Here is a 144,179-nt window from a genome sequence, read left to right as displayed (position 1 = left end):
GGGAATTTTTCCCATGGTGACAACTTATTTTTTATTTAAATCAAGGGACTAAAAATTATCTTCACAGTCTTGAAACCCACATTTTTGCGGTTACACCTATGAGTATGATTGTACTGAAGAATATCATTATAAAAAGCCCATAAACAGCATTTTGTCCCTTTTTTGCCTTTGTTAATTGTCACTTATATGATGATGGATAGACACAATCACACTGGTTTAAACCTGTATACAAGTTTTGGGAATTTAACTGTCTAATAATTTAAATTAATTTTGATGGGTATTCAGACATGGTTTTCAGATGTCTGGGCACATCCCTACCTCTGACTGATTATTTGCCTGCCTCTTAGTTGTTTGTAATAAGAGATAAGAGTCTACTTGTAATTAAGTAGAGTGCATTGGCACTATTGCATTTCCCCATCTCTGCATTTATTGTAAATGTAATGGATGACTGTGTAAATGTAATGGATACCTGAAGTGATTTTTACTTTTTAGTCCTCGGCTCCACATGAAAATGGATGGGACATAGTGGAGACAGTTCTGTTACACTGTTACAGTCTCATATCAAGAGGGAGGGAGGCTTAGTTACCCTGTGATGTATTATAATCTCATTCAGCAGGTGGGAATGATTTTTCCTGTGAAGCCTGTAGCTTTGAAATGGATTTCTTATATTTGTAATTCTTCATCAATTGGATAGAGGTTTTTCTGGGTTTCTCTCTTACCAAATTTTGGAATGATGGTAATAATAGACTTTGTTAAAAATATCTCATCCAAGGTTGAAAGATTGGCTAAATCTGTAGAAATGGTGACAAGTATTCATACATTCAAAGGGTTTTTAAAATATCATACAGTAAGTCATGTGAATCCTGATAATAATGGGTTTGTTTGCAGTTATCCTTAAGTGGGCTCTTATACTTTTGGGGATTTTGGTACTTTTTAGAATCTGTATTGGTTGTTGTACTATTGTTTTTAAAAAGGCTTTTACCTGGTGAAAAAATTATGTACACTCACACTGTGGATCCTGGCCAAGTGAAGAGTGATATGAATTTCATTTTTGAGTGAGCACCTTTTGTGTTGTGCCTCTGCTTGGCTAACACATTGTCATATGGAATGTGAACTGTGAAATTATGATTTTTTAATTATTTTTTTCTCTTTTTGTTTGCAATAGGATATTTGATTTTTTTCTTTCTTTTTTTCCTAACCTTGGAGATATTTGAAGTACATGAAATCAGTATTAATATTTTTTTTACTTGAAGGATAAAGTTTACAGTATCTATTAGCCATAGTAATATGTATACCCAAAAGTTTTTCAACTATGGAAACCTGCCATTTACTGATAAATATTATGGGACTTTGTTAAATGATTATGTCTGACTCCAGGAGAAGGGAACAAAAGAGCCACTATACAGTGCCAAGTAGCATGAGGTCGAAACAGACCAAAAATCCAATCCAGGGAGGATTGTTGAATTTCTTTGCCAATACAAAATGACTTGAACCTAGTGTGAGAATCGAGATTTCAGTGCTTGACATATGTTAAGATGCAGGACTCCCCTGAACCACACTCTGTGTGCAATACATTGAGTCAAGTACCTCAGGTTAGCTATCATCCTGGCTCCCCTTATCTCTGACAGAGACAATAAAATCAGACCAGGGAATTATTTTTCCCATTTGCTGCTGCAACTTGGTCCTTTCTCTCTTATAGTTTGACAATCTTCTGTAGTCCTGGCTGCAAAAGGGTAAAGTGCTATATAGCTGCTATTGTCCTACAGGCTTGTGGGACATAAGTCACTTTAACAGAGCCTTGCCTGTGATTCAAGAACCTGTTACAATTTTATTTTTTACTCAGGATTTTATACATGTAAGATTTTTAATTTTATTTTTTTTATCATTTCTATATTTCTTATTTTTATACAGAATTTCATCTTTTTACTCTTTTTTTTTGGGAGTTTTATGGGTGGTTTGTTTTTGTTTTGCTTTTGTTTTGACAATTGTTTCATAACTCAGTCATGTATACCAATGTGATCCTGGTATGTTTGTCAACATTCTCCTTAGGGGGGATTGTGTAATTATCCTAAAATCCAAGATTTAAAATTTTTTGGAGAAATTTCAGGAAAAGAAACTTGCAAACATCCTGAATCAAGAGAATGGATCCTTTTGGAGAAGGTGCTGTAAAGATGCCTGAAGAAGCCACACACTGCATCAAAGATCCAGAATGAAATTTGAGATATAATTAACTGAATTGAAGGGGGTTGAATATACTTATTCTGAATGTAGACTCTCATAACAAAGGGGACTTCCCCCTAATTGGCATTTTGGAAATGTGTCTATCAATCAGTTTTTGTATTTTACTCTCATCTCTAACTATTGTAACTCCCCGTAGAAAAATGCAATATTGTATACACTTTTAGCTAGAAGGTATTTAGAGTTATAAGATAGTTATATTTAAATGATCCATTGGGAAGGTGCGTCTCCCAAAGGATCACAGGGGCAGGAAAGTGAGTGGGAAGGAGGAAGAAACTAGCAGGCTAGGGACCACATGGTCAGGTTACTTATAGGAATGATTGTATATCCTTCCTTATAAACTTTATAAAATATATCTGGTAGAAATATTATTCCAATTCTTACAAATGAATGAATGTTCTTTTTGGTCTTGCCTTTCATAATCCTTTTTCATGTCATTTCCTGTTTCTCTTCCATTTTAGGGGAACCAATCACAGCTTCCAATTTGCGTAGCACAGCCCAGAGGGCAGTGTCTGTGGGACCTATTTCCTGTACTCTGAGGGTGTACACTCTTATCAAAAGGATTCACAAGTTCCTGACTAATTGAGTTAAAAGGGTGGAACACTCCAAAGTACTCAATTAAGTTAAGATAAAGAAATTCCCTTTCACAGTTGTTATGCAAAACACACTTTCATATTGGTCATTGTTGTAAGAGCACACTCATACATAAGCAAAACCCCAAAATAAAATCATAAATATACTGATGTGAAAGATGACTCCAACAGTTCTTACTCTGGAGTTGGATAGCTTTTCCCATTATAAGCCTTTCTGGATTGTCACAGATCATTGCATTGCTGAGAGTAGCCAACTTTCATAGATAATCATCATCTAATACTGCTGTTACTGCACATAATGTTCTCCCAGTTCTACTTATTTTTCTCTCCATCAGTTCCTGCTGATCTTTCCAGCTTTCCTGTAGACCTTTCCAGATTAAAAAAAATTTTTTAAAGGTTTTGACAAAACTCCAAGAACTACAATGGGGAAACAAAATGATATGGTACAAAGGGTATTAGATTTGGAGTCAAAGGATTTGAGTTTGAATTATGCCTCTGATACTTTTTATCTAGGCTACCTAGGCAGGTCACTTCATCTCTATGGATCTCAGATTCCTCATGTGTAAAATGATGGGATTTGTAGGGACTCCAAAATACCTTTCATTGCAAAATCTTTGACTGTATGAATTAACAATCTATATGCCCCCTTTATAAGGAGTACTTTAGACAAAGGATAGATGCCTATGGGTTCATTGTGTTTTAGAGGGAATTATTGTCCAGGCAGTAGTTAGCCTAGATAGCCATTGAGGTCCTGACAACTCTGAAAACTTGGGATTCTTTGACCTCTCAATGGCTAATTCAACCAGGGGCTCATGCCCCTGGATCTCTCCTGGTTTTGACATTATTTACCCCTTTCTCCTCCCTTTTCTCCATCTCCCTTCTGGGTCTCCTCTTTTTCTCTAGAATTATTCTGTCTCCTTGCTAGATTAGGTTTCAGCTCACTTTTTCCAGGTTCTATTCCATGAGACTGAGATTCTCATTTTAAACTTCAATACAACAAGAAAACTAAAATCTACATTAGCTTCTTTTTTTTTTTAAATCCTTAACTGTGTATTGGTTCCAAGGCAGAAGAGCAGTAAGGGCTAGTGTGAATTTTAGATTTACTCCACCCTGCTTAGTCTTTAGAATTTTAGCAACCAGGAATGTATACACCTCCACTTCAGGATTAAGTGTGGGGGAGGAAGGTCTATGATCCACCTTTGCTAGTAAGTGACAAATCAGAAACAACTAGCTAACCCCCTGGGCCATCCAAAGCCAAGTTTAAGCCACCATTGGTACATGTAAGACACAGGAAGTGATGTAAAGAACTGCCTTTATATTTTGCTTCACTTCCTGTGAGAGGGTCTTTGCTTTGGAACTCGACTGTGGAAAAGCTCAAGGGTGAGACCACAGACTGCTTCCCTTAGATGATCATGTGGTGAGTGAGAAGGCTTTCCTTTCTGGAGGCACCAGCCTCCAGGAGACCTTGGGGAACTCCCCTTTTTCTTGTCTCTCTCATTTCTTAATTTCTTCCTTCTGTAAATAAACTACCATAAAATTCTATTCTGACTTGAATATTTCATTGGGATTTAGAATTTAAATCCCTGGTGACCAACTAAAATATATTCCCCTATATTTTAATAATTTTAATTTAATAATAAATTTTACCCCTTACAGTCTGATTAATCCACAAAGGTCACATGATTAGTACCCTCAAAATTTCCCTGAATTTCCTTTCCTCTTTCTCTATTACCTCCTCACATCAGTCTTTTAAATATATAACTCTGCAAGTTTAAAATATAGCTGCTAGATCAGGTGAGTAAATAGCTGTTTTTTCCCCCTTTCTCCCTAAAATAAATAGAACATAGTCATTTTTAATCTCAGTGGCAGGGCCCTGAGGTCTTAGCTGAGGAAGCTATTTCCAAATCTCCCTTGGCTTAGAGAACAAACAACTCAATTAGCTGTCTCTTGCTGGCAGTACTAGCTGGCTGGGTTGCTCTTAACTAGCTGTGAGGAAAACCTGAAGATCCCTGCTTCAATCGAAACAAAAAAATAGCAATAGCTAGACCATCAGAGTAAAGGTAGTGAGTCATCTCAGTGAGTTTTTTCATTAGAGAGAGTGATTGTATTAAAGTTTTAGACTTCTCTTGCTCCTAGAAGTCTACTTTCGTTTTTTCAAGTCTCTTTAGTTTTTTAAATTTAAGTGGACTTTGCTCAAAGAAGGAAGCACGTGGTTCTGGTGGTTTTAGCCAGAGTAGGAAGGAGAGAAAGACTTGTGGTCCCTCCCAAACTTAGACTCTAAAAAATACCCCTCAGCCTCAGCCTCAGGCAAAAGACTTTGCTTTCTGTCTGTTGTTACAGTCAAAAGAGTGGTTGCCTTAAACTGTGACCACAAAAATATGGTTTCAAGACTTTGAATTGCCAAAACTATAAAGATAATTTTTAGTGTCTTGATTTTATATTAAAAATAAAGTGGTCGCCATGGGAAAAATTCCCAAATATGAAATACCCAAGTCAGCTGGGTTTTGTGGAGATTTTAATTAATACAAATTAAGGAATTAATGGAAGGGAGAGAGTAAGAGGAAGTAATGAGAAAAGGGCTAGGCCAGTCTAGGCTTAAGCCTTAAGAGAGAGATCAGTCAGTCTTTTATCAACTCACCACAAGATTTGTCCCAAGAAAGATTCTAGTGTTCAGAGAGACCCTCCAGTTCAGCTCCTGAGCTCCACTTCAGCTTCCAAGGCTGAATTTGCTTTCAGCCACCAAGAGAGAGACCAGCCTCCAATTCAGCTCCAAAGCTGAATTCCCTTTTAATGGCCTTCTGACCTCCTTTTAAAGAGAATTTTCTCCTATGTCACCTCCCCTAAGTTTTCACATCTACCAATCACAGTAGACATTTTCACAGAACTGACCATTCTTAATTCACACGTGAGTAGACTAAACTTTTGAGTAATTCACACCTGAGTAGACTAAAACCTCACACCTCTTGCTAACCTTGCTTGAACTTTTAGTGATTAATTTGACCTTCATAGGTACTTAGCACCTTTTTGTATTAGATCTAAAAACAGACCCAGCTTAAGGGTTTTAGCTTTACTTTAAGTATGGGTTAAGTACTTTTCATTGTTCAGTAAGGAGTTTACAACTTTATATTCCTCTAAAGTATGCCTAAGTATGGGTGGAGTAATGTTAGAGTTCTCATATTCTTGATCATTGTTTTAAAATGGGGAATGGTCTTAACTAAATATTCTAAGGTAGAGTCTGAGAATTTTTAAGATTCACAAGTCTGAGAAATTTTAAGATTCACACTGCCCTTTTACCCAGAAGAGTTAACTGGATTAAAGCTTTGAAAAGGTTCACATCCAAATGCTTAGCCGAAAGAAAAACAACAACAAAATAAGATCCTAGGCAATAGTGCCACCTACTGACAAAAGGCAAAATTACAGGCAACTTAATAAATGACTAAGAATATGTAGTTAGAGCTAGTATACAACTTACTTAACAACTGGCTTTTCAGCAACATAACCGATTTTGGAAAAGAATTGTTCCTTTTCTATTTGAAATGGCTCATAATCCCAGAGCACATATGGCAATGGTTACATTCTGCACTGTTTCTGGGTGTGGTTTTAATTTTTGGAGGTGGAATGTTCTATCTATTTTTCTCTAAGAGAGATCTGGAAAATACTATAAATATATAGGAGAATTATGTCAGTCTCCCCTTGTAAAACCCATTTCCCAGCCAAACCAACCAATTGTTCCTTCTACTGTTCAACAATATGAGGAACTAAATGCTCAGCTTAAGTATATGGAGGAAAGTTTGGGGGAGATTATGGCTTTTATAAAAAGTATTAAAAAGAACTCACAACCATCCCAGAGTAGGAGTGATTTATCTCTCCACACTTCATCCTTATCAGAATCTCTGTCACACCCTGCTCTAAACAATATGGTTCCTAGTTCTCAAACCATCCCCTTTCATACCCAACTTCTTACTCCCCTTACTACCCAACTCACTTCTTCCCCTGCCCATTCCTCCTGCCCCACCGTCTCAGCCCTAGCTCCCCCACTCCTAACCAACCCACTCCTCCCTCTGCCCATGCCTCCTGCCCTGCACCCTCAGACCTAGCCACACCCACCCATGCTGCCTGCCCTGCCCCCTCTAACCTAACCCCTCCCCATACCATGCCTCTTGTCCTGCCCACACTACCTTAACCCCCCCACTCCTAGCCATATTTCCCCTTCCCTAGACCATGCTGCCTCCCATCCTGCCCAATTCACTTCTCATACTGCTCCTACCTCTCATCTTTCTTGCCCACAGCCCCTCCCCCTCAGTTTGCCTACTCCTTCCCCTTCTCTTGCCCATCCCATTGAAAACAGAACAAGGAGCCTAGAGATGGGAACACCAGATAATTCAGATAGACGTTTATTCCCCTTAAGAGAAATACCCACCTTCAATAAAAGTGAGGACTTGGTGTCCATAAGGCACCATATACCTTTCAATTCTGAAGATTTAAATAAATTCAAGGAAGCCCTTCCCTTGATTGAGGAGGATCCAATATTAATTATAAAAAAATTGGAGAACATATTCAAAAATTTTGACCCCACTTGGATAGATGTTGAAAATTTATTAGAAAAATTTCTGACAAACAGAAAAATAAAGTCATCTCTCTGGTTAATCAGAAGTGAGGTAGGGGAGCAAATTATTGGCCAACTGAAAATTCACATTGGAACCCCAATGTTGAACCAGATTACACAAAACTAAACCTGGCCAGAGAAGCATTATTGACAGCCATGAGAGCTTGCTCCAATAAACCTGATTCATGGTCAAAATTCAAAAGAGCCCCACAAGAAATTTATGAGACTCCCTCCCAGTTTATGGACAGACTTATTGATGTGGGAAACATATATATGAACTTTGATTTGTCCAGAGAAAGGGATATTAGACAAATGTGTAGACGGTTTGTTGAGAATTGTTGTTCAGTGGTAAAAGACTATTTTAAGACTAGCTGTCCAAATTGGGACTCTATGTACCTCAAAGAATTGAGAAGAGTAGCAGTCTACATTTATAAGGGCTATTCAAAAAGATGTGAGGAAAATAGTAAATCAGTGGAAGACTTAAAGAAAGAAATTGAAATGTTAAAAGGACAACAACAACAACAACAACAACAAAAACAGGGAGAGACTATAGACCCTTTGCAGGAATCCACAGATAAATCATTAACATGCTTTTACTGTGGAGAGGTCATGTAATGATGGTCTGTAGGATGTGGCTATGGGAAAAAAGAAATAATAACAAATTTACAAACAATAACTATATGAATCATAATGCCAATCAAAATAATGACAGTGCTCAAAATGAGGCAAATGATAATACACAACAAAATGCCCAATAATAATATATTAAAAATGGAGCTTGTCCATACTATACTCAGGGTGAAAATCCCCATCAGTGTGGAGGATCCCAAAAAACTGCCCAAGCATCTTTATGAAGGTGTGTTGGGGGTGTGTGTAATATCCTTGAAATCAAAGAGTGAAACCTTTTTTCCCCCCATGTTTTTAGTTTATGCCAATTATCCCTATACATTCCCCACCACATAGTAAGGAACCTCATGTCACTTTAAAGGTGGGAAATTCATATTATGATTGTCTTTTGGATACTGGGGCATCCAAAACTTACAGTTTTGGAAAGGAAACCAGATGAAAAATGTGACTCTATTGGCTGTCTAAGTGTAGTAAATGTATCAGGAACACCTCTAAAGGTCCCAAAACTTTTTTCTTGCATGGAATGTGTGGGACCCCTAACCATTGAAAATTCTTTTCTTTTAATGCCTGGGTCCCCCACAAATTTTCTGGGGAGAGATTTACTGTGTAAACTACAGGACACAATAATTTACACTGGCTCTATTTCCTTGGAAGTACCCGAGGAATCTTTAAATTACTCCCTGTACTTCTCCCAGAGAGCCAGGAGGTGAAAGAGCCTCCCACATTTGCAATACCTGCAGATATACCAGAGTCTCTTTGGGCCACATCTTCTTCCAGTGTAGGCTTACTTAAACCAGCTGTTCCTGTGCAGATGAAAACTAAATCTAGCCCACCTTCTTCCATTCCTTAGTACCCTCTCTCAAAGGAGGCAATTGAGGGCATTACCTCAGCCCATTAAAAAACCAAAATTGGGGGTCAATGGTAAGCACCTCTATATATTTGTACAGGATTTGAGAGCTGTGAACAATCATGTTATAAAGAGACACTCCATCATTTCTAACCTAAATACTATTATTTCCTCTATTCCTAGCACAATGACATACTTTATAGTAGTGGACATGTGCTAAGCTTTCTTTTCTATACTCATACATTAGGATTCCAGGCATATCTTTGCTTTCACCTGGAAGGGCTCTCAGATACATGGGTTCATCTGTCCCAGAGGTTCCTTGGAAAGTCCCAGTTTATTTGCACAAATTTTGAGCCAAGACACAGATAATATAAAATTTTAAAATAGCAAATTAATCAAATATGTAAATGATCTACTCTTGGCTTCAACATATGCAGAAGCATGTCAAGAAGATAGTAAACATCTTTTGGAACTGCATCAAAGGGAGCATGAGAGCTTGAAGGATAAGGTTCAGTGGTGTCTCCCCAAAGTAAAATATTTTGGGTTCATTCTGACTTCTGGTGCCCATTCTATTTCTCCCAAGTGAATTGAAAATATTCAAAAATTGAGCACTCCTACTACTAAGAAACAGTTAAGAGCAATTTTAGGAGCAACAGGGTTTTGTAGACAAAGGATCCCTTGCTATGAGGAAATTACTAAACCCCTTATAGCACTAACAGAGCATTCAGTCTCTGAACCACTTAAATTAGAGTCAGAACATCTGTCAGATCTAAGACAGGCTATCCTGTCTGCCCCTGTTTTAGGCATTCCGGATTACAACAAGCCATTTACTTTGTATGTACATGAGCAGAGAGGGGTAACTATAGGTGTTTTAACTCAAACTTTGGGAACTTCTCAGTGCCCAGTTGCTTAGTATTTGGACCAGCTGGACCCAGTAGCTTCAGGTGGCACCACCATGTCTTAGAAGAGTAGCTGCCACAGCTTTACTAGTGCCAAAAAGTGTTGATCTTGTATTGGGATGCCCATTAATAATTATGTGCCCACATGAGGTAGAAGGATTGTTGCTAAGGCATAGAACACAGACATTTTCTGATCAGCAAATTAGAAGATATGAAATAACCCTGTTGAACAATGAAAATATCACTTTTTAAAAAAAATTTACTTAGTCAATTTAGAACATCATTCCCTGGCTACAAGAAATATATTCTTTCCCTCTCTCCCCTCCCCCTGCCCCTTCCCACAGCCGATGAGCAATTTCACTGGGTTTTACATGTGTCCTTGATTAGAACCCATTTCTATGCTATTGACTTTGCCCTAGGATGGTCATTTAGAGTCTACATCCCCAATCATATCCCTCTCACCTCTTGTAATCAAACAGTTGTTTTTCTTCAGTGTTTCTTCTCCCACAGTTTTTCCTGTGGATGTGGATAGTGTTCTTCAAAGATCCCTCCAAGTTGTTCAGGATCACTGCATTGCCACTAAAGGAGAAGTCCATTACATTCAATTGTAACACAGTATATCAGTCTATGTGTATAATGCTCTCCTGGTTCTGCTCCTCTCACTCTGCATCAATTCCTGGAGGTCATTCCAGGAAAATATCACTTTAAAACATTGTACAAGTATTAACCCTGCCACCTTGCTTCCACATTTACCAACTTCAGGAGAACTGTTACACAATTGTGAAACACTAGTGTCTATAACAGACTTAGTGGGTTTGGGCTTGAGAAGGAGCAAGGAGGCTGAGAAAATGGGTGATAAATAAAGAGACACAGACAAGTCAATTTTTAGCAAGGGATGGCGTGAATCCCTGATGACATTCTCCTTAGAAAAATAATTAAAGGAAAATGTGAGAAGTAATGGAACACGTGGAAATAAGATTTCTAGATAGAAAAGAGGATAATAGTATCAAGTGTGAGAATGAAAATTCCAAGAGAGAAAATCAACGGACCACCTCCCATATTTATTTCAGTGTGGATTGGGAGGTGCTCAATGAATACGTAACAAAGCATAGTTAATTCACATTGGATGGGATGGCAATGATGACACCTTTTGGGCATGTTGACTTCAACCCGCACTTTTACAAAGGAATTTGACTCCGTGCTTAATGTTAATGAGTTTTCCTTGAACAAAGGCAGCATGGCTAGGTCAAGAGTCCGCCCACAAATATCAGAGTTTAACCATGTGTCTGATGACACAATATCCATACATCATTTATATTTCTTAGATGTGACTATGCTTGGAATGCTACAGTGTCCATGGCAGAAAAGCCTTGAGATAATCTCTTAGACATTCCCTACTGCCGAAGTCACAGAGGCTTTTGTTGCTAAGGTACTTTTAAAAGAAATTATTCCTCAATTTGGCCCACCAGCACGTATTAATTGATAGGGGAAGTCATTTTACCAGTTCTGTTCTAACTCAGATATATTCTTGTTTGGGGATAACTCTGAAATTCTAAGTGCCATATCATCCCCAGAGATCAGGCCAAGTTGAAAGAATGAACAGAGAACTTAAAACTATGATTGGCAAATTATGCACTGGGCCTCCAGTAGGTTTTAGACCTTCTAAAATGACCAGAAATTCTCCCTCTGGCCCAATTTTATCTTAGAAGCAGGCCCAGGGGAGACCTACACATCTCATCATTTGAGATGCTTTTTGGACATCCACCTATACAGGCTAAACTTTTCTCCCCTGAATATACATCACTATTAGGGGGAGATATTTCTATTGCTTCCAATATACAAGAATTACAGGACAAACTGTGTGAACTCCATAAATCCAGAGCTGCAGTACAAGCTGGACCACTAGACTTTTCACTTCATGACCTGAACCCTAGAGACAAGGGGTATATGAAGAACTTCCAGTGTACTGGAGCAACTCAACCTTCCTGGGAAGGGCCATTCCAAATATTGCTAACCACTCCAACATCTATAAAAATTGGAGAGAAGGACTCTTGGATTCATTGCTCACATGTAAAGAGAACATCTTCTATTGAAACTGATTGACTGTATTCTATGACATGCATTGGAGATACTAGTCCATAGAGAAGTGGATACTGTTTTTCGGAACACATTGAATTCCTGAATTTAAAAAAATTTTATTTTTGCTTTTCTTTTGATTGGAATATTGAATTTTTTCCCTTTTTTTCATTTCTTGTACTTAAGGTACATACAATCAATATTTATTTTTTATTTGGCAGTAATATAAGTTAAAATATATATACTTGCTATAATATTAATGCATACCCAAAAGCTTTAGACTATGGAAATCTGCCATTTATTGCTAATTTAATGGGACTGTGATTAATGATTGAGTCTGATTCCAGGAGAGGGGAACAAAAGAGCCATGACAAACAGTGCCATGCAGCACAAGGTCAACAAGGACGAAACCAATCTAGGTAGGGTTGATGAACTTCTAAGTCAAATGAAAGGACTTGTATCTAGTGTGAGACTCGAGGTTGTGGCACTTGACACATGTTAATATGTAGGATGCCTTATATCCACACTCTTTGTGAAATGCTCACAGACAAGTACCAAAGTTCGGCTATCATCCTGGCTCCCCCTATTTCTGAGAATGATGCAAAGTCAGACCAGAGAATGACACTTCCCTATCACACAAAAATCTGGTCCTTTTTTTCTCTCTTATAGTATGGCAACTTCCTGTAGTCTTGGCTGCAAATGGGTAAGTGAAATATTACTGCATTTTTTTCTTACAGATTTGTGGTATGGAAATTATTTTAATTCGACCCTAATACAAGGGTTTATTAGAAATTTGTTAAACCCTAATACAAGGGCCTATTATGAATTTATTCTTGTTTACTCAAAATTTTGTATTGTAAAAATGGAGATTTGAACCCCAGACTTCAATCCCCACAAGTCCTTGCTACTTCCCAGAGTGCTTTGTAACCTCACCTGAATTTCCACCTGGGCCAAGAACAGAAATTGTTTTTGAACTGACTCCACCTTCGGCTTGCTCTCTCGGCATATGCAGCTCTACCAGGCAGGATGTAGAGTGAGTGGTTGTGAATGGGCTCTCTGGGCCTAGACACGTGCTTTCTTATTTTGTATTTTCTTTATTTCTTAATCTTTAATAAACCTCATAAAAATATAATACTTGTAGAAGAAAAACTAATTTTCACTGTTACAGTATACATAGATTTTTGATATTTTGATTCTGACTTTGAATTTTTCTTTCTCCTCCAAGTTTAATTTTTCTTCAATTTGTTGTTCTCTTACATTTTGGGGTTTTTCTTTTCTTTTGATAATTGACTCATTCACTTCAGGGTGGGGTTTGTATTTTCATAAAATCCAACATTTAAAATTTTGTTCAAGAAAAAAAATCTTCAAGGAAAGAAGTTTGATAACTCCTAAAATCCAGAGAATGAACTATTTGCAGAAAGATTCCTGCAAACCCTACACTACATCAAGAAGATCCAGAATGAACTTTGGGGTGTGGTTGATTGAAATGAAGGTTGTCTGAACATTTATTTTGAATGTACACTCATATGCCAAATGGGACTGCCCCTTAATTGTTTTTTGTCAATGCACCCAGCAAAACATTGGTTTTGCTTTCTCTCTCCTTTATTCCCCTCTTATCTCTAACTACTGTAGTTTCCTCTTAGAAGGTGAAATTTTGTATGCACCTATAGTTAGAAAATTCTAGAGGTACAAGATGATTATATTAAATGATCATTTGGGGAGACCAGTTCCCCAATCATCATTAGGGGGGATTGTGAATTTTAGATTTACGCCACTCTGCTTAGTCTTTAGAATTTTAGCAACCAGGAATGTATACACCTCCACTTCAGGATTAAGTGTGGGGGAGGAAAGTCTATGACCCATGTGTGCTAGCAAGTGACAAATCAGAAACAACTGGCTGACCCCCTGGGCCATTCAAAGCCAAATTTAAGCCACAATTGGTACATGTAAGACACAGGAAGTGATGTAAAGAACTGCCTTTATATTTTGCATCACTTCCTGTGAGAGGGTTTTGGCTGTGGAACTCGACCATGAAGGGGCTCAGGGGTGAGACTTCAGACTCCTTCCCTTAGATGATCATGTGGTGAGTGAAAGGGCTGACTCCCTTTTCCCTTGACTTTCTGGAAGCACCAGCCTCTGGAGAGGCCCATCCATTTGCTGAGACCTCGGAACTCCTGCCTGGTTCAGACCAGGCCGGGGCAGCTATCCTTCCCTTCTTCCCTCCCCCCCCCACCCATTTCTCAATTTCTTCCTTCTATCTTAAATAAACCCCCATAAATTCCCATTATGACTTGAGTATTTCATTGCAATTTAGAATTTAAATCCCTGGCAACCAACTAAAAATATATATTCAGCCCAACCATAAATTTTACTCCTTACACTAGGCCATGGGGGTTAAGTGATTTGCCCAAAGTCACACAGCTGGGAAGTATCTGAGGCCAGATTTGAATCTGACCTCCCATCTCTGGGCCTGGCTCTCAATCCACTGAGCCACCAAGATGCCCCCTCTATATTTGCTTCTTTGTGGACACAAATCACCTGAATAATCCTTTATCTACTTGAAAATCATTGCCAATATGAACACCTCTCTTCTAGTCTTTGACATCTTTTCTCTAAGGTATAATTTTCTGATTCCTCATTGTTTTGTAGTTTTTTTAATCCTCCCTACATTTTATATTATTCCTCTTGATTTGTTGAAACTCAAAACAGACAACAGGCTCTAGGATAAATATGACAAATTGATCTTACATATTTGAATATCCAAAAGATTAATTTGGCTACATTAGGTCCCTTTGAACTCATAGGACCTCCTGAGTGCAGAAGTGACTTATCACTGATAATCAGACTGATAGTAATAAAGATTCCATTATCCATAAATACAAGATGGGTAAGAGTATAACTGGGATAGAAATCAACAGTCAAGGAATGAGATAGTTAGGTGTTCAGGATATAAAATTAATAAAAGCAAATGAGAATGAGGCTAGAAAATATCTTTGGTTTAGGGCAAAAGATCTGAGTGTTGCAAAATTATGTAGAGGTAAAGAAATAGGAGCAACAAACAAGACAAACTTCACATGACCTAGGTTCTGAAAGAGATGGTTTCTTTTTAAAAGTTTCAGGGGAAGGGACATCTTGGTGTCTCTTCCTTAATTTAGAAAGGCCAGAGCTTTGACCTCCTCCATGAGACTGTGATGTCCCATCCATTCACATTTTTATAAATGTGGGAGGTGGGGATTATAATTGTATTTCACTTCAGCAACTAAAATGGACCTTATCTCCTGTTAGAGGCAGGCAAAATGATCAGAGCTGTTGAAAAAAAATCTAAAAATCATGTCTAAAAACCCCTTAAAATCAATTTGAGATATTTAGCTCATTAAATTTTCCAAAGGTTGTTATACAATTGTAACTAGTTTTGATGAAGTCCATCCATCCTCTATGTGACAATTTACAAAGCCAAAATGGAAAAAAAACCCTGCTTTTTTATATGGGCTTATTCAATAATGTTTGTTCAGTATAGTTATAGGGGAAAAGCAACAGAATATAACAGTAATTGAAACCCAGTACATTAAAATGATTCAGTGTAACACAATAATATTGAATACATTAATATATGAACTTAAAACCAACAAAATTAAATCTTAAACAGAACAATCAGCAAGATGCAATAAAATACAGAGATTTTTTATAAAACATTGGAGTCTGAAAAGTCTTAAAAATATAACCTCCAGTCTCTTTAAAGTTTGTTTTTGTTTTTTATCTGTTGAGAGTCCTTTTGTCAGTATGGTAGAATAACCCATAGTGAGGGAGAACATGGGTTTTAGGAATTCCAAACTGGGCAGGCCCAAATGGCAAAGAGTTGCTGGGAGATGAATTTCTCCCCTGAACCTCAGGTAAGATAAATAAAAGGATAAGTGCACTCAAAAAACATCCTTTGAAATAGGCAATGCACTGCTCTGTCATAGAATACACCATGGTAGTAATCAACTTCCTGTTTGGAAAAGTCTCTTCCTTCTCCTCATTCACCAACCCCCACCAGGTCCCCAACCATGTGGAGGCTAATTGTAGTCTAAGGAAAGAACACCCCAGTTTTTACCAGTTGGTTTGTGATTCCAAAGACACAGTGACAGCTACCACCAGCAGCCTGGGTCCTGGGGCTGTGCTTGGGGTTGGATGAGCGATCTGGGTCAGAGGCCATAGATCAGGAGTAGAGTTATTGAGGCCTAAGGCCAGGGCTTGGGCCAGGACTGGGTGAGCAATCTGGGTCAAGAAGGTCAAGAGTGGATGGCTGGAGGCAGGAGCAGGCAGCAGGAGTGAGCTGAATTAGGAGAAGCAGCTTTGCAAGGGTGGGCAAAAAACCTTGGCAGGAAAACGTGACTTAAAAAAATTATCTAGGCTAGATAAAAAAAATTTTGAGAGTAATTCTTGTCCCTTCTCTTCTCCAAAAACTGTAAAAATTAAATTATATCTCTAATAATAAAAATATTATATTTTATGGGGTTTATTAAAGATCATTAGAAATCAAGGAATAAAGAAGATACAAAATAAAAACCACGTGCCCATGGCTTATTAGCCCATTTAAAATCCCTGCACTTAGTTCACCACTATACTTGCTATATCATTGCAAAGGAAGAGAGTGTGGGAGGTGTTACTGCCAGTTAAATACCAATTGTGATCTCTCCAATTTGGAGACTCAGGAGAGATTATAGGGAATTCTGGGAAATACCAAGGACTTCTTGGGATTGAAGTCTAGGGTTCAAAATCTCCATTTATATACAGTATGCTTGAGACTGCTGCCACCACCATGCCTGCTCCTTTCTGGCTTAGTTTTAAACTTGATATTTCAAAGTTCATCATGAATTTAGCTTCCCTCTTTGAAAATGGCTTTAATTTGTTCAAAGCTGAAAGCTGGCTTTGCTGGAGACATTGCCCCTAAGGCTTTCTTCTCCACTATCATTGGGTGCCCCAGGCAGCAGGGGGTGAGGATGGGTTTGAGCCAAAATAAGGTCCAGAGCAAAATAAGTATGTCAACCTGAGGCATTGTACTGAAGGTGCTATTTTCACCAACTAGGACAAGTTGGATATGGTCCAGCACCATACTTTCTAACAATTAGCATCATGTGATCCTTCAAGAGGGCCCTATGGTATTCACAGAAATCTTTTTGAGATGCCCAAAAAGAGAAAATCTGACAAATGTTTAAGACCTTATATACCCCAGTCATTTATGTTGTCATCTCGGCCATGTTGTCCCTATGTATCTCTAGTCATAACACTGGTATTTTTAAAGGTTAAATTTAATGGTTGGACTTAAATTTTATGAAATAAAATGGTTGCTAAAACTATTATATCTCAAGTCAGAAGTTTATTTACCAAAATACAGGGGAAATAATAATGTAGAGAAATGTGAAAGAGGTTAGAGAAAATACCTATACTAGTCCTCAGCCAAGAGGACTGGTAGTAAGTAACCATGAGACCTTCTCCAAGATGGAAGCTTGTCTCTTGGGAAACTAGGAAGGGAGTCAGCCTTTCATTCACCCAATAAAGTAGTTTGGGAGTCAAAGTCTAAATTGATGCTGAACTCCAAGCCCACAATCTAAACCAGTCTCCATCAAAGCTCCCTCAAAGGCTCTCCCCAGTCAGAAGACTATCTTCAGAAGATAATCTCTTCAGACTATCTTCTCAAATACCATCTGCTCTGAGGGAGTTCAGGCTTGCTTTTATGGTGACTTCTTGTCTCCTCCGCTCTTCACAGGGGACAATCACAGTTTCCAAATTGTCTAGCACTGCCCAAGGGGATTGACTTCTCACCTTCTGAAGGTCAATTTCTCATCAAAAAGGTTCACAGTTTCCTGATTGAACTGTTTCTGAGGGTGTGAACTCTTAAAAGCATTCACAAGCTTCTGACTGATTGAGTTGAAAAATGGTTGGAACTCTCCAAGTATTTTGCTGGCTTTGCATCTAGCTCTAAGCAGGGTGTTAAATCTTTTGTTGATTCAATATAAAAGGTAGACTAAGGAGAGTTAACCCTGACTTCAGAGACAAGTGAGGTACTAAGTAGGTGTACTTAAGTTATTGTTAACCAGAGTATTAGCTCCAACTAGGCAAAGAGAATAAAGGATTCCATTTCACAAGTGTAAACTCAAAGAGAACAAACAATTCCCTTTTACATATTGTGCTGCCCTTCTCCTTCTGCAGCTCTGCCTGGTTTCAACTCCACTGAATAAGATGCCCCCATGTCAGTGGTACCCCCTGGTGTCTCCTCCCTCACCAATTTCTAGCTTCATTTTCTTCATTGTCTTCTTCTGTTAGATTATAAGCTCGTTGGGGTCAGAGACTGTCTTTTTCTCATTTCTATCCCTGGTGGTTAGTAAATTACTTGTTGTATAGAGTGGGCACTTACAATTATTTATTGAATCACATACTTCAATGATAATGTGACTCTCAGAGCCCATTTACAAAAGTTATGCCCTTCCCCACATTATTCATTTGGATCTTTTTTTTGATTAATTAATTTTTTTAAACCTTTACCTTCTGTTTTGGAGTCAATACTATGTATTGGCTCCAAGGCAGAAGAGCAGCAAGAGCTAGGCAATGGGAGTTAAGTGACTTGCCCAGGGTCACACAGCTAGGAAGTGTCCAAGGCCATATTTGAACAGGACCTCCTGTCTCTAGGCCTGACTCTCAATCCACTGAGACACTCAGCTTCCCCCTCTTCATCTGGATCTTACTGGTCATGACCCAATGGATTACCTCATGAAGGCCTTTAGCAAAAAATAGTTTCATTACCAATATCTGAGAAGGAAATGGTGCATGACCATCAAGAACAGTTGTTTATGTAGTCATACACTTTTGAAGATGGCCACTGTTTCAGCTAGTTCTTCCCAGGCAATGAAAGCTTCCAGGGCCCAATCAACACAGTGCTTGGCAAGTAATGGTTGATGTCCTTCATATTCAAAGAGGACAAAAATGACATTGTTCCACGAATATTAATATATGGTGTGTCCAATTGTGGCTGTTGAGACCAATACAAGCTTAGAAGGATAGAGCACAAGTCAGATACAAATAGTCCATATGAACATTGGAATGAAGATGTCTCTAAATTTTTACATCTTGTATTTCTTTTGAGCTACAGCAATTCAGCTTTGCTCATAGTGTACACCATCTTCTTTGATGTAGGTATGTCATGCAGGATGGTCTTGACTTGGATTCCTTGAAGAAGAGTGTGTGGTTCTTTGAGATTGGGGATGAGGACACTAAACAGTTGATGGTCCAAATCAATAGAAGTGGCATAAAGGGAGGATACCAGGGAAACTCATAAATCTGCCTCAGCTCAGGGGAGCCAGAGTCAGGGCTTATACTACTGGAAAACAGAAAAGACTTGTGACAGCTAAGTGGGGATCCAGGGATGGTCTTGGCATCAGAAACACCCAAGTTTCAATCCTTATTCAGACATTTAGTGATTGCAAGAACCTGGAACTTACTTAAGTCACTGAAAATCCTTCAATCCCTTTCTCCCCACCCTTCAACATGGGGTTTCATATTGCCTCACTGGCAAAGTTGGTGTTAGCTACAAGTGAAATCAAAAGAGGAAAGGGACTGTAGCAAAGCTTAGAGGGTCATGTAAATACTGACTAGTAGTATAGACATGAATGCGTCTGGGAGAAGCATAAGTCAAATATTTTGACAAGATCAAGGTCTTTTGGAGTCATAGTTTGTGTATTTTTCTTTAGGATGGGCTTGGTCCTTCTATGAAGACATGTTTTCAGACTCAGTCACATTCTTTCTGGCTTCTGTCCCAAACATCTACCACTTCTCTAGCCAAAATCTTGGGACTGTAGGATTCTCCCATAGTGAGGGAGAATTCCGAGCTGAACATAGTATGGAAGAATCCCACATTGGATGTATTGTAGCAACTAGGTGGGCCAGAATGGCAAGAGGGTGTAGGGAGATGAATCTCTCTTCAAAATCACAAGGACCAGTGCACCCAGGAACAGTAGGAAGAAAAGACATCCAAAAACTGGGATCTATTTGAGAGACATAATATACTACTCTTTCATAGAGTGAGTCATGCTTGAAATTCTACTTCTTGTTTGGCAGAGTAACCTTCCTTCCCCTCCCCACAAGGGTAAAAAAATGCCAGGGAGTAGTTTGCTTCCCCTGCCACCTGGGCAGGATGAAAGCCCTTTAGGATGCTAATTATTGCCTAAGAGAAACACACCTGGGCTTCCAAGGCAAGCAGCAAGCAAGTACTCAGCTATTGGAAATGTATGGGAAAGAGGAATTTATACATTCCAATCCTCTGGAGAGCAGTTACAATCAGCAACAGTGACAGCAATAGCAACAGAACAGCAGAAGCAGTGGTTCTGCAAGGACCACCCAGGTAGTTAGCAGCTAGAGGCAGCTCTGAAGAGAGTTCCCTGGGGATGGAGGTGGGTGCTTCAGGTGGTAGAAAAAAGCCATGGCAGGAGAAATGTGGTTTCTTTTCAAACTAATCTACTCAGAGAGAATTAAGGGTTCTGAACCCCACTTCTGGTCACCATAAATGTAAAGATTTAAATTAATGTGCAATGTTTCAAGTATTATTTTTATAAAGTTTATTATCTGGCAAAACTGAACCACGTGACTAAGTTTTTCTATTTGCTGAAAATCTCGGCTCCAACAAAGCTTCAACAAGAAGGAAAAGAGCCATAGAGAAGGACCTCTATCCAATTTATATCCTGTCTACATCAGCATGTAACAACAGTAAGTTATCGGGGTTCTGGGAATTGTAGTTTTTCTGGGAATTGTAGTTTTTAAGGTAACAGATTCTAATTACCCAGGACCCAGTCTAGATTCTCAGCTAGTTCCATCTCTACCCCCATATTGGACTATAGCTCAGCCTGTTGAAGATGCTTTTTTCTGTTTCTTGATGCCATGGTTATACTTCATGGACCATGGCATTTGCTTACTCCAGGGAATGGGATAAATGGAATCCCTCTATCCAGGAGACAGTAAACGTATACTCTAAAGATCAGAAAACTTGGCTTTGACTGGATTCCTCAGATTCTGGAAATTCTGGAAATCTGTAGGACTATGTGTGAACACTCTCTTCACTGCAAAGAAGACAGGAGCCCTTCATTCTCTAATCTGGACACTTAATAAATCCTTAGGATTGTAGTAGGATTCATATATCAAAAGAGAAAATTCTCCTTCCTTGTTTCTGAGGTGTGAATACCTGGATGCCTTCAAGAAGTGCCTCAGGGCTAAAGGTAAGTAGCTAGATCAGGTGCTAAGGACAGTTGAGGGGGGAGAGGTAGAATGAACAATGAGGGGGAAGGAAAAAGTATTGAGGTATAAACCTTGGGGAGGGAGTTAGAGATAGGGATTCACACCTTCTCAATGAGAAAGACACATGACAAGAGATCTCTGGGGATAAATATAAAAGGCCAGGACCAGCTGATTTTGAGCAGTTGTTCAGAGCAGGGATTCCAACTGGAGCTGTGTTCCTGACTGAGAAGTCTCCTGAAGGACATCAAAGGTAGGTTTCCCTTCCAGGAAACATCTTCTAGTTTTACTTTTGTGAAATTGGAAGGATAGCCTGTTTGAGGGACTGAGGAGAGATAGGCTCTTGGGGGACTTAAGAGTTACTACAGTTATTGGGTTTGATTCAGTGTTAGGGATATGATCATAGTTCCCTGTACACAATCATATTCCTTGCCCTGCCTAAACCTCAGTTTCCTTCTCTTCCCAAAAGGAACACTGACTGGCTGCAATGTCCTAACTTCCACAGCATTTTAGTATCTAGTAGCTGTGAATCTTGAAATTTCTCAGACTTGTGAATGTTAAAAATTCCCAGACCCTATTTCATTCCCCATTGGGACCATTCCCCATTTGGGCAGTGAAGCTACTTAGATCAGGAATGTGAGAACTCTACTTCACCTACTTAAGCATGCCTTAGGGGAAGATAAAGTTGTAAACTCTTTTCTGAACAATGAAAAGTACTTAAACCCATACTTATAGTGGGACAAAAGTTCTTAAGCCATGCCTATTTTAGGACTAATACAAAAGGGTGCTAAGTACCTATAAAGGTCAGGCAAGTTGTGAACTTACAAGGAGCAAAGAGGTGAAAACTTACCCAGAGATTCTAGTCTACTCAGGTGTGAATTACTCAAAATATTCGTCTACTCAGGTGTGAACTAAGAATGGTCTGTCCTTTGAAAAACGTCTACTGTGATTGGTAGATGGGAGAACTTAGGGGAGGAGACATAGGAGAAAATTCCCTTTAAATAGGAGCTCAGATTCATTCAGACACATTCAGATTCAGGATTGAGCTGGTGGAGGCAGCTGAGATGAAGCTGGCCTGGTGTCACTAGAATCCTTGCTTGGGCAGATCTTGTGGTGAGTAAAAAAGGACTGACTGATCTTTCTTTTAGGGCTTAGGCCTGGATTGGCCAGGGCTGCCCTGGGATGGCCTATCCTTTTCTCATTATTTCCTTTTTCTCTCTTTCTCTCTTTCTTTAATTCCTCATTGTATTGTTAATTAAATTCTCTATAAAACCCAGTTGACTTGGGTATATTTCATAATTGGGAGTATTTCCCTGGCGACCACCTTATATTTGATTTGAAACAAGACACTGTAGTGAAAACATATTTTTCTGTGGTCACAATTTACTCATCCACTCTTTTATCTACAACAATTTAATTCTTCCACTATTTTAATCTCTACAGTTTATGACCTCAACTATTTTAACTCTTACATAGCCAGAGACTGGCATTTAGGAGGTCATGAGATGAACAGCATGATACCATGAGACCAGGTCCACTCATTGGGAGAAATGTTTATACATGGGTGCCCTGCTAGTTAGGTCTGAGAGCATCCACACTAGCCAGAATGGATCTTTATGCTCTCTTCATTAGAGAGTTCCTGAGCCAACCTGCAAAGGACATTGGACTAATATTGAACCAATTGGGTTTTCTAAGATGATATTCTCTATGCACTCAGTAGGCAGCCAGTAAAGTCAACAACCGAAGAGAAATCACTTAGTATGTGCCAATCTATGTGTTAAGTGAAGGGTACTAGAAGGAAGAACCAGCCAAGGAGACTGTGAAGGAACAGTCAGATCACAGGGAAGAAACAGGAGAAGACATAATGTCAATAAAACTCAGAGAGGATATAGGGGGTGAGGTTAAGAATGGGGCAAGTAAGTAATGGGCCTTTTCCTAAACAGAGGGGGTAGGATCCTGTAGGCTGGAAGATGATGAAGATTAGAGACTTTGGGGACTATAGAATACACAATCAGCTGGGGAAGGAGGCAGGAGTTGAGATGAAGGATGCCCGAAGAGGGGCTTCTTTTGTCCAAGAGAAGGGTTACTTCTTCTTGAGAAAGAGATGGGGGGAGACAGTGAATTAATTTAAGGGGAAGAAGATAGGCAAAGGGACCGCAATCCAATGGCCTCAATTCCATCCAGTTTAGAATGGGGCAATGGTCTCATCTGTGGAAATTGGCAAAGGGCATATTGTGGGAGGATTAATAGAATGGATGATAATGTTTAGAATACCTGCTATGTAGCCTGGGATATGGAATCAAATATAGAATTGCAAAAGGGCTTGTATATATTTATAAATATAAAGTTAATAAGAATTTAATCTTTTCCCCCTTTTCACCATGACATTTTTCCATTTAATCTTGCTCATACATTAAAATGACTTGATCAGAACCACTTGATAACTGATTTAATAATATCTAACCTAAGATAATTCATTTTCTTCTTCCTGTTCAGAGTTTGGCTTTTTGAGGAAAGCAATGTACTCTGCTTACCTCCACTTCTGTGATAGCTCAACTATGTTGGAGATCACCCACAGACAAAGACTAGGGAGGAAAGAAGTTGTGGAAGTGAGAAGCAAGGAAGAACTAGAGGAAGAGAGGCAGCCCAGAAGGAAGCCCAAAGATAAGGAAGCAGCATTCTCAGACTTCATTTTGGCCATCAATGACACCATGTCATTTTCAAGGGACTCAGAGAGCAGTGGAAGGAAAGTCATTTCTGATGAAAGGTTTGTGAAGTTTCCTTTATCACCCCAGTTTGTCCCAGGACATTTGGAAGACTTGGAAGATGCCATCATTCAGAGATCACCTGACTGTACACTCTCCTCACATGAAAGGAAAGTGAAGGAGACAAAAGTACATAAAGACTGTAAATTGAGAAGTCAACTGAAAGATAATGAAGCATTTCTTTGATGCTCTATTGTGTTGGTGGTGCCACCAGGTCAGCTTCAAGGGACCCACAGAACAATGGAAGTGAGGTGAATTCTGATGCAGGATTCATGAGGATTCCTTTGCCACCTGAGTTTGTTCCAGGATGTTTAGAAGACTTGGGAGATGCCCTTATGTGCCTTAACTTTCCTCCTGCCTACAAGACTGATGAAAGTAAAGTCAACTGTAGTGATAACAGTGGTGGTGACAATCTCACTGATTTCAATGGGAGCCATAGGAGTGGCAGGGGATCACAGTGACTGTCATAGTCATGGAAAGCATGCCAATGATGTCTGTAGCAATGGTTATGGTGAATATGGGCAGGGGACTGCTGAAAAAAAGCCTTGAGGAGGGATTAAAAGGTTTGGAATGGTTTCTTCTGGTAAAGGGAAGAGGGAATCCTTTAGGGCAGGTTCAAAGGACTAGTTCTTCAAAAACTTTGAATTAAAAATATTTATTCTTAATTTTTTTAAAAAACCCTTATCTTCCATCTTGGAGTCAATACTGTGTATTAGCTCCAAGGCAGAAGAGTGGTAAGGGCTAGGCAATGGGGGTCAAGTGACTTGCCCAGGGTCACTCAGCTAGGAAGTAACTGATGCCAGATTTGAACCTAGGACCTCACATCTCTAGGCCTGGTTCTCAATCCACTGAGCTACCCAGCTGCCCCCTATTCTTAATTTTAAAATGTGATTTCTCCTGCATAACTGTATTCTGTTGTTCAGACCATTTGACTATACTCCCTCCTCACATCATCTATCTGTCCTTTCTTCTCTTTCAGAAACAACTACAAGAACTACAAGAATCCTGCTTGCTTCCACCTTCACAACACGTAAGCTAAGTTGGAGCTCAGCCACAGAGATGCTGTAGAGAGAAGTGGAAATGTTGTACAGGGTTATTATGATTAAAGGGGAAGATAGATGGGGAGGAGCAGGGATGGAGGAAGTGAAGGGAAAGAAGGGTTGGTGTGGAAGGGAGAGAGAGCCACTGGAGCTGAGAGAAGGTCTGTGTAACTCATTCTCTCCCACACACTTTAAACACACAAGAGGAGTACCCCTGAGCAAATGTTATGGCAAAGGTAAACCATGTTCCAATAAGCAAGCTTCTGTGGGATTATGGTGTTGACTTGGCTCTCAAGATGTGACTGATGCCTGAGTCCCAAGAACCCTCTTTTTGGACACAAAGTCCTGTCAGGCAGGCTGAATGTCCCTGTTTGTTCTTAGCTTTGCTTAGCCAAGGCTAAATAGCCATCCTACCCCCAAACCCTCTTTTCCTCCTTCTAGTTCTCTTCCTTAACTTCCAAAACTATTTAGATCTGACTGTGGCTTTCTTCAGAATGAGGGTGGTTTAATAGTTCAAGAATCAAGGGAGGGGAATAGATCAGTGGGAACAGGAAACCCTACAAAAGGCTCAGGCTTCAATGTTTCTTTTCCTCCTTCCTCTCAAATCATTTTACAATCCTACTCTAAACAGGTGACTAACATCCTTCTTGGAAAAGGAATGAGATGGGAAAGGTCTTCAGGATGACCCCCATGAGGTTCAAGGGTAAAGCACCCCTCAGCAGCGGTTGTTGTTCTCTTTGTTTCTTTAATCACTGATCCAGAGATGTCAGGGATCTTCTGTCTTCAGGGCAAGGGGAAATGGAGGCAAGGCTCTGGCACCACAGGTTTGGGGTTCTGAGCACTGGTCCTTAGCTCCTGTCCCTTATGAGTTCACAGGGCAAAAGACCTCTTTCAAAGTTCTCAAACCCACAAGCCCTTTCTGCTCCTCCAACTGCCACTCTCCCTCCTGCCAACATTCTAAAATGGTTCCTCAGTCTCCAAATGGCAGGTACAGGTGATCCAGTTTCCCAGTCACACAGAGCTAGGTTCAAAACAATGCACTAAGGCTTTCTTTTTATTCTCACAATAGAATAAACTTTTATCACAGCACAGAATTTAGACCAGGTCCTTGGCTGAATAAAAAAGAAACTGAGCTAGCTCCAGATTTCAGTCATAAGATGGAGTCATGGTGGTTCAGACAAGTTCCACAATTAACCACTTCCTGTCCAAATCCCCTCAATTTTCTCACACTTATCCAAAATAAAAGCAAGTGAAACATCGTTGAATGCTTTATACAAATCAAAGTAAATTATGTCTACTCTGTACACTTGATCTCACCATCTAGTCATCCTTTCAGGATAAAATATGAAATCACCATTGTGGTTTAATTCTTTTTTTTAAAATTTATTTAATTTATTTTAGAATATTTTTCCATGGTTACAAGATTCATGTTCTTTCCCTGCTCTCCCCCCAACCTGCTCCCATAGCTGATGCTCAATTCCTCTGGGTTTTACATGTGTTGTTGATCAAAACCCATTTATATGCCATTAATATTTGCATGAGTGTGATCATTTAAAATCCTTATCCCCAATCATATCTCCATCTACCCTTGTGACCCAGCAGTTGTTTATCTTCTGTTTCTATTTGCACAATTCTTCCTCTAACTGTAGATAGCATTCTTTCTCATAAGTCCCTCTGAATTGTCCTTGATCATTGCATTGCTGCTAATAGAGAAGTCCATTACATTTAATTGTGCTCAGTATCTGTGTACAATGTTCTCCTGGTTCTGCTGCTTTCACTCTGCCTCAATTCCTGGAGTTTGTTCTATTTCACATGGAATTCCTCTTGTTCATTAGTCCTTTGAGCACAATAGTATTCCTTCACCAATAGATGCCACAATTTGTTCAGCCATTCCCCAATTGCAGGACATCCCGTCATTTTCCAATTTTTGGCCACCACAAAGAGTGTGGTTTTAAATGTTTTTATACAAGTATTTTTCCTATTATCTCTTTGGGGTACAAATCCAGCAGTGCTATGGCTGGATCAAAGGGTAGATATTCTTTTGTCGCCCTTTGGGCATAGTTCCAAATTGCCCTCCAGAATGGTTGGATCAATTCACAACTCCACCAGCAATGAATAAATGTCCCTACTTTGCCACATGCCCTCCAGCATTTTTTACTTTCCTTTGCTGTCATGTTAGCCAATCTGTTAGGTATGAGGGGGTACCTCAGAGTTGTTTTGATTTGCATCTCTCTGATTATAAGAGATTTAGAACACTTTTTCATGTACTTATTAATAGTTTTTATTTCTTTATCTGGATTGTTCTTGAGGAAACCATGTAGGCTAATTAAAAGATTATCTGTTAGGGGTATCTGGGTAGCTGGGTTGCTCAGTGGATTGAAAGCCAGACCTGGGACAGGAGATTCTCAATTCAAGTCTGGTCTCAGACACTTCCTAGCTCTGTGACCCTGGGCAAGTCACTTAACTCCCATTGCCCAACCCTTAAGACTCTTCTGCCTTGGAACTAATACATATTATTGATTCTAATTTGGAAGGTATGAGTTAAAAAAAAAAGAGGATTACCAGTGAAAGTCTAGCAAATAAAATGATGATAACAATCACCCTTTAGAATCTGGCCAAGAACCAAAGTCCAGGTCATTCATCAATTCTTTGTTTACTGCAAACATTGAACAAAACCAGGACTGTTTTTCTCCTCCAACTGTCGGTGAGCACCTGTCCTTTTATTTATCTTTCTTCCCTTTGAAAAAAATTCCTTCTTTTGCATTGATTTATAACATTTTTTTTTTCCAAATCAAGTTCTTCTCTCTATAAGACTAGCTATAGTGGAAGTCTCTCGGTGACCGAGAATGACAATTGTCTTTGTGCATTATCATCTATTGATGTACCCTCATGTGGCTTTGGAGTCCAAAGACTGAGGCACAGAGTTTGTGGCACATGGGGCATGGGACACCAGTTGTTACGGGAGGTGCAGTTGTGGCCTGGTGTCGGCGTTCACGCGCAGCAGCAAGACGTTGACGTCGCTCATCTTCAAAGATGGCAGCGGCATGATTAATGTGGGTTCGCCAGCTGCTTCTGACAGAGGCAGTGAGTTCTAGTTGCTTTGGTATAATGCCAACCCACTTCAAGTTTGACTTTAGCTGATCCTTGTATCTTTTCCTTGGTCGAACTTGTTTCCCGAGTCCAGCTGACAATTCACCATAGAATACCTGTCTTGGTATTCGCTGTGGGTCCATGTGGATGACGTGTCCAGACCATCGTAGCTGGGTTTTGAGGACCAGGACTTCAATGCTGGTGGAGTTGGCTCTGTCGAGGACTTCCTGGTTGGTGATTCGGTCCTGCCATCGGATCTTCATGATTGACCGGAGGGAGCGTTGGAGGAATTGCTCCAGCTGTTTCATGTGCTTCCGGTACAGTGTCCATGTCTCACAACTGTACAGGAGCGAGCTGAGGACTACTGCGTTATACCCTTTGAGCTTCATCGCAGTGCTTACACCTCTGTGTTGGAGGACTTTGGAGCTCAGCCACCCAAGTGCCTGGCTGGCCTTTTGGATCCTGGCATTAATCTCATGGTATAGGGACCCGTCGTTGGTGATGGTGCTGCCCAGGTACTTGAAAGTGTTGACCTTAGAAAGCTGCGTGCCATCGATTGTAATGCACGACTGGTTCTTTGGCCTCCCTGGTGCAGGTTGGAACAGCACCTCTGTTTTGCTGAGACTGATAGTCAGGCCAAACATTTTTGTTGCGGTAGAGAACCTGTCCACAATGGTTTGAAGATTATTTTCTTGGTGGGCCATGAGAGCACAGTCATCTGCAAAGGGAGCTTCCAGGATGAGTCTCTCTGTTGTCTTTGTTTTTGCAGTCAGGCGGCGAAGGTCGAATAGTGAGCCATCCAGTCGGTATTTGATGTAGACGCCCAGGTCTAGATCCATCACAGGATGTCGTAATACTTGGGTGAAAAATAGGTTGAATAGCACCGGAGCAAGGATGCAGCCTTGTTTCATGCCATTGGAGATTTTGAAGCGATTGGAAGTCTCTCCACCAGATAGGACTTCCCCTGTCATGTCGACATGAAAGAGCTGGATCAGTTTGACAAATTTTGCTGGGCAACCGAGCTTGCTGAGAATCACCCACAATGCGTCCCTGTTCACTGTGTCGAATGCCTTTGTCAGGTCTATGAAGACAATGTAGAGACTCAGGTTCTGCTCAAGGCATTTTTCCAGCATTTGCCTCACTGTGAAGACCATGTCGATGGTGCTGGGATCTGGTCGGAAGCCACATTGTGATTCAGGCAGGTTCTGCTCTGAAACAGATGACAGGAGTCTGTTGAGTATAACACGGGCGAGGATCTTTCCAGCAGTGGAGAGTAGTGAGATGCCTCTGTAGTTGTCACGGGCTGCTCAGGAGCCTTTGTTCTTGTATAGGGCTACGATGGAGGCATCTCTGAGTTCTGGGGGCATGTCTTCCTCTTCCCATATGCTGGTCAGCACTATGTGGAATGCCTGGAGCGCCTTTCCATTTAAGGCCTTGTATAACTCGGTTGGGATCCCATCTTTACCGGGTGCCTTGCCTGCACTCATTTGTTTAATGGCTTTTTGGACTTCCTCTATTGAAGGAGGGACTTCAAGTTGTTCAATGGTGCAGTTTTGGGGGATCTGGTCAAGGGCGCTTTGGTCAACTGAAGTGGGTCGGTTGAGAACCTGACTGAAGTGTTCTTTCCACCTGTTGCTGATGCCTTTTTTATCTTTTATGAGAGTGTCACCATCAGAGGATAGCAAGGGAGTGGTGGTGAGTTTTAATGGCCCGTAGACAGTCTTGACGGCACTGAAAAATTATTTGTAGTTTTTCATATCAGCAAAATGCTGGATTTCTTCTGCCTTTTTTTCCCACCATCGGTCTTGCATCTTCCTGATCTCACACTGTGCCGTGGCTTGGAGAGACTTGAATCTGTCCTTTTTAGGAGCAGAGTTTGGGTTATTTTGCCACTCCATAAAGGCTATGTTCTTTTCGCTCAATAGGTCTTCAATAGCAGTGTCGTTCTTGTTGAACCAGTCCTGGTGGTTGCATTGTTTTGGGCCTAGGACTGCCTTTGATGTTTCCTTCACTGCGTCTCTGAACTGGTTCCATTTCTCGGTTGAGCTTCCAGTGAGTGGTCCCTTGGCAGAGAGCTTGTTGTCCAGGCAGGACTTGAATGTTTGCAAATAAGATGGATCTCTAAGACGACTCACGTTGTAAAATGCACGAACTGTCTGGGCACGTTTTGGATGGCGAGGCACATGTGCATTTGAAGAGTCACTCTAACCAATCAGTGGTCCATCCAGCATTCAGCTCCTCTCATGGCTCTGGTGATCTTTACATCCCGGATGTCTCACCGGCGTACAATGATGTAGTCAATGAGATGCCACTGTTTTGATTGTGGGTGCATCCACGTTGTTTTATATTTGTTCGCCATTCTGAACACAGTGTTTGTGATGGTGAGTTCAAACTCTGAGCATTTGCTGAGTAGCAGTAGGCCGTTGTTGTTCATTTTGCCCACGCCGTGTTTGCCGAGCACTCCTTTCCATCTTTCATGGTCCTGGCCAACGTGGGCATTGAAGTCTCCCAGTAGTATCAGCTTGTCATTTGTGGGCACTGAGTGCAGGAAGGCACTCAGGTCAGAGTAGAACTGCTCGATGGTCTCCTCTGTGCTGGTCAGTGTTGGGGCATATGCGCTGATGATTGTGGCATACCGGTCTTTGCTGAGAGGCAAACGGATCTTCATGAGCCTCTTGCTGATGCCCACAGGCAAGTCTGGCAGCTGTTTGAGCAAACTGGTCTTGATGGCCAGGCCAACACCGTGGATTCTGTCTTCATTTGAGGCTCTACCTTTCCAGAAGAAGGTGTATCCAGTGGTGGGTTCGCTGAGTGATCCCTCTTCTGGTAAGCGTGTTTCGCTTAAGGCTGCGATGTCGATGTTATATCATGCCAATTCTTTACCAATTAGAGCTGTTCTTCTCTCAGGTCTTGGGGTATTCTCTCTGTCAAGTAATGTCCTGATGTTCCATGCTCCTAGTAGGAGTTTCTTTGTATTTTGTTTTCTTTGATTTCGACCACTTAAAGGGGATGACCCGCCAGCTGCGGTGTGCTGACTGGGTGTTTGTAGGGCAGGTAATGTTTGGGAGACCTTTTCTAGTCCCCTCCCCTGATTAGGGTGAGCAGTGCTGTCCTAGAGAGGGCTTCTCAGTCGCCCAGGATGCTGCCGAATGTCTCTGTTGCCCTACAGGGCCGAGTGACCACTGGTCCGTGGGCCGCCTATGTGCAGGATCGTGACTACAACTGCCAGTGGTCACCTCCACCTGTTGCATCGCCACTCCTCCATTGCCGCAGGTCTTGAAGAGGGTGGATGGGGTTAGGATAGATGAGTGTGCACAAAAATACTTGTGCATGAAGGAGATTTAAGTGGAAAAGCCGATGCACAGAGACAGTCCCACTCTCTCGGCGTCGGAAGCCTGGGTCCAGTGGCACAAAAAGTCGTTACACCTGGAGACTTCCTCAGCTGCATTGGATGGCCGTGTTGTCCTTTGTGCTCCAACACACCCTGAGCACTCCACAGTGCTTTGCTGAGTCGCCATCTCAGCTGTTGAACCTTCTTATTGGTTTCTTCTGTTTGTTCAACCAAAGCAGTCTTCACATGCTGGGTGAGCAAAGCCCTGGTTCACCAGGGATCAACGACCCGATGGCTACCCTCACTAGGTTTGGCCGGCCTGTCGAAGCCGTTGCCCAGGGTGTGGCCGCTGCTGCATGCTAGCAGCTACTAGGAGCCACAAGTGAGAGCTGGGTGTCAGGTGGGTCAGAGGCTGGAGAGCTGCCCTAGGAGGGCACAACAAGCCTTCCATACCAGAGATACTACCCCTCCCTCAACATCCATATCACCAGATACAATAATGGAGTTTGGAAGACATTAACTGTTAGATCTATTGATGAACATTTATGAATATATGAGACAGAGAGCTTCAATGGAGGTAAACTACAGGAGTTTAGTTACATAAAATTAAAAAAAATTGTATGAATAAATAAATATGAGGATAATGAGGGTGGGATCTTTGCAGCAAGTTTGTCTGATGAAGGTCTCCTTTTCAAGAATCTAAAGAACTGAGTCAAACTCATAAGGGAAAAAAGCCATTTCCTAACTGAATTATTGCTAAAGATAGGAATAAGTACTTTCCAGTGGAGGAAAGCAAAGTTACCCATTAATGGCCATATGAAAAAAATGCTCTAAATCCCTCATTTTAAAATTATGAGGTACTACATGGCATCCCTTTGATTGGAGAAGATGGTCCAGAAGGAAAATGACAAATATTGATGGGGTTTCATGGGAAACAGATGGTCTAAGGCACTGTTAGTAAGCTATGACCTAGTCTAACTTTCTGGAAAGCAATAAGGAACTATGCCTTCATAGCTAATAACCTCCATATTTTTTGGCCAGACATTAATACTACTAGTAAGTCAGGTATAAGAAGGAAATTTGAAAAAAAAAAACCCTTACTTTCCACCTGAGAAACAATACTTGGTATTGGTTCCAAGGCAGAAGAGCATAAGGACTAGACAATGGGAGTTATGTGATTTGCCCAGGGTCACACAGCTAGGAAGTGTCTGGGGCCATTTTTGAACCTAGGGCCTCCCCCATCTCTTGACCTGACTCTCAGTCCACTGATCCACCCAGTTGCACCGAAGAAGAAAATTTAATTAAGAAGCTGTTATAAATAAAAAGTGATGTAGAGACTTATTTCCATAAGTGTTTATTAATAAAAAGAGAGAGATTGATAGAGGTAGAGAGAGGCCTTAGTCTTTTTATCTTAAGATAAGATCAAGTCCCAGATTCTAGTCCATCAAGGTCCTCACACTACTGGGACTATCTGGACATCAAGAGATAAGATTAGAGAGCAAATCACCAGCCAAGGCAGCCAGTTAGTTCAAGAGGGGAAGTAAAGAAGACCACTCTATTTCCTGTACTGCCTTTTTAAATCAAATCTGCTCCTCCTTCCATGGTCATGCTGCACTGGCTCTGCCATGCTGATGCTCTGTGCTGGCCAGTGCTGGCCCTGCCACTGGCTAAGCAGGGATATAATTCCAAGCATCAGACAAATGACTCTGTAACTCCTATGTCCTTCCAAAGAATCAAAACTGGAATGGAGGTCCCCTAGATATTTTACTTCTTGCCATCTCCCCCCACCCACTCTGATTCTTTGGGAGACCAGCTTGTTGAGTCTCCCCATTCTTGATTCTCAGGGAGATTAATATGTTGGTCTCCCTATTAAATCATTCCACATACTGGTCTATATATATATTTAGGATTATCTCATTATTGGGCTTTAACAAGTAATAGATATTGAACATTTCATGAAGGGAGTTAACACAATTTGGTGAATAAAAGAGAAAGAGGCAGAAAAAATGATTGACAGGCTCATAGAAATCATAAGAGATTCTTGATTCACCATCAAAGCCCAACTGAGGTAGCTCTTATCCTCCAAACTTTCAGGACAGGTGCAGCAATATTGTAGTCATCCACCATCAGCCAAGACTACAGAAAATGTCCATTCTGAAGAAGAAAGAAGGAAAAGGGAAATATGATTCCCTGGCCTTATTTCTAATTCAATCAAAGGAATAGCCAGTCAAATTTAAAGTCAAACAGAGACACATTTTAGTCTCATATGAAGGCAGAAAACAAGGAAATCCAACCTCAGGACTTGCCAAACAGTCATTTTCCTGAATTCCCTGAGACAGGTTATCTGCTTTGTCATTGATCGTCACCAACCACACAGTGATTGTTGACCTCTTTTATCCTCTGCTACTTTGCACTGATCAGTGGCTCATTAGCAGTTCCTTCTTCTGAAATCAGACCCAAATATCAGTTAAAGTTCCATAATATTTAACAACCAATGGCAGGTTTCAATAATCTAAAGCTTTTGGGTTTCAATGTTATCAGGATTAATAGGTATTGTAACTGATCTTTCAATTTCAAAATACCAATTCTGGTTCCATAAACTCAGTTTTAAAAAACAAATTTGAATTAGGAAGAAATAAAAAAAGAAAATCATATTCCCCATCCCATTAACAATTGACTAGTCAATCATAGGCTTAACTAAAAGATTTATCACTTAAAAGTGAAAGCTGTACTCTCTCTATCTTGACCATAATCCACAATATGAGGGTACATAATTTTTTCTCCTGAAAAAAGCTTGGTATAAGTTTTGTTAAAACAGTTAAGACAGGGGGGGCAGCTGGGTAGCTCAGTGGATTGAGAGCTAGCCCTAGAGACGGGAGGTCCTAGGTTCAAATCTGGCCTCAGACACTTCCCAGCTGTGTGACCCTGGGCAAGTCACTTGACCCCCATTGCCTAGCCCTTACCACTCTTCTGCCTTAGAGCCAATACACAGTATTGACTCCAAGACAGAAGGTAAGGGTTATTAAAAAAAAAAAAACAGCTAAGACAGATTCTACAAAGGACCACAATTCCTAGGATTAACAACAAAAAACATTTGGCTCCAGTAGCTAACAAACCAGTTTCCTGTAGCCATGACAGATTCCACTATGCACCATCAGATGCCACATGGGTCTCTAAAGCAATTTACTGAGTGTCATTCAAAATCCTTTAAAACTCATGGACATCTGTTACAGTTTCACTGGATCTCTTTAAATGGGAACAACAATATTGATTAATTAGGACTTATGTGCCTCCCAGTGCAGCTCTAAGCACATCAAGAGCTACCCAGTTTTGTGTAAGTGTCTTTGCTAAGGAGTCAATCTCATCCTATAAGAAAGAGATAGACTAGGGGGCAGCTGTTTGGCTCAGTGGATTCAGAGGTTTACCTAGAGAATGGAGGTGCTAGGTTCAAATCTAACCTCAGACACTTCCTAGCTGTGTGGCTCTGGACAAGTCACTTAACCCCCATTACCTAGCCCTTACTGCTTTTCAGCCTTGGAACCAATGCACAGTATGGCTTCTAAGATAGAAAATAAGGATTTTTTTTTAAAAAAGAAAGAAAATATAGCCTCAGAAGTTTGAGAGATAATCATTGGACTACCTGAAAAATATGACCAAAATAAAAGCCTAAACATTGTGAGAGTAAAAATGAATGAATATTCCAAGTGCTTAAATTTATAGAATTTAACAACAACAAGGTGAGTGAGAAAGGGGTTCCTTCAGTCAAGTGAGCAGAGCACAGAGCCAGAGACCCACACCTGTCACTCTCAAGCTAAAACCCAAAGCCTCAAAAGCCCTGCAGCTTGAGTTTCAGCAAAATTTATAAACAAACCCACACAGGGTCTCAACACAGGGATATAAGACAAGTAGACCCCAGGAAGAGTAAAAATGCTGGGAAATAAATTTCCCTGGTCACAATATTTTTTTAAAACCTACATTTCCCCTGTGATCCTTTGGGAGACCTGTCTTCCCAATGGATCATTTTAAACATTGCAAACTAAAGATACATACAATTTTTACAAAGGAAAAATACAACAACCTGGGGATAAGAAACAAAAGGGAAACAATAACAAAATCAATGAGGGGGCAATCCCTTTTGAACAATATACACAAATAAAAGCATTTAATAAAATAAATGCAGTTAATAACAACAAATGCATTTTAACAAAAACAAAGGAATTTAACTCCCACCCAAGTTCAATCTTCCATATCTGATTTGCTCATGATCTCCTGGAGTAGCATGTGGTCTCCACAGGCATCTCCATGGCATCTTCCACAAGGAGTCCACTCTCTTTATTCCATGAGGCAGCAAATTTGTTACCCTAAAATTACTTTAAAATAAGTTAAACTTTTTCACTACAAAATAATAACACATTCCCCACCCTGAGGAGAGCATAAGGAAACATTGAAATCACACTGGAATACATAGCTGAGGTGTGAGGTATATGAATCATTGCCAAATAAAATTATCAAAAAATATCACAAAGCAATTACTCATCGCCAAGGGAAGGGGTGGGGGGAGGGATGGAAGGGAAAGAATATGGATTCTTGTAATCAAGGAATAATGTTCTAAATTGACTAAATAAAGTTTTCAAAAAACAATCTCCAAAATGCCAAATATTATATAAAGAAAAGAAAAATTCTAAAAAAGGGGAAATGAAATCACAACAGGTCCTGGAATAATGGCCCAATTAAAATAATCTGTATCTGACATCATGCACTTACTCACTCAGCAGCCAGGACCACAGTCAACTGTTATAGCATGAAAGATGGAAAGAAAAGGACTAGATTTTTATTCTTTGGTTTGATCTTTCATCATCTCTTAGGGATAGGGGAGCCAGAACAACCAATTCCTAGACAGTTGATAAAAAGTATTTCACAAGGAGTGTGGTACAAGGAGTCCCATGTCTTAACATATGCCAAGTGCTACATCCTTGAATCTCACACATGGTTCAAGTCCTTTCGCATTGGCACAGAATTTTCATCAATCCTGCCTGGATTGGTTTCTTTTTGACCTATGCACGCTTTTGGCAATATTAAGGTTAAGTCTGTGCTTTCTTGACACTGTGTAGGTGAAATCTGTGCTGCTTCTTTGATCCCTTTTCCTTGAATCAGACATATTTATGAAGCAAAGTCACATAATAGTTAAAGAGTTAGTGGCAGTTTCAACAGTCTAAGGCTGTTGGGCAGGCAGTTACAGTCATGACTAATGGGTATTCTAGACCTACACTAGTGTAAAATAAAAAAAAAACTTCTTGTAATTTTGGTGACATGTGCTTTGGAAAACTCAAATACCACATGTATGGAAAAACAATTATAAAATGTTTAAAAATCAAAAAATATATCACTTACAATCAGTGACACTTAAAAATATATTACAATTAGTGTCACTGAAGGAGAGGTAGAATAAAAAGGCCTTACCCAAGAATTGAGATCCATTTCCTTTTTAACTTAGTCATAATCCACAGTGTGAGTGCAAATGATTTTCATAATATAAAGTAACAGGTTTACAAAACAATAGGCAATGGGTAAGACATATTCAAAGAAAGTACCAAATTTTCAAAATTCACAATACAAGTATGTGAAGTTATTAATACAAGTTTTCTGTCCAACTGGTTCGTGGAGTTTTACAAATGTATTTGCTCAGATTCAAATATAGGATGGTACAAGTCAAAACAGTGGAACAGAATACACATCCATAGGAAAATTGTAATAATTCTCAAAGAAAACAATTACTCATCATCAGTAGAAAGTACTCTATTGACACAGTAGCAATGGATCCAAGAATCCTTTTTCTCCAATTTTAATGGCTATTGGAGTAGTTAAGAGGACTTCAAATGGACTGTTGTATAATTGAAAATTTGTTACCCTAAAAAAAGATCTACATTTCCCTGGAGCCCACTGACTTCCTGCCTTTACGTACTTCCTGTAGACAGAGGGTATTAGCAAGTGGGTGTTCCTCTTGGGCCTCTTTCTTGGGCTTGCAGACAGCATGGTAGTGGTGGTAAGCTAAGTATGGGGATTTTGAAAGGCTAATCAGCCATGGGCACATGGTCTTCATTTTGTATCCTCTTTATTCCTTGATTTCTAATGATCATTAATAAATCTCCTAAAATATAATATTTTATTATTTGAGAATTAATTTTAAATTTTACACCATCATAGGCAGGTTGAGTTGCCCTAGTATGTTGGAAGTTCTTCACATACACTGTATCACCAGGGTGCAATCATGTAGCAAGAAGACTATAGGACCTGCTTATACAGCAATTCCAGATTCATGAAGTTCTCACAATTTAGTCTATAGATTTTGGATGTATGAGGCAATGGAAGTATCTCCCCCAGTCACAATGAATATGGGGGGAGAAAGACTTGGCCTGTATTGGAGGATCATCTCTAAATTGTTAAAAGAACATGGAAACAATTACTGATTGACCAGAGGGGTCAGTTTTCAGAGAAAAAAGATGGGATGCTTAAGATGTATAAGTACGAGGAACCCTCCTTCCATCACTCTTAGGATCTGACTGCATTTCTGCTCAACATGACCTAGGTCCCTGGTAAGGGTATCCAAATTGCAGGCACAGGTGATCCAGTTTCCCAGTCACACAGATGTAGGTTCAAAACAATGCAGTAAGGCTTTCTTTTTATTCTCACAACAAAAGAATAAACTTTTATCATAGCACAGAATTTATAGTAGGCTCTTGGCTGAATAAAAAAGGAACTGAGCTAGCTCCAGATTTCAGTCACAAGATGGAATCATGGTGGTTCAGACAAATTCCACAATTACCCACTTCCTGTCTAAATCCCCTCAGCTTATTCACCCTTATTCAGAAAAAAAGCAAGTGAAACATGGTTAAATGCTTTATAAAAATAAAAGTAAATTTTGTCTACTCTATCCACTGGATCTCACCATCTAGTCATCCTTTCAGGATAGATTATGAAATTACCAATGTGGTTTGTTCTTGGGGAAACCATGTTGGCTGATTAAAAGATTATCTGTTAGGGGCAGGTGGGTAATTGGGTAGCTCAGTGGATTGAGAGTCAGGAAATACTAAGTTCAAATCTGGTCTCAGACACTTCCTATCTCTGTAACCCTGGGCAAGTCACTTAATTCCCATTGCCGTAAAAATGGACTGGAATCCAGGACTTCAATCCACACAAGCCTTTGCTCCACTTCCCCAGAATGCTTTGTAATCTCACCTAGGCTGAGATCAAGAAAGGATTTAAGCTGATTGCAAAGGCTTTTGGCTCTTTTTTTTTTTTTGACTTCCATTTTGGAGCAGACACGGCTCTTCCATGATGTGAGATTATCTTGTCTAAGCCTCTCTGGCCTAGGCACGTTTCCTTATCCTGTATATTCTTTAATCCTTGATCTTTAATAAACCTCTAAAAAATATAATACTCCTTGCAGAGAGAAACTAATTCCTACCTGCCTCAGTCTCCCCTAAATCTTAATCTTTACATTGCTTAGCCACTCTTCTGCCTTGGAACTAATACATATTGTTGATTCTAATTTGAAAGGTATGAGTTAAAATAAAAAAAAAAGGATTACCAGTGAAAGTCTAGCAAATAAAATGATGATAACAATCACCCTTTAGAATCTGGTCAAGAATCAAAGTCCAGGTCATTTATCAATTCTTTGTTTACTGCAAACATTGAACAAAACCAGGACTGTTTTTCTCCTCCAACTGTCAGTGAGCACCTGTCCTTTTATTTATCTTTCTTCCCTTTGAAAAAAATTCCTTCTTTTGCATTGATTTATAACATTTTTTCCTCCCCAAATCAAGTTCTTCTCTCTATAAGACTAGCTATATAATGGGTCATATCACCAGATACATTAATGGAGTTTGGAAGACATTAACTGTTAGATCTATTGATGGAGGAACATTTATGAATATATGAGACAGAGAGCTTCAATGGAGGTAAACTACAGGAATTTAGTTACATAAAATTAAAAAAATTATGAATAAATAAACATAACAAAAATGAGGATAATGAAGGTGGGATCTTTGCAGCAAGTTTGTCTGATGAAGGTCTCCTTTTCAGGAATCTAAAGAACTGAGTCAAACTCATAAGGGAAAAAAGCCATTTCCTAACTGAATTATTGCTAAAGATAGGAATAAGTACTTTCCAGTGGAGGAAAGCAAAGTTACCCATTAATGGCCATATGAAAAAAATGCTCTAAATCCCTCATATATTAAAACTCTGAGGTACTACATGGCATCCCTTTGATTGGAGAAGATGGTCCAGAAGGAAAATGACAAATACTGAAGGGGTTTCATGGGAAACAGATGGTCTAAGGCACTATTAGTAAGCTCTGACCTAGTCTAACTTTCTGGAAAGCAATAAGGAACTATGCCTTCATAGCTACTAACCTCCATATTCTTTGCTCAGACAGTAATACTACTAGTAAGTCAGGTGTAAGAAGGAAATTTGAAACTTTCCACCTGAGAAACAATACTTTGTATTGGTTCAAACACAGAGGAGCTGTAAGGACTAGACAATGGGAGTTATGTGATGTGCCCAGGGTCACACAACTAGGAAGTGTCTGGGGCCATTTTTGAACCTAGGACCTCCCATCTCTTGACCTGACTCTCAGTCCACTGATCCACCCAGTTGCACTGAAGAAGGAAATTTAATTAAGAAGCTGTTATAAGTAAAAATTGAAGTGGAGACTTATTTCCATAAGCATTTATTATTAAAAAGAGAGAGAGATTACTTCCTAGCTGGGTGACCCTGGGCAAGTCACTTGACCCCCATTGCCTAGCCCTTACCACTCTTCTGCCTTGGAGCCAATACACAGTATTGACTCCAAGATAGAAGGTAAGGGTTTAAAAATAAAAAAAAGAGAGAGAGAGATTGATAGAGGTAGAGAGAGGCCTTAGTCTTTCTAATTTAAGATAAGATCAATTCCCAGATTCTGGTCCATCAAGGTCCCCACAATACTGGGGCTTTCCAGAGACCAAGAGATGAGATTAGAGAGCAAATCACCAGCCAAGGCAGCCAGTTCAAGAGTAAAAAGGCCACTTTATTTCCTGTACTGGCTTTTTAAAATAAAACATGCTCCTCCTTCCATGGTCATGTTGCACTGGCTCTGCCATGCTGATGCTCTGTGCTGGCCAGTGCTCGCCTTGCCACTGGCTAAGCAGGGATATAGTTCCAAGCATCAGACAAGTGACTCTGTAACTCCTACATCCTGCCACTAGGGTATGGAGGATCAAAACTGGAATGGAGGTCCCCTAGATATTTTACTTTATATCATCTTCCCCCACCTACTCTGATTCTTTGGGAGACCAGCTTATTGAATCCTCCCATTCTTCATTCTCTAGGAGATTAATATGTTGGTCTCCCTATTGAATCATTCTACATACTGGTCTATATATATATTTAGGATTATCTCACTAATGGGTATAAAAAAGTAATAGATATTGAATATTTCGTAAAGGGAATTAACCCAATTTTGTAAATAAAAGAGAAAGAGACAGAAAAAATGATTGACAGGCTCATTAAAATCATAAGAGATTCTTGATTCACCATCAAGGCCCAATTGAGGTAGCTCATTTCCTCCACGCTTTCAGGACAGATGTAGCATTATTGTAGTCATCCACCATCAGCCAAGACTACAGAAAATGTCCATTCTGAAGAAGAAAGAAGGAAAAGGGAAATATGATTCCCTGGCCTTATTTCTAATTCAATCAAAGGAATAGCCAGTCAAAGTTAAAGTCAAACAGAGACACATTTTAGTCTCATATGAAGGCAGAAAACAAGGTAAACAAGTTAGCCAGATTCTATAAAGGACCACAATTCCTAGGATTAAAAACAACAACAACAGTGGGCTCCAATAGCTAACAAACCAGTTCCCTGTAGCCCTGACAGCTTCCACCATGCACCATCAGATGAGTGTCATTCAAAATCCTTTAAAACTCATGGACATCTGTAACAATTTCACTGTATCTCTTTATATAGGAACAACAATACTGGTTAGCAGGACACATATGCCTCCTGATACAGTTGTAAACATATCGAAAGCTACCCAGTTTTGTATAACTGTCTTTGCTAAGGGGTCAATCTCATCTTAGAGGTCCTGGGTTCAAATCTGACCCCAGATACTTCCTGGCTGCGTGGCCCTGGGCAAGTCACTTAACCCCATTACAAAGGCCTTACTGCTCTTCTGCCTTGAAACAAATACACAGTATTAGTTCTAAGACAGAAGGTAAGGGAGAAAGAAAGAAAGAAAGAAAGAAAGAAAGAAAGAAAGAAAGAAAGAAAGAAAGAAAGAAAGAAAGAAAGAAAGAAAGAAAGAAAGAAAAAAGAAAGAAAGAAAGAAAGAAAAAAAGAAAAAAGTAAAGAAAGAAAGAAAGAAAGAAAGAAAGAAAGAAAGAAAGAAAGAGATAGCTTTAGAAGTTTAGGAGATAATCATTGGACAACCTGAAAATCATGACCAAAATAGAATCCTAAACAACATACTACAGTGTAAAAGCTAAAATTAAATCTCAATAATAAAAATGTTATATTTTAAGAGATTTATTAATTATCATTAGAAATCAAGGAATAAAGAAGATAAAAATAAAGAATATGTGCCTATTACTGATCAAATGCCTGACTTACCACCACCAAGCTTGGGGCAGGAAGTAAAGAGGCGGGACCCTTCACATCCTTGCCTAATATCCCCGTCTATAGGAAATAACTACAGGAAGTCAGTGGGCTCCTGGGAAATGTAGTTATTTTTTTAGGGTAATGGATTTTCAATTATACATTCCCTCTGAGATCCGTGGAAGACTAGTCTCTCCAATGGATCTTGTAAAAATAACCAACTTTGAAATTACAATAATTTGAGGATAAGAGGAAAAGAGAACAAAATCAATGATTGCTAGGCTCATTAAAAAAAATCCAGTTGGGGGGCAGTCCCCTTCAGCATACATACAAAACAAATGCATTCAACCCCACACAATTCAAATCACCACATCCCAAAGTTCACTCGATCTTTTGGTGCAGTGTGTGGTCTGTGGAGGCATCTTCATGGTTTCTTCTCCAAAGAGTTCACTTTTTGGATTTGGAGACATAGCATGTTTCTTATCCAAAAAGTATTCTCAAAAAAAAATTTAAACTTTGCATTTTAGAATAATTATACATTCCCCCCTGAAGATGGTGTTGAAAAACACAGGGATCACTTAGGAATACATGGCTGAGTTATGAGATATATGAATCAATTGGCAAGAGAAATCAAAAATATAAAAAAAAATCCAAATAAAAAAGTTCATTTCTGGGTGAAATATAGACTATCAAAGTCTCATGTGTAAAAATTTTAAGTAAAAGAAAAACAAATTTATAACAGGTCCTTGAATCAGGGCCCAATTAAAGTAATGTCTATCCCACAAGTCTGTAGGACAAAATGTAGTTATATTTCACCTTACTCATTTGCAGCTAAGACTACGAGAAGTTGCCATACATGAGAGAAAAAGGACTGATAGGGAAGTGTCATTCCCTCATCTGATTTTCCCTTCACTCTCAGGGATAGGGGAGCCAGAACAGCCAACTGTTATGTACTTTCATATTTTCCACAAGGGGTGTGGTTCAAGGAGTCTTGCGTCTTAACATATGTCAAGCGCCGCAACCTCGAGTCTCACACTTTGCTCTTTTTAACCTTGTGCTCTTGGGCACTATGCAAGTAGCTTTGTGCTTTTTTGGCACTGTTCAATGGCTCTTTTTCCATTCCCTTCTACTGGAATAAGACAGAATCATTAAGCAAAGTCCCATAACATTTATCAATCAATGGCAGGTTTCCATAGTCTAAAGCTTTTGGGGTATGCATTAAGATTAGAACAAATGTATTTAAAACTTATATTACTGAAAAATTAAAAAAATTAAAGAAAAATCTTCTCAATACTGTTGATGTGCCAATGCTGTATTGCACATGTGATAAAAAAAAATCACTTTAAAAAAAGTTTTAAAAATCAAAAACATATAGCTTAAAATCAGTGACACACTGTGTCAGCCACATGCGAGTACAAAATGATTTTCAAAATAAAACAGTAACACAGTAGATAATGCAAATTCAAAGAAGTACCAAAGTACTCAAAATTCAAAATAGCCCAGCTAATTATAATAGGAAACAAACCCACTATCATATTTCACATAAGTTGCTGTATGACATAAAAAACAAAACAAAACCTATGAACTGATGGATATTTGTCACAAGTTTTACAGATGTAGCAAATCTTTCAACCTTGGAAAACATATTTTTAAACAAAGTAAAACTTATTTGGTTCTAGAACATCATCAAGAAATCTAGATTGTTCTGCTAGAATTAAATGAAAATGAAGAGTTTTGTAGGAGCTCTTTTTTGGCTTCCTGATTCATAGAAACACCTTGGAAGGAACATTTTTTTTTGTTTCTCTACCTTTAATACAACATTTTTTTAAATAATATATGTATATATTTAAAGAATCATCCATTCAGAAACTTCTAGTTACTAAAATTATTTCTGAAGACTCCTTAGAATTACCATTTAAATTCTTAGCTCATTAAATTCTTCAAGGGTTGCACACAATTCAATCAGTTTTGTTGAAATCCATCCATCCGCATCTATGTGACAATTTACAAAGCCAATATAGAAGAAAAACTGTTTTTTTAAAAAAAAATATGGGCATATTCAATAATATTTGTTCAGTATATTTATAGGGGAAAGGTAACAGAATATAACTATAGTTAAAACCCAGTACATTAAACAGACTCAGTGTAACAGAATAGTATTGAAAACACATATATGAATTTAAAACAACAAAATTAAATCTTTAACAAAACAATAAGCAAAATACAATAAGATGGAGAGACTTGCATTTAAAAAATGGAGTCTGAAAAGGCTTAAAATTTCACCTCTAGACCCTTAAATTTCCCTTTTCTAACATTCAGATCCCTATTGTCAGCACTGTGGAATCTTCCATAGTGAGGGAGAACATGGGTTTTAGGAATCTCAAACTGGGCAGGCCCAAATGGCAAAGAGTTGCAGGGAGATGAATTTCTCCCTTGAATCTCAGGCAAAATAAGTAAAAGGACCAGTGCACTCATGAAAAAACATCCTAAAGCTGGAAGCTGTTTGAAATAGGTACTACACTGCTCTTTCATAGAATACGCTATGCTTGTAATCAACTTCCTGTTCAGAAGACTAACTTCCTCCGTTCCCCCCCCCCCCCGGTCCTCTGCCATGTGGAAGCTAATTGTTTCCTAAAGAATGAACACCCCAGTTTTTTCCAGTTAGTTTGTGATTCTGAAGACACAGTGGCAGCTACCAGCAGCCTGGGACCTGGGGCTGGGGTTGGATGAGTGATCTGGGTCTAGAAGGTCAGGAGGAAGCATTATCAGCAACACAAGAGTCAGCATCGAGGAACTAGGAACATGAACACGGGCTCAAACAGATGGGGAAGAGTCCTCAAACTTAAAACAGCCAGACCTGTAGGGAGGGCGACCAGGCAAAGAGTAGGGATTGAAGAAAAAGGCAGCAGCTCCAGAGAGAGTTTGGAGTTTGTGAGGGTGGGTGGGGAGGGTGAAAAGCCTTGGCAGGAGAAACATGGTTTAAAAATAAATTTATCTAGGCTATCTTAAAAAATTGAGAGGTTCTTCTCCAACTTGTGTTTGCCATCAATGTAAAAATTAAATTTAAATCTCAATAATAAAATATTATATTTTAGGAGGTTTATTAAATGATCATTAGAAATCAAGGAATAAAGAGGACACAAAATAAAAACCACATGCCCATGGCTGATCAGTCAGTTCAAATGCCTGCCTTACCACCACCAAGCTCGGGACAGAAAGTAAAGAGCCAGGACCCTTCACATGCTTGCCTAATATCTCCTGCCTATAGGAAGTACATAATGACAGGAAGTCAGTGGGCTCCTGGGAAATGTAGTTCTTTTTTTAGGGTAACAGATTTTCAATTATTCAACAGGAACTTATCTAAGAAAACTTCTCTGAAATCCTTGAACATGAGAGTAAAATAGAGACTGAAAAAGTCGACAGATTTCCTCTTGCATTAAATCCCCAATTGACAACTCCCAGGAAAATCATAGACAAACTCAAGAACTCCCAGGTCAAGGAAAAGATAATTCAAATTGCTAGAAAGAAACAATTCAGATATCATGGAGTACCAATTAGGATTACGCAGGATCTGACAGCATCCACACTGAAGGATCAGAAGGCATGGAATACAATATTCTGGAAGCCAAGGGAATTGAGTCTACAATCAAGAATCAACTTCCCAGGAAAACTGACTATATTTTTTTCCAGAGAAAGTATGGTCATTAAATAAAATAAGAGATTTCCAAGCATTCCTGGAAAAAAAGTCCTGACCTAAATATAAAATTTGATGCCCAAATACAGAATTTAAGAGAAACATAAAAAAGTAAATAAGAAAGAGAAAAAATTTAAGGACTTTAATAAGGTCAAATGAATGTATTTCTATATGGAAAGGTGAGATCTATAACTCTTAAAAATTTTATTATTATCATAGTAGCTAGAAGAAGTATATATAGAGGGTGCAGTGGTAAGCTGTTTAGGATGATGGGTCAAAAAGTAAAACAAAACCAAGGAGTGAAAAAAGGATAATACTAAAAGAAATGGGAAAAGTGATAAAATGGAGTAAAATATATTATATAAATAAGTGTGGTGGGTTGTGGAGGAGAGAACCAATACCATAGAAGTGAGGAAGAGGTTGGGGACATTAATGCTTAAACCATACTCTTACTGGAATTTGCTCAGAGAGGGAAGAATAGTCAAATCCATTTTGGTACAGAATTGTCTCTTGCCCTATAGAGAAGTAGAAGGGTAATAGGAAATGGGGTGGTGAGAGGGGAGTAATAGGGAGGGAGTAAAGAGGGAGGGAGAGTTTGGGGGGGTGTTAAAAAGGCCCTATAGTAAAAGGAAGATAAGAAGGGAGGTGGAGGGAAGGCAAGTAATATAAGGGAGAGAAAAGGCGGGGGAGACTGACTAAAAGCAAAACACTGGAAAAGAGTTAAGAAGGAAAGGAGAAAGGTTAGGATTAAAGGTGAAGTCAAAATGGAGGGGAATACACATATGGTAATCATAACTGTGAATGTGAATGGAATGCTCCATAAAATGGAAGTGGATAGCAGAATGAATTAAAAGCCAGAATCCTATCATATGTTGTCTACAAGAAACACAATTGAGGCAGGCAGATACACACAGGGTAAAGGTAAATGGCTGGAGCAGAGTCTATTGGTCTGTAACTGAGACAAAGAAAACAGGAGTAGCAACTGTAATCACAGACAAAGCTAAAGTAAAAATAGATTTGATTAAAAGAGATAAGGGAGGAAATTACATCTTGATTAAAGGCAGCATAAATAATGAAAAAATATCACTACTTAACATATGTGGACCAAATAGTATAGCACCAGATTTTCAGAGGAGAAACTAAAGGAGCTTAAGGAGGAAGTAGATAGTAAAACCATATTAATGGGAGACCTCAACCTTTCCATATCAGAACTAGATAAACAAAAAATATGAATAAGAAAGAAGTGAGGTAAGTGAATGAAATATTGGAAAAATTAGAGCTAATAGTTATCTGGAGAAAATTTAATAGGGATAAAAAGGAATATATCTTCATTTCAGCAGCACATGGTACATATATAAAGATTGACCATAATGTGATGAAAATCATAATGGATAAGGGTTCATGGAGAGGCAAATTTAAAATTAATTGGAAAATTAATAATCTAATTCTTCAAACTTGGTGGGTCAAAGAACAAATCATAGAAACTGGCACCGGCAAGGTCCAGCCTCATTCTTAACTCCAGGGATTCCCAACAGGTGGCGAATGATCAGTCAAGAAAAGAGAAGACAGCTATATATCTTTTGTCCATGGGCATGATTTGCACCTGATCGCTGCTCCACCATACCCAGGCCTGGTGTTTATTTTTATACCCATTTTTTGATACACAGATACTTTACCTAACACACATGCTTAAATAGAGATAATTGGAAAAGTGATACATTAACTTTTAACACATCACTTGATTAACATTCTATGTTCTTGTATTGTGATTACAGATACTTGAGAGAATAAAGGTTCCACACTAGATAAATGATTTAATCACAGGCAGCTTAATTTTCTCATTACCCTGTGAGGAGCCTGAGCTTACAAACAATTAAGGAAATGTACTTATTAGTTTTAACAAAAAGAAATAATCAATCAGAAATTCTTAAAGACAATCAACAAGCATATCATTGAGATTGACAGGTAGTGGGAACACAATTCAGATTTAATATTAGACTGATAATTTTTCAGAGTTTACTAGGGAATTTCTCAAGGGGAAGAATCAAGTCACTGAGGCATGATGAAGCTTGGTGTACCTGCACATTTTCTATGGGCCTTTATGATTGATTTGTATGCTGGCTTCATGAGAATAAGTTTCTGTAAGTGGGAAAGTTCTGGGCTTGGCTTGTAGCTATGGTTTTACTGGGAATTATGTACCTAAGTAAAAGTTAACCCATGGTAGTCTTATGGAATTGGGTTTGAGGGGCTGATCTTTTGGTGATGTTTTGGAGAAATAGAGTACAGGTATTTTTCGCTTGTATTATTCCTTCTGAGGTCAGTGGGAATAGTAATCATGTCAATTCCATAGGTAAGGGATGTTAATGAGAGAGGTCATAAAAGGGGGATTAAGTGGGCAGTCACATTTTGCCAAGGGCCACTCTGTGGCCTCCTTGTTACCACAAATGACTTTGTCAAGAAATCGTGGCCTGATGGCTTCCAGAAAGAAACAATTATTGATTTCACTGAGGAGAATGACAATGAGGAAACAACATATCAAAATCTTTGGGATATAGCCAAAGCAATATTCAGGGGAAAATTTATATCCCTAAGTGCTTATATTAACAAAACAGAGAGGGAGGAGATCAATGAATTGGTTTGCAACTTAAAAAGCTAGAAAGAGAACAAATTTAAAATCCCTAGACAACAACTAAATTGGAAATCCTAAAAATCAAGGAGAAATCAATAAAATTGAAAGTAAAAGATAGGACTAGGAGCTGATGCTTTGAAAAAAACAAATAAAATAGACAGAGTACTGGTTAATCTAATAAAAATAAAGAAGAGAATCAAATTAACAGTATCAAAGATGAAAATGGTGATCTTTCCTCTAATGAAGAGGAAATTAAGATAATTATTATGAACTATTTTGCCCAATTATGTGGCAATAAATATGACAATCTAGGTGAAATGGGTGTATGTTTATAAAAATGTAAATTAGATTAACCCTAGATTAAGCCTAGATAAACAAAAGAGGAAATAGAATATTTATTTAAATAATCCCATCTCAGAAAAAGAAATTGAACAATTCATTAAGGAACTTCCTAAGACAAAGTTCCCAGGACTGGATGGATTCACAAGTGAATTCTATCTGAAATTTAAAGGACAACTAATACCAATACTATATAATTTTTTGACAAAATAATCAAAGAAGGAGTCTTACTAAATTCTTTTCATGACATAAATATGGTACTGATTCCAAAGCCAGGCAGACCAAAAACAGAGAAAGAAAACTATAGACCACTCTCCTTAATGAACATGGATGCAAAAATCTTAAATGGAATACTAGGAAAAAGACTACAGTAAGTTATCACAAGGAGTATTCACTATGACCAGGTGGGATTTATACCAGGAATGCAAAGATGGTTTACAATTAGGAAAACCATCCACATAATTCACCATATCAATAATCAAACCAATAGAAATCACATGATTATTTCAACAGATGCAAAAAAAAAACCTTTGAAAAAATACAATACCTATTCCTCTTGAAAACATTAGAAAGTATAGGAATAGAAGGGCCTTTCTTCAAAATAATAAACAGAATATATTTAAAACCATCAGCAAGAATCATCTACAATGGGGTCAGGTTAGAAATCTTCCCAACAAGATCAGGAATGAAGCAAGGATGCCATTATCACTCCTATTATTTAATATTGTACTAGAAATGCTAGCAGTAGTAATTAGAGAAGAAAAAGAAATTGAAAGGATTAAAGTAGGCAATGAGCAAACTAAATTATCACTCTTTGCAGATGATATGATGGTATACTTAAAGAAATCTAGAAAATCAACTAAAAGACTAGTGAAAATAATGAACAACTTTAGCAAAGTTGCATGGTACAAAATAAACCTGTATAAATCATTAGCAATCCTGTGTATCTCCAATAAAACTCAGCAGCAAGAATTTGAAAGGGAAACTTCATTTAAAATCACTCTAGAGAATATAAAAATTTTAGCAATCTACCAAGACAAACACTTTTTGCACAATTAAAACTAGATCCAAATAATTAGAAAATCATTAATTGCTCATGAGTAGGATGAGCTAATGTAATAAAAATGACAATCCTACCCAAATGAATTTGCTTATTCAGTGCCATACCTATCAAACTACCAAGAAACTTTTTTATAGAATTAGAAAAAAATATAACAAAGTTCATTTAGAAGAACAAAAGATCAAGAATGTCAAGGGAAATAATGAAAAAAAATGGTCTAGCAGTACCAGATCTTAAACTGTACTATAAAGCAGTGGTCATCAAATTAATATGGTACTGATTAAGAGACAGAAGGGAGAATCAATGGAATAGACTAAGTATAAATGACCTCACCAAGATAGTGTTCAATAAACCCAAAGATCCCAGCTTTTGGGACAAGAATTCACTCTTTGACAAAAACTGCTGGGAAAATTGGAAAACAGTGTGTGGAAAAATCAGGTTAAATCAACATCTCACACCCTATACCATGATAAATTCAAAATGGGTAAATGATTTGACTATAAACAGTGAAATCATAGATAAATTAGGTGAACATAGAATAATATACCTGTTAGATCTGTGGGAAAGGAAAGAATTTAAGACTAAGCACGAGATAGAGAGCATTACAAAATGTAAAATGAATGATTTTGATTATATAAAATTAAAGCGTTTTTGTACAAACAGAACTGATACAACCAAAATTAGAAGGAAAGCAACAAATTGGGAAAAAATGTATAACAAATTCTCCCCCAAAGGTTTAATTTCCAGAATATATAAAGAACTAAGTCAAATTTACAAAAAAAAGAAAAAGCCATTCCCCAATCAACAAATGATTAAGGAATATGAATAGGCAGTTTTCACATGAAGAAATAAAAACTATCATTAAGCACATGAAAAAGTTTTTTTAATTCCTTTTGACTAGAGAAATGCAAATCAGAACAACTCTGAAGTAACCCCTTATACCAATCAGATTGACTAATATGGCAGCAAATGAAAGTAATAAATGTTGGAGGGGATGTGGTAAAATCAGGATGTTAACGCATTGCTGGTGGAGTTGTGAATTGGTCCAATCATTCTGGAGGGCGATTTGGAATTTTACCTAAAGGGCTTTAAAAGAATGCCTACCCTTTGATCTAGCCATACCGCTGCTGGTTTTGAACCCCAAAGAGATAATATGGGAAAAGACTTGTACAAAAATATTTATAGCCATGCTCTTTGTGGTGGCAAAAAAATTAAAAAATGAGGGGGTATCCATCAATTGGGGAATGGCTGAACAAGTTGGGTGAGAGAAAAGTCACATGGGGGGGTCTGAGTGGGTATTTTCATCCTTCCTGGGGGCCACCGTGCAGTCCCTGGTTCCACCTGTAACTGTGTCAGACAGCGTGGACTTGATGGCTTCTGGGACAGGACAGAAAGGACACTCATTTTATTGTACTGGGATTGTCAGGAGGACTTTGTATCAACCGCTGTCCACAGGAAGCCATCTGTGGTCCTGCTAGTGGGAAAATGAGAGCTTATATGGATGATGGAGGTCTGTACACTTCCTGTGTTTGGAAATGTGCTCTGTACCTCCACTTCATCTTATTGATGCAAATTCCCCAAGAAGTAGGTCTGATGCATGTACAGCAGAAGTGAATCAAAGATAGAAAATGCACTCAGATCCCTTTTTCAGAGCAGGCCAAAAGCTGGTGGTCAGTGGAGCATTGCCCTTTTGCCCTGGTGGTCAATAAATCCCAAAGGAATCCTGGCTGAGAATCACTGCTGTAGGTTGTCGGTCCATTTCTTTAGTGTTAGCTATTAGTGCTAGCTCTTTGCAGTATAGGATAGATTGGTAATGGGTGCTTCATTTTTTTTTAAATTTTGTGGCTTTTGTAGACTTCAAGTCTTGAACACCCCAAAATGATTACAGCAAAAAAAGCAAATGCAGATAGTGGAAGATCACTCCAAGAGGCCTGGACAGAATCATTTGGAGTGATTGAACACGATGGGAAAGCATTATGTATTCTGGGTAATGTGAAGATTAAATTGTAATCCTCTGATTGTAACAATGAAAATACTTAGCTTTTCCTTTATTGTGAAGATTAAATTGTAACCCCGTGATTGTAACAATGAAGGTATTTAGCTCTTCCTTTATTGGGAAGACTGAATTGTAATCCACAATCTTTTTTAGGTTTTAATCCCCAAAAGGTGGTAACTCAGTTAACTAACTACAAAAGGTGAACTAACCAAAAAAATGTGTTAAGTAACTACAAAAGGTATTATCTAACCAAAGAAGGTGTGAACTAAAGAGTGGGCAGTTCTGGAGAGGAGCATCTGCTGTGATTGGTAGACATGAAATTTAGGGGAGGTGACACAAGAGAAAAAGATCTTTAAAAGAGGACCAGAGGCCAGAAGAAGATTATTCAATTCGAGGAGTTCTCAGACTCTGAGTTGAACTAGAGGAACTGGACCCCTGGAGGAACTCATGCAGGAGACCTCAGACTGCTTTCATTTTAGTCAGTCACGGTTGGTGAGTGAAAGGCTGACTTAGTGACCCTGCCTTTCTGGAGGCGTGAAGCCTCCGGGAAAGACCCATTGTCTTTAGATTTTCTTCCCCTGGCTAGGACTTAGACATTCTAACTGGCATCAGTGGAAGCCAGAGCTCTAGCTCTCTCTCTCTTTCTCTCTCTTCTTTAATATCTTCTCTCTATTGTAAATAAATTACCATAAATTTCATTTACTTTAGTAATTAATTTTGGGGATTTAGAAATTAAATCCCTGGTGACCACCTAATTAATATATTTCAGTCCAACCACAATTAAATTTAACAGTAATGAGAGTGTTGTGTGTTGCACATCAGGTATCAGACAGCACCTTGACACCAACCACAAAAATATTGTCAAACTTAGTGAAACTGAAAGGAAAGAGTTTCTTGAACAGAAATTAAGGAAATATCATTCCCCATCTCTTAGTTTGTGCAACTCTCTTTCTAGAACAAATCATCTGATAGCTGCCAGTTTTCAAATCTCACTGTGCATAGCATAAATTGGTAAATCCCTCTCTGATGGAAACATTATCAAAACAGCCATGTTGTCTGGGAGAAATTCCCTTTTTCATTATTTCCCAAACATGGATAAAATTATTCAAAGCTTCTCTGAGATGCCACTTAGCAGAAATACTTTTAAAGATCAAGTCCAGCACATGGCAAATGATGTTAGTTAGCAGCTCACCACTGACTTACAAAAGGCAGCCTGTTACTCCATCCATGTGCTTGAATGGAAGCACAGATATAAATAATCATGCAAAGCTAGCAGTCATTTCATGTTATGCTGTTGGTGACATCATGAGAGAAGAACTGGTGAAATTGGCATCTTTGCCTGAAAGAACACAAGGGAGGGATATCTACAATGCTGTGACGGAGGTTTTTTTGTCACAAGACATAAGACCAGAAAAAGTGGTTTCAATTGCTTGTGATGGAGCACCTTCTATGTTGGGGGCAACATCTGGTTTCATACAGTTCTTTATTAAAGAAACAAAACATCAAGTTATTCAGTTCCATTGTATTATATATATATATATCAAGAAGCTCTTTATGCTATGGAAAGCAACAAAAAAATTGACAATGTCCTCAAAGATGTCACAAAAATGGTGAATTACATCATGGCTTGTGCTTAGAATTTTCAACAGTTCAAGCACTTCTTGAGGAGATTTAGACACAGTATAATATTTTACTTATGTACAATAATGTCCAGTGATGTCCAACGATCAGAAGATGAACCCTGGAGAGATTTGTAGCCTGCTTGAATGAAAGTAAGCTGTTTATGAATAAAAAAGTGCAGGAATATCCATAGCTCAATATTATGACCTGGCTTACCAAATGCATATTGGTTTTTTTTTTTTTACAGATTTTACACTGTACTTCAATGTACTGAAAAAGCAACTACAAGATGTTGGGAGAATAGCAGAAAGGATGCTGTGTAATATCAAAACATTTGAGAGAAAACTGCAGGTTTTTGAAAGAGACCTTGAATGTGGGCAGCTGAAATATTTTCCAAATCTAAAAAAATCATTTAGAGCATTTTACATTTGTTGACAACCCTACAAGCCATCAGGAAATCTACAAAGAATTGTAGTAGCTAGAAAGGTGAATTTTGGTAACAGATTTTTACAGTTCCATAAGATGGAGACAACCCTGTGTTTCCTTACTACTCCTGATAAAGCTAAACTCGAAGAACTTGATCTTTCCTGCTTATACTGGTTAGATTTGGGAAATTAGCAAATGGAGCTATTGGAATTTCAAGAAAGCTTTATCTGGAAAAATAAGTTCTATGACTTGTGTGAAACACTTGAGAAGATAAAAGAGATGACAAAGAGATGACCTGAGTGCTGCATGTGTTGCTCTCAAATTTACAAAGTATAAGCCATGGTTAGACAAATTATCAGCATGCATACAACAGCAAAAATCACACATTAATTGTTCAAAAGCATGCCAAGTGCAAACTTTTACCTTTCAATAAAAAGTTGTTTGTATCATTGAAAGTTATGTTATCCCATTCTTCTTTTAAGGCAAAAGATGTTAATATATGTGTTGTTTTTTCTAAATTAAAACCTCAGTATTCAGGTTAAATTTACATATTGGCCCTTTGCGATAAATAAATGGGTTTTGGGTTGCAGTTTGGGCACTTGATTCCTAAAAGGTTTGCCATCACTGTCTTAGATGAATTAATGTTGTCTGTGCAGAAGTTTTTCAGTCACATTATCAAAGTTGTCTATTTTATCTTTTATAATTGCTTCTATCTCTTTTTTTTATTATGAATATAGCTCCTTTCGCTCCTTTATTTGGATTAATTAGGGAAACTTTGATGGACCCTGTAGGTAAAAAGAAATCTAAAGAATTTTTGCCGTTTGCCTTCTCTTATTGCTACATAAATTGGCAAAATGCCTAGAGTTGAAGTGCTAGTAATTTCCTCAACTAGCAGGGACTTAGCTTCCTCATTGTTAGAGAAAGCTAAGGAGGATGACTTTTCTAAGTGCTTTTCCTTTGAGAATCTTGTAAGTTTCCGTACTTTGGCTGGAAGAATCCTAATTTTTCAAATTTTGTTACTTTAGTAAAATTTACAACATGCTGGCAACAGAGCTGATAAGATATTATTACCCTGACCTAAAAGAAAGTCTTTATTACTTTTCCCAAAAACGATGTTATCATTATTATACATTTTTAGGGAAAAGATATATTCAATTGATTATTTAACAGTTTTCAAACATTTTGATCATTTAAATCCAAAATAGAATACCTCTATGTATTAAAAATAATAATAGCTAACATTTATACAAAGCTTACCCTGTACTCTATGCTCTATTCTAAGCACTTTACAGTTATTATGCCATCTGATCTTCACAACAAACTTGGGAAGTAGATATTATTACACTGCCTTTTTACATATATATAGAAGAAGAAACAGGTAAATGGAGGTGAAATAATTTGTTTAAGTTCACCCAGCTAATAAATTTCTGAGATTGTATTTTAAATAGGTTTCCACAATTAATTTACTTTTAAAGTATATTGCCTTAATACCAAATAATGAATGTATTTTGCATTTAGTTCTGATTTGCCACAATTATCCCAATAGGAGAACACATACCACTGTAAATGAGACCATGTTATCATTTAGTTTCAGGACAAACTTTGACCAAATCAAGTCGAGATTTCCAATTACAAATGGTAACATTCAAAATCTCAATTTCCCCCAAAGGTCAGAAGCTCAGATTTTAGTCTACTGCTTTCAGACAGGATTTATTGGAAGAGACCCTGATGTTGAGGAAGATTGGCGGCAAAAGGAGAAGAGGCCAGCAGAGAATGAGATGGATAGAGTGTCCCAGAAAATGAATATGAACTTGGACAGACTTTGAGAGAGTGTGGTTTCTTAGGAATGCCATGGTCTTTGCTTTGTGACCAATGTGGATTGTAGGGCTTTGGAAATGAGGAGAAAATTTGGTTTGAAAGTCTCAACCAATAGCACAAGCCATCCATTTTCCCTAGGTTATTGTTGTTCAAGTCTGGTTTTTGGCATATGCAACTGACAATAATAATCAAAGGTCGCTTATTTATATGGTCAAATTTGTTTATGTAATTCTGTGTAGTCCAGTCAATCAGATCTATTGCTTGAGTCCCAGGGCTGAGGATTGGATATTCCCAGTTTCCTGGCAATTTTCTCTTATTCCCAGCTTTTAACAGTTTGTCCAATAGGGAGTCAGCAGGATGCTAACTGTGCTGATCTGATATGGATACCAGGATCATCCTGACCTTTTTTGTTCTTGGGCTACCTACTATATGGCAAGGACCCATACATACCACTGCCTCTTCTGTGCTTGTGGCATCAGGTTCTTCATGCACAAATGAGACAGAGAGAGAATCAATCTTAGGCTCAAGACCTGTTTTCTCCTTATCTTTCCTGAGTTTGTGGAATTGAATTCTCTGATTATTTCATGGCTGGATGACCACCAGGGAAGTCCATCTACAACTGGACAAAGGTCCAAATGCCAGATGTGGAGTTGGAGTAGCCTTACCTAGTGGTAGGCAAGCAAAGGGCCTCTCCTGGCTGGCTCATTTTGAGAAACTATATTTCAGGCTTATGCAAATAATGTAAGTTTTCATTCATTCAGGAGATGAAAGCAAAATAATACTTGGGAAAAGAGAAATACCTGTAAGATACGAATGATAGAACAAAGGGATATTCTACAATGAAAGCAATTGAATGACAACATCTTCAAAATAAAGATGTGATCATGATAATGTTTTAGTACAACAGATATATCCTCTCTCTCAAACAGAATTGAATGGAGAGTCTAAGAGTGCACCTCAAATTGCAAAAGGGAGCTTTAAGGCTATCTAGATGAAATTCTACTTGCACAAGAAGTCCTTAACAATTCTTAAAATGTTTGGCCTCATGACCCCTTTACACTCTTAAAAAATGGAGGTCTTCTTAATTGTTAAGGAGGACTTCTTAATTAATATAAATAATACTCTTAATTGTTACTAAGGACAATTTTACATTCTTGAAATTACTAAGGGTTCCTTTATACTCTTAAAATTACTGAGACCTCAAGAGTTTTTGTTTGTTATATCTATTGGTGATTTACTGTATCAGATATTTGAAAATTTGAGATACTTGTTATTAATAAACTAATAAATGAATGATATTATTATAACATTTTATTAAAACAATTATTCCTCCCTCCCAATTTATTTACAAAACTGGGCTTATGTTTTAAATATTTTTGCAAATATTTTTAAAGTCTAGTTTAATAAAAGACAGCCAGGTTAACTTATTTGCTTCTGCATCCAATATACTGTTGTAGGTTGTTCTGGTTCAAGAATATGGAAACATCTAATCTCTCACACATAGGTTGCTTGCTTGGTTGTTGTCCTTTGCAGTTCAAGAGGACAAAAATGACATCACCAGGTTGGGGGCAAGGCACACTGTGTCTGAATGTGGCTGATCAGACCAATACTGACTGAGAAGGCTCTACCACAGGCCAAGCACAAATACCCCCATAAACACTTGGGATGGAAACGTCTCCACATTTGTGCACTTTGTACTATCTTTGAGCCACTGGAATCCTGCTTTGCTCCCAGAGCACAGCCCTTTCTTTGAATCAGGCACACCATGCTGGATGGTCCCATACCAGTGTCTCCCATGTTTCCTAATTGATACCAAAGTTCCTCAGAGAGATCTTTAGAGTATTCTTGTCTCACTTCTTCTGGTCTCTATATATGAGTACTTGCTTTGTGTGAATTCTCTGTAAAATAGTCTTTTAAACAAATATGTGTTTGGCATTCAAGCATTATGGCCAAACCACTAGAGATGTGCTCTTTGCAGAGGAGTTTGCAGTTGACCTGGAAAAGGACCTTAGTTATCTTATCTTGACAGATGACAACTCAAATGGCAGCTGTTTGCCTTGGTACTAGGAGACTATCCAGGTTCCCAGTTATATAACAATGAGATCAGCAGAGCAGCTGTTTAGTTTGGGAGGCAGCATAATAACTCTCCTCCTCCACACTTTCCTTCGGAGACTCTCCAACATTGAGCCAGCTCTGGAAATCCGCGCATCAACCCATCGTCTAAGTCCACATCTGGAAAGAATCCTGCCAAGGTGAGTGAACTCATCCGCAGCATTCTCGGTGTCTCTACTTGCTGTATCAATGGCTCCACATATGGAGGGTATGGTGCTGCCTAGCGGGAAACCTCTGTTTTCTTCATGATGATTGTCAGACCAAAATTAACACAAGTAGCAGAGAATTGGTTTATGTTCTGTCACAGCTCTTTCTCAGAGATTGCATTGAATGCTCAATCATCCATGAAGAAAAAGTCAAGTAACAACCCTCCCTCGACATTAGTCTTGGCCTGTAGCCTTTTGAAGTTGAATAATTTACATCCGTGTATAGCTTAGTTTATGCTGGTTTCATCCTCATTGAAGGCATCTGAAAATATGACTGGAAAAATCAGACTAAAGGGCATGGGAGCAAGCTTACAGTCCTGCTACACTCCATTGGAGACTGAGAAAGCACAAGAGCATGTCCATCATGGAGCTTTCATCCAATATTGATGAATTTCTTCAGGCAACCACATTTTGCCATAATCTTCCACAAGCCATCATGACTGACAGCATCAAAGACCTTGGTAAGATCAATACATTTTGTTTTTTGACCTCTGTTTTGCTCTTGGCATTTCTCCTGGAGTGTTGGACAACAAGCTTCATATTGAACATTCCTTGGCCTTTTCTGAAATCATATGGGCTCTCAGGTGGGTGACCACCTTCCAGGTGAAGGGTCAGTCTATTAAGGAGAACTGTGGCAAAAGTCTTATCAATAATGACTAAGACAGAGACCACTGTGATTGTCTGAGGACAACCTAAAGTGTATTCATTTATTACAGAGGTAGAGAATGGAGGTGTACTTGATCTCCTGGGGGATAGCCTCCCCTTTCCATATAACCTGAAAGATTTAGTCAGCTTTTATATGAGCAGTGGACCCCTTGCTTTATAAATCTCTTTTGGAATGCAATCAGCAATAGGTTCTTTGACACATGAGATGAGTCTGATGGCATTTGAAATCTCTTCTTCAGTTGGAAGTTTGGCTGGGAAGGAATTGACTTCAACCTGAAGTATATGGCCAATGGCTTCAGATTAAATGGTGATAATCTGTTGGAAATACTATGGAAGTATTCAGTCCATTTCTCCAAGATCATGTCCTTATCACTGATCAATGTAGCTCCTTATGCACTGTGTAGTTAAGATGCACCATATAATTTTGGCCCATATAGCCTTTAGAGTATTATACATAGAAATGCTCTGGGTTGTTCCTTTCCACATAAAACTGAATTTAATCTGTCTTCTTGCTAAAGTAAGAATCCTACATCTCTCTAAGCTACTTATGCTTTTAAATTTTGTGAGGTAAACATTGCCTTGTTCGAGTCTGATGAACTATAGTGAAGATAAACCCTGTGGAGTACTCATTTTTCATTTAATATCTTTCTGAATTTCCCTATTGTTGTCATCAAACCAATTCTGATGTTTGTCAGTGTTCTGACTCAGATGAGTAAATGAGTAAATTAATCTGAAATCTCTGAAAGCTGCCCAATTTATTTCTGTTACACTTTTACAAACCCCTTGTTGTCTCAGCCTTCCCTCCAAGTGAGTAACAAATTGTTCACACAGGGAGAAATGTTCTAATCTATTGATGCTAAGTCTTCTAGTCACCATCTTTTTGCCTTGGGGCTGCCATTTTTGTTGAATGCAAATGTTTAGCTTGGAGAGGATGAATCTATGATCAGTCCATCACTCTGTGCCACAAATCACTTTAGTCAAACTCACATCCTGTCTGTATCTTCTCATACTGATATAGTCTATTAAATGCCAATGTGTGCTTTGAGGGTGCATCCTTGAAATTTCATTGCATTAGGTAAAGAGAAGACAGTGTTGGTGATGAGAAGGTCACAAGACTCACAAGTCCTCAGTAATGACTGTTCTGCTGCTGCTATTTCTGACTCCTTTTCTCCCAAAGACCTCCTGCTATGCCCAATAGGCTGTGCCTAATCTAATATTAAATTCAATGAGAAATACAAGCAAATCATCTTTTGGTGCTCTGTTGATGAGGGTCTCCAGGTCTTCATAAAATTTGCTCATGATAAGGGTTTCTAGATCTTCATAAAATTTTCCTTTTAACTGTATTGGGGTTCATCATGGTGGAAGCATAGGCACTAGTGATGGTGACCTGGCACTTTCCTTCAAATCACAATCATATTGCCATAAGCCTGTCATTCACTACTTTGGGAGGAGGCATACAAGCTTGTTGACTAGATTAGAATTGATTAAGAATCCTACATTAGCTTCAAAACATTCCTCATCCCAATAGGCAGTCTAGAAAAATGTGGACCCAGCTCCAACTTGGCTATGATGGGATTCATTTACTCATCTTATTTCACTCAGGGCTGCTCTTTGCATGTGATTCCTCCTAAGTTCTCTCACAATAAGAGCTGTTCTTCTTTCAGGTCTATTGGATTCCATGTTGGCCATAAGTGTGCACACATTCCGTGCACTAATGATGAGTGAAATCATCTATGCCAAAACTTTTGTACATTTTGTGTGTGTTTTAAGTCCAAAGAAGGATTCCTGCTGTGGTAATTAATTACCTGGTTAGGTAAATTGGCCAATTTTTAGGGCTCTTTTTCTAGCCTTTTCTTCATGCATGGAGGTGATCACTGTGATCCTTAAAAAAAGACTGCTCAGATACCCAGGGGTCTGCTATATTCCACTGCTTCTTCAATTCAGTGACAAGATTATCCTATGTCTTGAGCCACCTGTATGTAGGGTTGTGACTATAATTCCCAGAGTATTCACAGATGCTACTTCATCCCTTGCCTGTCTTTGATATAAAGGTAAAATAAGAAGATAATGAGATAGCACAATAGTAAAAATGTACAATGGTAAAGGCGATGTCTTTTGAGTGACACCTAAATTGTATCAAAGTGAGTCAGAGTTGCATGAAGTCATTAGCCTCACTCTCTCTCCCAGAGTCATCAACATCCAGTGGCAAGAGAAAAGCCCATAAGACTGATGACTCAGGACTCAGTGGATGGTCCTCCTTCTTTAATGCATGAAATGAAAAATATATAAAAAGGGGAGAGCAGGTGAGGGATATAATCATTCCATGAATCTCACTCTCATCTGAATCAGAAAGGAGGATTAAACACACACACACACACACACACACACACACACACACACACACCTTGCTTGCTTGTATTTGTAGTTCCATCGTTTAGCATGGTGTCTGGCATCTAGTAAACCCTAAGTGTGCTTAATAAATGATTTCATTTCTTATCTCTGTGTAAGAAAGAGGCAAGTCCTCAAAAACTCTATTCCTAAGTCCATTCATCTTCTCTTTCTAGTTAACTATCAACACATATTTTGAGGGGAAAAGGGCAGTTAAAAATTAAGCTCCACTGTAAAATAAACTTTAGTATCTGGTGAAATTGAAGATGCCACCAGATAAGAGGTATTTAATCTTTCAATCGTGTATGACAGTGAGAACATCTTGGTGAAGAAAGAAGGAGCATTTGGTTCTTCTTCAGGTTTGTCTTTAATATTTTCTGATTAAAATGTCTATTTTGGGCATAATGGGATTTCCTTCCCCTCAGCTGAATCCTCTTTCTCTAAGCAATATCTCATTTACTGATGTAATCTGGAATAGATTTTTATCCTAAAGTGAGAGAAGACTATTATGCAGCTCTGACATTGATTTCATATATTTACATCCTTGAAAAATAGGTAAAGGGATACAATAGGAGAGTGAGTGAATGGTTATTGACACCACAAAGACTTCTGGCTTAGAGACATCTCCAGAACACATCCTAAAGCTTCATGATTACCTTTGGTTAATAAGCTCTACTTTCTAAATGCCGTTGTCTCCTGGGATGAATTACTTTAATCATTCAGACGTCTAACTGAGCACCTGAGGAACTCTTTTTATGATGATCATTTTAGATTTGGGAGTTACAACTTGGTGGGGATGCAGGATCTCAGCTATCCAAAGCAGCATGGGGACAATGAATGTGCTTCCAGTCGAATAGTTCAAAAATTAATAATAATAATAATAATAACTAGCATTTATGTGTCCCTTTAAGGTTTCAGAGAGCTTTTAAATACAATCTTATTTGAACTCAGGGATTTCATTTCAAATCTTGCTTCATATAATTATTAATTGTATAACTATAAGCAATAGAGGGAAGGAATGAAAGAGGGAGAGAAGTGGGGGAAGGAGTAAGCATTTATATTTGCCAGGCACTGTGCTAAGTGCTTTTTTACAAATATTATCTCATTTGATCCTTGTAATAATCCTTCAAGGTGGGTGCTATTATTATCCATATGTTGTTGTTTACTCATTTTAAATCATGTCTGCCTCTTCTTGATTCTGTTTGGGATTTTCTTGGCAAAGATACAGGAGTAATTTGTCATTTCCTTCTATAGCTCTTTCATAAGTGAGGAAACTGAGGCAGACAGGCTGAAGTGACTTGCCCAGGGTCACACAGCTATTGTGTCTAAAGTCAGATTTGAACTCTGATCTTCCTGACTCCAGACCTGAAGCTCTAGTCAACGTGCCACCTAGTTGCCTCTATCTCCATTTTATATTTGAGGAAATTGAGGGAAACAGAAGTTAAATGACTTGTCCAGAGTTACCCAGGTAGAGTCTGAAGGCAAATTTGAATCCAGATCTTTTTAACTCTAGGCTCAGCATTCTATCCACTATGCCTTAAGCTGCCTCTAATTAACCTAAGTTTTAGGTTCCTGGGTCCCTCAGAAGTTGGAAGAACCAACCCCCAAAACAGATTCTATTCTAGGACTTCCACTGGCTAAGAGGAACTCAAAATGAACTGAAGCTGGTGAGGAGAGTTGGATATCAACATTGGGGTTGGTACCTCTGTAAGGAAGAGAAGGAGATCCAAAGATTCTATCTGTATGATGGAATAGGAAATGACAAGAGAGAAGGCAGAGCTGCTCAAAGCCCATTTTATGTCTATTTTCTTTGTTGAAAAGTGAATGACTTTTGTCATTCTGTAAATGATGGCTGAAAAATTGCTAATCCCTAACTAAGGAATCTCTCCCATAGCAATCTTAGAAGGTTTTAGTCCCTATTATTGCCTAGAAACCTTATTGTCGTCTGTTCTATTGTAAATTTAAATTTATTTATTTAATTAATTTTGATTAATTTTTTAAACCCTTATCTTCCATCTTAGAATTAATACTGGGTATTGGTTCTAAGGCAGAAGAGCTGTAAAGACTAGGCAATGAGGGTTAAGTGACTTGCCCATGGTGACACAGCTAGGAAGTGTCTGAGGTCAAAATTGAATTCAGAATCTCCCATCTCTAGGCTTGGCTTCCCCCTAGAATAATTTTCCATAGTTAGATGACTCATATTCTTTTCCTCTCTTTCTCCCTATGCCCTCCTGTAGCTGATGAGCAATTCCACTCCATTTTATATGTATCATTAATCAAGACGTATTTCCATATTATTAATATTTGCAATAGAGTGGTCATTTAGAGTCTATATCCCCAATCATATCCCCACTGAATTATGTGATCAAGCATATTATTTTTATTCTGCATTTCTGCTCCCACAGTTCTTTCTCTGGATGCGGATAGCATCTTTCTCATAAGTTCCTCTGGATTGTCCTGGATCATTGCATAACTGCTAGTAGAGAAGTCCATTACATTCGATTGTGCCACAGTGTTTCTGTCTCTGTGTACATTGTTCTCCTGGTTCTGCTCCTTTAACTTGAAAACATGGGATTTCTACAGTTCATTATTCCTTTGAACACAATACTATTCCATCAGCAACAGATAGCACAATTTGTTCAGCTATTGCCCAATTGAGGAGCATTGTCCCATTTTCCAATTTTTCACCACCACAAAGAGCATGGCTATGAATATTTTTGTACACATACTTTTCCTTATTACCTGCCCTCTGATTTAAAAGCTGTTGTTGTTTTTTCAAACCCTTATCTTCTATCTTAGAATCAATACTAACTACTGGTTCCTAGGTAGAAGAGTAGTAAGGACTGTGCAGGTGGGGGTAAAGTGACCTGCTCAGGGTCACACAGCTAAGAAGTCTCTGTGGCCAGATTTGATCTCCCATCTATCCATTGAGTCACCTAGATATGACAGGTAAACTTTTTTTTTAACTTTTAACCCTTACCTTCTAATCATTATCACTTCTAAGACAGAAGAACTGCAAGGGCTAAAAGCAATTGGGATTAATTGACTTGCCCAGGAGCTAGCAAGTATCTGAGACCAGATTTGAATCTATGTCCTCCCAACTCCATGTCTGGCTCTCTATCCACTGTGCTACCTAGCTGCCTCTACTATACTGTTTGAAGATAAATATTAGCCTCTCTGTCTGTACATTGAAAGCTGCTCAAATCATCAGTATAACCTAAGACCTGGTGGTGATCTGGGGACCTCATAGAGCTACCACAAGAAACATTAGTGAAGTGTTTAATATGGAAATCTTATAATTTTTGGTCCGTGATTTTAAAATTCTATTAATTGAAATTTCTACTAACTGAAAAGAGAACATGGAAGCAGAAAACTGAGAATGGGGGAGGAACAAAACCCTTGGAAAGACACCAGAAACAACACTTCAGTGCACAAAATAACAAAGACACTCATGATTCCAAGAAAGGAATACAGCAGAGATATACTATCTGACCAGGCATAAACCAAAATCCCAAAACAAGACTCTCTAGTTCACTACTTGGTGCTATTTAAGGTGCCAGGCCAGAAGTCAGGAGAGCTCATCTTCCTGAATTAAAATCTGGCCTCAGACACTTAACAGCTTTGTGGCCCTGAGCAAGTTACTTAATGCTGTTTGCCTCAGTTGGTCACTTGCAGAATGAGCTGGAGAAAGAAATGGCAAGTCATTCTAGTTTCAATACTAAGAAGACCATCAATGGGTTCATGAAGAATCAGACATGACTGAACCAAAAACTTCATGCCCTAATCAAGGCAGACCATGACAAAGAGAAATCCAAAGTTGAAAGGCGCCTCCCAATAAGAACTCTGGATCTAAAATTGTCCAAACTTCTTTGAGCTGCAGGCAGTCCCCCAGGTTCAACATTATTGAATTCTACTTGTCCATTGATTGCCTTGTCTCAGAGCTTTTAGTTATGGAAGTGTCAAGTGACAATCTAGTTCAACTCCACTTTTTTTTTTTTAAAATATATTTTATTTGATCATTTCCAAGCATTATTCGTTAAAGACATAGATCATTTTCTTTTCCTCCCCACCACCCCCCATAGCCGACGCGTAAGTCCACTGGGCATTAGATGTTTTCTTGATTTGAACCCATTGCTTTGTTGATAGTATTTGCATTAGAGTGTTCATTTAGAGTCTCTCCTCTGTCATGTCCCCTCAACCTCTGTATTCAGGCAGTTGCTTTTTCTCGGTGTTTCCACTCCCATAGTTTATCCTTTGCTTATGAATGGTGTTTTTTTCTCCTGGATCCCTGCAAATTGTTCAGGGACATTACACCGCCACTAATGGAGAAGTCCATTACGTTCGATGATACCACAGTGTATTAGTCTCTGTGTACAATGTTCTCCTGGTTCTGCTCCTCTCGCTCTGCATCACTTCCTGGAGCTTGTTCCAGTCTCCATGGAACTTCTCCACTTTATTATTCCTTTGAGCACAATAGTATTCCATCACCAACATATACCACAGTTTGTTCAGCCATTCCCCAATTGATGGGCATCCCCTCGTTTTCCTTTTTGGGCCACCACAAAGAGCGCAGCTATGAATATTTTTGTACAAGTCTTTGTGTCCATTATCTCTTTGGGGTACAGACCCAGCAGTGTATGGCTGGGTCAAAGGGTAGATATTCTTTTGTCGCCCTTTGGGCATAGTTCCAAATTGCCCTCCAGAATGGTTGGATCAGTTCACAGCTCCACCAGCAATGAATTAATGTCCCTGCTTTGCCACATCCCCTCCAGCATTCATTACTTTCCTTTGCTGTTATGTTAGCCAATCTGCTAGGTGTGAGGTGATACCTCAGAGTTGTTTTGATTTGCATCTCTCTGATTATAAGAGATGTAGAACACTTCTTCATGTGCTTGTTAATAGTTTTGATTTCTTTATCTGAGAACTGCCTATCCATGTCCCTTGCCCATTTATCAATTGGAGAATGGCTTGATTTTTTGTACAATTGATTTAGTTCTTTATAAATATGAGTAATTAAACCTTTGTCAGAGGTTTCTATGAAGATTTTTTCCCAATTTGTTGTTTCCCTTCTGATTTTAGTTATATTGGTTTTGTTTGTACAAAAGCTTTTTAGTTTGATGTAGTCAAAATTATTTATTTTACATTTTGTGATTCTTTCTATATCTTGCTTGGTTTTAAAGCCTTTCCCCTCCCAAAGGTCTGACATGTATACTATTCTGTGTTTACCCAATTTACTTATGGTTTCCTTCTTTATGTTTAAGTCACTCACCCATTTTGAATTTATCTTGGTGTAGGGTGTGAGGTGTTGATCTATTCCTAGTCTCTCCCACACTGTCTTCCAATTTTCCCAGCAGTTTTTATCGAATAGTGGATTTTTGTCCCAAAAGCTGGGATCTTTGGGTTTATCGTATACTGTCTTGCTGAGGTCGCTTTCCCCCAGTCTATTCCACTGATCTTCCTTTCTGTTTCTTAGCCAGTACCAAATTGTTTTGATGACTGCTGCTTTGTAATATAGTTTTAGGTCAGGGACTGCAAGGCCCCCATCATATGTGTTTTTTTTCATTATTTCCCTGGATATCCTTGATCTTTTGTTCTTCCAAATGAACTTTGTTATGGTTTTTTCTAAATCAGTGAAGAAGTATTTTGGTAGTTCAATGGGTATGGCACTAAATAGATAAATAAGTTTGGGTAGGATGGTCATTTTTATTATATTGGCTCGTCCTATCCATGAGCAGTTAATGTTTTTCCATTTGTTCAAGTCTAGTTTTAGTTGTGTGGCGAGTGTTTTGTAGTTGTGTTCATATAGTTCCTGTGTTTGTCTTGGGAGGTAGATTCCTAGGTATTTTATTTTGTCTAAGGTGATTTTGAATGGGATTTCTCTTTCTAGTTCTTGCTGCTGAGCTGTGTTGGAGATATATAGAAAAGCTGATGATTTATGTGGGTTTATTTTGTATCCTGCAACTTTGCTAAAGTTGTTGATTATTTCAATTAGCTTTTTGGTTGAATCTCTAGGATTCTTTAAGTAGACCATCATGTCATCCGCAAAGAGTGATAACTTGGTCTCCTCCTTGCCTATTTTGATGCCTTCAATTCCTTTATCTTCTCTAATTGCTACTGCTAGTGTTTCTAGTACAATGTCAAATAGTAGAGGTGATAATGGGCATCCTTGTTTCACTCCTGATCTTATTGGGAATGCATCTAGTTTATCCCCATTGCAGATGATATTAGCTGTTGGTTTTAGATATATACTGTTTATTATTTTTAGGAATGACCCTTCTATTCCTATGCTTTCTAGTGTTTTTAATAGGAATGGGTGTTGTATTTTATCAAAGGCTTTTTCTGCGTCTATTGAAATAATCATGTGATTCTTGCTAGTTTGCTTGTTGATGTGGTCAATTATGTGGATGGTTTTCCTAATGTTGAACCAGCCCTGCATCCCTGGTATGAATCCTACTTGATCATGGTGAATGATCCTTCTGATCACTTGCTGGAGTCTTTTTGCTAGTATCCTATTTAAGATTTTTGCATCTATATTCATTAGGGAGATTGGCCTATAGTTTTCTTTCTCTGTTTTTGACCTGCCTGGTTTTGGAATCAGTACCATGTTTGTGTCGTAAAAGGAGTTTGGTAGAACTCCCTCTTTGCTTATTATGTCAAATAGTTTGTATAGTATTGGGATTAACTGTTCTCTGAATGTTTGATAGAATTCACAGGTGAATCCATCAGGCCCTGGGGACTTTTTCTTAGGAAGTTCTTTGATGGCTTGTTGGATTTCAATTTCTGATATGGGATTATTTAGGAATTCTATTTCCTCTTCTGTTAGACTAGGCAGTTTGTATTTTTGTATATATTCATCCATTTCTCCTAAATTGGTGTATTTATTGCCATATAATTGGGCAAAGTAATTTCTAATGATTGCCTTAATTTCCTCCTCATTGGAGGTGCTGTCCCCCTTTTCATCTTTAATGCTGTGAATTTGCTTTTCTTCCTTCCTTTTTTTAACTAGATTGACCAGTACCTTGTCTATTTTGTTTGTTTTTTCAAAGTACCAGCTTCTTGTCTCATTTATTAAATCAATAGTTCTATCACTTTCGATTTTATTAATTTCTCCCTTAATTTTTAGGATTTCTAATTTGGTTTTCTGCTGGGGGTTTTTAATTTGATCGCTTTCCAGTTTTTTCATTTGCATTTCCAATTGATTGATCTCTGCTCTCCCTTGTTTGTTAATATAAGCATTCAGGGATATGAATTTACCTCTGATTACCGCTTTGGCTGCATCCCAAAAGGTTTGAAAGGATGTTTCGCCATTGTCATTTTCCTTGATGAAATTATTAATTGTTTCTATGATTTCTTCTTTAACTAAACGGTTTTGGAGTGTCATATTGTTTAATTTCCAATTGGTTTTAGATTTGGTTTTCCATGTACCATTACTAATCATTATTTTTATTGCCTTGTGATCTGAGAAGGCTGCATTCATTATTTCTGCTTTTCTGCATTTGTGTGCTATGTTTCTGTGACCTAATGTATGGTCAATTTTTGTGAATGTGCCATGTGGTGCTGAGAAGAAGGTGTATTCCTTTTTATCCCTATTTATTTTTCTCCATATGTCTATTAATTCTAATTTTTCTAAGATTTCATTCACTTCTTTTACCTCTTTCTTATTTATTTTTTGATTTGATTTATCTAAATTTGATAATGGTTGGTTTAAGTCTCCCACTAGTATGGTTTTATTGTCTATTTCTTCCTTAAATTCTCCTAGTTTCTCCATTAGAAATTTGGGTGCTATATTATTTGGTGCATACATATTGATTAATGATATTTCCTCATTGTCTATAGTCCCTTTTAACAAAATATAATTACCTTCCCTATCCCTTTTGATCAGGTCTATTTTTGCATTGGCTTTATCAAATATCATGATTACCACTCCTGCCTTCTTTCTATCAGTTGAAGCCCAGAAGGTCTTACTCCATCCTTTAATTCTGACCTTGTGGGTGTCAAACCGCCTCATGTGTGTTTCTTGAAGACAACAAATTGTAGGGTTTGGGGTTCTAATCCATTCTGCTATTCGTCTACGTTTTATGGGTGAGTTCATCCCATTCACGTTCAAAGTTATGATTGTCATTTGTGGACTCCCTGGCATTTTGATTGCCTTCCCTAATTCTAACCTTTTCTTCTTCGGCTCTACCTTTTAGTCCAGTGATTTACTTTGAAACAGTCCCCCTTGTCCCCTCCCTTGATGTTGCCCTTTTTAGTCCCTCCCTTTTTGTTCCCTCCCCCTCCCCCCTCTCTTTCCCTCCCTTTTTGTTCTCCCTCTCCCCCTCCCCCCCTTGGTTTTCCCTTCTCCTTACCCTTGTTGGGTAAGATAGAATTCAAGATCCCAATGGATCTGGATGTTTTTCCCTCTCAGAGCTGATTTCCCTGAGATTGAGGTTTAAGTAACCCCCCCCCCCTCTCTTCCTCTCCTTCTTATAGGAGTTTTCTTCCCCTCCCCTTCCCATGTGAATCTTTGTGTGAGAATGATTATTCTATTTGGTCTTTCTTTACCCCCTATTTATACATTACATTTTCCCCACATGTTAGTATACATAGGTTGATATAAATGTAGTCCTTATAGAAGAGAGTTTGAGTAAAAGAAGAAGATAATATTTTCCCCTTTCCTTAATATTTACCTTTTCAGGTATTCCTTGCTCTTTGATTTTCGGTATCAAACTTTCCACAGAGCTCTGGTCTTTTCTTTGCAAAAAGTTGGAAGTCTTCTATTTTGTTGAATGCCCATACTTTCCCTTGGAAGTATATAGTCAGTTTTGCTGGGTAGCTGATTCTTGGTTGGAGACCCAGCTCTCTTGCCTTTCTGAAGATCATGTTCCATGCCTTACAATCATTCAGAGTAGAACTTGCAAGGTCTTGGGTGACCCTGATTGGCATTCCTTTATATCTAAATTGTCTTTTTCTGGCTTCCTGTAGGATTTTTTCTTTTGTTTGATAGCTTTGGAATTTGGCAATTACATTCCTGGGAGTTGTCTTTTGGGGGTTTAGTGTAGAAGGTGTTCTGTGAGCTCTGTCAGTGGCTGTATTGCCCCCTTGTTCTAGAATCTCTGGGCAATTTTCTTTGATTATATCTTGTATCACCATGTCCAGTTTGGTGTTTATTTCTGGCTTTTCTGGGAGTCCAATTATTCTTAAATTATCCCTTCTCCCCCTATTTTCCAGATCTATCACCTTGTCAGTGAGATATTTTATGTTCTCTTCTAATTTCTTGGTATTTTGGCTTTGCTTTATTGATTCTTGCTCTTTTACACGATCGTTGTCTTCCAGCTGCCTGATTCTGGCCTTTAAAGCCTGGTTTTCTTTTACAGTTTGGTCAAACTGGTTTTGTAGATGCGTGAATTTCTTTTGCATTATTTCCAACTTTTCCTCCCAGAAGGCTTCCATCTTTTTGGTCATTTCTGATTCAAATTCTTCATAGGTTTGTGGAGAGTTTCCATTTCCTTTGGAAGGTTTTGGAGCATTTTCTTTTATATTATCTTCTGTCTGCTCTGTATTTTGTATTTTGGCTCCATAGAATGTGTCCAAAGTTGCCCCTTTCTTCTTATTTTTCTTGGTATTTTGGGGCTTCTGTGGTTCTGTGGAGTTTGCCATTTCTGAATGTGGAGGATTAGTTTTTCTTGTCTCTGTCTGGTGTTCAGAGGCAGTCCTGGGCAGATGGTTCTATGAGCTTTCCCTGGGTTAAACTGAATATGCCTCACTGGAACTGGAATGGAAGGGTCGGACCACGAGGCCACACTCTCCCCCCGGCTCGCTTTCCGGAAGTTGCCTTCAGAATCGCTGGCCGTGAGGCTGTTTCGTCAGCCTGCGGGGGGATGGGCTGCAGCTAGCCCAAGCTCTGAGGGCAAGGACTTTCACTGAGACTTGGATAGCAGGATCCAGCCCGTGAGGCTGTCTTGCCCGCCCTGAGGGTTGCTGTTGTTTCGACCAGCTCTCTGCAGCGGAAGCCCCAGGCAGTAACTTTCACCGGGACTGTAGAAGACCCTGAGGGTTCTGCTCTCTGAGCCGGCCAGGCTGCGGCTTCCGGGAGCCTTGGACTCTGCGCTCCTACCCCTGAGGTCCGAGTGATCTCGGGTTCTGGCTTTTCAGGGGAGCCGTACCTTTTGAACCGGGTCCAGGTCCAGGAGGAGGGTTCCCAGGGTCTGTGCTGTTGATCGTTTTGAATTTCGGCGCCTTAGGAGCTTATCGTTTGAGATCGGTCGGGAAGGGTTTTCCGGAGATCTGAGCTTTAGCTTTCTCTAAGCCGCCATCTTAACCGGAAGTCCTCAACTCCACTTTTTATAAACCCTTACTTTCCATCTTAGAATCAATACTGTATATTGGTTCCAAGGCTGAAGAGTGGTAAAGGGTTAGGCAATGGGAGTTGCCTAGGGTCACACAGCTAGGAAGTGTCTGAGGTTAGATTTGAACCCAGGATCTCCCATCTCTAGGCTTGGCTCTCAATCCATTGAACAATCTACATCCCCTCAATTCATTCCTTTGATCAGGAAGGAAGATGAAAACAAGAGAAGTAAGATGACTTCTCTAAGGTCCCAGAAGCCGAGGTCCTTTCTCTCTAGATCCAATGTACTGCTCTATTCTACTGCCCTGCTCTTCTATAAAAATTTAGATTTTCATAAATGCATTGAGATTTGAACGAATAATAGCTGAATGGCACTGAGGAAGGCACCTAATTTTACTTTGTGTTTCTTTTTATTCACCCTCTAGATCTGGCATGTGTGAATTTTAGTTTTACTCCACCCTGCTTAATTTTTAGAATTTTAGCAACCAGGAATGTCTACACCCCACTTAAGGATTAAGTGTTGTAAAGGGTGAATATTATGGTTGAGACTGAAAAAAATCTAAATTTAAATGGTCGCCAAGGGAAATCCCAAATAATAAAATACCCAAATCAGCTGCCAAATTTTTATGGTGATTTAATTACAACAGGAGGAAGAAAATGTTAGAGGGAGAGAGAGAGAGGGGAAGAGAAGGAAAGAGGGAGAGAAGGAAAGGAGTTTAACTAAGAATCACTCTGGTTCAAATTCAAAATCAGAATCAAAATGCCAAAATCTATGTATATAAAATGTTGAATAAGCAAGAATAAATTCATAATAGGCCCTTGTATAGGTCCAATTTAAAGTAATTTCTATCCCACAAGTCTGTAGGACAGAATGCAGTAATATTTCACTTACTCATTTGCAGCCAAGACTACAGGAAGTTGCCATACTATAAGAAGGAAAGGGACTAAAATTCTATTTTGATAGGGAAGAGTCATTCCCTGGTCTGATTTTATCATTCTCAGGGATATAGGGAGCCAGCATGATAGTCAAAATTTGTACTTGTATGAGTACTTCACAAAGAGTGTAGATACAAGGAAGTCCTATGACTTAATGTATGTCAAGTGTCGCAACCTTGAGTCCACGTTAGTATTTCCTGTGTGCTCTTTTGGCACTATTCAGGTAGAGTCTGTGCTCCTTGTTTTCATCCCATTTCCTGGAATCAGACACAAATATTAATCATAGTCCCATAACATTTTATCAATTAATGGCAGGTTCCCACAGTTTAAAGCTTTGGGGTATGTATTGATATTATAGCAGATATATATATGTACATATATATATTAAACTTATATTACTGCAGAGAGAGAAGAAATATTTAATTGTATGTACCTTTAGTACAAGCAATGAGGAAAGGGGGGAAAATCAAATATTCCAAAGAAAATCAATAATAAAAAAATAAGGGATAAAGAAAAAAATCAGGAATTCAGTGTGTTTGAAAAACGGCATCCACTTCTCAATGGTTTATTATCTTCAATGCATGTGATAGGATACAGTCAATCAGTCTCAACAGAAGATGCTCTCTTTACATGTGAGTAATGAATCCAAGAGTCCTTCTCTCCAACTTTTATAGATGTTGGAGTAGTTAACAATATTTGGAATGGTCCTTCCCAGGAAGGCTGAGTTGCTCCAGTATGCTGGAAATTCTTAATATAAACTTTGTCTCCTGGGTTCAGGTTGTGAAGTGGAAAGTCTAGTGGTCCAGCTTGTACTGCAGTTCCAGATTCATGGAGTTCATGCAGTTTGTGCTGTAATTCCTGTATATAGGAAGCAATAGTAGTATCTCCCCCTAATAGTGATGTATATGCTGGGGAGAATGGCTTAGCTTGTATAGGCAAAGGTCAAAAAAGCATCTCAAATGGTGAGATGTGTAGGTTTCCTCTAGGCCTGCTTCTAAGATAAAATAGGGCCAGAGGCAGAATTTCAGGCCATTTTAAGTGGATTTCAATGCATAATTTTCCATTCATAATTTTAAGTTATTCGTTCATTCTTTCCTACTCTTTGGAGGGGAGACAAAACAAAAAGGTTAATTAATATCAACAAAATCAATAGAGTCTAAGAAGAACCACCTTCTGCCCCATGTGGAGGGGCAGTAGCACCCTGAGTATTTTTAGGATGAGCACCATTTTTAATATATTGTTGTTGGGTTCTGGGTAACCATGGCTGCAATCGAGACGCCACACGCTTCCTCTCCCCGGCACCGAATGAAATATACAACATCAAAGGAGCATAAAAATCACCTTTGGCGGAACAGGACTCCCCAGTACCCCACAGAGGCGAAGGTACATGGGGTTTGAACATTTCCACACTATAATAAGGAGGAAAAGCTTGCACAGAAACGTGAACAGAGCCACCCTTCCCCCCCCCCCCACCTCCTCCACCAAACCAGAGCGAGCTACTGGAGCTCTCACTGGGACACCAAGTGAGTGGGGAACATCTCTGTCGGGGGAGGGGGGGAACTCCAGGGTCCTTGGGATCTGGGGACTGCCAGAAAACAATGTCTCAGAGCGGTTTCACGGGAGAACCCGGTGCTGAGCACAGGCTGTGGAGCCTTACTCGGGGCGGTTGCGCTGAGCATCTGGGCGGAGCTAAACACCAGGAGTGGACCACGTGCTGATTATCTGGGCGGAGCTGAACACCTGGGCAGTTTGGGTGTGATCAGGGGCCCAGCGCTCTAGGAAACCTCAGAGGCTGGGAAGAACTAGTCTGAGACAACCTAAATTCACAGAAAACCCGTCCATATCACCCAGACCCCAGACCAAAAAGGAAAGGGGAATAAAACCACCAAAGGGATGGCTCACATGGCCCAAAATCAAGCCTGCAGGAAGAAAGGGGAAAAAGTGACTATTGAAAACTTTTATGGTGGAAGTACCCAAGGAAAAGAGGAGAATGAGGAGGAAATCCAGAAAAAATCAGAACATGCCTCCCAAAATGGAAACTATCAACAAGCTCTGGAAGATCTCAAACTGGAACTTATCCAAAAGATGGAAACCTGGAAAGAAAAATGGGAGAAAGAGATCAGCAGTCTGACAGATAAGACTGCTCAATTGGAAAAAAAGCTCGAAGCATCCAATAGAAGGGCAGACAAAGCTGAAAAGCAAAACCAGTCCCTAACGGCCAGAATTAAGCAACTCGAAGAAAGTGAGATCATAAAACAGCAAGAATCAATAAAGCAAACCCAAAAAATTAATGAATTAGAAGAAAACATAAAATATCTCACTGAGAAGGTCACAGATCTGGAAAACAGAGGGAGAAGAGACAACCTCTGAATTATCGGTCTCCCAGAAAAACCAGAGATAAACAATAAACTCGATATTATTCTACAGGAGATTATAAAAGAAAATTGCCCCCACGTTCTGAAGCAAGGGGGCAAAATAGAAATAGAAAGGGTTCATAGAACACCCTCTATACTAAATCCCCAAAAGACAACCCCTAGGAATGTAATTGCCAAATTCAAGAGCTTCCAAGAACAGGAGAAAATCTTACAAGAAGCCAAGAAGAGGAGCTTCAGATATAAGGGGACTCCCATAAGGATCACACATGACTTAGTGGCTAACACACAAAGAGACGACAAAGCATGGAACACGATATTTAGAAAGGCAAGAGAGCTGGGTCTCCAACCAAGAATCAACTACCCAGCAAAACTGACTATATACTTCCAGGGGAAAGTATGGGCATTCAACAAAATAGAAGATTTCCAAGCATTTGCTAAGAAAAGACCAGAGCTCTGTGGAAAGTTCGATATCCAAGCACAGAAAGCAAGAGAAACATGAAAAGGTAAATATGAAAGAAAGGGAAAAGGAGATAAATCTTATCTTTTTCTTTAAGTCAAACTCTCTTCTATAAGGACTACATTTACATCAAATTATATATATTAATATGTGGGGAAAATGTTTTGTGTAACTCTCATAAATTGTATCATCATAAGAGTAGTTAGAAGAAACATGCATAGGGAAAGATTGGGGCATTAAGAAGATTTGGGGAAAGTTGGGGCAAAGAAAGGAAAAGGGAGGGGGGAACCGCGATAATACTAAGATTAACTTCAAGAAATAGGGGGGGAATCAATAGAATAATCTTTCCCATATAAAGATACACATGGGAAGGGTAGGGGAAGAACTCTCATATGAGGAGAGGAAGAGAGCATGAAGTGGAATTACTTAAACCTTACTCTCAGTGAAATCAAATCTGAGAGGGAAGAACATCTAGATCCAGTGGGATCCTGAATTCTATCTTATCCATTAGGGCAAGAAAGAAAGGAAAATTAAGGAGGGGAGGAGGGAGTATAAAAAGGGAGGGAAGGACAGGGGGGAGGGAGTATAAAAAGGGAGGGGCTAGAAAGGGAAGCATCTCAAGGGAGGGGACTAGGGGGATTGACCTAAAGTAAATCACTGGTTCAAAAGGAGATAGCTAAAGAAGAAAGGTCAGAACTAGGGGAAGATATCAAAATGCCAGCAAATCCACAAATGACAATCATAACTTTGAACGTGAATGGGATGAACTCACCCATAAAACATAGACAAATAGCAGATTGGATTAGAACCCCAAACCCTACAATTTGTTGTCTTCAAGAAACACATATGAGGCGGGTTGATACTCACAAGGTTAGAATTAAAGGTTGGGGTAAGACCTTTTGGGCCTCAACTGATAGAAAGAAGGCAGGAGTTGCAATCATGATATCTGACAAAGCCAAAGCAAAAATAGACCTGATCAAAAGGGATACGGAAGGTAAATATATTCTGTTAAAAGGGAGTATAGACAATGAGGAAATATCACTAATCAACATGTATGCACCAAATGGTATAGCATCCAAATTTTAATAGAGAAACTAGGAGAATTGAAGGAGGAAATAGACAGTAAAACCATATTAGTGGGAAACTTGAACCAACCACTATCAAATTTAGATAAATCAAACCAAAAAATAAACAAGAAAGAGGTAAAAGAGGTGAATGAAATCTTAGAAAAATTAGAGTTAATAGACATATGGAGAAAAATAAATAGGGACAAAAAGGAATACACCTTCTTTTCAGCACCACATGGTACATTTACAAAAATAGATCATACACTAGGTCACAGAAACATGGCACTCAAATGCAGAAAAGGAGAAATAATAAATGCAGCCTTTTCAGATCACAAGGCAATAAAAATATTGATTGGTAAGGGTACATGGAGAGCCAAATCAAAAATTAATTGGAAATTAAATAATATGATACTCCAAAATCGGATAGTTAGAGAAGAAATCATAGAAACAATTAACAATTTCATTGAAGAAAATGACAATGGCGAGACATCCTTTCAAACCTTATGGGATGCAGCCAAGGCAGTACTTAGAGGAAAATTCATATCCCTGAGTGCATATATTAACAAATTAGGGAGGACAGAGATCAAGGAATTGGAAATGCAAATCAAAAAACTTGAGAATGAACAAATTAAAAACCTCCAGAAGGAAACCAAACTAGAGATCATAAAAATTAAGGGAGAAATTAATAAAATCGAAAGTGACAGAACTATTGAGCTAATAAACAAGTCTAGAAGCTGGTACTTTGAAAAAACAGACAAAATAGACAAAGTACTGGTCAATCTAATTAAAAAAAAGGTAAGAAGAAAGGCAAATTAACAGCATCAAGGATGAAAAGGGGGATCTCACCTCCAATGAAGAGGAAATTAAGGCAATCATTAAAACTACTTTGCCCAACTATATGGCAATAAATATACCAACCTAGGTGATATGGATGAATATTTACAAAAATATAAATTGCCTAGACTAACAGAAGAAGAGATAGATTTCTTAAATAATCCCATATCAGAAAAAGAAATCCAACAGGCCATCAAAGAACTTCCTAAGAAAAAATCCGCAGGGCCTGACGAATTCACCAGTGAATTCTATCAAACATTCAAAGAACAACTAACTCCAATACTATACAAACTATTTGACATAATAAGCAAAGAGGGAGTTCTACCAAACTCCTTTTATGACACAAACATGGTACTAATTCCAAAGCCAGGCAGGCCAAAAACAGAGAAAGAAAATTATAGACCAATCTCCCTAATGAATATAGATGAAAATCTTAAATAGGATGCTAGCAAAAAGACTCTAGCAAGTGATCAGAAGGGTCATCCACCATGATCAAGTAGGATTTATACCAGGGATGCAGGGCTGGTTCAATATTAGGAAAACCACCCACATAATTGACCACATCAACAAGCAAACAAAGAAGAACCACATGATTATCTCAATAGATGCAGAAAAAGCCTTTGATAAAATACAATACCCATTCCTACTAAAAACACTAGAAAGCATAGGAATAGAAGGGTCATTCCTAAAAATAATAAACAGTATATATCTAAAACCATCAACTAATATCATCTGCAATGGGGATAAACTACATCCATTCCCATTAAGATCAGGAGTGAAACAAGGATGCCCATTATCACCTCTATTATTTGACATTGTAGTAGAAACACTAGCAGTAGCAATTAGAGAAGAAAAAGAAATTGAAGGCATTAAAATAGGCAAGGAGGAGACCAAATTATCGCTCTTTGCAGATGACATGATGGTCTACTTAAAGAATCCTAGAGATTCAACCAAAAAGCTAATCGAAATAATCAACAACTTTAGCAAAGTTGCAGAATACAAAATAAACCCACATAAGTCATTAGCATTTCTATATAATTCCAACACAGCTCAGCAGCAAGAACTAGAAAGAGAAATCCCATTCAAAATTACCTTAGACAAAATAAAATACTTAGGAATCTATCTTCGGAGACAAACACAGGAACTATATGAACACAACTACAAAACACTTTCCACACAACTAAAACTAGACTTGAACAATTGGAAGAACATTAACTGCTCATGGGTAGGATGAGCCAATATAATAAAAATGACCATCCTACCCAAACTCATCTATCTATTTAGTGCCATACCCATGGAAATTCCAAAATTCATTTTTACTGATTTAGAAAAAAAACATAACAAAGTTCATTTGGAAGAACAAAAGATCAAGGATATCCAGGGAAATAATGAAAAAAAAATACAAAGGAAGGGGGTCTTGCAGTCCCAGATCTCAGACTATATTACAAAGCAGCGGTCATCAAAACAATTTGGTACTGGCTAAGAGACAGAAAGGAGGATCAGTGGAATAGACTGGGGGCAAGTGACCTCAGCAAGACAGTATATGACAAACCCAAAGATTCCAGCTTTTGGGATAAAAATCCACTATTTCATAAAAACTGCTGGGAAAATTGGAGGACAGTGTGGGAAAGATTAGGTTTATATCAACACCTCACACCCTATACCAAGATAAATTCAAAATGGGTGAATGACTTGAACATAAAGAAGGAAACTATAAGAAAATTAGGTGAACACAGAATAGCATACATGTCAGACCTCTGGGAAGGGAAAGACTTCAAAACCAAGCAAGAATTAGAAAGAGTTACAAAATGCAAAATAAATAATCTGGAATACATCAAATTGAAAAGTTTTTGTACAAACAAAACCAATGTAACCAAAATCAGAAGGGTAGCAATAAATTGGGAAACAATGTCCATAAAAACTTCTGACAAAGATTTAATTACTCAAATTTACAAAGAACTAAATCAATTGTACAAAAAATCAAGCCATTCTACAGATAAATGGGCAAGGGACATGAACAGGCAGTTCTCAGCCAAAGAAATCAAAACTATTAATAAGCACATGAAAAAATGCTCTACATCTCTTATAATCAGAGAGATGCAAATCAAAACAACTCTGAGGTAACACCTCACACCTAGCAGATTGGCTAACATGACAACTATGGAAAGTAATGAATGCTGGAGGGGATGTGGCAAAGTAGGGATATTAATTCATTGCTGGTGGAGTTGTGAATTGATCCAGCCACTCTGGAGGGCAATTTGGAACTATGCCCAAAGGGTGCTAAAAGACTGTATGCCCTTTGATCCAGCTATAGCACTGCTGGGTTTGTACCCCAAAGAGATAATAAGGAAAAAGACTTGTACAAGAATATTCATAGCTGCACTCTTTGTGGTGGCCAAAAATTGGAAAATGAGGGGATTCCCATCAATTGGGGAATGGCTGAACAAATTGTGGTATATGTTGGTGATGGAATACTATTGTGCTAAAAGGAATCATAAAGTAGAGGAATTCCATGGAGACTGGAACAACCTCCAGGAAGTGATGCAGAGCGAAAGGAGCAGAAACAGGAAAACACGGTACACAGAGACTGATACATTGTGGTACAATCGAAGGTGATGGACTTCACCATTAGTGGCAATGCAGTGTCCCTGAACAATCTGCAGGGATCTAAAAAACACTATCCACAAGCAGAAGATAAATCGTGGGAATAAAAACACGGATGAAAAGCAACTGCTTGACTACAGGGGTTGAGGGGATATAAATGAGGAGAGACTCTAAATGAACACTCTAATGCAAATACCAACAACAGGGAAATGGGTTCAAGTCAAGAATACATGTGATAACCAGTGGAATTGTGCTTCGGCTATGGGAGAGGGAAAGGTGTTGGGAGGGGGGGGCAGGGAGGAAAAGAAAATGATCTTTGTTTCCAGTGAATAATGTTTGGAAATGACCAAATAAAATAATGTTTAAAATTAAAAATATATATATATATATATATTGTTGTTGGGCATTGTATTGGGTATTATCATTTTCTTCATTTGGAGCACTGTCATTATTTTCCAAATTTCTATATTTATAATTTTGATTTCTAAAGTTTTTATTTCTATAGTCAATATAGTTATTTCTATAATTATCACTTCTGTAGTTGTTATTAAACTGTGCATTCCTTCTGATAATCTTGAGAAAAGCTCTACACTCTACAATTCTGTGGCCCTTCTTCCCACAGAAGTGGCAGGTAATGGATTGATAATTAGATTTCTGGAGAGGGGCAAGTGTCATTGGTTCATTATCATGCCCACTTTCTATTTTAGCTATCTTATCTTTTAAACATCTCATTTCTTTCTTCATTTCCTCTATGACATCATTATTTTCTTCCTCCTTTTCTTTGTTTCTCTTTAAAACATATATAGCTGTTTTTCGAAATTCTTCAAGGTCCATCTCTGGCCATCTTGGACAATGTGTTCTAAAATAATTCTTAATCACTTTTTAAGAGTTATTGACAAAGATCCTTCTAACTTGTCTTAAGCTATTTCCTTTAGATAGGTCAAAATCCAGGTATCTGTCCCCAAACTCAATTATTCTATCCATGAATCTGGAGGGTGTTTCTTCTTCATTTTGCTTAATTTTTTCAAGTTCCATCCACTTATCTGTACTGTCTGCACATTCCCTCATTGCTGTAAGAATGGCCTCTCTACAATGGTATAGTTGTAGATAATTCTCAGGGTTGTTCTAGTCCCATTCGGGATCCTGAGATGGCCAATGTGCTGCATTACACCCCCGGGTTTTGTTGACATGAGCAATTATTTTGTTTTTCTCACATTCAGTTAAAAAACCTGTAGACGTTTTCAATGTCTTTGTAAGATGTATTATACTGAAAAAATATGTCTGTCATCTTTTTTGTTACTAGAAAGGGATCTTGTTCATATGTGGGGATATTTTGTGTAAATTCATTTATTTCTTGGGGAGTAAACAGTATCCTGTGTCTTAAAGTCACCACATCCCCATTCCATCCTATTTCAGGCACTTCTCTTAGAGGAAACAGGCCTCTAATTGAATTTTGTACCTGTGGGTCAGTTCAACTAGGATGAGTTTCTCTAGGAGGACAAGATCTCCTCTGGGCTGGAATTTGGTTTTGTGTAGGAGAAGTAACAGGAGAAACTGGGATTGCAGGGGGAGGGTTTTGAGGATTAAATTCAACCAAGAGTTGCTGACCATGAGACAGCCAATCTGTTAGCTGAGCTATAGGGAAGGTGTTTTCCATCTCTATTTCGGGGAAGGAAATTTCCTTATTCAAAGGTTCAGAAACAGGTCTGTTTCTGGTAGAGTGGATATTTGCCAATTGATCCTGTAAGAAACATTTTAGATCTTCTAACTGGGCTTGCATTTTATCCTCAATTTTTTTAATTTTAGCACCTCTAAACAGTATTGAGGAGTATAAAAATGACATTACCTATTAATATAAAAAAATTGGAGGTATGCTGTATTCCTCAATGTCCCTAATTCTTCAACTGCCATATAAATGTCAAAGAATGTAGTATATATATATATATTAATTATTTTTCTAGCAGTCTTCACAAAACATGTGGAGAACAGGGCAAAGCCAAAACTTTCTACAGGTTTTTTCCACTCCTAATCTAGGCAGTTGTTCCCTAAGGGAAAGGAGATTTAGAAACAGCTCTCCCAGGCAGGACCTTAGGGTCCTGTTGCTAAGATTTAAAACAGCTGTGTTCTATCTAATTTAAGGAGAGAGGGAGAAAAGAAAAAAAATCCAAATTTACTTACCTGTATCGCTGATCAAAAGAAGCTATTAAAAAAGTAGTCACAGTAGAAAAAAGTTTAGGAAAGTTAAGAAGATTGAGGGTATTTCATCACACCAACATGGTCAGCCAAATTGTAAGGGGTGAATATTATGGTTGAGACTGAAAAAAATCTAAATTTAAATGGTCACCAAGGGAAATCCCAAATAATAAAATACCCAAGTCAGCTGCCAAATTTTTATGGTGATTTAATTACAACAGGAGGAAGAAAATATTAGAGGGATAGAGAGAGAAAGAGAAGGAAAGAGGGAGAAAAGGAAAGAGGGAGAGAAGGAAAGGAGTTAACTCAGAACCACTCTGGCTCAGGCTGAGCCAAAGTGGGCATTAAGGCCTTGGAAAGCCAAGGCAGAGAAAGGGGTCAGTCCTTATCACTCACGTGACTGGTCTGAAGGAAAGCTGTCTGAGGGGCCCCTCCAAGCTCCAGCTCCAGGATCGAAGTGAACTCTAGCCCTTTCCACAGGAAGTCATGAGAACTCCAGAGGCTGTTCTCCTCCTCACTTCCTGTGTCTCACATGTGCCAATTGTGGCTTAAGCTTGACTTAGGATAGCCCAGAGGTCTGTCCTTTTTTTACACGTCTGTTGAAGGCCATTTTCTCAGATAATTAAATCTTGAGTTTGATGCAGACCTTCTTAATCTTGTTAAACTAAGAAGGGAGGAAAAATGTAGTTTCCAAGACCTGATTCTGTTATTCCAAGTATCTCTATTGTTATTGATCAGGAAATAGCTAAATAAGATCTAAAGAATGGTCTGATTAGGGTGGAATAATTTTGAAATTCACAGTGTGGAGGAGGAAGGTCTATGACCCGCATGTGCTAGCAAGTAACAAATCAGAAACAACTGACTAACTTCTGGACTGTCCAAAGCCAAGTTTAAGCCACCATTGATATGTGTAAGACACAGGAAGTGATGTAAAGAACTCCCTTTATATTTCACGTCACTTCCTATGAGGGGGACTTGGCATGAAACTCGAGCCTGGAGGAGCTCAAGTGTGAGACCTCAGAATGCTTCCCTTAGATGATCATGTGGTGAGTTATAAGGCTGAGTCCCCTTTCCTTGGCTCTTCTGGAAACAACAGCCTCTGGAAAGGCCCATCTCTTGGGACTCCCTTTTCCTTGCTTTTTCTGGAGAGACCCCTTGGCTGAGGCCTCTGAACTCCTGCCTGGCTCAGACCAGGCCAAAGCAGATCTTCTTCCTTTTCCCTCTCTGTCTTTCAGTCTTAATTTCTTCCTTCTATTGAAAATAAACCACTACAAAATTCCATTCTGGCTTGAGTATTTCATTGGGACTTAGAATTTAAATCCCTGGCAACCAACTAAAATATATATTCAGTTCAACCATAAAATTTTCCCCTTACACATGGTATAGCATTTGTGCTGATAATAATGTTTTTTTCATAGCTATATTAATAACTAGTTTATATATGTTAAGAGCATAATTGTTAGCCTCTTTATTAGTTAATAATATTGGAAGTTAACTAGTTAATTATCCTTGACCACAGGGCAATCACTAAAGTGTCAGAAGTGTTATGGACTTCCTTGCTCTTCCTGGAATATAGCCCTCTATCTTCCAACTGCAGGTATTTACCCTGTCTGTCCCCCAAACCTGCAGAGCTCTCTCCCCTTATCTCAGCCTATAGGATTCTCTGGCTTCCTTCAAGTGCTTTTCCTCTGTTGACTATCTCCAGTTGCTCCCATTAATATTCTGTATATACACAGTTTTCTCTGCCCTTAAATTGTCAATTATTTGACAGCAAGGACTATTTTGGGTTTGTGTATTGGTTTTGGGGAGGGGTGGCCTTTGTATCTCCATGTGCTTTCTATAGTCTGGCATCTGGTAGGTACTTATTTAATGATTACTGATTCATTGACCATCTGCACATTTAGAACTGACAACTTATGATACCTGAAATAAGTGTGTCCAACATAGAAAAAAATAGCCTCTGGAATGACATTCATATATATATATATATATATATATATATATATATATATATATATATATATATATATATATATATATATATATTTGAATGGTTCTAGGACAGCAAAAATCTCAGGATTGATTTTAATTTCTAAAACTATCAAAAATTCATCTTAAATGGAGGAAATATGAATTTTAAAATTTCAGAGTACCTTGTGGTTGTGGGCCCTGATGATTATTTAGAGCAAAGCACCTGGATACATGACAGAGTTATGAAAAAGCTGAATTTTAAAATTTCAGCATGCTTTCCTTGGAGCAGTGAGGTGACCCAGTGGATAGAGAGTCAGGTGTAGAGCCTGGAGGGCCCAAGTTCAAATCTGGCCTCAGACACTTCCTAGTTGTATAACCTTGGGAAAGTCACTTTACCATGTTTGCCTGGCCCTTGCCCTTTCTGTCTTGGAGTTGTCACTAGTACAGAAAGAAAGGTAAAAAAAATGATTGTTGTGTGTAATGAATAAAACATGAAATGATCGAGGAAACAAAGCTTCAAGTTTCTAAGCGTATTGATTTATTAAGCAATGCATGCCAGTGCATAAGAAATCGGGACCAGGTCCCTTCTTCAGTTTAGGGCTGGACCCCATATACAGGAGGAGTTAGACTTTTGTAAAAATTAAATTATATATCTCATAATAAAAATATTATATTTTATGAGGTTTATTAAGGATCATTAGAAATCAAGGAATAAAGAAGATACAAAATAAAAACCACGTGCCCATGGCTGGTTAGCCTATTTAAAATCCCCGCACTTAGCTTACCACTATACTTGCTACATCATTGCAAAGGAAGAGAGTGTGGGAGGTTCTACTGCCAGTTAAATATCAATTGTGATCTTGCCAACGTGGAGACTCAGGAGAGATTATAGGGAATTCTGGGAAATACCAAGGACTTCTGGGGAATGAAGTCTAGGGTTCAAAATCTCCATTTATACACTTTTATACATTAAAAACAATCAAAGAAGGCCAGTTAATGAAAAGGAAAAGGAAAGGGGAATTTGATTTCTAATTGGAGGAAAAATTAGGGACTTTCCAAGATGGGAGGGGGAGAGTGAACAGGTACAATTCCCCAAATTCAGAAAAGGAGGAGTCCCACTTCCCCCAAGTATCTGTAAACAATCAAAGGAACATTGAAACAATAGTTGATTGATCAGTATGGGGCTGGTTTATAGATGACAGAAACGGATTCCTTGAGGTGTAGAGTTATGAGAAACCTCCTTGCATCAATCTTTGCATCTGATTATGTTTCCAGTCAACATAACCTAGGTCCTTGGTTAAGGGTCTCTAAACAGCAGATGGTTCAGTTTCCTAGCCACAGAGGACTAGGTTCAAACAATGCAATAAGGTCTCTTCCCAATTCTCACAGTTGAACAAAATTTTCTCACAGGACAGAATTGAGACTAAATCCATAATGGAATAGAAAGAGAACCAAGACTCCAGACTTGTGACACAAGATGGAGTTAATGGGTTCACTGAATCTCTACAATTAACCCCTTGATGGTCTAATCCTCTCAATTCCCTCATATGGATGTTCTTTCAGTAGGTGAAGCCACTCTCTGGGAAAAGACCAGCCTTATGGATCCTTCAAACACTGCCAGCATCTCAGAGAAGGATGATACCGATCTACAGAAAGAGGAAGGAAATGAGCAGCAGCATAGGAAAGAGAAAAGTAAGGTCAAACAGTACCATAAAGTCCCACCCTCCCTCCACAAGTATGATTGCCTGAAGAACTCTTGGTTCAATTCAGTTCAACAAATGTATTGATTATCTACTAGAATGAAGGAACTGTTCCAGGTATTAGGGAGGATGCAGAGAAGAGGAAGAGTCAGTCATTGCCCTCAAGGAATTTACAATTGAATGAATGCATGGACAATTGAATGAAGGAAAGCATCTTTAAGTGCTTGTAGGAAGCACTGAGATGATAAGTGTTAGGGATACAAACACTATCAGTCAGTCCTTGCCCTTGGGGACCTTATAGATTATTAGACAAAGAGAACACACTAAGAAGAATCCTGGTCAGGAATGGGCATTTTGGTTTGGAAATGATCATCTTAATAACCAGTATTTGTACAATGGTATGTAGGTCATCTCATTTGATCTTCATAACAACCTTGCAAGTTTATTACCCCCATTTCAAAGATGAGGAGCTGAAAGGGGCTAAATGACTTACTCAATGGTCATACAATTAATATTTTAGGCAGGATTTGAACTCAGGTCTTCAAAGTCCAACATTCTATCTACTATGCCATTTAGCTGTCAAATTAAAAGGGTAGTGAGATAAAATCATAGATAATAGATTGATACATACTTCACAGTAATAGTGAAGGTACTTCTTTGATTATAATGTACTGAACTGGAAACCTAATGAGTTAGAAGGATAGCAGAGAGAAAATACTGGAAGGTAAGTTCTCTAGTTCATGGTCATCTCAGTTTTTGGTGACAAAGTAACTGAAAGGCAGACATCAGGAGTAAAGTGGAAAGAGGAGCTAAAACACATAACCAACAGTTATAGATAGAACAAGGTAAGATACAGGACACCACACCACTTTCCAGTCATCTCTACCCTTTTCAGGATCTGCTACAATCCAGAAGTGAAGGTCCCAACCCAGTGATTCTGGATTCTGGTTGGCAAGCTGCTGATCTGACACCTCTCAGGTTCATGGCTATCTCCATGCCTCATGATAGCACTCATAATCTCCTCACCCCAACCTCCTTCTCACCAGCTTTTTCAATCTGGCTCTCAAAACAGCAATCATATCACAGATTATTTTATTCTTTGGAATTGTGCCCCTAGCATAGTGACTACCACCTAATGGACACTTAATAAGTACTTGTTGATTGAATGATTTGTTAAAAAATATATCAATAGAAAATACATCCCATAAAATTGTTATAGCCTTTGTGGGGGCCATATCTAATTTTAAGATAAAAGATCAGTGAAGAAATCGATTGTATTTTTCTCAAAGCACATGTGGTCAATAAAGTGTTCCTATAGAGAATAAAGTTGTTCTGTCTTGGGCAGAATGTTGCTGGATTTTATCCATTCCTAGTATGTCTATTAGAGAAAGCAGAGATATGGAGTCCTCCAACCTTCTCCATCCATTATTGACCGCAGGTGTGTTTAATCAGTTTGTTCTGTTTCTTGTAGTCTAAAGAATTCTCCCCTTGGTATCTCTGCCTTTTTTTCTGCTATGAGTTATCATGGATCTGCAATGCTACCCCTTAAATTTTTTTTCTTTTCTGCTATTTATCTGTATAAGTCTGTGGTGGTGAACCTATAGCACATGTGCCAGAGGGGGCACTCAGAGCCCTCTCTGTGGGCACATGCATCATCCCCGCACAGAGCTTACCAGAGTTCATTGCTAGAAAGCCAGAGGGATGCAGGGCTGGGCTGCTCCCCTCTGCCTCTCCATGCTTGTCTAAGGGCATTTTTTCACATCCCCTACCCCTCTAAAAGGTTCACCATCACTGGCTCCTTATTAAAAATCAAAGTTAGCTGATGAGTATCTTTGTAGTCATATCAGTATCTAGATCAGAGGTTCTTAATCTAGGGTTCATGAAATTAACTTTTTAAATTTGATTAGTATATGTCAATATGATTAATTTCCTTTATAATCTTTTAGATTTTATTTTCTTCATTTAAAAGCATCCCGAGAAGGAATCCATTCATACTACCAGAGAGCCAAAAGAGGCCATGATATGAAAAAAGGTGAAGAACCCCCAATCTGAACAATTCCCCTTTGCCTCCACATTAAAAAACACTTTGGATCTTTAGAATTTTATTCTTGATAGTTTTTCATCTGTCTGAGGCTAGCTTCCTCTTTAAAATCTTTGTTGGGGGCAGCTGGGTGGTTTGAGAGCCAGGCCTAGAGATGGGAAGTTCTGGGTTCAAATATGGACTCAGACACTTCCTAGCTGTATGATCCTGGGAAAATCATTTAACTCCATTGCCTAGCCCTTCTGTCTTGGAACCAATGCAGATTATTGATTATAATTCAGAATGCAAGGGTTTAAAAAAATAAAATAAAATCTTTGTCCATGGGCTCATACATAAGCTTTCTCATCATTAAAAAAGATAATCTTCCCCAACTCCCAGGTGCTTACTAGACTATACTTAGCTTTAATCTCCTTCTCTCTCACAAATCCAGAACTTCTCACACTATCCCTACTCCAAGGTTCCCATCATCACCACTACAGCAATCAGTTCTTCCTTCTTGGGGAAAATAAAGTTCAGGATAGAATTTCCCTTTCTTGGTTTCTTCACATTTTGAAAGATGAGATTTTTATTAAGACTATCAGAAAAACCAGACTACTCTGCTCAAGCAGAGAATTCCATCAGGTGTCCAGATAAGCAAAGTCTCCAATAACTACTTGTATCCTGCCTCTTTACCAAGCTTAAGACTTATCTCCTAAATTCTCTCTTTCTACTGAGATAGTTTGTAATAAATACTCAGATGGTAATATCAGTTCTGGTTCATCCAAATGCCACTGATGCTGCTTCCTGTCCCTGGCTACTAGATTTCTCCCCATACTTCTCTTTTGTTGAATCCTCCTCTTCTTCCTGACCCCTTAATTTGAGTTTTCTCCAGAGTCTTTTCCTTCATCCTCTTCTCTTGATTTTTTACACTTTCTCCTTTTGCCACACGTATTTACTTCTTCTCTATGGCTCCCCAATTCTATGTGTTCACCATTTACCTTTATTGCTGGCAGCAGACATAGTTCTAACTCTGTATAAGATAGCCCAGCTATACATCCCTTCCACCTGTTGGAATGCCTTGATAGCAGCTCAATTCAACGTGCCCAAGGCCAAGCTTAAACTTGTTTTCTCTTCACTTCCATGTTTCCAAACTTCTACTGCCTCAAACTCATTTCTCTTTTCTGTAATACTCTTCTGTTTCCATGGCAAGCAGAAATGACACGAATCTAAATAGAAAGGGAATAATCCTGTTTACAGAAGAGACACTTGAAGATTTATTCTTTGGTAAAAAGAAAATTAATCTGTTTGTAATAACTATTGCATGATTGTTGTCTTGGTCTCTCCCTTGAAGGGTTCTGGTCAGTAAGATATGGCTTGGCTGTTATGATACATGGCAGCAACCTAATATCAACCTCCCAAACTTTTGGTCTGAGCATTGCCATCATTGCCATGGTGAACAACACAGGCCAGTCAAACCAGTCCAATCTTTATGCCTCTACAGATGCACAGGTAAGTTAATGGCAAATCCAACTTTTGTAATTCATTCAATACATTGAATATATTATGATACATGTAATATATATGATGTATACATTGGTTTAGACACTAGACTAATAATGAATTACATAAGGTCCTTGCTGTTAAAAGGCTTCTGAGCAATGCAATGATCCAGAATAATTCTGAAGGACTTATGAGAAAGATGCTATCCACATCCAGAGGAAGAACTGTGGGAGTAGAAATGCAGAAGAAAAACAACTGCTTGATCACATGGGTCAATGGGGATAAGATTGGGATTACAAACCCAAATGATGACCCTAATGCAAATATCAATAATTGTAAATAGGTCTTGGCCAATGACACATGTAAAACCCAGTGGAATTGTGCATCAGCTTTGGAAGGGGGTTGGGAGGAGGGGAGAAGAAGAACATGATTTTTGTAATCCTGGAAAAATACTCTAAATTAATCAATTAAATAAAATTTTAAAAAATGAAGGATTTCTGATCTAATTGATTGTGTATATATTTGTGTGTGTGTGTGTGTGTGTCTGTCTTTGTGTATGTGTGTTAGACTAGATCGACACTGAGATAGCTTTCAAATCTGAAGTTCTCTGAATCTGGGAGATTCCAATACTTGACAAATAAAACACAAATCAGAGTGTCAATATGTAAGAATTCGATATTTTGTAACTTCTGTTAAAAGACAAAATGTCCACTGGTTAAAGGGATAAGAGAAAGCTTCATGTGTCTTTGAGTTGAACCATCAGTGTCAATGGACTGGCATTGGGATGAGTAGGTTCTGATGTAAAGAACATTGTCAGTAAAGGGACAAAAGCATGAAACATTTCCAGGAGATGGCAGGTAGTCCAATTTAGGTGGAGTAGAGATTACATAGGGAAATAGTGGAGGCAACTAGGTAGCACTGTGGGTAGAGAACTAAATATGAAATAAGAAAGACCTGAGTTAATATCTGGCCTCAGACAATAGCTGTGTGACCTTGAGCAAGTCACTTAACGTTTTTCTGTCTCAGTTTCCTCATTTATAAAATAAGAATAAACCTAGTACCTATTTCTCATGACTCTTGTAAGGATCAAATGAGATATTTGTAAAATGCTTTGCAAACTTTAAGATAATGATATGAATATCACAGGCCACCATTATATAAAGCAGAAAAAATAATTTGGAAGAATATTCTTGAAAGTTTGAAAGCCAGACTAAGAAAAATTAACTATATTCAGAAGAGAATTGATAAAGAACATCTAGGTAGCATGGGAGGTAGAGTGACAGATCTGAGGTCAGGAGGACTTGGGTTCAAATCAGACCTCAGACACTTCCTAGCTGTGTGAGCCTGGACAAGTTCACAATCCCAGATGCCTGGCCCTTACCACTTTTCTGCCTTAGAAATAATTCAAAGTTAGAGTCTAAGACAGAAGATAAAGTTTTTTAAAAGAAGAGAATGGGAAGCCATTAAATTTTATTGAGTAGTGGAATTATATGATCAAGATGATATATTAGAAGAATGACTTGAGTAGAGTTCACTGGATGAAATGTAAGGAGGAAGGAGAAGAAGTAGAGTCAGAGAGAAGATTTAAGAAGCTATTTTAAGTCCCTGGGCAAAAAGTGATACTTCAATGTCAAACACTGTCAGTACAAATAGTAAAGAGAGGGTGGATGCAAGTAATAACAAGCAGAAAAATTAGAAGAATATGGATCCCCATGGCAACTATATAGGATGGAAGATTGAAGAGTCACAAATGACCACATAGCTGAAAATTTCTTTCTATAAATGGGAAAATGATAGTGCTATTGATAAAGACAGAAGAGAAATAAAGATGAGCCAAGGGAGTTTAAAGTGATTTACATTTTAGAAATTTCTTTCTTTGAACTGAAGTCTAGATAGAAATGTCAAGATGGAGCTGGTCAAGGAGGTCATGGAAAGAGATACAAACCAGTGTATCACAGGACCCCTTGATGATAGGTTTAGAAATACAAGAGCCATGAAAGTCATCCAGTTCAGGGATTTATAACATGACATACATGGATTTCATTTTTAAAAGTGTTTCAATAAATTCATTTCCACTAAAATTCATTTCCTTTGCAACCATATGCATTCCATTATATAAATTTAAAAACACAATTTTGAGAAGGGACTTCAAGGTAGCACCAAATTGCCAAAGGGACCCAGGAGCTAAAAAAATGTCAGGAACTCCTTATCTAGTCTAATCCCTTAATTTTGTAGACAAAGAAACTGAAGCTCAGACTAGATAAATTATCTAAAATCATATAGATAATGAGGGGGTAAGCAAGGATTGAAACCCAGGTCTCTTGACTCTAAAACTGGTATTCTTTTTTTTTTTACCACAGTATGATGTTACTTATTTGGAAATCAGCTACATAGAAGTGAGGATTGGAGTAATAATAATGGATGGGGAGCAGCTGAGTGACTCAGTGGATTGAGTGCCAGGCCTAGATACAGGAGGTCCTAGGTTCAAATCTGACCTCAGATACCCCTATTGCCTAGCCCTTACCACTCTTCTGCCTTGGAGCCAATACACAGTATTGACTCCAAGACAGAAAGTAAAGGTTAAAAAAAAAGAAGAATGGATGCACTCACCAGGAGCAAAAGGCAAAGGAGAACAGAAGAAAGCAAAATAAAGACTTTTCAGGAATGCCCACATCAGGAGATCAGAAGCAAAAGAGAGATTACATAGAAAGAGAAGACGATGAGGTCAAAGAAAAAGCAGAATACTACCTTACACCAGGAGAATGTATCCATTAGGAGAAGGAAGCCTTCAAAATCAGAAGTAAGGTTCAAATATAAAAGATCCAAGAGAATGTTATTACATCCAGGACCATAGACTTAAAAGTGTCCCCCTTCCCCCTCAATTGGGTTCTGCTCATACCACATCTGGAGTATTGTGGTTGCATCAGGAGGTTTCAGTTTAGAAAAGACATACAAATTTGAGCATGTCCACATGAAGGCAACCAGAATACTCAAGTAGTTCATGCTATGTAAGGATGGATTGAAGAAACTGGGGACTTCTAACAAGGAGACAAGATGAGGTATATGAATGAAGTAATTGCATTTTTTAAAGAGAGATTAGACAATGGGTAGATGTTACCAAAAAAATGAAAATTAGGGGTCAAACTAAGGAAAAGTTACATATTTTCCTAGGAATATTTCCTGAAAATAATTTCCCCTGAAAACTCCAAAGAAAACTGCCATAAGATTATGGCAGAAACTAGGTATAGACTATAAGGATTAATTAGTTAATTGGATCAATTAAATAAGAAAGTCTCCAGTTTAGAGGTTCCTTAAGAGAATTTCCAATGATCTTTTGGTGGGAATATTGGAAGTTCATTGCCACTCTTGGTCTGATCTTCTTAAGAGTAAGGAGGTGAAGGAGTTTCCTCAGATTGCTTGTGGAAGATTTTAGAGACAGTTGATTTGGAAAAAAACATCTTGAATATTGAAGGAGGTTTGAAAGTTTGCCTGATCAGAGAGCAGAGTTACTGGGCAGTTCTTCTGAACCCCTGTTGGGCGCACCAGAGAGCAACTTCTCGGAGAATGCACAGACTGTGATCTGACAGAGACAGATTTTTGAGCTTGACTGGAAAGAGGAAGAAGTTGGCAGATCTTCATAATCTTAAATTCATTGGTTTTTGGAAATATGTTTAGTAAGTTAGATTATATAATTAGTAGTCATACAGTATAGAATTAAGAATTACCTTTTGTTAATCAAGAAGACATCTTTTGAGAGACAGATTTGGGGGGGATATAGATTTAGAATTAGTTATAGGGAATATATCTCCAATAATTTTCTTTTCTGTTTCCTTTTACTTTCTCTTTCCTAAAATTTTAAAGTTATAGTAAATAGTTTTTTATATAACCAGTCTTAGCAGAATTTCTTTCAACTGTTAAGACCAGCCATTTCCAAATGTTAACCCACAGGCTCACCTTCAACCCAAGAGCCTTTCCACTAACAACTACTGGCAAATATCAATATAATTACCAATCAATAGCAAGGGTCAACATACCTTAATACAATTGACAAGTTAAGAATAGGACAAAAAGAACTGAAAAACAGAAAAAATACTCGTTACTGTAAAAGACAGACATACAGGCGGTGTTGTGATCCTGTCTGATTTACAGGGTGCTTTTCCTCTGTTGACAACAGGAGGAACCAAAGAGCTTTGTCTGCCACTTGCCTGAAGCCTTCTTAGACTCAGATTGAGGAGCTGCATTTATTGCAGAACAATTTCATTAAATATGTTCTTTGAGTATATTAATATGGATATGGGATATATTACCATCATTTTTACTTTTAAAAAAATACCAGAATATATATGTGGGCTACCATTCCCAGAACCAGTATTTATTTTTCTCTGCTTGAGTTTGCTAGATTTATTACTGTGAATCCCATTAGGTGGTTGTGGGATATTAGTAGTATTTTTAATTAGGATGTGTGTGTATTACATCCTAAATGTGATTTCAATGCAAAAGACTAGACAGATTAGAGACAAGGAAGGAGATATGAAGATTAATTACTTAGAAGAGGTTATAATGAGATATGGCCAGATGATCAAACAATGAAGAATGGAACTAAGCTGGAACAGGAGACAGCAGAATTAGAAAATGCTGCGGGAGGTTTCTTTCCCCTGTGTGAGGATCCAGTAATCATACAAGAACAGCAATTGATCAATGTCAAGCACCACAAAGCATTTACCTAAGCTGACACAGACAGTTTTAAAAAGCATACTCCTCATTTGAGGAGGAACCAGTGGCTGTCATTAGAAATTTTGAAAAAATATATAAAGCAATTCAATCCTCATTATCAGGACATAGAAATATTATTGGATGAACTTTTAACTAAAAGGGAGAAAGAAAAAATAGTGACTATCTGTCTTGTCTCTCTCTCCCTATTTCTCTCTCTGTTTGCTCTTTCCCTCTCTCTGTCTCTGTATTTGTCTTTGACCCCCCCCCTCTTTCTCTGTCTGTCTCTGTTTCTCTCTCTTTTCCCCCTCCTCACCCCCCCACAATTGCAGAACTAAACTTTCAGCTCCTAACTGAACTCTTATCTTTTCCTCTCCAAAATGATCATTTAAGAAGTCTGTTTCCTATCTTGCAGGTTCCTGTATATGAGTGGAGCCCAGAGGACCAGGGCTTCCTACTCAGCTCTATCCTCTATGGCATAGTGATCATTATAATCCCAAGTGGATATGTGGCTGGAGTTCTTGGAGGAAAGAAAATATCTGGGATTTCACTGCTTATCTCTTCAGTTCTCATCCTCTTGATACCACTAGCAGCAGACCAGGGACTACCCTACCTGATATTCACAAGGATATTACAAGGCCTAGCCCAGGTACAAGTACACCTTTCAAGTTGGTGAATAGGATAGACTAGTGATTGTGAACCTTTTAGAGATAGAGTGTTGGACCCCACCCCCACCTAGCCCCCCCAGATGAAGTGCCCTTCCCTCCCCTACTACCTTCCTTCCCCATGTACTCCCTCTCATTATCCCAAATAAACGAGGGAGGATGAACTCCTATTGGGATGCTAAGCAGGGAGGCAAGTGATGAGAAGTGCATGTGGAGAGAGGAAGGAGAGTGGCCTGAGCCCTCTACTCCCCTCTAGTTCCCCTCTCCTCCAGCCTTGTGCCAGGCTGTGAACTATGCCCACCTCAAACCTATCTCCTCTTCAAATTCATCGTAGGATTTCCACTGTCTGTGCCACAGTCTCACACAGCATATGATCCCCTCCACCATAGCATCTTACCTCAGACAAAGGAGGAAGGAAGTTCTGCCATTGGACTGCTAGGCAGAGGGGTGGGAGAAGTGAGGAATGTACTCAGGTACATGTAGAGGGGAAGGGAAACAACTCAGCCCCCAGTCCCTCTGGCTTTTTAATTTTAAAAAATGACTGCAAGCATGCCCCTTTTTGTATAAATGCCATAAGTTTGCTATTATGGGACTAGACTATTCTTCCTCAATTTGATCAACACTTCAAAATTTGTTTCTAATTTAATTTCAGGGGATGAACCTTTGTGCTCTACAGGCACTTTGGCCAAAATGGGCTCCTCCCTTGGAACGAACTCAAATGAGTAACATTGGTTTTTCTGGTAAGGACTCTGTTACTACAGTTGTATTATATTCCTATCCCTCTTTACCACTCCCACTTCAATGTTAGTGTCACCACGAGGATTCTTCAAGATAGGGACAGAAATGAAATAGAAAGTTAGAGAAGATCTCAATGGCCAACCAGTGCATAAAATGAGAATGCTACAGACACAGTGGTCTCCCCTTTTGTTTAATCTTAAATGTTGTAAAGACTAAAAATGTGAGGTTTACATACTTTCCCTGGTGCCACTAGTTTACAGAAAACCTTCTTTATTCTACTCTTTACCTCCTGTCTTAGCATTAGTACTAAGTATTTATAATAAGGCAGAAGAGTGGTAAGAGTGGCAAATGAAGTTTAGTGATATGTCCAAGGTCACAGAGCGAGGAAGTTTCTGAGACCAGATTTGAACCCAAGTTCTTACAATTCTAGGTTTGGTCCTCTATTCACCATGTTATCCCCATACAGACTTCTAATGCTTGAACTCAAATCTTACTTTGTTTTCCACTCAGGTACAACATCAGGAAATTTCATTATCATATTAGTGGGTGGATTCCTCTGTCAGTCCCTGGGCTGGCCAAGTATCTTTTATATATGTGGTAAGTGACTTCATCTCAAATACAACTGTTTCCACTTTTCAAGGTATAAACACCTGGATATCTGGGCTCCTTATGATACCCAGGCAGATCCCCCATAAAAACAAATAATTATGTTTAGAAAACACACAAAAAAAATCCAATGGGAAAACTCTTCCCAGAGAGCTAGAATAGTCTTTTCAAGGTCACATAGCAAGTTAGAGGCAAAATTAGTATAACTCAGATACCTTTATTCTTTGTCCAATATTCTGGCTTCTACTATCCAGTTGGTTCTAAAAATGTCATTCCAAAGAGTCAAAAAACATTCTTGAATTAATCCACTTTGCAAATATTCATCTGTTCAGGCAGGCAAAAACATTTATTAAGCACCCACTGTATGCCAGGCACTATACTAATGCTTGGGATAACAAAGAAAGAAAAAAGACAGCCCTTGATCTCAAGGCAGTCACACAGTCCAATGGGGAAGATGACATGTAAACAACTATGTAAAATAAGCTGGAGACCAGATAAAATAGAGATAATCTCAGGGGGAAGGTACTGCATTAAAGAGAGGTTTAAAAGTCTCCTTTAGAACATGGGATTTTACCTAGAGCTCACAGGCAGAGATGAATGAAGGGGAACATTCAAAGCATATGGGACAGTCATATATATAAAAATTTCCATGTCAAGAGATGGAGTGTCTTTTCTGAGGAACATCAGGGGAGCCAGGGTCATTGAATCACAGAGGATGGGGGATGTGGAGACGGAGTGAATTGATACAAGATGTAAGAAGACTAGAAAAGTAGATGGGGGCCAGATTATAAAATGGTTTTTAAAACCAGAGCATTTTATACTTGATCATGGAAATGATACAGAACAACTGGACTTTAGTGAGAAGGGAGATGATATGGTCCAATTTGTATTTCAGGGAGATCAGTAAGACAACTGAGTGGTAATTTCACTAAAGAGGGGAGGGACATGTGTTAGGATGACCAACCAGTAGACTGTTGCAAGTCTAGGTGAGAAGGCTTGCACCAAACTAGTCAGTGTGTTAGAAGAGAAGGGGGTATAGGGAAATATTTTATTCTATTGTTCAGAAACTTTAACCATTATGTTGTTTAAAACCTAGTTTTAGGGGGCAGCTGGGTGGCTCAGTGGATTGAGAGTCAGGCCTAGAGACAGGAGGTCCTAGGTTAAAATCTGGCCTCAGACACTTCCCAGCTGTGTGACTCTGGGCAAGTCACTTAACCCCCATTGCCTAGCCCTTACCACTCTTCTGCCTTGGAGCCAATACACAGTATTGACTCCAATATAGAAGGTAACAGTTTTTAAAAAAACAAACAAGCAAAATCCCTAGTTTTATGTGGCTACAAATTGTCTAACCCCAAATCTTACTGTTGAGATCAGGCTGAATTCAGACACTCTAGGGAAGCTAGATAGCATTAGGAAATGCTTAGAGGCTTAAAGCCCACTCGGGTATTTTTTTAAGTCCACCCAATGCTTGCGTTTTGGGTTCCTCAAATTTGAATGATTATACTTTTTGATATCTATCTCCATGAACTTGACATGTTACTGCTTTCTATAAAATTGCTTAATTGAGTACTTGAGGTTCCTACACTTGTGAACTTTAGATTACTCCACCCTACTTAGTCTAACAAAAACAAGAATGTCTACACCCATACTTAAGGACTAAGTATTTTTAGGAGGATGGCCCATGACAGACATGTGCTAGCAAATGACAAATCAGAAACAACTGACAGACCCCTGGACTGTCCTAAGTCAAGCTTAAGCTACCATTGGCGCATGTAAGATGCAGGAAAGTGATGTAAAAACCATCTATATATTTTGCATCACTTCCTCTCTCTGGGCTATTTTGATGGAGAGGTGTCTCTGGCTGGCAGCATGCTGAGAGTTTCGGCATCTTGGCATGTCAGAAGCTATTGTCCAGTTGGGTGGTGAGTTTTCCTTGGTACTATACTGGGAGAAACTGAGTAGCCTAGTTCAGGTGAAACATCTTAACTGAGCTCTCTCAGAGTTTAGGCTGATTCTTTTCTCCTTTACCTTCTAAACACTATCCTCTTAGAAAGCCTCTAATCTTCTTCAAAGACCTCGTGGCAGAGGACTTTGAACTCCCTCTGGCAGAGGCCAGGAGGGAGAAATCTTATACCCTCTTCTCTCTCTTCTCCTTAATTTCTTCCCTCCATATTAATTAAAATCACCATAAATTTCCTAACTGACTTGGGTATTTTTGGGACTTTCTCTGGCGAACAAATTAATTTAGATTAGGTCACAACCCTAAAATTATCCTTACACATCTTGACTAACCCTACAGAATGTACATCTTGCAGAGGATCCTAAGGGGCCTACATCTTCTGGATATACCAGCAAATGACCTATCAAAATTCTTTCTAAAACTATTTCTGGATGAGAATTTATTCTTATTGCTACCAGGAACATATAGGAGAGAGGTTTTCTAGAAAGATAAAATTGACAGGACAGACAGAATAAAGAGCTGAGGGTGGCACCTAGGTCTTGAACATGATTGACTTTGATTATGATGTTACTGCCATAGTAATAGGGAATTTAGGAAGAAAGAAGGGTTTGGAAGAAAAGATAATAAGTTCAGTTTTGGATCTGTTGAATTCAAGATGTCTACAGGGCATCTAATCCCCAGAGGTCCAATAGGCAGTTACAGACATAAGAGAAGAAGATAGCAGAAAGGTCAAGACTGGATAAAGATACTTAAGAATAATCAGCACAAAGATGATAATTGCATCCATGGAAGCCAATGAGATCACCAAGAAACATGGTACAAAGGGATAAAGGAAGAGCATCAAGGGTTAAAAGAAATAACCTGGATAAAGATTTAGCAAAGCAGACAAGAAACATAGGAAAGCAGTGTCATCGAAGACTACAAAGAAAAGAGTATATAACAAAGAGGGTGATCACTGTAGAGAAAGGCCTTGGAAAGTCCAAGAAGGATGAGGATTGTGAAAAAAAATCATTAGATTTTCCATTAAAAGATAATTAGCAACTTTGAAGAGAGCAGTTTCAGTTGAATGATGAAGTAAAAAAGCAAGACTATGGAGGGTTAAGAAGTGAGAGGAAAAGAAGTTGAGGCAACTAATATAGAAAGCATTCTTGAGTATGAATGGAAATGACATGGACCACTTTGTGGATAGTAAGGAAGCAGCCTGTAGACTTGGGAGGGCTGAAAAGAATGAGAGAGTTGGGATGAGAGTTATGCTATGCTCAAGAAGACAGAATGGAATGGAATTATTCGTGCAGTGCCAACTTTTAATGGTCCCTCATAAAGTAGTGGGGAGAAAGAGATTTATTATTCCAGGTAAAAGAATTAAAATTTGGGATACCACACAGCATGAGGTGCTGGGGTGCCCAGCAAGTGGAGTTAAAAGAGGAGTTATAATCACTCAGCAGGGGCCATTGCAGATGTAGATGGAAGAGCAGGTCATGAGCTTTTTACCACTTTAGCCAAACTGTTATTGAAGCAGATGCAAGGCTTGTAGCATGTAGTCATCAGAGGGAAAGAGCAGTCTGGTACAGGCCTGGATGAAGTCACTGCTAACCAACAGAGGCAGGCCACTGGGTAGAACCCAGGCCAGGGGCACCAGGAGGGTAGTAAAAAAGAGGACAGTGGCAGAATGATGGAAGGGTTATTTGCCTCAACTTCAGCATGTAGAGAAAATAATGGCAGAAGGCATTTGGGTGATATGGGATAAAGTGGGTAGAAGAGGGAGGGTTCAGTGAATGGCTTCAATTTTTCAGTTAAGGCATGAGGCAAGTTTCTCAGCTGATAGGATAGGAAGTCAGAGAACCATGTGTGTGAGCTGAGATAAAAAGGTTTAGAAAGACTAATGTGGTAAGTAGGATAGTCGGTTAGAGAGGTGAAAAGGATTGCTTTGCCACAGTGAAGCCCAAATTGAGATTATGTTACATATTTATTGAAGCTACATGTTATAAATGCCATGGGACCAATTCCATAGTTCTGTGCTTTTCACTATCTTTATCATCAGTATGTGTGTAAGTTAAGGTGGTAGATGGTTGGAGTAATATAAGACTGAGGCTTCATAGGGCAAGGTCAGCAATGTGATGGGAGCAAGGGACTCAAGAGAAGGATGGAATTGAACTAGTTCACCATCAGGGCAAGATGGGCAAGGGAGGAGAAGATAGTGTAAAGGTCATGGCCTGGGAAAGAACTGATGGGTAGATGGATTGGACGTCAGAGTGTAGTTGAAGAATGGAGAGAGAGAGGGAGAATGGTGACAGATTGCAATCAAACAAGGCTATTTCAGAGTTTATTGACATGGAAGTGATGCTCATAGCCTTTCAACCAAATTCACTTTGCCCAACTCTAAAGAAAGCCTCTCCTGGAGAGATTCCTGGTACTCCATGTTTCTTGGTCAAACAGAGCAAATGGATATTCCAAACGCAGGCTATTTACAAAACAGTCACTAGTAAGGGGAGCTTGTGAACAATTTGAGCCAAGAATCACACAAGGTGATGAATGCAAATGCCAACATCTTTAGTGATGGCCCCTACTCCATTGAAATCACACCAAGATTATCAGTTTTCAGGGCATGAGTTGACTTCAAAAAACTTCCACTTGAGATTCTAAAGAAGGAGCCTCTGATTTTCATACTAATGTTCAAGTCCACGAATTTAAAAACAGAAGTATTTAAAGAAAATTATCTCTCACTCTAAATTTAGTAATCATCAAGAAACAAATGTTGCAAAAAGAATAGGCAGCTATAGAGCCCTTTTGTTCTTATGTAAAAAGATAACTAACAGGTAGAGATGCAGACTAATCATCCTCAATGAGGCTTTAGAAGATGTCAGAGTAATCGCCTTTTTTCTAAGTCTTCATGATTATTACAAAGAATGAAAATGATAAGCCATCCTTGACTTACTGCCTCTTGGCTTGATTAAGCATCACCTGCATGGGAGCTCATGGGAGCTGCCATAAAGGTCCAACATTTGGGTGAAAAGGAACCTCAGTCCTCTACAGCTGAAAGCCCAAGGTGTATCACAGTTCACTCTGATAAACAAGAGCAACAGTGAGCAATTTAAGAAGCAACAACTAAGGATGTTTATTTCCTAAAGGTCACTTTATACATGTTTCTAAACCTGGAAAGAGACTTCAATATTATCTGTGCTGAGCTTCCCAGGCAATTGTGTGAAGAATAAACAAAGGAAAGAAGATATCATTCCAATATCTGTGGCCACCAGGGATATTGAACAAGATACTTGACAATAAAAAGAAGCCAATGGAACAGGATCTTTAGCACAAAATTAAAGAATTAAAGAAGCCAAAAATAATGATGTGAGTTGAAAAGTCAAGTGATTTAGGATAGAAGAAAAGAAAAGAACAATATTGGCTCTTAAAAAAATAGAATTCTGTGCTTGATGGATTTTACAAGAGGGAAGAAATCATGTTAATTTGGGGCACAGTCCTATCAAATAAGATATCAATATAAGAGCATTAACTGGGTCCTCTTTTCCCTAGGAGGGATTGGCTGTGTCTACAGTATTATCTGGTTTTTTCTGGTTTATGATGATCCCACGAATCACCCATTTATAAGTGACAGTGAAAAGGAATACATCGTTTCTTCATTGGCTGGACAGGTGAGTTAAGAATGATTGCTGGTGGGGAAGCTGGGTGGCTCAGTGGATAGAGAGCCAAGCCTGGATTCAAATTTGGTCTTAGAAACTTCCTACTTTTGTGATCCTGGGCAAGTCACTTAACTCCCATTACCTAGTCCTTATACCACTTCTGCCTTGGAACCAATACATAGAATTGGTTTTAAGACAGAAGGTAAAGTTTTTTTTAAAACAAAAACAAACCCAAAGGACTGAAAAACTAGAAGAAACATGAAATGACCTAGAAAACAAATCAAGGAGTCTTAATCTAAGAACCTCTAGACTACATGAACACCATTACCAAAAAACTGAGGCATCCTATTTCAAGAAGGCATAAAAGAAAACTGCCCAGACTCGTAGAACCAAAGGGTAAAGTGGAAGCATAAAGACTTTACTGGTCATGTCCTTAAATAAAATAAAAAATTTTAAAAATCCAAAATGAACCACGCTGACAATAAATTAGAATTGGAAACCTAGAAATCTGAAAAAGCTCGAATCTTGTACCAATCAACCTCCAAAATCCTGAGAAATCTGGCCTGTCAAATATGGAATTGATTTTAAGAGGTATCACATTGTATTTCAAAATTTCGGCATATAAAAAGTTTCTGTATAAATGTTTTTTTTTTACTCCCTGTCATTTCCCTATCACTTTCAATGAATGAACATGAACAGTAGAGGTACAGTTGGCATAACTCCATATAAGAAAAGAACCCTGAAATTTTCCAATCCATACTGCAAACAACAGAGGGAAAGAAAAATATATGTACATAGAGAAGATTGCTGGCAAAAATAAGAAATTAAGAATAAATTTATGGGCCTTTCTTTTCCTCTCATGTATGACTTAATTTCAAGGGAGCTCAAAATTAATATTAAAACCATGGATTATATGACTTTCCACTGAAAATATGCCTTTGATTTTCCAACCTTATGCTCTTCCTTTCTCATCAATAATGATTTAGAGCAGTGGTTCTCAACCTTTCTAATGCTGTGACCCTGCAATAGAGTTCCTCATGTTGCAGTGACCCCAAACCAAAAAAGTATTTTGGTGGCTACTTCAAAACTGTAATTTTGCTACAGAATGTAAATACCTGATATGCATTATGTATTCTCATTGCTATAAATTGAGAGATTGAGAACCACTGATTTAGAGTATTTTTTCATGTGCTTACCTGTAGCTTTGATTTCTCTATCCAAAAACTGTCTGTTCCTATCTTTTGACCAATTATCAGTTGGGGAATGACTCATATTCTTATATATTTGACAAAGTTCTTTATATGTTTTACATATGAGACTGTTATCTGAGAAACTGTTTATATTTCTTCCCAATTTACTGCTTTCCTTCTAATCTACATTAATTTTACATGTAAAAAACCTTTTTAACTTAATGTATTCACAGTTATCCATTTTACATCTTACAGTGCCTTCCATCTCTTATTTATTATCCTCATTTTATAGATGAAAAATTACTGCAGTCAAATAAGGTGAAATGCCTTGGCTTATGTCACACAGCTGTAAAGGAGTCACCTGTCTTGAACCCATCTCCTGTAGTTACATTCAAGGCTCTCCAGGACATTTTGTAATCAGAATTAAATGACTTTGCTGGTTCTTCTTTGAGTTTCCACTAAGTGATCAGCAAAAGCTATAAGAAAAATGTTCCAAATCACTAATAACAAGAGAAATGCAAAGAACACAATTTAAATTTACCTCACACCCATAAAATTCACTAAGAAGGAATAAACATAATATATGTTGAAAAGACTGCTGAAAGGTAGACACACAAACATCCCATGTATTGCTTGAGCTCTGAATTGGCCCAAATAGTCTTGAAAATTATTTGGAATTGTGTAAGAAAAGTGATGACTGTTGTACTAGCATTACTACAGCAGAGCATCTTCTCCAAAAATGTTAAAGATATATGGAAACCTTCAAATAGCAAAATATTTGGGGCACTATTTTTATGGTGAAAAAGCCTAGAAACAAGGTTCCCTTTTGACCTAAGAATGGCTATGCAATTCTAAAAATGAATGGAATGGACTATTATGTTCTCATAAGTATTTGAAACTATACAAAATTTAAACAATCTTGGATAGACTTGTTAATGACTGATATAGAGCAAACAAAACAGAGCAAAGAGTCCAATGAGCACATTAACCATGATAATGCAAAATGCAATTGTTATTAGTGCAATGACAAATATTTATTCCAGAGCTTTAAGTCTATAGCTGGATAAAGAAGCAGTGAACAATAGATGCTGAAGGTGTCGGGGTGTTTTGTTTTTCTTCTCCTTTCTAGAAGGGAGGACTCTACAGAGCCAGTAATGGACAATGATGTTTGGGTGTGACAAGGAAATCACTTTAAAAGACTGATATATATTAATTTAAGGTCGCCAAGGAATTCAGCTATGTAATTCCTAAATGAAAACTTAAGTCAGCAGTCAACCTTTTATGGAGTTTTTAATTACAAACAGGAGGAAGAAAGGTATTAGAGAGAGAGAGAGAGAGAGAGAGAGAGAGAGAGAGAGAGAGAGAGAGAGAGAGAGAGAAGGGGAGAGAAGAGAGAAGGGAATAGGGCTTAAATACCCCCTCTGTTTAGGCTGGGCCAAAAGGCCCAAGCCCTTAGATAGCTGAGGCAAAGAGAAGAGATCAGTCCCTATCACTCACGTGACCAAAATGGAGAAACAGTCTCAGGGGCCTCCACCTCCAGCTTCCTTCAGAGCAAGCTTCTCAGAGCACAACCTCTCAGAGCAAAACCTCTCCAACCTCCCTAGTCTTCAGACCCCGCTATCTTTAAGGAAACCATCCAAGTTCCCTCCCCTCAGTTCTCACATCTACCAATCACTGTCCATGTCTTCCCTGTGCCAATGGTGGCTCTAGCTTAACCCAGGACCGCCCAGAGGTCTGTGGCTTTGCACATGTCTGTTGAAGGTCATATTCTCAAATAATTAAATCTTGATCCTTTGCTGCAGCCCTTCCTAAATCCTGTTACCCTGAGTAGGGTGGAGATTGGAAGTTCCAAGACCTGGTTCTGTCATTCCAAGTATCTCTATTGTATAAATTCTAAAATCAATCATGACTCAAAGAACTTCCTGTTCTATGCTTAATCATAGGTCAAAGCCCTTTCCATTGTTTAGCAAAAGGTTTCTGTCCTAAAGTAGTCTTAGGTAGGGAGGAGAAGGACCCTCCTTACCTAATGTTGGAAATGGGGAAATTTCCAACATTCATAAGTCTAAGAAATTTTAAGGTTTATATGGGACAGGTAGCAGGAGAAGAAAGGCATCAAAATATTTTTTAAAAAGTAGGGATGTTTGTTTGTGTCAGCCTGACCATTCAGAGTACTGACAGTTCGATTTTTCCTTCTAGGATAGTTCTCCTCATTGGTCTATGCCAATCAAAGCTATGATGACATCACTGCCACTTTGGGCTATTATATTTGCCTCCTTTTGTCGATTCTGGTTAGTTAGCAACTTAACAACATCACTGCCAATGCTCTTAAACAATATCTTTGATTATAGCATTGAAATGGTAAGTACAGAATTCTTGCCTACTGTTCATTCCTCTAATAGTCTTTTCAATGAAGCAAGCACTTAATATGATTTAGGCACTGTGTTAGGAACTGGGGATTCAAAGACAAAAATGAAACAATATTTGCCCTCAAGAAACTTGCATTCTCCTGGAGGAGAGAACTTATAAATGAATAAGAATATATGAAAGAAATTCAAAACCACTGCAAGGGCCATTGGGAGGAAGGGGTCTAGCAGATGGAGGATCAGAGAAGGCTTCCTATAGAAAATCTCACATAAGCAGAGTTTTGAAGGAAACAAAGGATTCTAAGAGGACAGAGATGAGGTGAGGAAGAGCATATTTGAAAAAGAGGGAGACCAGCTAGTAAAAAGGTTGAGAATAGAGAAACTGAATGTTTGTTAGGAACATCAAAAGAACCCCTGATTTTCTGAGGTGGTAGATCCAGAGGCAAAAATGTCCATTTCTCTAGGTCTTAGTTTCCATTGCAGTAGTCTAGAAGAGAGGTGATTAGAACTTGAACTAGAATAGTGGCCATGTGAGTAGGGGGAAATGAATGGAGGCAGGATACAAAGGAGAGGTAGAAATAACAAGATTGGGCAACTGATTTTATAGGTAAGGTTGCTAAACTGGGTCACTGGGATGATGGTGCTGCCTCAGAGAGATATAGGGAAGTTCAGGGGTGTGATAGATTTAGGAGAAAAGAAGTTGAGCACTCTTTTGGAAGAGTTGAATTTTAGATGACTAAGTTAAATAAGTCCAACAAGAAGTTTAAAACATATGGCCAGAGCTTCAGAAAAAGATTTGAATTGGTTACAAGAATCTGGGAGTTGTTGGTATGAAGATGCTAATTCAATCCATGAGAAATCACGAAGTTGTGAGATTTCCAAGTATAAAGAGAGGAGAGTACAAGATGAAGCCTTGGGTTACACCTATAGTCATAAGGTGTGATATAGAAGATACAATAGCAAATGAGACCAAGAAGGGGCAGCTCTACAAGTAGGGGTAAGAAAGAAGTATTGACATAAAAAGCCAAGGAGGAGAGAGTATTCAGGATCAGGTAATTAACTGTCAAATGCTGAAGAGGTAAAAAATTTTAATTCTCAGTAAACTACCACACAGGTGACACACACCTGTTCTCTCTGGAACTACAAATCATAGAATGGTAGAGCTAGAAGGTGTCATAGAGACCATCCAGTAAATACGCTAATAAACCTTTCTGTGTCATGGACCCTTGGACAGTCAATATAGTAAATCCAAAGGAACGTTCTTGAAAAAATGTTTTAAAAGATATAAAATACATATCTAGCACCTGGCACAGACTTGGCAAATAGCAAACTCTCAATAAACACTGAATGATTGATTGACATAGGAATACAAAGAAAATCAAGTTTAGTAACATAATTATCAAAATATATTTATAAATAAGTACATTGACTAGACTTAAGTCTAGAGCATCTAATCTTGTTCAACATCCTCATTTTAAAATAAAAAGAATATGAGCCCCAGAGAGGTAGTTATTTACCCATGATTCCATATTGATATAATGGAAGATCCAGGAACTAAAAGAATCCAGTGTTTTTGGCTCCCAGTCCAATGTTATGTTTAGTCCATCAAATCATCTGTATGATATTTCCATCTTTCCCCCATAACTCTTTTGTAATAACAGTTACTGAACTACAATCAAGGAGAATGTGTATGGATTTTATAAAGTTTGAAGTATGGATCTCAGAATATAGTTACCAATCTGGCTAAAGGACTGATATTATCTCCTCCACATCACTGCTGGAGTCCCTCAAATTCCATGATTTAGGTAGCACACATTCAGATTAAGTTTTTTTTTTTTAATTTAAGCATTTGGAATTTCTTTAAGTGCTGATTGCCTTGAGAAGGGTGAGACATTAACTTAGTTTCAGTTATTAGAACCTCAGTGTGATTTTTTACTACAGATGAACAATAATTCATCCATATAGTGCATTGTTGATCAGTCATTCAGTCATGTCCAACTCTACATGACCCCATAGAATTTCCACCTTGGCAAAGATACTGGAGTTGTTTGCCATTTCTGTCTCTAATTAGTTCTCATTTTACAGAACCTGAGGCAAATAGGGCTTAAGTGACTTATCCAAGGTCACATAGCTAGTAAGTGTCTGAGACTGGATTTACTTAAAGTTTTACAAACCGCTTTGCTCAAAACAAATGTGTGACATAGAAATTATAGTCACACTTTACAGATGAGTACACTGAAACTTAGCAAGGTTAAGGAGTTTCCTTAAGGTTACCAGTCAATTAGTTTAAGCACCAAGGCATAATGGTCTAAGTCCAAAGTAAGTGCTCTATCCACTACCCATGCTGCTTTGCAATAGCTATCCTGAGAAGAAAGAGTTGAGGAAATTGGAGTTTTGATAGGAGAACGTAAAAGGAATAATTGTGGGGAGTTTGGTCCTGATGATACACTACTTATGTGACCTTGACCTACTGCCTTAATCTTTCTGAACCTCAGTTTCCATATCTAAAAAGGGAATTGAATCAGATAAGTACTAATGTCCCTTGCAGTACTAAGTTCATGAACCTTTGGCAAAAAGTATGCCTGGTCTCTAAGAGCCTGAGGGAAATGGCACCAATAGGCAAAGATGGATACATAAGGCGGAGAGTGAATGAATCAGACAGTTTTTTACCTTCTGTCCTAAAGTCAATACTAAGTGGCAGTTCCAAGGCAGAAGAATTGTAAGGGCCAAGAAATTAGTGTTAAGTGACTTGCCAAGAGTCACATAGCTAGTGTCTGAAGCCAGATTTGAAACAGGTTCTCCTGACTATGGACCTGGCACTCTAGTCACTGTACTATTTTATTGTCCCAAAGACAAATCTCATCTACTCATCCTTTTTCCCAGCAGTCAGTCTCTGGGACCAATCTAGAAAAGTACAGGTTACTGCAATGAACACATGAATGAATGAAACATATCTATCTTGCTCAATTCTGCACAATTTCCTTTCCATAGAATGGGTTTCTGAGTGCACTGCCTCTTCTTACTTCATGGATCACTATGATTATAGGAAGTCAAATAGCTGGTCTCCTTCTGTCCAAGAAGATTCTCAGACTCATCACAGTTCGAAAGCTCTTCACATTCCTGGGTAAGGACAGCATTGTATGTTCCATTATTTCCAGAAATTTCTGGCCATTTATTGAAAGAAGGTGTTGAGGGAGCAATAATTTATTAAATGCTCACTTAGGCACAAAGTACCAAAATGAGCAAAAAGACTGTCCCTGTCTTCAAAGAGTTTATATTCTAATGAGTAAGACAATATATTATTTTTCTGTGCCCTTGCTTTCCAGGAATGTTCATTCCATCTTTATTAGTGTTGGCTATGCCATATGTCGACTTCTTGACTGCTATAATCTTTCTGATATTGACTTCATCAATAAGTGTTCTGTGTTTCTCTGGATTCATCATTAATTCCCTAGACATTGCTCCCAGGTAAGATGCTAAGCCTTCTCTCTTCTTCAGCAGGTAGGGTGGAATAATGAAAACTGGGTGCAAATCCCAATTCCAGCACCCACTATGTGATCCTACCAGTTATAACAAAAGTCACAAATATCACATTTTCTTTCATGATTGCCTGAAGATGAGAGCATGCATATATATATATATATGTATGTATATATACACATACATATAACTTATAATTTATGAAACCCTTTACAAATATTATATCATTTTATCCAAATGCCAACCCTAGGAAGGGCACATCCTTATTTATAGATGAGGATATTAAGGCAGACAAAAGATTAGTGGTTTTTTACAAGATCACACACCTTGTAAGTGTATGGGATGAGTTCAGTTTACAACCATATAGAAATCCTTAAGTTTTCACTTTTCTGTTTATTTTTTTATACTTGCCTTGAATTTGTTCACTTAATTTTCTTTTCAGCACTGGATTTTGTTTTGTTTAGTCAGGAATGCCTCAAAGTCTTCTACTTCATTAAATATCAATATTTCCAATTGGAAGATTATGCTCAGTTTTGTTGAGTAAGGTATTCTTGGTTGTAATCATTGGAATATCACATTCCATGCTCTCTAGTCCTTTAAAGTAGATGTTAGATCTTCTGTGATATTTTCCATGGTTCCATGGTATTTGAATTATCCCTTCCCTCCCTCCCTCCCTCTCATCCTCCCTCCCACTTTTCCTTCCTTCCTTCCTTCCTTCCATCCTTCTTTCCTTCCATCCTTCCTTTCTTGCTTCCTTCCTCCTTCCTCCCCCATTTCTCCCTCCCTCTCACCCTCTCTTTTCCCTTCTCTTATTCTTTTTGTATTCTTGTCTTTCTTCACTTACCTTCTGTCTTAGAATTTATACTAAGTACTAGTTTTAAGCAGAAAAATAGTAAAGGCTAAGTGACTGAGATTAAGTGACTTGTCTAGGGTCACACAGCTAGGAAGTATCAAGAGAACAGATTTTAATCTCCATGCCTGGCTTTCTACCCACTGAGCCACCTAGCTAAACCCATAATTTCTTATAATATGATATGTAGTCTCTTTTTTGATTGTGGCTTTCAGGTATTCTAATGATTCTTATATTGTGTCTCCTGGATCTATTTTCCAAGCCATTAGTTTTTTCCAGTGAGGTATTCAAGATTTTTTCTATTTTTTTTCATTCTTTTGATTTTGATTAATTATATCTTAATGTCTTAAAAAGCCATTAGCTTCCATTTGCCCAATTCAAAATTTTAGGCTGTTATTTTCTTCCATGAACTTTTGTGTTTCCTTTTCCATTTCCCCAATTTTTCTTTTTAAAGAGTTGAGGTTTTTGGGGGTGGGGAGGGATTGGTGGTTTTTAATTTTTGCTTCTATTTCCATTTAGTCCATTCTAGTCTTTAAAGAGTTATTTTATTCTGTGAATTATCCTTCCCAAGCTGTTGACTTTTTCTATCATTTCTCTAATGTTTTATTTTTTAAAACTTTTTTTCAAGTTCTTCCAGGGGTTCTTTGGGCCCTAACAACCTGTTACACTTTTCTTTGAGGCTTCATCTGTTTCATTTTTGGTAATTGTTGTCCTCATCTGAATGTGTATTTTGATCTTCCCTGTCATTAAAATAACTTTTTAACATCAAGCTTTTTTTTCCTGCTTTGCTCATTTCATTGTTTTGCCTGTTTGTTGAGGTTCTGGTCTGCTCCTGGGATAAAAGGAATAGTGTTCCAAGGTTAACCTTCCCTGGTGTTTGAGGTAGGATGTGTTGCCTTTGGGTCCCACATTATGTACTCTCAGGGAGTGGCCCAGCTGGCTTGGCATGGAGAGACATTCAGTTATTGGGTCTCACTGGATGCCACTCCCTGGGCTTCTAGTTTCCTTGAGGTCTAGAACCAAAAAAAAAAAAGAAAGAAAAGAAAAGAAAAGAAAAGAAAGCAAAATAAAAGATGCTTTGCTATGGCTCCATCAGTTCTTTCTCTGGAGGCTGATGGAATTTTTCATTATGAGTTCATTGTATTGTTTAGATTCTTGTATTGCCGAGGAAAGCTGTCATTCATAGTTATTAATGACACATTATTACTGTTATTTTGTATAATGTCCTCCTGGTTCTGATCACTTCATTCTACATCAGTTGTGAATCTTAAAAACTGCTCTGACTCTACCTTAGAAGATTTGGTTAAACTATTCCCTTATTTTAACAAATGGAGGTACTTAATCAGGAATGTATTGGGAATTTTAACATTACTCCACCCATTTTTAGGCATACTTTAGGGGAAGACAAAGTTGTAAAATTCCTTACTGAACAATGAAAAGTCCCCAACTCATACTTATAGTGAAGCAAAAACCCTAAGCTAGGTCTATTTTTAGATCTAATACAAAAGGGTGCTAAGTACCTATAAAGGTTAAATTAATCACTAAAAAGGTCAAGTAACTTACAAAAGGCAAGAGGTGTGAAGTATTAGTCTTCTCAGAGAAGGTGATAACAAAAAAGATGTGAACTAAGAATGGTCAGTCCTGGGGAAAACATCTACTGTGGTTGGTAGATGTGAAAATTTAGGGGAAGTGACATAAGAGAAATTTCTCTTTAAAAGGAGCTGGCTCTCTGAACTTAGTTGGGGAGTTTGGAGTTAGTTTGGAGGAACTGGCTCTCTGAACTTAGTTGGAGTTTGGAGTTAGTTTGGAGGAGTTGGGTCTCTGAACTCAGTTCAGGAGTTGAGCATTTCAGTGAAGGACTGGAGTTTTGCTTTAGGACGATCTTGTGGTGAGTGATTAAAGACTAACTAGTCTCTCTTAAAGACTCAGGCCTAGGCCATTTGACCTAGGCCCTTCATACTATTTTCTCTTATTCTCTCTCTCTCCCTTTCCTTAATTCCTTCATTTGTATTAATTAAAAATCTCCATAAAACCCAGATGACTTGGGTATTTTCATATTTTGGGAATTTTTCCCATGGTGACTACTTAATTTTGTTTTAAATGAAGACACTAAAAATTATCTTTACAGTTTTGGCAATTCACAGTCTTGAAACCCACACTTTCGTGGTTATACAGTTCATGTAAGACTTCCTAGGTTATTCTAAAATCATCCTGCTCATAATTTCTTTTAATTTGTCCTTTTTCTAGTCTTTTTAATTGCATGCCCAATTCATTGATCTCCCTTTTCTCTATTTTGTTGATATAGGCACTCAAAGATATAAGTTTTCCCCAAAGTACTGCTTTGGTTGTATCCCATAGATTTTTGATGTGTTGTCTCCTCATTGGCATTTTCTTCAATGTAATCAATAATTATTTCTATATTTGTTCTTTGACCCACCAATTTTAAAGAATTAGATTATTCATATTCCAACTTATTTTTAATTTGTCTTTCCATTAACCCTTATTAATTATAATTTTCATTGCATCATGATCTAAAAAGGTTACATGCTTTTCTGCATTTGTTTGTGATGTTTTTATGCCCTAGTGCATGGTCAATCTTTGTATATGTACCATGTGCTGCTGAAAAGAAAGTACATCACTTTTATCCCTATTCAATTTTCTTCAGATATCTATTAACTCTACTTGTTCTAACATTTCATTCACTTCACTTCTTTCTTATTTATTTTATTTGTTTATTTATTTAGTTAGTTCTGATGTGAGAAGGTTGAGGTCCCCTACTGGTATAGTTTTACTATCTATTTCCTCCTTAAGTTACTTTAGTTTCTTTTTTAAAAACCTGAATGCTATACCATTTGGTGCACATATGTTGAATAATGATATTTCTTCATTATCTATACTGCCTTTTATGAGGATGTAATTACCTTCCTGTTATCCATTCTGGTATCCATTTCCATTTTATGGGTGAGTTCATCCCCTTTACATTTATAGTTATGATTATCATCTGTGCATTCCCTGCCATTTTGACTTTCTCCTTTAATCCTGACCTTTCTCCTTTCACTCTTTCCCTCCCCTCCAGTATTTTGCTTTTAGTCAGTTTCCCCTTCCTTCCCTCCCTTATATTACTCCCCTTCGCACCACCTCCCTTCTTATTCCTCTCTTACTCTAGGACCTTTTGATCATCACACCAGCCTCTTCCTCCCATGTATTACTCCCCTCCCCATCACTCTGTTTCTGATTCTCCTTCTATTTCTCTATAGTGTAAGACACAATTCTATACCCTAATGAATATGGCTGTTCTTCCCTCTCTGAACCAATTCCAATGAGAGTAAGGTTTAAGTATTACCCATAACCAAGTGCTTCCTCCCTTCCATTGTATTAGTTTCCATCCCCTTCCCCATGCTTTTTTTTAAAACCCTTAACTTCCATCTTAGAATCAATACTGTGTGTTGGTTCTAAGGCAGAAGAGTAGTAAGGGCTAAGCAATAGGGGCAAGTGACTTGCCTAGGGTCACACAGATAGGAAGTGTCTGAGGCCAGATTTGAACCCAGGATCTCCTGTCTCTGGGCTTGGCTCTCAATTACTGAGCCACTCAGCTGTGCCCCACCATGCTTCTTTATGTGATATAATTTATTCCATTTTACCTCTCTTTTCCCGTTTCTCTTTATTATTACCCTCTTTTTTACCCCAGTTTTATTATTATTTTTGACACATCATGCCCAACAGATTAATACCACACCATTTATATATGCTTCTTCTTACTTCTATGATAATGATAACAATTTTTAAGAGTTACAGATATCATCTTTCCATATAGGAATATAAACCATTTGACTTTATTCAAGCCATTAAATTTTGTTCTCTTTTGTAATTACCTTTTTATGCTTCTCTTGGATTTTGAATTTGGCCATCAGCTTTTCTGTTTAAGTCTAGTCTTTTCTTCAAGAAAATGCTTGGAAATCTTCAATTTGATTAAATGACTATACTTTTCCCTGAAAGAATATAGTCAGTTTTCTTGGGTAGTTGATTCTTGGTTGTAAACCCAGTTCCCTTGCCTTCCAGAATATCACATTCTAAGCCTTCCAGTTCTCCAATGTAGGGGCTGTCAGATGCTGTGTAATCCTGACTAGGGGTCCATGATATCTGAACTGTTTCTTCTTAGCTGCTTGCAGTATTTTCTACTTGGCCTGGGAACTCTTGAACTTGGCTATAACATTCCTGGGAGTTGTCATTTTAGGATTTGATGCAGGATATGATCTGTTGATTCTTCTTCTATTTTACCCTCTTGTTCAAGAACATCAGAACAGTTTTCTTGGATAATTTCCTATAGTATGATGTCTAGTTATTTTTTTTAGTCATGACTGTGTAAATAGAATTTGCTCTCCAACCCTAGCTCCTCCCATTTTGATGCATGACTGGATGTCATGTGAACATTCCAAACAGAGGTCACAGGTGAAAAGTCTTAGAAGCATGACCCAGAACAAAAGGTTATGGGTCCAGGTCAAGAGAAAGGAATAAAGGTGTGGTACAAGACACACTTGGTCTCTCTATGCCCTTGGAAGAAGCAGGGGAGCACTGTGGCTGAGAGAGACAGCCATGTAGAAAACTATGTGGTCAGGGTTAGGTTAGACTAGGCTTAAATCTGTATATATCTGCTTTCTCTAACTTTTTGTCTCTTTTTTCCAGTAAGTCAGTTCTGGCTTTTAAAACACTCTTTTCTTCCTGTGATTCACGTGCCTTCTTTTCCAGATGACCTATTTTGCTTTTTGAACTGTAGTTTTCTTTTTCCCATTTTTCTTCAACCTGTCTTAATTGATTTGTGAATTCTTTTTTCAGCTCTTCAAGAGCCTGAGTTCAATCCCCAGTTTCTTTTGAGGTTTGTCTTGAAGTTCCTAGGATCCTGTCACCCTCTGTTGGTACTGTTTTTGGTCTTTATCCCTGTTAGAAGCTTTCCATTTGTTACATTCTTTTTTCTGTTGTTTATTCATTTTCTCTCTCTTTTTTCCCAGTCTATGGACTGTAAGTTAGTCCCTCTGCTGATTTACTGGAACTGCTCTGGCCTGAGACTCAATCCTCAATCTTGTCTCTCCTCTCCTGGTGTATTAGATTAGTCCCACTGAGCTATGCCCTGGGGCCAAATATTCACCATAGCCAGCACTGAGGCCAAGGTGCCCAGTTAGTTGGCCCCCATTCCTCGCTGCCAGCAACTGTCAGAGCTTGAGACCTCAAGTGGTGTGTCTGAGGCACTCCATTATTGCAGCCCTTGCCACAGGAATCCAAAGTCAGCGCACATCTAATCATAGGTCTCAGCATGGTAGATGTGGGGGACTAAGGTGGGGTAGGAGGTGTATGGTTCAGTCAGCCCAGTCTTATTTCTACTCTCCCCTTTATACCATGGAAATCGACTCTCTCTGCCTACCTTTCAAGTTGTGTTCAGCAGAACAACCCTATGACTCCAGCTTGTTGGTGGGTTTGGATTCCCGTTTTTTTTTTTTAATGTTTTTTAAACATTGGTATGGAAGGATAGTCAAAGAGGTTTCAGCTTTTGCTGCTTCTAACCACCATCTTCTCTTAGTCTCCTGCTCATCATTTCTTATAGCTCAATAGTTTTCCATTACAATCATATACCACAACTTAGTCATTCCTCAACTGAAGTGCATCTCATCACTTTCCAATCTTTGCCACCATAAAAAGAACTTCTATCAATATTTTTGTACATATAAATCCTTTTCCTATTTGTTTTTATCTCTTTGGTAAACAGACCTAGTAATGACAATTCTGGGTCAAAGTGTATAGTTTGTATGGTTTATTGTCTTTTGGACACAATTCCAAATTGATGTCCAGATGGGTTGAATCAGTTCACAGCTCCCCTAACAGTGCACTAGTGTCTCAAATTTCCCATATCTCCTCCAACTTTGGTTATTTTCCTTTTCTTTCATAAAAATGAAAGCAATAGGTGAGAGTTAGTGCCTTGAAGTTGTTTTAATTTGCACTTATCTAGTTATATTTATTTAGTGCAAAATTTTCACAAAACTATAGATAATTTTGATTACTTCATTTGAAAACTGCCTATTCATGTCCACTGATCATTTATCACTTAAAGAATAACTTGTATTCCTATACATTTGACTTATTTCTCTCTGTATTTGAGAAATGAGGTATTTCTTAGAGGAACTTGTAAATTTTTTTACCATTCTAATTACTGCAGTACCTATATTTTCAGCTTTATATCCCATAGGACATGGTCCCTTTATCCTTGAGTAAAACTCAATTATCCTTTGCCCTAATGCATTCTTGGTATTTCCCAGCCTTCCTGCTTTTGTTCACATTTGTCCTTGTGCCTAAACTATCCTTTCTACCTCTTGTTACTTGTTGAAGTCTTGCCCATCTTTTAACACTCAACTCAAATGTCACTTCCTCAAAGAATCCTTCTGGGAACTCCAATTTGTAACATCCATTTTTTTCCCTTCCTCTCAATGCTTTGTTCTTACATTATTGTGCATTAATTTTGCTAGGGAGTCATTGGGTATGTCCTCAGTATCTCTCTGGTAATGATCACAAAGCAAGATATTCACAATCATAAGGACTGTTACTGTTTGGCCACAGAATGCAATGCAGGTGAGAAATGGGGAGAAGAGATGAAGATAAGTTGTGAAGAAGCTGGTTTGACTCAATCAATCAAAATTTTTTCTAAGATATTAGAGCTTCTCAAAGTGGAAAGGGCTGTCTCAGGAGCTCATTCTCCTTCATAGGTAAGCTTCCAAAGAAGTCTGGATAAGCACTCGTCAGAGATATCAATAGAATATATTTCAAGAGCTATAAGGGACTTTCAGAGTCAGTTTCATCCAACTTCTAATTTTATAAATAGTGAAACTCAGTCCCAGGAAAGTTAAGTGACTTGCCCAAACTCACACAAGTAACACAAGGGGATTCTTGTTTAAGCACCATTTTTGAAGCCCTTTCCAACTATGGTATGCTGTTCCCTAATATTAAGAAACACAGGAATGAAGTAAGGAAGGAGGTGGGAAAGAAAGAAGAAAAATCCATGTTCTCCTGCTTGATCTAGAAAATCTTTCTTCCTACAGATATACGAGTTTTATCACGGGACTGACAACTCTTGCATCATCAGTTTCAGGGGTTTTTTCTCCCACTATTACTGGCTACTTCATCAACCAGGTACAATATCTGAACTAAAAAGGATTTGAATTCTGTATAGAAGCCCTCTCTGGAAATAAACATGGAACAGGAAGACAAAATGATGCCAAATGACCATAGAATGCAGAGCAGGAAGGACCTTAGAGGTCAGTTATTCTAAGATTCATTAATATAAGAAATAGGTTCTGTGAGTTTCAGAGACTTGTACAAGTAGTAGGCAATAGAGTCCAGACTCAGGGTTCTTTCCACCCAGTGTGTTATGATCTGAAATTGAGGACAGAAGGTACAGGTTAGGGAAAAATTGTTAGAGAAGTCCTGAAACAGGAAAGGGAAGAGATCATTCCTTAGACAATGGCTATAAGTTAGATTTCAGTGACAAAGGAGAAGAAAGGCCATACAGCCACAGGTTTCTTTACTGGATCTTCAAGAAGTAACCTCTGCTGTCAGAGCCAATGTCTATTTGCAACAACCTGCATAGATAGTTCTCATTACGTGGCAACAGGCATAGTTCTGTGGCTTCCTTCTCTTTTGGTTCTAACTTCACATCAAAGGCAGAAGGATCAGAAATCCCATAGCCTAGCACTGCCCTATTGGGCAGCTGGTAGGAAGGAAACTCAAATGATAGAAAGGGAAATGAATTAGAGGCTTTAGCTAAGTTGAAGAAGAGTAGAATAAACAACAGGGATGAAATCTGGAAAAATAGGAGTCATCACACTTTCCCACTCACCTCAACATGCACACCCACACACACACACCACACACTCATACACATACTCAGCTACAATAATATGAAGAACTGAAATCAACATTTAGGAATCCCAAAATTTCATGTTAAAATTGCTTAATAAGAAAAAAGTCACCTTTGTGCAGCGGGGTATGCGTGTGTATGTGTTTCTTAGATCCTCTAATGTCATTGATGTAGAGAACTCTTTGAGTACAACCAATGCCGATTGGGAAGTGTTCTGCAACCTAGTGTCCCAGAGTCACCTGAGTCATTGAGAACTTGATCAGGGCCATAGACCTAGTCTGAGACAGAGAAGCCAATTGAACCCAAGATTTCTTGACTGTGAGGTCAGGGCTCCATTCGTGGCTCTTCCTACAGAGAATTAAAACTTGTGTTTTCCTCACAACAGCCTAAGAAATATGGTGGGTAAGGTTATTACAGACAAGGAAATGGATACTCTGACTGAATAGGTGATCCATGGTCACAAGCCAAGTGTCAGGGTGGCATTTAATGCTATACATCTCCTGACCCCAAGTCCAAAACTCAGATTACTGCATCTCAGTGTTTCTCGAGCCCTTTGCTCCATTATGCTTTGAAGCTTTATGTAACTGACACTCACCCAATGGATGGCTCTTTAATCCAGACCAAAAATGATAATCCCATATAAGGCTTTCACTGGCCAGAAGAATTTTATGTGTTCTCTAACTTTAAGGGAAGACTGAAGAGGGTGGAACATTTTTGAATCAATACTGAATCATGGACTGACAATTTTGCACCCACAGGATCCTGAATCTGGCTGGAAGAATGTTTTCCTTGTATCGTCTGGTGTTAATTTTTTAGGAATGGTTTTCTTCCTCATCTTTGGTAAGGCAGAAATCCAGGATTGGGCCAAAGAGAATACAATCACCCGCTTCTGAGTGCCCATTGATAATGAGAAGAAAATTAGTTCTTCAAAGGACATCTTAAGGATTTTCAGTGTTATCCTCAGTTTCTTAAATCTCACATGCCAACATATGCTAAGGTCAGCCTTGTCTTTCTAATATCTACAACATCTCACCTATCATCTCTCTAGTTCAGGCCCTCATCACCTTTTTTGGTCTCTTCCCCTCATTTCTTCCCCAATTGGATCTGTCAAATGGTTGACAAGATTATTTTCCTAAAGCACAGAGCTGATCATGTTACTCCCCTCTAAAAAACTAATTCCACTGCCTCTTGATTGCATCTAAGATAAAATATCAACTCTATTTGAAATTTGTAGCTCTTCATCCCCCCTGGCTCTTTCATACCTTTGCAGTCATCTTCTTTATAATTCTGCCTTTCACACTCTGCATTCTAGACCAACTAACCTGCTTTCACATTATTTTGTATCTAAGACATTCTCCATCATCCCTCTCCATGAGTTTTCACTCACTGCCCTTCATGCCTGGAATGCATTCTCCTTTACCTCTGCACCTTGGGATACCAGATTTTCTTCAAGATTCCACTCAAGTGCCATCTTCCTCATCAATCTTTTCCTGGTCCCCTCCCCAGTTGCTAGGGGATGGCCTCCCAAAACGTACCAATGATGTCTTCATTTTGTACTGAAGAAATTAAAAGTATTCTGTATCCTTTAATAATTGATTCTATTATGTACTGGATCTTATCCTGTATTAAAATGGAATTGTCATTCCATTTGTCAATACTCATATCATTAGCCCCTGTGACATTTGCTTGTTGTCTGTAGGTCCCAAACAGCTTAATCTGGTTCCATCCCTAAAAAGAAATGTTTCTATCCTTGCTTGTCCATGTGCAGGTAGAAAAAAATTTGATCTTCTCTAAGGGGTCAGTGAGGGTGGTGGAACTGAGCCCCTAGCAAAGATTACAAGGGGTTTATGGGTCTCATAGAACAATTCACAATCCTCAATTGTCAGAGAAGGGGTATGAGCAGCCCCACCCGAGTGCTAATCAGCTTTTCTTAGGATAGCCAATTGTAATGATCCCTAGCTACCTGGACCCATGTCAACAGAGAAGGTTCTCCCCACTTCTCATTGAGGTGGCTGGTCTGACCAACTTCACTAATAGTTAAATACATCACTGTTAATTAACTAAATTTGCTTTACTCACAACAGTGTGGAGGGCCCACCAGGATCAGAGGAAAGATCCATTTCCCCAAACACTCTTGGCAGAACTCGTCTCTTCTCTTCTGGGTGCCCCTGGTGAAATTTTTCACTTGAAGGGATGTTTTTTTCTAGAAAAGTGTGGTAAGATCAGACTCTACCCTCAAACCCCCAAAATCTCCTCTAAGCTACAAGGTAGGCACCCCATTAGGGAAAAGTTACATTTTTGTCCCCTTCTGTCTTGTGTTCAGTGAAATAATCTGGAAATAACTGGCAATATAAACCCAGGTAAATCCCCTGGGGACAACCCCTCCAAGAAATTGTTTCCCCTCAAGGAAGATCCCTAATTGAGGTTCCCTAGTACTTAGCACAATGTTGGGCATAAGAGCATAATGAATGCTTTTTTACTCATTCATTCATTTTACTCATTCATTTGAGGAAAATAATAGTTTAAAGAAATGTTGGTGAGAAACCCAACTAGACAAAGTCATCATCAGGACATGTAAGTATGAAATTGGAAGGAATACAACAAATAGAAGGTTGAAATTACTTGGCAGTAGTTCTATGCCCCATCTTTTAATGATCAAATACAGTGGAAGAGTTGAAGAACTAAGAGTACAGAGGAATAGATCATCAAAAAACAATACTAAAGTCAGTGAATGCAATAGAATATAATGGGGTAAAGAGAGACTGTCAGCTAGGTGTCAAAGTTATTGCAAAACATCAAAGAATGACAGCAAGGCGGAGAGAGTATTACATCTGTCTGGAAAATGCCATAGAAATGAACTCCAATGGATGTCAATGCATGATAATGAAAAACACACATTCAAAGGGGAAGAAAAACAGATTTTCTAGAAGTCTGCATCAATATCTGGAAGAAATGAAGCTAAAGGGTTTTTAAAGTTAAATAAAAGCTATAGAGGAATCCAGGTCACATGAGCAAAAGGATAGCAGCTTAGATATTTTCTCCAATGTCCTCCTCTCACACCTCTCCAAAATAGAAATATGAATGAAAGACAAAACAACTTCAGCTGTAACCATAGTTTAGGACTCCCAGGATCCAAAGGAAGGTGTCAAAAGAAAACAAAAAAAACAAGGAATTGACACTCTAACCCTGTGCTCACTAAGCACCTGTACTCCTCTGTTCCTCCCATGCCACCAACAGCAAGAATACAGTGGCAGACCCAAGGACACAACACAGGCTTACTCCAAAACCCATCCTTAGATATGTAATGTGTGTTTATATAAACATATACACTTTAAAAATAGTTTAAAAATACCAAAGAATCAGCGAGAGAAATACAAGGAATGGTCAGCTTCTACTATCAATGAGGAGATCCTGGAATATAATTTCTAGAAGGAAAAAGATATAATATCAAGAATTTCTCTGCAAAACTGAGAATAATATGGAAACAGATATGTAGGGGAAATAATATGAAGGGGAAATTGATCTTTTAAAAAAAATTGCAAACTTTCAAATGTCCCTCATAAAAAGAACAGATTCTCAGTAGAATCTTTGAAATGGAAAAACACGACTCAAAAGAAAGCAAGAATGACTAACTTATTTTAGCAAGCAGAAGGAGCTATAAAATGAGGAGAGATTCTAATGGAAGAGAAAAAACAAGTATCCTTTCAGAATATGGAGAAAGGGATGGGTGTAATGGCCACAAGAAGAGCCTAGTTCATAAGCAAAACAAATGTCAGCTTCAGGTGAATCCCAAAGAAAATATTCATAGGGGATCAGGCAGGCAGGGAAACAAAGAAGAGGTAACTAGAATCTGGGTGAGAGAAAGGAAGAGAAGAAAGGCAGAAGAACAAAAAGCAGCTTAATTGATATAAGTTACCACTTTCTTCTTTGTAAAATGGTAATGTGGAATACTATCCATTTTAGACAAAAGTCCACCAGATATTATTTTAAAACTGATTATAATGATTCAAAATCTTCCTCCTTATACTGTGAAAGAGGTCCCAAGATGGGCAGTTAAGACGATACATACTCTCCCTCAAAAACCCTAATCACTCAATTCCCCAACCTATTCACTTATCAGGAGCTGCTATTCACTCCATCTCAGATACACACAAAGATGGTCACCCCTTTGTTTTTGCCATCACCCACAAACAAACAACCTCCATGTTCAAGAATTATGAGGCAAACAGACCAGTTTCAAGATCTTTCCCTGAAACTCTGCAGAAACCTTAGGTGGTAGTTCTCCACAGAAGTATGGCAGGAATGAATCATGGTTGTCCTATGATAAGCAAATACATCTCCACATATCCCAGTCTTGGCCTTCATTTGATCCTGAGGCTTCAAGTGAACCAGTTAAAATCAAGGAGAAAGAGTCTGTTAATCACTTCACTATTTTCAATGCTTCTACCTCATGTGGGAACATAATTGTTAATGGGCAACCCAATACTAGATCGACAGTTTTTGTCATTAGTAAGGCTGTAGCAGCTACTCCTCTAAGACATGGTGGTGCTCCTGATGCTACTGGGTCCAGTTGGGCAGAATAATAAGCAATTGGGCACTGAGAAGGTTCCAAAATCTGAGTTAAAACACCTGAAGCTACTCCTCTTCGCTCATGTACATACAAAGTAAATGGATTGTTGTAATTGGGGATGCCTAGAGCAGGGGCAGACAGGGTAGCCTGTTTTAGATCTGATAGAGCTGACAAGTGTTCAGGCTCTAATTTGAGGGGTTCAGGGACCAAATCCTTTGTTAATGCTATAAGGGGTTTAGTGATTTCCCCATAGCAAGAAATCCATTGTCTGCAAAACCCTATTGCTCCTAAAATTACTCTCAACTGTTTCTTAGTAGTAGAAGGGCTTAAATTTTGAATATTTTCAATTCATTTTGGAGAAATGTAATAAGCACCCGCAGTCAGGATGAACCCCAAATATTCTACTTTAGGGAGACACCACTGAACCTTATCCTTTGAGATTTTATGCCCTCTTTTGTGCAATTCCAAAAGAAGGGGTTTGCTAGCTTCCTAACATGTTTCTGAGTCTGTTGAAGCCAAGAGTAGATCATCTATATATTTGATTAATTTACTATTTTTAAATGTTATATTATCTGTGTCTTGGTCAAAATTTGTGCAAATAAACTTGGGCTTTCCATGTAACCCTGTGGCAGATGTCTCCATGTATTATGTGATCCCTTCCAGGTGAAAGCAAAAATATGCCTGGAGTTCTCATGTATAGGTATGGAAAAGAAAGCTGAACACAAGTCTACTACTGTAAAGTATGTAGCTGTGCTAGGAATAGAGGAAATAATAGTATTTATGTTGGAAACTACGGAGTGTCTCTTTATAACATGATTATATTCACAGCCCTCATATCCTGTATGAATCTATAGAGGTGCTTGCCATTGAGCCCCCTTTTTGGTTTTTTAATGGGCAGGATTAGCATGTTATATTCAGATTTACAAGGGATTATTATTCCCTGTGCAATTAATGAGTTAATAACTGGGGTGATACCCTCAATTGCCTCTTTTGAGAGGGGATTCTGAGGAATGGAAGGAGGTGGGCTAGATTTAGTTTTTATCTGCACAGGAACAGCAGATTTAAGTAAGCCTACATCAGAAGAAGAGGTGGCCCCAAAAGACTCTGGTATATCTGCAGGTATTACAAAAGTGGGAGGCTCTTTTGTCTCCTGGCTCTCTGAGAGAAGTACAGGGAGTAAAGTTAAAGATTCCTCCGGTACTTCCAATGATAAGGAACCATCTGGGGAGCAAGTTATTGTGGCTCTGAGTTTGCATAGAAGGTCCCTCCCCAGCAAATTTAAAGGGGAGTCAGGCATCAAAAGGAGGTAATGTTGTACCTCTAGAGGTCCTACAGACACCATTCTAGGGGGAAGATTTTTAACTCTTTGGGGTATTCCTGATACTCCCACTATACTTTGTGAGTCAATGGAATAACAATTTAAATCAGGTACATTCTTTAATAGAGACCTGGTACCTCCAGTGTCTAAAAGACAATCATAATAGGTGTTATGTTACCCACCTTTAGGGTAACATGGGGTTCATTAGTATGGGGAAAGCAGTGGATAGGGACAACGGGTAGTAGGACATCAGGGTCCGGAAAATCAAAGGTTGTATCCACTGATTCCTGTGCCCAAGCCCCCCCCCCCCAGACACCTTCATTGTGTTTGGGAAGTTCCTTGGCACCACCCTGAAGGGCACCCCTCTGAGGGGCATTAGCACCTCGAGTATTTTTTGGATGAGCACCATTTTTTATATATTGTTGTTGGGCATTGTGTTGGGTATTATCATTTTCTTCATTTGGAACACTGTCATTATTCTCCCAATTTCTATTTCTATAATTTTGATTTCTAAAGTTTCTATTTCTATAGTCATTATAGTTATTTCTATAATTTCTAAAATTCTGGTTTATATGATCATTATCATCATTTCTATAGTTATTATTTCTAAAGCTGTGGTTTTCATTGTCATTAATATAGTTATTTCTATAATAATCACTTCTGTAGTTGTTATTAAACTGAGTATTCCTTCTGATAATCTTGAGAAAAGTTCTACACTCTATCATTTTGTGGCCCTGCTTCTCAGAGAAGTGGCAGGTTACTGATTTATCTGTGGATTCCTACAAAGGGGCTATGGTCTCTCTCTTATTTTTCAATTGTCTCTTTAACATTTCAATTTCTTTCTTTAAGTTTTCCACTAATGTATTTTGTTCCTCAGGTCTTTTTACACGACCCTTATAAACATAGGTTGCTACTCTCCTCAATTCTTCAAGGTCTTCAAGGTCCATAGAGTCCCAATTAGGACAGCTAGTTTTAAAGTAGTCTTTTACCACTGAACAACAATTCTCAACAAATTGCCTACATATTTGCCTAATGTTCCTTTCTCTGGATAAATCAAGGTCCATATATGTATATATGTATCTCCTACGTCAATAAGTCTGTCCATAAACTGGGAGGGGGTCTCATCAATTTCTTGTCAGGTTCTTTCAAATTTTGAGCATTTTTCAGGTCTATCAGAGCAAGCTCTCATGGCTGTCAATAATGCTTCTCTGGCCTGATTTAGTTTTGTGTGATCTAGTTCAACATTGGGGTTCCAATGTGTATCTTCAGTTGCCCAATAATGTCCTAGCCAGAGAGATGACATTGTTTTTCTCTCTCTTTGTCAGAAATTTATCTAATAAATTTTTAAAATTCATCCAAGTAGGGTCAAAAGTTCTGAATATGTTCTCCAATCTTTTTATAATTAATATTGGTTCTTCCTCAAATGATGGAAGATCTTCCTTAAATTTATTTAAATCTTCAGGGTTAAAAGGTGTGTGGTGCCTTACAGATACCAAGTCCCCATCTTTATTAAAAATGGGTACTTCCCTTAAAGGGAATAACCTATCTGAATTATTTGGTACTCCTGTTTCTGTTTCTAGGCTTCTTGCTTCATTCTCAATGGGGTAGGTATGAGTAAGAGAAGGGTTTGGTACACTGAGGCAGAGGTTTTGTTGTTGTCCATAGTGCCAGAAGGATCAGAGGTAGGAAGGGTATGGGAATTGAATTGGGCAGGGTAGGAAGGAGAGGCAAAGGAAGAAGGGTCAGTAGCTGTGGGAAAGGAAACAGAGGAGTTAGGGTTGGAGGAATGAGTAGGGTGTGAACTTAGGGTGGAGGGGGTGGGTAGGAAGCATGGGAAAGTTGTGAACTTAATCTGGAGGGATTAGGGTGGTCAGTATGGGTGGGGGGAGGAATGGGTCGGGTATGGGAGGGGCATGTTTGTGAACTAGGAGCCATATTGTTCAGAGCAGGGTGGGACAGAGATTCTGATAATGAGGAAGTATGGAGAGATAAATCAGTCCTATCCTGGTACATGGACTAAATTTGAAAATCTTAAGCAAGAAGATAGTGAAAATCCCACCCAATTTATGGATATACTTATTGAGCTTGGAGGAAAATATATTGAGCTTGTTCTGGATAGGGAACGGGACCTTAGACAAATCAGAATGCAATTTGTCAAAAATAGTTGTAAGGTAGTTGGGAATTATTTTATGGCTAGCTGTCCAAATTGGCCTACTATTGACCTTGAAGAATTAAAAAGAGTGGCAGGTTATGCTTTTGAGGGACATAAGGAAAAGGAGAAGGATAACACTGATTTAGTGGAAGCATTAAGAAAGAAAATAAAAGAATTAAGGTCTAAACAGAGTGAGAAAGATAAGGAGAATGCTACTTTAGTAGAGACATTGAGGAAGGAAATAAAAGAATTAACTGAAACAGTTGTGAAGGTAAAGCAAGGAGAGATCATAGCTCCCTTACAAGAATCCACAAAACAACCACTAAGATGTTACTTTTGTGGAAAAATTGGTCATGTGATTATGAATTGTAAGACGAGGAATCAGGTAAATAGGAATGGAAGTTTCAGGAATAGTGATATTAATAGGAGGAATAGTTATTCAAATGAGGAAAATCAAAACTCACACCCAAACACCTGTACTCAATGTGGGAACTCCCCTCAGCATGGGAGACTCCAGAGGTATGGACAAAGGCATTGTGATGAATGATGGTACTTGGGAGGGGAAGGAACCACAAAGAGTCTGGAAATTAATTTTTAAGCCTTTTCAGACCTAATTGACTTATTGATGTTCCCCTCTCCAGAATGAAAAAGTCTCTGTAACATGACTCTAAATACATGATATATATAATTTAATGTTAACCGATTTATGAGTTATCAACATTGAAATATTCTGTTAAATTGTCTTAATTTGTACCTCCCCTATGACTATGATTGTACTGTAGAATAATATCATTGTAAAAACCCACAAACAGCATTTTGTTCCTTTTTTACCTTTGTTAATTGTTGCACAGAGCTAATGGATGAAGTCCATCAAATTGGTTTCAACCTGTATAAAAGTTTTGGAGAATTTAATTGTCTAATAATTTAAATTGATTTTAATGAGTATTCAGACATGGTTTTCAGATATTTGGAAGCATCCCTACCTCTGACTGATCATTTATTTGCCTGCTTCTTGAGTTGTTTGTAAAAAGAGGTAAGGGTCCATTTGTAGTTGAAGTAAAGTGCAATGGTATTGTTGTATTTTCCCATCTCTGCATTTATTGTAAATGTAATGGATGACATATTTGAAATGATTTTTGCTTTTTATTCCTTGACTCCATGTGAAAATGGTTAGGTCATATTGGAGATAGTTCTATTATGCTGTTACAGTCTCATACCAAAAGGGAGGGAGGTGCCCAAGTGGCTTAGTTAAACTGGGATGTATTATAATCTCATCCAGTAGTTGGGAATGGTTTTTCCTGTGAAGCCTAGTAGCTTTGAAATTGATTTTTTATATTTGTAACTCTTCATCAACTGTACAGAGATTTTTCTGGGTTTTCTCTCCCACCAAATTTTGGAATGATGGCAGTGCTAGACTCTGTTAGGAATATCTCAGCTGAGGTTGAAAGATTGGCTTGAGCTGTGTCTTGATCTCTGTGTCAAGCTGTGGCCTGATCTCTCAGACCACTAAAGCCATCTTTTATCTGCAGGAGGAGATTGACTCCTTAGCAAAAACAGTCTTACAAAACAACTAGTCCCCGATATGCTCACTGCCACATCGGGAGGTGCTTGTGCATTTATTAATCAGTCTTATTGTTCTTATGTGAATAGGTCTGGAGACCTTGTGACAAATATCCATGGGCTTAAGAACCTTTTTAATGACACACAGCAAGTAGCTATAGAGACTCATGTGAATCCTAATGATAGCTGGTGGAACCTCTCATGGCTGCAAAGAATGGGCTTGTTTGCAATTATCCTTAAGTGGGCTCTTATAATTTGGGGGATTTTGGTATTTTTTAGAATCTGTATTAGTTGTTGTACTACTGTTTTTTAAAAGACTTTTACCTGATGAAAATTTTATGTACACTCACACTGTGGATCCTGACCAAGTTAAGAATGATATACATTTCATTTTTGAGTGAGCATCTTTTGTGTTGTGCCTCTGCTTGGCTAACACATTGTCACATGGAATGTGAACTGTGAAATTATGATTTTTTCATTATTTTTTTCTCTTTATGTTTGCAATAGGATATTTGATTCATTTTTTTCATTATTTTTCTCTTTATGTTTATATTAGGATATTTTATTTTTTTCTTTCTTTTTTCCTAACCTTGGTGATACTTGATGTACATGAAATCAGTATTAATGGTTTTCTTTTTTATTTGAAGGATAAAGTTTACAGTATAAGTTTACAGTATCTATTAGCCCTAGTAATATGCATACCCAAAAGGCTTTTGACTATGGAAACTTGCCATTTATTGATAAATGTTATGGGACTTTGTTTAATGATTCTGTCTGATTCCAGGAGAAGGGAACAAAAGAGCCACTATACAGTGCCAAGTAGCACAAAGTCAAAAAAGACTAAATTCTAATCCAGGGAGGATTGTTGAACTTCTATGCCAATACAAAAGGACTTGAACCTAGTGTGCGAATTGAGGTTGCGGCGTTTGACATATGTTAAGATGTAGGACTTCCTTGAACCACACCACACTACATGTGTAATACTTTGAGTCAAGTGCCTCAGGTTAGCTATCATCCTGGCTCCCCTATCTCTGACAGTGAAGATACTATCAGACCACAGAATGAATTTCCCATTTGCTGCTGAAACTTAGTCCTTTGTCTCTTATAGTTTGGCAATTTTCTGTAGTCCTGGCTGCAAATGGGCAATGTTCTGCATTGCTGCTATAGTCCTATGGGCTTGTGAGATATAAGTCACTTTAATTACATAAATCACTTTAATTGGTCCTTGCTGTTTTACAGGTTTATTATTTTTTACTCAGAATTTTATACACATGAGATTTTAATTTTATTTTTTTTTATCATTTCTGTATTTCTTATTTTTATACAGAATTTCATTAAATTTTACTCTTTTATTTGGGATTTTTTTGGGTGGTTTGTTTTTGTTTTGTTTTGTTTTGACAATTGTTTCATATAACTCCGTCATGTTTCCCAGTGTGATTCTGGTATTGGTCAACACCCTCCTCAGGAGGGATTGTATAATTATCCTAAAGAATTTAAGGTTTAAAATATTTTGGAGAAATTTCAGGAAAAGAAACTTGCCAATACCCCAAAATCAAGAAAGTGGATCCTTTTGGAGAAGGTGCTGTAAAGATGCCTGAAGAAGCGACACATTGCATCAAAAGATCCAGAATGAACTTTGGGATATAATGAACTGAATTGAAGGGGTTATTCTGAATGTAAACACTTATGCCAAAGGGGACTTCCCCCTCATTGGCATTTTGTCAACGCATCTATCAATGAGATTTTGTATTTTACTCCCATCTCTAACTATTGTAACTCCCTCTTAGAAAAATGCAATATTGTATTACTTTTAACTATAAGGTATTTAGAGTTATAAGGTAGTTATATTTAAATGATCCATTAGGGAGACGGGTCTCCCAAAGGATCACAGGAGGAATTGTGTCAAGGAAGCTCATCCCCTCTCCTTCCTAGTAACCTTACATGTCTATCAAACATTCTGGACATACCACAGTTGTGCCAGGTTTGTGTTGGCTTGCATCGGCGTACATTCTGGACATCAATAGAAGTTAAGGTTTGGGGAAAAACCAGGGAGACAGACATGAAGACCATGAGGGAACCAAGGGAGAAGGGAAGACTAGGAGTGAGGGGAACAAGGAAGAAACTGGTAGGCTAGGCAGCATGTGACCAGGTTACTTAGGAATAATTGTCTACCCATCCTAATAAACTTTATAAAGTATATATCTCTGGGTAGCAAGAAATATTATTTATTTTTAATTATTACACCTGTGCCACATTCTACCAAGTACCAAAGTTTGGCTATCACCCTGGCTCCCCTATCCCTGAGAGAAAAGGTAAAATCAGACCAGGGAATGCTATTTCCCATTTGCTGCTAAAAATCTAGTCCTTTTTCTTTTTTTCATAGTGTGTCAATTTTCTGCAGTCCTGGCTGATGATTGGGTAAGTGCAAAATTGCTACTACAGACTTGTGGGACATAAATCACTTTAATTGGGTCCGGATTCAAGGGCCTATTATAGGTTTACTTTTTCTTACTTAGAATTTTTTACACATGAGACTTTGATATTTTATATTTCATCCAGAAGTTATTTCTTCTCTTTTATTTAGATTTTTTTGATGTTTTTTATTTCTTTTGCCAATTGATTCATATGCCTCATAACTCAGTCATGTATCCCTGGGTGATCCATGTGTTTGTCAACACCCTTCTCAGGGGGAATTATATTATTATCCTATAACGCACAGTTTAAATTCCTTGGAGAGTAATTTAAGGATAAGAAACTTGCTACCTCCCCAGATGTAGAAAATGAACTATTTGGAGAAGGTGCCATGAAGATACCTGCAGAAACCACACACTGCACCAAAAGATCCAGAGAGAACTTTGGGATGTGGTGATTTGAACTGTGGGGGTTGAACACATTTATTTTGAATGTATAACTCTTATGCCAAAGGGGATTGCCCCCCAATTTTTTGCCAATGTATCAATCATTGGTTTTGTTTTTTCTCTTTTATTTCCCTCTTATTCCTATATTATTGTAACTTCCCCTTAGAAACTGCAATATTGTATATATCTTTAGTTTAAAAAATCTTTAGAGTTACAAGTTGGTTATGTTTAGAGGATTCATTGGGGAGACTAGCCTTCCAAAGGATCACAGGGTGGTTTGTAATTAGAATTTTGTACCCCGAACTACATTTCCCAGCATTCCTCTTTCATCCCCATGTTGTGTCCTTATGTTTTGTAGATAAAGTTTGGTGTAACCCTGCCCTCTCACTCTCTTCTCCTGCTTTCCCCTTCTGGGAAACTGCTCTTTACTCAGGCTATCACTTTCCTCTACTTCAAGTGATTATTAATAAATCTTATAAAATATGATACTTGGAGTATTGGATATTAATTTTTAATCTTACATTACGTATAGTACGGGCTTGTATGACATCAAGTGTGTTAATTGTCATCATCATCACTGTATAGATTATATTCATAGATCTTGTCAAATTTCAATAAAAAGGGAGCGGATGTGGGAAGCAAAGTCTGAGACCCCATTGAGCAAAGCTCTGGGGACATGGAAGGCAAAGCCTGAGGCCCATCAAGCTGTGCTCTAGACCATAATGCAGCTGAAGTTTGTCACACATCTCAACTTTTCACCCTGAGGTCTATAGCCTCAAGCCTCCCCACCCCCTTCTCAAACCCTGCACAATGATGCTTCATGCAAAATCACTAAGGTATATATTCTTTGGAATACTGAGTCACATAATGCTTTATCTTCCTATAGAAAACACTGTGTAAGACTCCATGAAGTATGCACTTGCATTGTAACTTTAGAGCTACATTGTTTAATCATTGCCTCCTACTGTTTATGTGGAAAACTTCTCCAAAACTCCCAGCTTGTTTGTCCCTCTCTATAAAATAGAAGCATCATTCGATAAACTTTGCCTCTGACAGCTACCAGCTTCAGTGGTCCTCCTGATGCCAGCTTTGTCTCCTCTCATTCTTCCTACCAAATGTCATTCTTCTTATTCCTCAAACATCAGATTACTGACAGTTCTGTCAAAAAAAAATCTCCTGCCTGCAACACCCTAACTCTCACAGCGTTTTAGTATCTGCTGCCCAGAGACTGGCAGATAATAAGTTAAGTAGCTCATGAGAGGAACAGGAGGAGAACATGAGACCAAGCCCACTCAAAGGGACCAGTGTCTGTATTTGCATGGTTAGATATGGACCTCATTAGATCTGGAGCATTTGGGCTTGCTAGAATGGTTATTCATGCTCAGTTCACTAGGGAACCCTTGTGCCATCTTCTAAAAAGACACTGGGGTAATATGGAACCAACTGGTGTTTTGAAATGACATTCTATGCAATCCGTAGGCAGTCACCTATATATGAAATCACCTCTATAGAGTACTTAGCCTACAGAGAGCCCTTAGTATTTGCCAATGTGTGTGTGTGCTAAGTGCAGAGGACTTGGACCAAGAATGAACACAAAAGACTGAAGGATTACTCAGAGCTCCATCCCACCTCAGGGAGGAGAGAGGATTAAGTGTAAGCTTTCTCAATATAAGGGAAAAGGAGAAGTGATGGGCCTGTGTGTAGGCAGATGGGTATCAGAGGGTGAAGATCAGACACATCAGGGATGACAAAATGCACAATCTTCTGGGGAAGGAGGCAATAGTGGATTCAAAGGATCTTGTCTTGGCCAGTAAAAGCATTACTTCTTCATGAGAAAAGTGGGGGAAGACATTCAATTGATTTCAGGAGAAGACCTTAGGCAGAGGGACCTAAACCCAATGGCATCATGTTCATCCCGTTCAAAAAGAGATTACATTCTCCGCTGTAAAAAGAGAAGAGGGTATGCTGAGGAAGACTTCAAGATTGGGGTGGAAATGTTTAAAATGCCTGTTAGAGGATCTGGGATAATGAATTCAACACACAGTTGTAAAAGGACTTGTGAATGCTTACAGATTGAAGGTAATTCAATATTTTAAATAATTTTTATTCCTTTTCCCCATGATATTTTCCATGTACTTTTGTTCATATGTTGAAAATGCTTGACCAAAGCTTATGTTTTAAATATTTTTGCAAATATTTTTAAAGTCTAGTTTAATAAAAGACAGCCAGGTTAACGTATTTGCTTCTACATCCAATATACCGTTGTAGGTTGTTCTGGTTCAAGAATATGGAAACACCTAACCTCTCACATATATGTTGGTTGGTTGTTGTCCTTGAGTCTCGGGGCTCAAGGGTTCAAGAGGACAAAAATGATATCACCAGGTTGGGGTCAATGTACACTGTGTCTGAATGTGGCTGATCAGACCAATACTAACTGAGAAGGCTTTGGAAATGAGGGGAAGTCTTGATTTGAAAGTCTCAGCCAACAGCACAAGCCATCCATTTTCCCTAGGTTATTGTTGTTCAAGTCTGGTTTTCAGCATATGCAACTGACAATAATCAAAGGTCCCTTATCTATATGGTCAGATTTGTTTATGTAATTCTGTGTAGTCCAGTCAATCAGATCTATTGCTTGAGTCTCAGGGCTGAGGATTGGATGTTCCCAGTTTCCTGGCAATTTTCTCTTATTCCCAGCTTTTAACAGTTTACCCAATAGGGAGTCAGCAGGATGCTAACTGTGCTGATCTGATATGGGTACCAGGACCATCCTGACCTTTTTTGTTCCTGGGCTACCTACTGTAGGGCAAGGACCCATACATACCACTGCCTCTTCTGTGCTTGTGGCATCAGGTTCTTCATGCACAAATGAGACAGAGAGAGAATCAATCTTAGGCTCAAGACCTGTTTTCTCCTTGTCTTTCCTGAGTTTGTGGAATTGAATTCTCTGATCATTTCATGGCTGGATGACCCCCAGGGAAGTCCATCTACAACTGGACAAAGGTCCAAATGCCAGATGTGGAGTTGGAGTAGCTTTACCTAGTGGTAGGCAAGCAAAGGGCCTCTCCTGGCTGGCTCATTTTGAGAAACTGTATTTCAGGCTTATGCAAATAATGTAAGTTTTCATTCTTTCAGGAGATGAAAGCAAAATAATACTTGGGAAAAGAGAAATACCTGTAAGATACGAATGATAGAACAAAGGGATATTCTACAATGAAAGCAATTGAATGACAACATCTTCAAAATAAAGATGTGATCATGACAAAGTTTTAGTGCAACAGATATATCCTCTCTCTCAAACAGAATTGAATGGAGAGTCTAAGGGTGCACCTCAAATTGCAAAAGGGAGCTTTTTTTCATCTAGATGAAATTCTACTTGCACAAGAAGTCCTTAACAGTTCTCAAAATGTTTGGCCTCATGACCCCTTCACACTCTTAAAAAATGGAGGACTTCTTTGCACTCTTAATTATTACTAAGGACAATTTTACATTCTTAAAATTACTAAGGGTTCCTTTGTATTTATATAATTATTGAGAACTCAAAAGTTTTTGTTTGTTATATCTATTGATTTACTGCATCAGATATTTGAAAATTTGAGATTCTTGTTAATAAAATGATAAATCAATGACATTATTAAAGTATTTTTATTAAAAATAATTATTCCTCCCTCCCAAATTGTTTACAAAACTGGTCTTGTGTTTTAAATATTTTTGCAAATATTTTTAAAGTCTAGCTTAATAAAAGACAGCCAGGTTCTCCTATCTGCTTCTGCATCCAATATACTGTAATAGATTGTTCTGGTTCAAGAATATGGAAACACCTAATCTCTCACACATAGGTTGGTTGCTTGGTTGTTGTCCTTTGTAGTTCAAGAGGACAAAAATGACATCACCAGGCACACTGTGTCTGAATGTGGCTGATCAGACCAATACTGACTGAGAAGGCTCTACCACAGGCCAAGCACAAATACCCCCATAAACACTTGGGATGGAAATGTCTCCACATTTGTGCACTTTGTACTATCTTTGAGCCACTGGAATCCTGCTTTGCTCCCAGAGCACAGCCCTTTCTTTGAATCAGGCACACCATGCTGGATGGTCCCGTACCAGTGTCTCCCATGTTTCCTAATTGATACCAAAGTTCCTCAGAGAGATCTTTAGAGTATTCTTGTCTCACTTCTTCTGGTCTCTATATATGAGTACTTGCTTTGTGTGTGAATTCTCTGTAAAATAGTCTTTTAAACAAAAATGTGTTTGGCATTCAGACATTATGGCCAAACCACTAGAGATGTGCTCTTTGCAGAGGAGTTTGCAGTTGACCTGGAGAAGGACCTTAGTTATCTTATCTTGACAGGTGACAACTCAAATGGCAGCTGTTTGCCTTGGTACTGGGAGACTATCCAGGTTCCCAGTTATGTAACAATGAGATCAGCAGAGCAGCTGTTTAGTTTGGGAGGCAGCATAATAACTCTCCTCCTCCACACTTTCCTTCGGAGACTCTCCAACATTGAGCCAGCTCTGGAAATCCGCGCATCAACCCATCATCTAAGTCCACGTCTGGAAAGAATCCTGCCAAGATGAGTGAACTCATCCGCAGCATTCTCGGTGTCTCTACTTGCTGTATCAATGGCTCCACATATGGAGGGTATGGTGCTGCCTAGCGGGAAACCTCTGTTTTCTTCATGGTGATTGTCAGACCAAAATTAACACAAGCAGCAGAGAATTGATCTATGTTTTATTGCAGCTCTTTCTCGAAGGTTGCATTGAATTATTGTTTCCTCTCTATTTGAAAAAATATGCAAATAAATTTGACTCAAGATATAATGAATATTGGCAACCACATAATTTCATAAAATTATTGTCCAATCATTAAATTTAACCCTTAAACTGGGAAGGGATTGATTTCAACCAGAAGCATATGGCCAATGGCTTCAGATTAACTGATGATGGTCTGTTGGGAATACTATGAAAGTATTCAGTCCATCTCTCCAGGATCATGTCCATAGATAGATAGATAGATAGATAGATAGATAGATAGATAGATAGATAGACAGATAGATAGATGGATCGATAGACAGACAGACAGACAGACAGATAGATAGATAGATAGATAGATAGATAGATAGATAGATAGATAGATGGATCGATAGACAGACAGATAGATAGATAGATAGATAGATAGATGGATCGATGGATCGATAGATAGATAGATAGACAGACAGACAGACAGACAGACAGATGGATAGATGGATCGATGGATCGATAGATAGACAGACAGACAGACAGACAGATAGATAGATAGATAGATAGATAGATAGAGATAGAGATATATAGATATGTATATATATATATAACTTTAAGTCAATTTTATAAGAATGCAAGTCATTTCCCATTTGACAAATGGTTAAATGATATGAATAAGCAATTTTCAGATGAAGAAATCAAAGTTATAGACATGGGAAAAAATGTTCTAAATCACTCTTGATTAGAGAAATGTTAAGTTAAAACACATCAGATTGACCAACATGGCAATAAAGGAAAATAATAAATGTTGGAGGAGTTGTGGCAAAATTGGGACACTAATGCATTGCTGGTGAAATTGTGAACCCTTCCAACCTTTGTGAAGGGCAATTTGGAACTATGTCCAAAGGGCTATAAAACAATGCATACTCTTTGATCCAATAATAACACTACTAGGTCTGTATCCCAAAGAGATTAAAAAAGGAGGAGAGGATCTACTTGTCCAAAAATATTTGTAGCTTCTCATTGTGGTGGCAAAAAAAAAATGGAAATTGAAGGGATGTCTATTGGTGAATGGCTGAACAAATTGCAGTATGTAATGATGGAATATTATTGTGCTATAAGAAATGAGCAGAATGATTTCATAAAGAGCTGAAAACCCCACCCCCCAACTGATGAAGAGTGAAATAAGCAGAACCAAGAGAACATTGTACATAGTAACAGTATTATTGTGGAATGATCAACAGTGATAGATTTAGCTACTCTTGGCAATACAATGATCCAGGACAATTCGGAGGGACTTATGACAAAGAATGCTATCCACTTTCAGAGAAAGGATCGTTAGAATCAAAATGCAGATGAAAGCATAGAATTTTTCATTTGTATATTTGGATTTTGGTTTTGTAATTTTGGTACTACATGATTGCTCAATTATAAAAATGTACAAAATTAAAAAAAAAGGAATTCCTTTAGTTTGATACCTTTTAACTGTGTGATTTGTAGTAAGAATATAGTCCCAGGCAAGTAACCAGTATAAGAAGGGAGTCCCAGGATAATATCTTAGTTATAATTTCAAGTGTGTGTATTGTTAGAGTAATTTGAAGTATGCATGTTTTCATATTAAACATAAGTTACAATGTTAATCCTAAGTGTGTGGATCTATTTTATAATGTACTTTATATCAAACCAATTCATGTAAGAAGTTACAAGAGAACAGAAGGTCATCCAAAAGTCAGGGAGACCAAGAGGTCCAGAAATGGTCATGAAGACCAGGAGAACCGGAAAAGGGCTCTGAGACCTCTTATGGGGGCATTGGGAACACACAAAAAACTATAAAATTATTTGTATGTTCAAACTCAGGGTCTCATCTTCATTTGTGGAATTGGTCACAGAACTCCATTCCACCCATCCCTTTCCATCTACTCTCTTTCTGCACTGGAAAATGCTTTCCCTGTATCCCAGACACTCCCTTTCTCTTCCCTCCACTTAGGCTCCTCCCAACCCCTCTCTCCAGCTTCTTGACTGCCTGTCTTTTAACATGTGGATCAGTGGACCTTTGCCTTTGCTTTCCAGAAAATTTTCTGGAGCTTTGGAATAGAGAAATCCTGAAGAACAAGGAGAGAAGGGGGAAAATTCTCATTTCTTGGTCTCAGGAATCTGTGTTTCTGACATCATTTCTTAGCACTCCAGAAGGAAGGCAAGGCTGGTTCCAATGGTCCCTTTAGGGGTTTCTTGCTCAAGATCCAAATAACTTAGATTTAGTTTTCATTGCTGGACTGGGGGGGGGGGGTGTCCTATTTGGAATTTTGTTGCAATTCATTCAAGTGGGGTTGGGAGTCCTGCAAAGTGCCATTTTAAATTTCTCCAAAACAGTAGAGCAATCCCTCTGGCCCAAACACAGGAAGATTATTATTGGATTAAAAAGAGACATGAGAAAAGCATGGATACATTGGTTCCTTTGATTCCCAAGAAAAAGCATCAGTCCATTGGCTCTACAGAGAGACTGACAAAAGACAAAGATGCCTGAAACATGGGGACACAGAGCCCCTTGATATTGTTAGAGGCACCAGAAGCATTCCAAGGAATTCCTCTCATTTTCTAAGACATATCTTGATATTTTCTTAGGTTTTTTCCCACCTTCCACAGTGATCTATGCCAGAAATCAACCCAAAAGAGCCATTGGGGAAGGAAAACCTTGGAAATATCTTGAGGATAAGGAGTTACTTTTCCCACATTTCTTCAAATACCAGCTTGGTCCAGGTCACTTTACATGATTCACATTTTGAAGTTGCCCAAGATACCAGACAATTTGGATTTTGTTTTTATTGGCCCTTGAAGGGTTAAAATAAATTTTAATAAATCTCCTATTTTATATCATAGGCCTCATATTTACCAGCAGAGACTTGGACTGCTTTGGATTTTGGTCAGAGCTCTCAGCAGACTCCAAGGTCTCTGTGACTGTCAGGAGATAAGCCTTTTGTCTTGAGGAATGTATTGTCTTAATGATTCTTGATTAAAATTTTGAGATATGTTTTGCCTATATGTTGTTGGAACTCAGGACCTTGGTCAAGTCACTAAGGCCCTGGAAGCAGTTATGCAAACTACAGTTGGCCAAAAGCCTTCTTTGTTTGCAACCCAGTAAGAATCCCCTTCTGGAAAGTAGATTTTGGAAGTCTCACCCATGGAGGGGATGTTCTGCCTGGTACATTCCTCAACAGGACCCTGAAATGCTGTATTATGGGACTTCAAAGAAAGAATATTCAGGTGTTGATGTTTCCCCCAATTCAGTGATGTTTGTTATCTTTCCTTTCTATCTCTCTTATTATTGCTGATGGGGTTTTTCATTTGCATATTATTTTGTGTTTTCTGTTGTAAGTTAAATTGCTGGATCTTTGCATAATAATAATGAACCTACTCTTAAAAAAACCTTTTTACTTAAAAATGCTCTGGAGAAACATATCTTATTATAGGAGTTAATCTTGAACCAAAAAAGAATCAAGCAGCTGCATTTATAACCCTTAGGGTTAACAGCTGGCATTACAAACAGGATTTACTGTACAATTTTCCATTTCTTAGAAAAGCTGAAGTAAAGAGAGGAGAATGTGCCAGGTTGGGAAGAGTTAAAAGGAGAACCTTTACAAGTTTTGGAATATCTTAAGAACATTCACATAACCAAGGGAAAAGAGATAAAATAGCTATGGGAAAGATGTTAGCTAAGCTACAGGGTAAATTTTGTTTTGTTGCAATGTCAGAATTTTATGTTGGGGGATCAGGCAAGAAACTATCAATCTATTGCTGAAAAGGCTACTGTAAGAGTAGCACAATTTAAATATAAACAGAGGAAAGGGAAATAAATAAGATAAATAAATAAATAAGTAAATAAGAAAGTACAAACTGAGAAATTGCTAAACAGTAGAGGGAAAGATGAGGGTAGGATAAAAACAGAATGTTTTGAAAGGAATTGTTTACTGTTCTGCTAAAGGGAGTAATTGACAAAAATATAATTGATGGATTGCCCGTTAATAAGTTGTATAAAATGTATAAAGGAAAGAATTTGGGAGGAAGCCCAAACCAGGAGACTCAGATCTTGCCTTCTGCCCCTTCTCTCTCTCTCCCCCTGCTCAACACCTCTATCCCAGCTTGGACCATTTGTTTAATGAAGTGCAATGGCTCAATAACTTGTAATATCAGAAATTTAGTACCAATTAAAAAAAAAACCCTTACCTTCTATCTTAAAATCAATACTGTGCATTGGTTCTAAGGCAGAAAAGCAGTAAGGGCTAGGCAATGGGGGTTAAGTGTCTTGTCCAGGGTCACACAGCTAGGAAATGTCTGAGGTCAAATTTGAAAACAGGACCTCCCATTTTTGGGAGTGGCAGTAGCAGTTTTTTAGAAGAAAAGGGTGATAAAGCACTAAGAGTTTGTGCTGACAAGTGAAAATGTAATGAACCTTGAGAAAGAAAAAGTTTTAAATCTGTAAATGTAAAATGGAGCATGTATCAGTAGTTTGGAATCTGTGCCTTTGGTCAAGAGTGATTTTGTTTGGATGGAATCAATGTGTTTAAATGCGATTTGCCTGTATCATGTGATTTTTGTTTAATCAAAAATGATCTAGGAATTTCTACTATGGACTAAATTGATGTCTGAGGTAAATTGGATAAGACAATGTGCTAAAGATATAGTATTGTAAAGGATGTTTTAAATGATGCAATTTTTAAAGAATGATAATCTGGGTTCCTTTAAGCTACTAATTGGCAGGTAAAAACAATACCTGGTGGAGTGAAGTTTATTTGAATAATGATGAACAGCAAATAGAAGAAAGAGAAAAGAATGTTGGATTAGAATATGAAAGAAACAAGTTGTTAAGGGATTTTCATCAGAGCATGGGCTTTTAAGTAAAGTCTGCAGAGAGGAATATCATATGTAAAATTTCATGTATGTAAGATATGTTAAGCACAGAAGACAAAACAAAGAGTTCTCTTCTGCTTTGAGCAGAGGCTTTGAAGGGGGAAAGAGTGAATGTTTTGGAGACTAGTAAGTCAAAGCAATTAACTATCTCATTTCCCCACTAATAAGAAGGATGTTTATGTTTATTTGATTATTGGAGGTCGTATATCCCACATCAAGACCAGATATTGCAACCCTTATATAAAGTGACTAGGAAAAAATACGAGTTTTCTTGGAGACCTGATGAAAATAAAGCCTTTGAAGAAGCTAAAGCGCAATACAAACTGCTTTATATTTATAGCCCATGCAAGATGGGCCAATGGAAATCCAAGTGTCAGTTCAGGATAATATGACACTTGAAGTTTATGGCAGAAACACAGGGGCAGGAATGTTCCCCTTGGATTTTGGTCAAGGAAACTACCATTATATACTACTTTTGACAACAATTATTAGCTGCAAATTGAACCTTAGTAGAAACAGAACAATTGACTTTAAATCATGAAGTTATTTTGAGGCCCCACTATGTCACTGGTCGTGGGGACTCCTGCCTCTCACAAAATTGGATAAGCTCAAGAAGCTAGCATAGTAAAATGGAAATGGTACATTCAAAATAGAGAAAAACCAGGAAAAACAGATATTTCAACCTTACATGAAAAGATAGCCTCCATTGATCCAACAGATGATAAAACTTTAGATCGCAAACAAATAAATCCAGACATACAAATTGTTGTGTGCAATGGAACAAGAGATATGCTAGCCTTACTGTTCATGATAAAGAACATGCTTGGTTTACAGATGGAACAGCTAAATATGTTGGACAAGTTCAACACTGGAAGGCCATGTCATATAATCCTCACACTAAAGTCACCTTAGAAGTAGTCAATTAGCTGAATTAGCAGCTGTACATCAAGCTATTAAACAAGAAAGAGGGAAACAATGGCGTCTCTTCACTGACTCATGGGCAATGGTAAATGGATTAACTCCTTGGATACTAATATAGAGAAATCAGAAAGGGGAGATTATCGAGCAATGTGAGCTCAAACTTTGTAGGAGGAATTCTGGGAAATGTCTTTAAATGCTACCATGCCAGTTTTTCATGTGGATGCTCACATGCAGATCGACACTGAAGAATGTGAATACAAGGCTTATGTGAACCAACAAGCAAAAATAGCCAGTGCCAGGTATAATATGGATCCTAGCACTGATTCAAAAGAAGAGTCAGCCCTAACACAATGGGTACACAGAAGTGTGGGCCATCTAGGAATATAGGCTACTGTATAATTGAAAAATCTGTTACCCTAAAAAAGAACTACATTTCCTAGGAACCCAACTTCCTATCATTATATACTTCCTGTAGACCAGGGATATTAGGTAGGCATGTGGAGGGTCCACCTCTTTAATTCCTGCCCCGAGTTTGGTGGTGGTAAGGTAGGTATTTGAACTGGCTGATCAGCCATGGACACCTGGTCTTTACCATAACCAAGCTCGGGACAGGAAGTAAAGAGGCAGACCCTTCATGTCCCCGCCTAATATCCCTGGTCTACAGGAAGTATGTAATGACAGGAAGTCGGTGGGCTTCCAGGAAATGTTGTTCTTTTTTAGGATAACAGATTTTCAATTATACACTACACATAGGTGAGCACCAGGTAGAGGAATATCACTCCCCTTATCTGCCCTCAAACAAGCAAGGATAAATGTATAATATGCCAGTACGGTGCCCAAAAAGCAAAAGCCAGAAGTTCCAGAATTGGCCAGAGGAAGTATGGCAGCTCAGATATGGCAGATTGATTATGTAGAACCTTAATGTATGAATAGAGGTTGCCAATATATTTGCATCTGTGCAGATGACTTTTCTGGAGTACAAATAGCCTGTGCCTATCGAAAGGCTACTCAGAAGAACACTTGCTGAACCAGAAATAGACTTACCTTACATTACGGGCAACCTTTGCAGGTTTAGAATGATAATGGTTCCCATTTTAAGGGTAGAGAAATAGAAAGATATTGCATATTAAATAATATTGAGTGGATACGTCACATTCCATGTTATCCTCCAGCTACAGGACTGATAGAAAGACTAAATGAATAATTAAAAGAACAATGACAAAAGCTACAAAATTCTTATGCCTCCTGGAAAGATAATCTGTTCCGTGCTTTGCAAAACCTAAATCATTGTCCACTAGAGGGAACCACCCCCTAGCCAGAATGAGGATTCCTATGTTAAAAGCACTGGATCAAGCACCCCGTAATCATAGCCTTCAGTGATGGTTTATTAATGAAAGAGCAGCTGAACCATACATAGGGAGCCCAGGATCAGCTGTGGAATTTTCATGTTATTCCTTCTGCATTGCATTCCTGTTTTGCTGTACCACCTATGTGTGTAAATCACACTGACCCACAGAAAAACACACATTCATCGGGAGACGGTGCTGCTTGAGACTAAAGTGTGTGGACAGATATGTAGGCAGATGGAGCACCGTCTGCTGAATTCTTCTTCAGTCTCTGTGATTTGATTCTTTCCTTCATCTAATTACTGATCTTGACTCAAGTAACATAATGGGCCCCTTCTCTGGATGAGGCATTCGTTTTATCCAATGGTAGCGTGGTAGGTTTTATTTTTCCCTGACCATGTGGTCAGTGTAGTTTTTTCATGGCTACTGCAATCTTTACCATATATATATATGGTAATCATACTATATATATCTATATCTATATCTATATGGATGTATATATAATTGTTGGCATGATTTTGTCTTTAAATCTCCTACTGCTAAAAAAATGATTTCTGTGCTTTAGCAAACCCTCTGTTACTTGTTGCTCCAATTTTGATGTTATTATGTATATGTAACTGTCTGTATATAGTTATCTATATTTGTGTGTTGAAAAGGGGCCTTAACTTTTTCAGATTAGACAATGACGTGTTTGTGGGACCAAAATAGAAATCTCTCCATTTCTTAAACACATCAATATGGCAATTTAACTTAAATGAAAACGAAGTCAATGCCAGTGTAGGAAAGCACTCTCAACCTTGGCTTAGGTCTACTTGGGCCAATATTAAATCTTTCATCAAAAAGACTCATGTTCAAGTCAGATCCTCAGATTTTTAAGATTCTTCTAGTGTTTGTAGTGTTAAAGGCAGGGTCGCGGTTTGGGGAGAGACAGAAACAACAAGGGGTACTTAAGGACTTGCATTCTCTGAAGTTTCAGGTGAATGATGGGTTCCTGGTTTGATATTCTTTTCACAGCTAGTCTTTAGAAGGTCCGAACCATAAGGTTTGAGCTGGTTTTCATCATATGAACTGGTTACCGGAGAAGTAATGTTTAAGAGGTTGTGCTAAAGTGTACTGAGATTTGTTCTGTAAAAGATTTTAGCAAGAACATCTAAGGATCTCTATAAGCAATATAGAATCAGAAGGAGACGACCGCAGAGCTGTCTCGAGGACATCTGGGATATCCAAGAAATGATGTTCCTAGACCATCTATGTGGGACACCCGAAATCCAATATGAAATGTGGTATTGGGAGTGGGTTACGGGCATACTAGAAGACTGATGTTAGTTACTCTGGTTGACCTTTATTGTATTATCTTGGATTTTTGCTTTATATCTTTGTCAAGTTTTCTTAGATGCCTTGAGATATGTAAATTTCCTTCTAAATTTAGCATAAGGTTTTAGATAGTCCTCAATCTGAATTCAAAGATCTGTGTTCAAATCCAGGTTCAGACACTTACTAGCTATGTGATCCTGGGCAAGTCAATTTAACTCTTATTTGCATCAGTTCTTCATCTATAAAATGGGGGCACGCTGGGAAAGGAAATGGCAAACTTCTCCAGTAGCTTTGCCAAAACTTCAAGGTCTATGGAGTCACAAAGAGTAAGACATGACTGAATGATCAAACAATATGTATTTATGCATATTACATTTCCTTGTTTATCTCCACAGGGTACATCTTGTGCAGCAGGATTGGTGAGACTTAGTGATTTTTCTCAAATAATTCTAATATGCTTTCCAGAACACTTCTGAGCTCCTGGGAACCTATCTTCCCACAAGCCCTTTTGTAGAAAATTTCCATTTTTATCATCATTTCTGACTTAATAGACAAAAGATGAAATCTTAAAAGTTGTTTTAGTTGGGAATTCTCTTATTCTTATTTTTCATTGGTTGATACTTCTTTTGAAAACTATTCACGCCCTTTGACCACTTACTGAATTATTACTCAGTTTTGTCAGTTTGATCAGGCTTTTGAGATATTTTCTTCCCATTCTAGTTTATTATTACCATTGCATTGTATAAATGGAGATTTTGAGCCTTTGGACTTCATCCTCCAGAAGTCCCTTAGAATTTCCCAAAATTCCATTTTCCTACGTCCTCGCATTTTGCATGATTGTATTTAAGTGGCTGTAACTCTTCCCTCTTCCTCTCTTGGACCTGACTGGGCTGAAGTCAGGCAGTTCTTTTGCTTAAGTTATTATTAATAAAACTTTATAAAATATAATATTTAGTTATTAATTTTAAAACTCACAGCATTCAGGAAAAAATGTTAAATCCTATGTGGATGAACTTTGACTTTTTCATCCCTGATATGGAAATGTTTTTGTCCAAGCTGATTCCCATGTCTATCATTTACTAGCTATGACCTAGGAACTTAAAAAACAAACATTATGTTAAATAATTTTCCCAGAACCATATATCACTGACAGGAAGAATTTGAATCCAAGTCTTCTGAGTCTATTACTTTATCCACTCTGCCATGTTGCCTCTATCTTTTTTTTTAAACCCTTAACTTCCATCTTGGAATCAATACTGTGTATTGGTAAGGGCTAGACAATGGGGGTTAAGTGACTTGCCCGGGGGTCACACAGCTAGGAAGTGTCTGAGGCCAGATTTGAACCCAGGACCTCCTATCTCTAGGCCTGGCTCTCTATCCACTGAACCACCCAGCTCCCCCCCCCCATATTTTATGTAATCAAAATCATCTGTTACCTTTCACGATCTCCTCTAT

General features: G+C 38.4%; 1 protein-coding gene across 10 annotated transcripts; it reads left to right on the top strand.

Moving 5' to 3' along the window:
- The first annotated feature begins 57,101 nt into the window (after positions 1-57,101).
- Positions 57,102-122,231, top strand: LOC100018393 (probable small intestine urate exporter). 10 transcript variants are annotated; one of them, XR_008911714.1, is made up of 13 exons: positions 57,102-57,836; positions 58,161-58,363; positions 85,284-85,412; positions 88,792-88,949; positions 94,066-94,299; positions 94,968-95,055; positions 95,564-95,650; positions 101,151-101,269; positions 104,644-104,805; positions 107,802-107,934; positions 108,137-108,278; positions 115,744-115,889; positions 116,223-116,313. XR_008911714.1 is itself a non-coding variant. In XM_016422339.2 (13 exons), the coding sequence occupies exons 2-13, from the start codon at positions 58,258-58,260 to the stop codon at positions 117,931-117,933; spliced, it is 1,581 nt and encodes a 526-aa protein (XP_016277825.1). In that variant the 5' UTR covers positions 57,102-57,836; positions 58,161-58,257; the 3' UTR covers positions 117,934-122,231. The 10 variants fall into 10 exon arrangements, 9 of the variants coding, with proteins under 9 accessions (XP_016277825.1, XP_001371642.1, XP_007492305.1 ...); XM_016422339.2 differs by lacking the exon at positions 115,744-115,889 and adding an exon at positions 117,799-122,231 and having other exon boundaries at positions 85,287-85,412; XM_007492238.3 differs by lacking the exon at positions 115,744-115,889 and adding an exon at positions 117,799-122,231 and having other exon boundaries at positions 57,105-57,836.
- The last annotated feature ends 21,948 nt before the right edge of the window (positions 122,232-144,179 follow it).

Source organism: Monodelphis domestica, chromosome 4 (genome assembly GCF_027887165.1).
Source record: "Monodelphis domestica isolate mMonDom1 chromosome 4, mMonDom1.pri, whole genome shotgun sequence".
NCBI lineage: Eukaryota > Metazoa > Chordata > Mammalia > Didelphimorphia > Didelphidae > Monodelphis > Monodelphis domestica.
This window is presented reverse-complemented; position numbering and strand designations above follow the sequence as displayed.

Excerpts from the sequence above, each read along its gene's own strand:
- LOC100018393 (XM_007492238.3), top strand. The coding sequence starts at position 58,258 with ATGTCCATCATGGAGCTTTCATCCAATATTGATGAATTTCTTCAGGCA. Across the intron at positions 101,270-104,643 it reads TTTCTTCATTGGCTGGACAG|GATAGTTCTCCTCATTGGTC; the intron begins GTGAGTTAAGAA and ends TTTTCCTTCTAG. Across the intron at positions 104,806-107,801 it reads TTGATTATAGCATTGAAATG|AATGGGTTTCTGAGTGCACT; the intron begins GTAAGTACAGAA and ends TCCTTTCCATAG.